Source organism: Leptidea sinapis, chromosome 15 (assembly GCF_905404315.1).
Source record: "Leptidea sinapis chromosome 15, ilLepSina1.1, whole genome shotgun sequence".
Lineage (NCBI taxonomy): Eukaryota > Metazoa > Arthropoda > Insecta > Lepidoptera > Pieridae > Leptidea > Leptidea sinapis.
In genome coordinates this window covers 10,762,728-10,892,725 of record NC_066279.1, presented here as the reverse complement: position 1 = coordinate 10,892,725, position 129,998 = coordinate 10,762,728, and the positions used below count along the sequence as shown (strand labels likewise).

At 35.1% G+C, this 129,998-nt stretch overlaps 1 protein-coding gene across 2 annotated transcripts; it reads right to left on the bottom strand.

The window, feature by feature from the left end:
• Window positions 1-51,089: 51,089 nt before the first annotated feature.
• Window positions 51,090-128,230, bottom strand: LOC126968451 (disks large-associated protein 4). 2 transcript variants are annotated; one of them, XM_050813486.1, is made up of 9 exons: window positions 128,148-128,230; window positions 118,534-118,777; window positions 77,682-79,123; window positions 66,929-68,364; window positions 65,823-65,919; window positions 64,328-64,485; window positions 62,973-63,130; window positions 61,779-61,872; window positions 51,090-55,039 (listed from the first exon to the last, which is right to left on the bottom strand). In XM_050813486.1, exons 2-9 carry the CDS (start codon window positions 118,596-118,598, stop codon window positions 54,941-54,943), a joined length of 3,549 nt encoding a protein of 1,182 aa, XP_050669443.1. In that variant the 5' UTR covers window positions 118,599-118,777; window positions 128,148-128,230; the 3' UTR covers window positions 51,090-54,940. The 2 variants fall into 2 exon arrangements, with proteins under 2 accessions (XP_050669443.1, XP_050669444.1); XM_050813487.1 differs by lacking the exons at window positions 77,682-79,123; window positions 118,534-118,777; window positions 128,148-128,230 and adding an exon at window positions 100,631-100,891.
• Window positions 128,231-129,998: the final 1,768 nt, after the last annotated feature.

The following is a 129,998-nucleotide window of genomic DNA, read 5'->3' as shown; positions in this document are numbered from 1 at the left end:
GTTTTTTTTTAATCTGAGGGTCTGCAGCCAAATGGCCAGCAAAAGAAAAAAGGCAATGTAGACTACAATAAAAAAATCGAATCGTACCTACTTAATAATTTAAGACCTTCCCTTGCCAGCTCTGGATATTCTTGTTTTCTTTACATCCAAAACACGTCGACACTTTTTGTATAAAATCATAATCTCTTAGTCTTTTAAACTGAAATTATAAATTATTTATTTTACAAGGGGTCGCCAGAATTTTTCGAGCTGTAGTAGGGTGCGAAATAAATAAGATTGAAAAACATTGCTTTATAGGGATGGTGTGATTAGGCAAAAGGAAGCCAGCTAGTGTTTGTCAAATGGTCATATAGGTCAACTCTCGTCTAAATTAACCATGTGTAACCATTTATCAATGATGCGGGACTCGAACCCACGACCTTTCGGAGCTAGTGTAGTGAGACATGAAGTCAATAAAAGTGTGCAAGTACATAATTGAAAAACTTGGTATAATTTAAAACTATACTGCCCCCAAAATAAAACAACATATTTACAATTGCATTTCAATTAATTTATTTATTTAACAGCGTCACTATATTACACATTTAATAAAACAATTTTCGCCCAGCCTGAAAATTATTTTATCATCTTACGTTTATACAATATAGTAGGTATAATTGACTAGAATATAAGACGGCTAAACTCAGAACTTAATTGACTTGGGGTAACATGGCTAAAGACGGATTATGCCAAATTATTCAAAATATATTACTCCAATATCAAAATAAGTTACAGTCATAAACTACTTAGTCAAGTCAAGTTCATCAAGTCTATAAAGACTTTCAATTCTGATTTCACACGAGACAGATAATGAAGTTCCAGTTAAGATCAGAATGAAGATGAAAAATCGTATGTGAAAAACTGCAGGACATTACTTTGAAATCAAAACAAGGTTTTTTTTTAATTTCGATAGCATTAAACAAACAGTTGGCTCAAGAAAAAGAAACATCAATTTCAGTCTAGATGCAACAGATTCGTTAATTATTTATAGCCTGTGGTCATGAATGTAGTCTATTCTATTTGTAACCGAAGTTTTTGAAGACCGTGTCGTCATTACCGTTGTGTTCGAAAAAGGGCATTTCTTTGAAAATAACGGACGCGTCGGCTATGTGCATTTGTCGTTTTCCATATCTGAAAATAAAAATGAGCTCAATTAATTTTTGTAGTGGTTACAGCTATTTTAATTCGAATCTGTTAGTCGTAATGTAATGGTGTTATTTTTTTAATTTTCTCTTAAGAAAAGAGCATAATTTAGAAATAGCAATAAGAACATTGCCTGATATTTGCATAATGTTTAGAATAATTTGACCAAATGTATCCAAAACGAGAATTCTCGAACGAAACTTTAAACACCATATTAGCTTAGCATCAACATGACTACACGCATTTTAAAACGACCCTGACAATTAAAATGAAATGTAGAGTTTTTAGTTGGTAAATCTGCAAAATAAAATTAAATCTTTTCAGTTCACTTTTTATATTAAACAGAAAGCTACCAACCGGCCTCTGCCATGCACGGAGTAATATTCTTGCAGCTCTTTCAAGTAGTTGGAGATTTGCTCCGCCGTGTTGAACCGTTCGGGCCGGCGTGGTCGCGGATATTGCGCATGCGCCGCGCACAAGATGGCGGACAACAACAAAATGGCGACTAGGCTCCTCATTCTGTAACAAACATGTTTTAAAAGTTACTCTCACCAAACTGATCGAATGAACACACACGTAATATATTTAAAATAAATTTTCCAAATAAATGAATAAAGTAGATATAATTACTATCGTCCTAACTCCCATATACAATTATTATTTTTAACAATGTATTCCAAAAACAAAGGAGTCGCTGACGCATGACTTTAGTATTGCAGGTGTCTTATAGGTAGGTTGTTTTAGTAATTTACATAGAGAAGGAATAAAATGAGAGTGAAAATGAACCTTGGGTAAGTAAGTAAGTAATTTTAATATATTATGTGACGATACCTTGAATGCCTTTAAGAAATTCAAAGTTTAACGTGAGGGTCTGCGACCCTGCAAGATCAAATCAGAAATGAGGAGATCCGTAGGAGAACCAAAGTCACCGACATAGCCCATGGTGGCTAAACTGAACTGGGGCAATGGGCAGGGCACATAGCTCGATGGACAAATGGCCGTTGGGGTAGTAAAGTCCTTAAATGGCGAACACGTACTGGAAGACGTATAGTTGGTTGGCCCCCACAAGATGGACCGACAATCTGGTAAAAATCTGGAATAGGTTGGATGAGGGCAGCGCAGGACCAATCTTTGGGGGAGGCCTTTCTCGCGCTGTAACTGGGCGTCTTCAGGCTGAGATGATGAGATAAAATTGTCAAAAACATCGATGTGAATATAGGAGCGAACATCGATATATATGTATTACCCGATATTTTTCATTACAAATTATTAATTATTCCTAGTAACTCGGTAAACTGCCTATTTTAAAAGAGTTGATAAAGATGCTAACCCGGTGTATTAAGTTACAATAATCTTAAGTATACGAGGAACTATTAAACTCCTAAGTTTACGCTGAGAAAGTTTCGTTATTGTTTTCTAGTTAAGTCTTGTTTATTAAGATTTTAATGGGCACTTATAAGTTTATTTTATATGTTTATATATATTAGGGGTTAAATTGAAATATATTTATTGCCGGTTTGTATTCAAAATTTAAAATTGTTTTTTTATTATTTAACTTATTTATTTAATCAAAATAATTACCAGTATTATCTATACATTTCTGCCATCTAATAGGAAGATATAGAAGGTCGTTTTTGCCTTTACGATAGAACTGTGGTAACCTAGATTCGACAAACTGTGTGAAAGTATTTTGTATTGCCTCCTGAGAAGAAAACTTTGTGTCATATAGAAAATTGTCCAAAACACGAAAAAAATGGTAGTCCGTTGGAGCAAGGTCTGCCGAATACGGTGGGTGACGAATGGTTTCTAATTGGAGTTCCGGAAGAGTTAAAACGGTTTCTCGTGCTGTATGAGGTCTCGCGTTATAATTGAGCAATAATGTTGAAGATGGATTCGGATTTCGGCTTTATTATTGCTTGACCAGATCGGAGAAGACCATGCTGAGACCACCAAACAGTTACCATTACCTTTTTATTAGTAAGCTTTGCTTTAGGACCCTGTTGACCCTGGGGTCAGCCATTACATTTTTCGCTTACGGTTATCGTAAAGAATCTACTTTTCATTGCATGTGACAATTCGATCCAATATTCCTTTGTTTCTGTAAGATTATTGTTTGAGATTTCTGTTCGATACACGCGTTCCTTGTCATGTCGTAGCGTCCTGGTAACCACTCGTAAGGAAGCTCATTCCATAGCTTGGATGTACGTGGAAGAAAGATCCTTGAAAACTGTACCTACTGTAGAGGAACGCCACACATCCAGATGGTGGGGATGATATCCTAAATTATGGAGTATCGTGTGAGGGTAGAATTCGGCGGCAGGAATTTATCAAACAGTACTTCGGAGCACTCCCCGTGATAAATGCGGTAGAAGACCCATATTGAAGCAACGTCTCTGCGCAACGCCACGTGATCTACCTGTTACCAAAGTACAATAGAGCCTCGAGAAGCCTGCCTTCGAGCAGCTTTGTGGTCAGATGGTTCAAGCAATACACGAATGGGGAAATATTCCACACGTTGTCAAAATTTCAGCAATTCATGATATCCAGACGATATGGCAGACGAATCCCCGTTGCTTAATCTCCATCTTAATTTATTCTTCATAATGTTCTACATGTTCATAAGCACATTAAGGAATTTGCTAGAAACTGCGAAAATCATAACGTTAACACGAGGAACAAACATGAATTTGTTACGCCTCGGCTTTGTCGAGTTAGTAAGTGTTTTATGAGAAGAACGTTTGATAGCTATGAATGACAGGTAGCCTAAGACTTACCGATAATAATATATACCTTATCAATCTAAATGAAAACTCCTAAAAAGCAGTAGGTGCGGTACACAAACTATAATAACATCATCCACGTAAACAAAAATATTCATAAAAAATGTTTATAAAATGAAAACTACTGGGCTAAACTATGCCAAATTTTTATGGGACCAAAAGTTATTCCGCTTCAAACTAAAAAAGAATCACGAATCGGACAACTTCACTTATATTCAAAGTGAAACGAAGCCAACTTTTATATGACGAAGTAAACAATGCTCTATCTGACACCGTGTACTGGTTTAGCGCCAATAACTTATTGATAAATAATCATAAAACCAAATATATTAAATTCACTGCGCCAAATGTCAAAAATGTAGTTGCGAATATTTTATTAAATGGAGAGGTGGTAAAACCAGTGGAATCTGCTATATTTCTTGGCATTAATCTTGATTCCAAATTGCAGTGGGGCCCCCATATTGAAGGACTAGCTGACCCGGCAAACGTTGTTTTGCCATATAAAGTATAATTCACGCGATAGTTTTATAAGTAATAAAATATTGCCTATATATATATTGTACATCATTTTGTTCTATTGTCAATAGTTTTTGCAGCGCACGCAAAAATAGGTTTTCGATTTTACACCTTGTGTTACAAAATAGCAATTTTATTACGGATCCCTAATTTTGAAAGATTATTCCTTCCTCGATAAATGGACTACCCAACACTGAAAGAATCATTCCAATCGGACCAGTAGTACCAGAGATTATCGCGTTCAAACAAACAAACAAACACTGCAGCTTTATAATATTAGTATAGATTGGCGAATAGGCTTAGTTCTGCAGCATATGCGGTTAAGAAAATCAGACGGTTAACTGACATAGATACGGCGAGATTAGTATACTTTAGTTATTTTCATAGTATTATGTCCTATGGTATATTGTTATGGGGCAGTGCGGCCGATATTAATACTATCTTTGTGCTGCAGAAGAGGGCTATTCGCGCGATTTATAACCTAGGTCCTAAAGAATCATTAAGAGAAAAATTTAAAGAAATAAACATTTTGACTGTTGCTTCAATACATTTTTGATAATGTTTTGTATGTTCATAAGCACATTGAGGAATTTTATAGAAACTGTGACATTCATAATGTTAACACGAGGAACAAACATAAACTTGTTATGCCTACTACTCGGTTGGGTCAAGTTAGTAAGTCTTTTGTTGGGCGATGTATATGCTTCTACAATATGATCCCAGAAAATGTACAAAACAAATGTGTTACGAAATTTAAAAGAATTGTTAAAAAACGTTTGTGTGGGAAAGGTTATTATAGCATAAACGATTTTCTTAATGACACCACGGACTGGGATTAAAGCGAACACCCTCAGGCTCTTTAATTATAAATGTTTATTATACGATATTACATTGTAATCCATATTTTATATAAAAAAAAAGCCCGCTGAGTTTCTTGCGCCCATTCTTCTCAGGTCTGAGGCAGTCTCTTTTGAATGGGTGGTAGATTTTGACGTTCAATAAGTGATTATAAATCCTATTTTGAATAAAAATATTTGAATTTGAATTTGATTTTTAATTTCATAATCAATCTCAGCGTAGTCGGTGTACATACATAAAAAAAAACACCAATCGAATTGAGAACCTCCTCCTTTTCGAAGTCGGTTAAAGAATTTTTAAAAACATTTATTTGGTAAAGTTAACATAAATGATTTTCTTAATTATACCACATACTGGGAATGGAGCGAACACCCTCAGGTTCCCCCACCCTCGATACAATATTACATTGTAATCCATATTCTTATAAACAAAGCCCGCTGAGTTTCTTGCGCCCGTTTCTTGTCTTCTTCTCAGGTCTGAGGCACACTATTTGAATGGATGATAGTTTTTGACGTAAAAATATTTGAATATGAACTTTGATACGGACTCCTAAAAGGAAAATTAACGCTACAATATTGATATAATTCTAATATTAGTTATCGGATCAATTTGGCCACAAAATAAATCCCTAATCCGTGTTTAATTATTTTATCTAAGTCGTATGCGATATATACTAAGCCTTTTCGATCGCCCACATTTTATTAATTATATGAAATCTAAGTTCAGGTACATTGCGTAAAATTTTAATAAAACTTATCCGTGTTAAGAATTTCGTTTTAGTTTGTGCCTGGACTAAATTAATAAATTATACTGCATTGAAATATTATGATCCTAACTATGTGAGTTAATTATTATATCGTTGTAGTTATATTCACACAACTTCTCCTGTGTCTGGTAAAAAACCGAATGGTGCGTTCTTGAACTCCGAATGTTATTTATTATGACTATTTCAATTATATGATTTAAGAGAAAAACGTCAACTCTCTCTTTTTCTCTCTCCCTTCTGTATATTGATTTTGTATTTTGCAAATATTTAAGCACACTTCGGAGCTTGCGTTGGGAGCATTATTTTTATAATTTTGTATTTATATATATATGTATGCCATAACACGTCATGCTCACTAAAATGGTATTTCTTGCGGCGGCGTCGTGTGCCGTCTCGTCTCCTTCCCTCTAATATGTGCGAAGGGAACAGTGGTTATATCTTTTAATTTAAGCTTAAAATATTAGTGTAATAGTACAATAGTTTTGTCAAAGTTAATTTTTTTTGAGTCTTATAAGCTATAATGATAGGACCGAAAACAAGTCTTCTTTCAATCACGCAAAAGGTAACATGTCTATTCATTTCAAGGGCATTTATTTTTATTTATTTAAGTAACAAAATTATCTTAATATTAATTTATTAATATTATATATTACAAAAGACATACTCGCAAAACCTTTACGACCTTACAAATAAAATTAGCACACTGACAATACAATGATAATTCTCGCAATATATAAAGGCGGGAAACGTTTTAAGCCAATCATAAGCAAGATGTCTATTTGTGAACATTTTGTATATTCTTGGTTTATTCACAGTTATAAATAACAAGTTTATTTGTAAAGCCGTTAAGGTTTATGTGCGAGCGCTAGTTAGCAGTCAAGTCCAGTATAATCCATCAAATGTAAAACACGTACCAAGATAACAAAAAAACAAAAAATATCGAATTATGTTATTGGTGTTGCTTATATAATTTTGATGTGTGTACATTATTACCGAAAGGCCGTATAATTTGTAAAATTAATAGAACATAAAACCGGCGCGTTTGATTTTAAATTACAAGAGCGATGCATCGGGCCGTTGTTTATAAAGCTTTTCACAACGTATCAATCAAGCCCTCGAGAGATTTATAACGAGGTAAAATGCAATTACTATAATGTGTTTCAAGAGTTTACAAGTACAAAATGACACATGATATTGTTTACTTTCGCTATTACAGTTTGCAAACATATTGTATATTACATCTATTACGAGACTGGCCATAAATATTGTTGAAGTTTTTACTTCATTTTTTTTTAATTCAAATTTGGAAAGCGTTAGTTGTGTTAAAATCTTCGATCGTATCCCGCCATTTCACAAATTTATTTCGAGATAAAAGGCATTTATTTTCTCAACATTAATTCACTTAGAATACTTTTTGATGTCAGTTCAAACACTATCACCGCTTTAGAAACAAAGCGAGAGAGAAGAAATGGCCCAAAAAAATCTCCTCTTAAATCATAATCTAGTCCCAGGCTGACCGATCCCTTAAATATTCAGCTGTACTACAATATTGCTAATCATTGCTCACTGAGCTCTTAAAAAAGAGCGGCTCTATAGTTTTCATTTCTGACTGTGTGCTGGTCGCGTCCTTTAATCTGTCTCATTCTGACTAGCGGGAGAGAAAGTGATGTGAATACTTGTCAATAATACATAGGCTGCACTAAAAGTATCGGGAATGGAATATTTCCACTGTTCCTGTCATCTTAAAATCTTTTTAATTGAAAACTCCTTGGTTTTAAAAATCGAATACCATTTATTTATTTTAAAAAAGATTCTCGTTCTTGTCACAAGGTCTTGTCAAACTTGTTTAGTCGTTGAGAAAATGGAATTGACTCGAGAATATTCTAGAGCTATGATTTATTATGACTTTCGAAGTGGTTTAACACAAAACAGAGTATTGACCAGATGATTTCTGCATTTGGTGATGAAGCCCCATCCAAAACCACAATTTATCGCTGGTTTGCTGAATTTCAACGTGGACGTGTCAAGCTCAGTGATGATCGCCGTCAAGGTCGTCCAAAAACTGCAGTCACCAAAGAAAACGTTGATGCTGTGCGTAAGCTGATTGAGGAAGATCGACATGTGACATACCGCGAAATTCAGGCAACTTTAGACATTGGCATGAGTCAAATACAAATAATCTTGCATGAACAATTAGGTATAAAAAAGTTGTTTACCCGATGGATACCGCATTTGCTCTGTGAAGAGCAATAAGCGGCTCGCGTTACTTGGTGCATCAGAACTCTCGAAAGATTCCACGCATGATCCTCAAATGCTGTATACAACATCGTATCAGGTGACGAATCCTGGATATACGCGTATGAACCCCGAAACAAAAAACCAGTCACGGGTTTGGGTGTTCGAAAATGAGTTAAAGCCAACAAAAATTGTTCGTTCACGGAGTGTTGCAAAAAAAAATTGTGGCCACGTTTGTCTCCGAACCGGCCATGTTGCGACTATTCCTCTTGAGGAGCAAGAACGGTTAATTCAGAATGGTATGCTAGCATTTGTTTGCCACAGGTCGTTTCTAAACTCCGTAAAGAGAACTGCAACCGCCGCATCAGCCACAATCACGACAATGCGAATTTTCACACCGCGCACAGAACAAAAGAGTTTTTAGAGCAAGAAAACATAGAATTAATAGACCATCCGCCGTACAACCGCGTCCTAAGCCCTAATGATTTCTACACTTTCTCTAAAATAAAGAATAAATTGCGTGGTCAGAGATTTTCATCACCTGAAGAAGCTGTGGACGCCTACAAAACGGCCATTTTGCAGACCCCAACTTCCGAATGGAATGGTTGCTTCAATGATTGGTTCCATCGTATGGAAAAATGTGTCAAATTTCGCGGAGAATACTTCGAAAAGCAATAAATACATTTTTAAATAGTAATGTTGTGTCACTTCCTTGATACCCGAAATTTTCAGTGCAGCCCTCGAAATTGTACCATATTTAATGAAAAATATTCATTTTACTAAATTATTTACGATATTTTTTTACTAAATTATCACTGCTTTTTTTCTGTATAAATGTAAAAAGGATAATGATTCAGTGTTATATTATGTTACGAAATAACAGGTATAAATTCTTTATAAAGTTCCTTTTGATGGGCTTATTTTCCGAACATTTACCATTGTAATGTAAATTTTTATCCGACTTCAAAAATTGAGAAGGTTCTCAATTCGTCGGTATGTTTTTTTTAAAGTAGAGATTTCAACGAACAGAAAGCACACCAGGTTTTTGAAAAACGTTGAAATTTTGACGGGTCAGTTTTCGATTGAAAATAAGGGTTCTTTTTTGATGTGTGATTCAAAATAAAGTGAATAAATAATTAATTCAATTTAAATAAATTGCAAAGTACTTGGGTAATAAAAAGTTAATTTTTCACCAAATTTTGTGGAAAAAAACTTTATTTGTAAAAGATATAAATAAAAAACCAAAACCTTGTTTTTTTTTTTTAATTTTTCACTTATATTTGAGGTAATGCTAAAAGTGTGGAAATAAAAGCTGTAGAACTTTTAATACCTACAACTTTACAATTTAACCTATTTCCATAGAACTTGTAGTTTTACCGAAAATCGAGATAAACCGTTTTTTACCCTTAAACAGTAACCCGTAATTTATATTTCCTTTGATTTTTGTTATATTCTCTTCCATTTCCAATCGATGTCAGCCTACTATTATTTTTATTTGTTTCAAAAATTGTCGACCTTGGTCTACTATACGAAAATCTTTTTACCCGAACTGATTATTTCAGAATAATTCTGACAGTGAGCATTGTCAGAAATAAAAGAAATAGAAATATATTTATTTATCATAGGGAGTGATAATAACATAACATATTGCAATAACACTTGGTAAACGTCATGAATCTACATCAGTTCAGGAGAAGAACTTATAAGAAACTCCCAGCCCATCTTTTAAATCATATAATAACTTTATATATATTTAATATAAGCCTATTTAATATAATATTATACAATATTAGGTGGCCTTCGCAGAACCACACAAGAACCATGCATTATTATCCTCTATATATTTTACTATACTATAGGTAAAATAAGGGACGAGTGCAGGATGTTCAGCTGATGGTAATTGATACGCCCAGCCCGTTACAATGCAGTGTCGCTCAGAGCGGCACTTGAGACAGAAGTTGTCAAGTCTTATTTGCCCAGAAATTTTGAACACAGTAATGCTTACACATTACTGCTTCATGGCAGAAATAGGCGCCGTTGTGGTACCCATAATCTAGCCGGCATCCGGTTCAAAGGAGCCTCCCACCGGTGGGATCCAATAATAAGCCTTCTTTGTCAAAGAAGCTTTAATATATCTCTTGAATTTGTGTTCAGAGGGTCCTAAAACACTGTCTGGTATTTAATTGTAAAATTTAATACCAAGACCTATGAAAGAGCCCTTAGCTCTAGCTAATTATTAAACGGTACGTACAGTTTATTTTTTCTTCTTTCAAGAAGAATTCATTGAATGAGTTCAAATCACAATTTTTCTTGAACTCGGTAATATTTTTCTAACAGACCACCATAGTATGTTATTGAATAAAGTTATTTCCCCCCAACCAGTAAACTGTTTGATTTACGGTTGATAATAAAGCATATTCTGCACATTTTACTGAGCTCTACCACAAGACTTTATTGTTACAGAATTATTTATAACCTTTTTATTATGTCCACTGCAACATTGAATGATATTTGCAATATAACAAATAAAATTGTATGGTGTCACATACACAGCAAATCTTCCAACTCAGTATATTCAAAAATTCATGCATCGCTCTGGGTGCGAGGTTTAACAGTGATATTTCCAAAAACACATTATCTACGGGAAAGTTAATTCAATATCATATTTTTATTGACTACACAAGAAAATAGTGCGAATACATTTGCAAGAAGAATATTTTGCAAGACCATAGACGCTAGAGCTGTGAAAACGTCGAAAAAGATTGAGGTTGACTGTTAAGAGTTAACTTCTATTTTCAGCAATGCACGCAGACGCACACTAACAACTTTTTTAAAACTATGCTTTACTTATGAAGTGATAACTTCTAATGGATAAAAAGCTTCGTAACGTAACACGTTACGGTGCCTGTATGTCAGCCCCTTTACAACAAGATGTTCAATAACCAAGAAGAGTCCTTCCAGCAAGACTCGGCGTCGGGTCATAAAGCTCGGTCTACGCAGTCTTGGTTGGAAACGAACGTTTCGGACTTCATCAAAGCTGAAGACTGGCCGTCGTCTAGTCCAGCTTGCTCTAAACGCCATGATAATTTGGAGTCCCTAAAACAATCCGTACGATTGGCAGTGAAGAATTTTCCTATGGAAAGAGTGCGTGCTTCTATTGATAACTGGCCTCAACGTTTAAAGGACTGTATTGCAGCCAATGGAGACCACTTCGAATAAGCTTTTTATATTTTATATTGTTTTTTATTTATATTGTATTAAACTATTATACTGTAAAAGTAATAAATGTTATTTGCAATAGAAATTTTTCATTCTTTGTTTCAGTATTTATGGCAAGAATAGGTATATAGATTATGGTGTTTTTTGTGGCATGTGCCATATGTCATTTGTTTTTTGTATGACGTGAATTGTATATATGGTTATTATTATTTAATATATAAATATAATATATTTATAAATATTATAAATTTTATTATATATAATATAAATAATACTATATAAGCATATAGCAAAGTACGTGCTATAAATAAAAGCAAAATGATTATTTACTGTAAGTAAACGTTCCCCTTCAATATATCCGGGAGAGGAAATCACCTGTAAACGTTATAGGGTTGGGGGCATTGTATGCCGATGTCGGTAGTTTATATCATTATTACAGTGTTATTTGCCTATTCTACTATTTCTGTTCGTTCTGTCTGTAATTTTTCTTTCGTTTGTATAAGTATAAGATTAATAAACACATATTCTATTTTTTAACAATAATTGCAAGAAAAATCGTGGTTTGAATTCATTACGAACCGATGTAGATTCAAGACGTTTACAGAGTGTTATTGCAAGGGAGTGACATATATGATATGTTATTGTCACTCCCTACGGTAAATAAATATATTTATAATTCTATCAATTATATTTATAATTTATATATATTGTTTTATTTTATATCTTCACTTCTGATATCCTTCTATAACACAAATATGACTGAACTAATAAAAAATTAAAGCATACTTACTATGAATGAATGAAAAAAACATAGAATGAATGAAAACCCGAGACAACCTAACAAAATCGTGGAGATGGATAACGCAACACAATGGAGAAAGCTGCTGAAAGTCTTTAACAAAACATATACAAATGCCGGCGAAGAATAATAGGTCAGCTATTTATATATTAAGTAATTATATATGAAAAGGAGAGATAATGAAACGCTACTAAAGTACCAATATAGATTTTCGCACTAAGCGTCTTTCTAAATGCTGTCAATGCATCGCATTTATACTTATAAATGGTATATACAAATTTATTTTGTAAAATTTTAGTAAGTATGTATGTATATTGTAATATGAAATAATTTAAGTACCAGTAATCGATAAATTAAGACAATGCCTTTCACATCCTTATTGGCTATGTTTGTCGCTTCACAACGCAACTACAATCACGTTGCATCTAGAAATTTATCAGTGATTATTTAAGTCAAGTCAAGTCTTTATTATTAAAGTCTCCTGTTAGGTGCGTCTAGTCAATCCTCTAATTGTAATCGTCTTTTATAATTTTTATATGAGCATTATAGTCTATATAAAGCCATGTACCTGTATATAAAACATCTTTATACATATTATAATCTTATATAATATACCTATTATATACACTGCACTTATTATATTAAAAAATTAATACTTAAAATATTAATACAGAATAGATTTCTAATTATTTATTTATTTTGTGTCGTGATCGTCAGAACTTACCTTAAAATGCATATCTCAAACCAGTAATATCGATAGATCGTGATACATCACCACATCACTAGATCGCATTTGTCGCTTCACAACGTGTCTACAATCACGATGCGTCTAGAAACTGTTATAGCTGATTATTCTTTTGTTACGTTTAGCCAATCATTGCACAATTATCAGCTTTTGTTGCATTTTATTCATTACGTGTACCAGACCCGTGCCTTACTCGCGAAGATTTGATGATGTTTCATGTTTTGGTTCGAAGAGCGAACTTTAGAGGGCGTACAGTTTTATTTACCGCCCGGTTTGCCTAAAGCAGTGTTTGCTGTGCCGTCGTTGTTAAGACAAAAACATATTTATAAACCGATTACGGACGTGGCTTAACATATTTTTAACCGACTTCAAAAAGGAGGATGTTCTCAATTCGATCGGTTTTTTTTTAAATCTTAACATGTTTACAACGAGAAATTGATAACATCACCCGCGTTGGCCTGCGGGGAGGGAAAGGGCGTAGTTAGCGATAATTCTATTTGGTTTGTTTGTGATGGAGTGGAATAAAGAAATTTTTTTGTTTTTTATACAACTGATTACAGAAAGACCGGTTCTTTGGGATATTATATTGGTGGCGTATAGACAATCATCACTCCTCATCGTTATTTTTAAACCCGCAACGAAATAACATTTACATACCGAACCTATCATCAATTTTTAATTCTTAAATCTACTATTTCTAGAACAGCAGCCACGACTTCTTTGCCGGAACTCATTTTTGAAATAATAATAATAATAATGACACACTTTTACACAAATTAGCCTGAACTATGGGGACATGATAACGATATATTTAATACGATATACATACTTAAACATACATAAATACAAATAAACATCCATGACTCAGCAACAAACATCCATATTCATTGGATTAAGAAAATATATAATAGGTAAAATTGATATATCCGCTTTTATAAATTTTTGCGATAATTATAGTTGTAAGTATATTTTATGAACACCAACATCCCTATAGATCAAAGCTCCGGGTATGAGCATATGCATGCTCGCATCGAGGTGGACGTGTTTCACGACATTTTAGTCTTTACATAGTTTTACGAAAAAGATTTGGGAGCATTTCAAAATTATGTTTATGTTATTGGTACATATTAGTTATTTAATAAAATTAAAATCATTTAATATTATTATTATTTAATATTGTTTTGGCAAAGTTACGTACCTACACCGAAATTGTTAGATACACATATAAGACACAATACCCTTTAATATATTATAAGACTAATTTTTATGGATAATATGTGTAATGTGTTTGTACTTAATAAATAAATAAATATATTTTAAAAACTTACATATTCATCACTTTAACGTTTGCTACTACCGAGTTTCGAACTCTAGACCTCCAGCTCTTGATACTTGTGATACAAAAGGCTAGGAAAACGCACATCGAGGTAGCATGACTTCTTTCAGCCCCTTTTTTATATTTATTGTGCAGTCAACGACACCGGTCAAAATTAATTAAATTGCGTTATAACTGTATGAGTTATTATTTTAAGGCCATATAATAAATAACATTATTAAGAATATCCCATTATTTACATGTATGGTGACGCATAATTACAGGCATTTTAATAGGTAGTTAAAAAACTTATGAGAACATCAACTTTTTAAATAGTTAACAACCATCTCTATGACATCAGATTTCTTACAAGAAAACCGCATCGAAATCATTACATTTACACATAAAACTTAAAAGTAATTAAAATTGTTTTTTACTTTGTCAAAGTTGATTCCTTCGGGAATTTTGACGTCAGTTAATACTCTTTCACAGATATAGATGGCGCTTTAAGCTAAACTTCTAACATCCCTTTTACATCCGTGGTAAAGTACTCGATAAAAATGTAAGATATGAAAAATACCTACTATTTGTATTTTGTTACTCTTTATGTTATTTTTAAATTGGTTAAGCCATGACAATTAAACCTTTACGCGCGCATCACGAAAACAGATCTAATTAAACAGATAATCAACCATTTATAGGTAGCTCAAACATACAGGTAAATTATTTACAAGCTAATAAATCTTTACTTAATTCCTCTTGTAAGTGCTTTTTGGCTCATCAAATACGTTACGAGTATTTAAACTCCGCAGAGTTAAGTATTCGTCTTTTTAACCGAATACCTAGAAGGACTAATGTATGTAACTGTATTTGTATAATATGTCCTAAGCCGTTTAAGAGTTACAGAGTATATATATAGAATTCCGAAGAAAACAGAAATTCAAAAAAAATGTAAAGTAACATGGCGCGCAGTATTATTCTCTGTGTACATTACAAATCATAATAGATTTATTTAATAAAAAAAAACGACGTTTTAAAAATCCGACATCATTAACTGAAAAGTATCAAAGAACTAAAAATTTAATTTAATGCAAATCTTTACTTTTAATATTAATAATATTTTATAGTATTCTATTATTTGTATGTGCTACAAACAAATAATAGTATTTTATTAGCACACAGCATATTATCACATAGCTTTGGGTGTATTAAATTAAATTTTTAGTTATTTGATACTTTTCAGTTTTTGAATTCGGTTTATTTAAACGTAGTTTTTTTTATTATTTTTAGTGTCAGTTAATAATAATAATATACAATAAACCTGAATGAAAACTAGAAAAGTCGTACACAAGAAACAATTATATCATGCAGGTAGACAAAAATTTTCATGAAAAATGTTCATAAAATGAAAGCTACTGGGCCAAACTATGTAAAATTTTTAAGGGACCCAATGACATCTATTCCGCATCGAACTAAAGAAGAATTACGTAAATCGGTAATAAATAAGTAAACGTAAAATAAATCTCACGATAATCGGTTTACATACATAAATATATACCAGTCGAATTGAAAACCTCCTTTTTGAAGTCGGTTAAAAAGTAACACTTATTAATGTGAAAAACACAATTACACTAATGAATGTGTAAAGTTGTGTTTCCCCTAGATAATTTATATATACGTCTAAGTAGACTGTGACACCTGTGAACACGTCGAAAAAATAGCAGTGAACGTTTAACCTCTATTTTCAGCAACACACGCACACTGAAACAAAGTGACATACATATCGTGACAAGGCTTATCCTGTTGTTGCGGCCTGTTATCATGCGTTGCCTAACAGTAGGCTCTATCTAGACGTAATCTAATCTAATAAGTAATCTAAGTATTTAAGTATTCACCAATTGATTTACCTATTAGGGTCGGGTGAAGCTTGAATTTTACAAAAATATACCTTATATTTTAAACTTCAACTGTGCTGTAAATAGTCACGTTCCTAGTTACAGTGTTGTCATGCGTAAAAATAATATCCGACGCGATGTGAATTGGCGCCTTTGAGTTGGCACCCCTGAGCGTTGCTATGCATAACTTCGCGGCGACAATTTAAAATTACCTTGAATATAAATTATCATGTAATTATATTTGTCTCGTGTTGAATGTGGGTTGTATTTATAATATGTTTCATTATATATTATAAACTTATTTTATTTTTGTAAGCAGTTGTTAGATATGACATATTTGATAAATTTTATTCCTTGTTAATTCACATCCTCTTTGCACAGTGTGCCTACTGTGTAAATGTAAATACAATGTAATAAGAGGCGGGACTGCCTACGTAAATATTATATTAGGTTAGTATGAAACATGCAGTGATTTGACATAAGTTTGAAATAGTAGTAATTACAATATGGCGATTGGTGACGAAGTATAATCCAGCTAAGTTTGAAAGCGAACAGTTGCTTAAAACGTAGTGGATTTCGGATATCTCCATTTTTTACAAGATAATAATAATAATAATTTCTTTATTTGCATAATGTGTGTATACAAGCTAACAAAATAATTCTATACGAATCAACACATTAGCCAAAAAGGGCATGCAAATTACATTACCTCCATGTCATTATATAATAATAAAATTCTAAGATTACAGCACATAATATTTCATTGTTATCTTATATTAGCATCTACACAGAATATACACGTCATATACATATTATGTAGTCAAAGTTAAACACAAGATTATAAAAAAAAAAGAAAATCACAAATTTAAAAAGTCGGATACAGCATAAAAATTGTAACTAATTAGCCGTTGATATAATTGAGTTTTAAAAGGACCGATATTCAACATTTTAATAGGATCGGGAAGTTTATTAAATATTTGAATACACATGGCATGACAATTTTTAGTAAACAAAGTAGTACAAAACAACAAAACAAAGTAGTAGTAGTAGGATTATAGCCGTCATCTGTCAATCTGTCAATGACTGCACGTTTCATACAATCGAGTGAATCGCTTGTTTCTTACGGCTATTGCCAATATACTATTTACAGGTACAGATAAATTGCTACCTTCTACTGTCAGTAATTAGCTGTCAATAATCTGAAGTTGTCCCAATATACCCGATAAGTTATGATAAGTTTTCTCCAAATAAATAAAATTAAAAAAATAAAATAAAAAGTCACTCTTATCGCCTTATATTGGGACACGTGAATTGCAAAATCCATACAAACTTTATATCGCTGGTAAGCTATACGTCGTCCCATTGACAGACAGCGTGCACGGATAAGGTGAGTTACCATCGATAAGTTTATTGGGACAGAAAAGTCAACAATAGAGATTTTTATCTCAAATAAGAAATAGACTAAATATTGGGAACGGCTGTTAGAATGTTTCGCTTGGCTGCTACTGTGCATAATATAATTTTAACTCACAATTTTCATTTTATGCAGCGCTATTAATTTTAAATTGCCAAAGAATGGTAGGACTATGGAGATTAGTTCAGAGATTCTATGTATATACATAAAGACCGTTTTTTTTGTTGTATTGGATAAAAAAAATATTACATATTATACTTTCAAAAATCCTGTCTGAAATTATCAGACAATTCAATCTAAAGACGACAAGCTACTGGGGATATGATTTAGCACAGGTATGGCAGTGACATTGCATAACAGCCGGCCCCGCCCCTTTACGTTGCTCAGTCCACCACCGAGAGTCACAGTAATAACATTGATCATGATACTTTTAGAATAATAACGCTCAGAACGATAGTTTCATTAATAGTTCCTGTCAATATAGAAGTAACATTATAATGTTGCAAGTGAATAGACATTTCCCTAAATCAGTAAATTGTGAAAAATAGTAGATCGTAATAAGAAGGAAGAAACATAAATTTAGGATTTAGTAAAAACAACACGTATAATTTTTATTGCAACTATTTTCGAAGTGAAACTTCTTTAGAATCGTTGTGATTTGAAACTCGATGAAACGAAAAAGCGAGACGATAGAGGCGCCGTTGCCAGTTACCGTTGTAATGGCGTATTGTTGAGTGAAGTGGTGTGGAAAGTGTAGTAAAGTTAAAAACAACATTGCGTAGTTTTAAAGGAATCTCGGTGGCCGGGAGGAGGTTTTCTATCAATTTCAAATATTCTTTACCACAGATAAGGTTATTGACACATTTATTAGCTAGTATATGTAACCTAGCTATTAAATATAGTGATTTTTTAAAATACATATATGTATTTTTGAAGTGCTAAGCATCGTATAATCTATTCTTGACAATGTATCTCTGCAAATACATCAAAGTTTGAAAAATTCTCAGTCTATCTTTTTTTCGCTAAAACAAAAAATATCTATGAAAATATTTAGATGTTTTTATGATTTTCGAACGTAACTTAATTTTTTTAAAGTAGGCAACACGAGTTAACTTTAAAACCCCTTTAATTTTCAACGGACGACATGCTCCCGCGCAAAGAGATAAGAAAAATTTAAAAAATAATATATTTTATGGTTATTATATGCATGTTTTTGTGAATTTCTAATAAATTAAATAATTTGCAGTATAAATAATCATCTGGTTGGTGGTTTTATTCACATTTTAAATGGGTGTATCTCGTCGTGCACATTACCAAGTGTCCAACAGTTTTGTGTTTATCTGGGATGTATCTCGTAGTACACACTGCCAAATTCATAACCGATTCATTATGCTTACAGAAGCTTAGCTTATTTTCTGTTTTTTTAGGTAAAAAGTTGCATGTGCTTTCAATGGGCAGATAAATACTTGCTTTGGTCCCAGAACCCAATCAATCATGAAATGATGAGGAAAATTAGTAGTCTGAATGTGAATTTGGCAATATTATTTTTCAAAAGCACTACAGTAATGGATCTTCACCGAATCCTTTGCTTCGAAATCTTCACTTACTTTCTGACGGTGAATGTGACCTTGCAAAAGTGCACCATTATCATCCAACATAAAGAATACTCGTTCTAAACAGTCAAGATTTAGCCAGCGCCCATAAAAAGGAAGCATTTAAATTTTTATTGGATAAACAAGAAACTTGAACAAGAGGCCGAAACGCCAGTTGGTCTGCTGTCATCTGTCCTGACATCATCAGGCACTGCAACGCGCACATGGGAGGTGTAGATCTTACGAACATGTTGCTTGCCCTAGCAAATACTTGCCAATATTTTCACAGATCTTGGATATGTGATTTTACATATGTATAATACAAGGGCTACTGAATTCTGGGAGACAACAACTATGAAACAAATCTGATTTTATGCCACCAACGCCAAAGAAAACCATCAAAAAACCTGCACTGCAAAGCCAACTACTACGTCAGATTTGATGGATATAATCATTTTCCGACATTTGGGGTCGATGCAAACCTTGCATAAAAGGGCTGACCAAGGTGTTGTGCATGAAGTGCCGTATGAGACCATACCTTCTGAACGTCAGAAATTGTTTTTTGAATTTCCATAGCAAGCATACCTAAGGAAATCTAGGAAATCTCATTTTGTCATATTGTTTCTCAGAGAAGCTTTTGTATTTTTGTTTATTTTATTGGTTTGTCAACAGGAATGATATTAAATATTTATTTTTTTTGGATTTTAACAAAAAGTACTGATTTTTGACAAAAAATGCGATAATTTTTCTTATTTTTCTAACCAAGTTATTATACAATAAGGTTATAGGTAACTTGGCTATGTATCTTTAGAGATACATTAATATCTTAACATATTATCAAGGACTCTTGGCACTGTATCCTACAGGACACATGTGTTTTTTTAAAAACTACTCTCATCGGATTTTTTTTCTGAATTTTCCTAGGCATTTTCGGGTTATAAATATTACGCCATATGAAAATTATTATTTTCAAATTTAAATTATTTTGATATTCAAAGATTTTTTTGTCTGCCAAGTAAAGGGTTATTTTTACAATAAAGGTACGTAACAGAATATAAAATGATAAATAAAGTCATGCGAATTTACATTATGAGCACTTTAGTACCAATTTATTTAGTACGATTGGCGGGGAGGTTAGCGCGGGGCGAGGCGATTTATAAATCAAATTGTGAATTTACGAAATTTCTTATTGATTTGCTATTTTTTTGGAATAATTAGTTAATATTGTTTTTTCTATAGCAACACTAGTTTTAATCTTTTAAAATTTAATTTAATTTAAAGAGATTGTTTTATTTGTTTGTGTTTTATTGTTAAAACTAATGATTCAATAACACCCCTACTCCGCGGCCGCCTGAAATGCGACATGCGTTAGATGAACCAAAATTTTAAGCGATGTTATTAAATGTGCACTATAATAATGTTTGGTTTATACCTCTTGGAAACTTTCAAATTTTTGATAAATATATATTGTAATGTTTACAGACAAGAGCCTGTTAACTTTTCAAAGCTTTCACAACAAAAGTGCTTTTATTTCTCGTTTCTCTAAATGTTTGTGGAGTCAGCGGACAATGGCAATCATTCATCATATAATGAGCCCTCTACGAACACAGTATTGATAATGTATTGTACTGTTATCAACTTATAATAGAAACTCCATCATTGTGCTTTGAAGGTGTACAAAGAAATTGGAAAACCATCTTTAAGTATCTAAATGTGATTGGTCATCTATTCTTCTTTGTAGACAGGAGATGTAATCACTTAATTTTATTTGAAAAGGAATTCAAAATATTCGAGTTTTAATTGGATGCGTTTTTTTTTTTAAAACCTGTAGGTTGGCAACTTATGCTTAAATATTTTGTTTGTGAGAAATATTTACGAGACGCATACAAGGAATAAAGGCATAAAAGGCATTTATTTTCTCAAAATTGATTCCTTTAGAATTCTTTAATGTCACTTCAATAACTACCACCGCTTCGGAAGCGGCGCAAGAAATTCTCCCAGCATTATATTTTGCGCTCTTTTTAATAAAATATAAAAGATATAAAATATTATGTACAGTAGATTTAAAATGTGAAAAGAGGGTTGGGGAGAGGACCTAGCACTGAAGGACTTCTCATATGATGGGTTGTGCCGTAGAGAGCGTGCCCTCAACGTGGTAATGAACACGGAAGTACCTACATCTTACCAAGATTTTTTTTATGGAAAAGGAGGACAAACGAGCGTACGGGTCACATGGTGCTAAGTGATCACCGTCACCCACATTCTGTCGGCCTTTAAGGAAGGTGTACGCGCTTTTTTTGAAGGTACCCTTGTCGTATCGTCCCGGAAACACCGCATTAGGAAGCTCATTACACAGCTTTGTAGCACGTGGACGACAGCTCCTTGAAATCAACACTCTGGCAGAACGCCACAAATCCAGATGTTGGGGATGATATCTTAATTGTGGCCTGTCGTGCGAAGGTGGAATTTGGCGGCAGAAATCAGGTGAAACAGTTCATCGGAAAACTCCCCGTGACAAATGCGGTAGAAAACATGCTATGAAGCGACGTCTCTACGCAACGCCCGGTGATCTAGCCGTTCATAGAGCACTGGGTCCTCGACAATACGATACTCCGTATGTGGCCGGACCTGCACTTTGTAGAGTGGTGTGGGCCGGCTTGAAGTATTGCCGTGCTCTATTTATGACGCCCAGCTTCTTTGCAGCCAATTTGGCTTTGCCCTCCAGGCATTTCGTTCAACTCGCGGGCTGTGGTGATTTGGAGGGCTGGATTAGTTGGTATAAGCGCTGGGGTGCATCGAGAGAGGCGCGGGTTTGAGACCCGTTACTTCGATTACATACAAATTTTTCGCGACGTTATAAAAATCATCCTGTATAATATAACTTTAAATTTAACAACATGTAGCAGAGTTCTCGATGATAGAATCATCCGATCAACATAAGTAGAGCACGACGCATGGACCAGCAATCGCTTTCATCCACCGAAACGGTAAGATTTTTCACCCCCTTTTTTCAATAATTTGTGAGGCAAATGAAATACTATAGATAATTTATACGGCTAGATAGACTCTGATAGCTGTGAAAACGTCGAAAAAAAATTAAGGTTGACTACTAACCTCTATTTTGAGCAATGCACACACACTAGCACAAACTGTCATATAAATCGCAAGTGTAAGACGTAGTTTGTCACACACACTAAAGTAATAAACCTGGCCTGTTTTCATCGGTTGTCTAGCAGCAAGAGGCTCTATCTAGACCAGTGTTTCCCAACCGTTTGTAGGCCATGCCCCATCTTACCATTTCTAAAATTGTTATGCTTAGTAATTATTAACCCTTTTAAAACTGTTTTGTTCCCTTAAGAAATTATCTATTCTCTAACTAAATTTCAAAATAACTTTAATATTAATTTTTCTATATTCATTAAGTGCGATTGCGCTTGACTCTTGCTGCACTGAGATTCTATATTACGTTCCAATTTACTTAGATTTAATCTCAAGTCTCCGGGTTGTGTTATATCAAGTCGATTTATTTATTTTATCAGTAATTCATTTACAGCACTAAAATCTACATTCAGCTAAATATGAAGATGGAAACTATAGTAAAAGTCCTCTTGCACATTCTTGGAATTTGTCTTTTTGGTTAAATTTGTCACCGTGTGATAGCATTGCATTTAAATAACCAAAAGCGAAAGTGTTAAAGTCGTGTCCAGTACATTTTTAAATTGCCCCCCTTTACTATCAAATTGCCCCCCTGTGGAGCGTGGGCCCTACGTTGGGAAACACTGATGAGACGTATAAATTATCTATGTCAAATACAGTGCGAAGATTGCCGCGCAAGTGAAATCTACGGAGGCGTTTGTGGCTGGCCTAGTGAATAAATAAAAGGAGAATAGATACAACCTACTATATAGGTAGTATACCTTAGCACATTTAATCTCCCTGGTCTTCCAACAATGCAATTCAGCAAGACACAATGTTTCATAGTACACACGATTGACTGATTCTTTTCAACATATTCTTATTGAGTAAAGATGAATTCTGAACAGTCCGACTGATGAACTAAAAATATTATAAGTCGAAATCTCGCTACGCTATTCTCATTCGAATGATATAATAAAATTCGGTACTTTATTTCTGATCTTTCCGAATAACATATATGTAACAGACATAAACGTATAATGCCTACTACTCGGCTAAGTCGAGTTAGTAAGTCTTTTGTTGGGGCGATGTATATGCTGTTACAGAATATTGCCAGAAAATGTTAAAAACAAATGTATTACGAAATTAAAAAGAATTGTTAAAAAACGTTTGTGTGGTAAATGTTACTCTAACATAAATGGCTTTCTTAATGATACCACAGATCGAGAATGGAGTGGCTATTAAATAATAAGTTTTATTGTACGATATTATGTTGTAAGTTGTAACCATATATTTGATGAAATAAAAAAGAAGACCGCCCAGTTTCTTGTGCCTGTTCTTCTCAGGTCTGAGGCATACTTTTTCGAACGGGTGGTAGTGTTTGACTTTCCATAATATGTGAAATCATATCCTATTTTGGATAAAAATATTGACACACTTTTTCACAAATTTTCTTGAAAACTATAGCCTGTACTATGGATACAAGACAACGATAGATTTACTACAATATACTTATTTAAACATACATAAATACATATCAACATCGACGACTCGGAAACAAACTTCCATATTAATCATATAAATGTTTGCACCTACCGAGATTCGAACTTGGGACCTGGTTTGTACGCAGAGTCACTAACCACTGGGCTATACGGGCTGCCAAATAAATAGTAACGTGTGGATGCTGCGTGTATCTCTCATTTATTAAACGCAAGTGTCAACAGCTCCGTGCCTGCCCCCTCTCCGCTTCCCAAAGATAATAGAGAGGTGTCGTCAAGCACTAATTCTCATCTCAATTACAACAGTACAGTACAATTTGTGTATTAATCCTAGAAGTGAGGGTTATCACTTTAAAAACATAACAAATTGTTTAGTACAGAACAATATTGTTTATTACATTAAAAAGAGCGCAAAAAAAGAATGCTGGGAGTGCTTCTCTCTCAGAGCGCCATTTGTTTCCGAAGCGGTACTAGTATCTAGTATATTAGAACTGACATCAAAAAGAATTGCAAAGGAAACAATTTTAAGAAAATAAATAGACAATAGACAGATATTTACATTAAGTAATTGACAAACTTTTTTATCCCTTTTATTCAACAAGTAGGTACCTCTCACGTTGTTTGTCTGCGATGAACTCCTAAGCTGCTGAACCGATTTAAATCAAAATTTGTACACTGTGTGCAGTTTGATCCAAATTGAGAGACTGTTTTTATTTCGATTCGTGACTCTTGATATTTTTTAATATCAAATTTTATTTTTGTATGAACAGTTTATTATGAGATAATTTTTTGACTCGCAGTTTGACAGTTCTACTGTGACATTATATCCTTAAATCATATTTTATACGTCTAGATAGACTATGCCAGGTGTGAAAACGTCAAAAAAAATTTTACTTAGAACTAAGTAACCTCTATTTTGAGCAATTCACGCACACTAACACAAAGTGTCATACCCATTTGCAAGTATGAGCTTGTCACGCACACTAAACTAATATTCCTGGCCTGTTTTTATCGGTTGTCTAACAGCAGGACCAACGACAAAATAATTATTATTATGATTGTACTTCACGTACAAATTTCAAAGGTAATTAACAAAAATATTCTAAATTTTTTGATGAATTTTTTTATATTATTTATATTTGTTAAGGTTGCTAGTAATATATAAATATACTAGCTGACCCAGCAAACTTTGTACTGCCGATATTAAAATCGCGATACAAAAGTAACTGTTGATCGTAGATGGGTGAAAATTTTAAAGTTGTATGTATTTATTAATGCTGACTCATAATCAAACAAATTTAAAAAAAAAAATTCAAAAAATTTAAAAAAAAAATCTCGTGTGGACCAACCTTAACATTTAGCGATAACAATAGATGTTGTCCGATTCTCAGACCTACCCAATATGCACTCAAAATTTCAAGAGAATCGGTCAAGCCGTTTCGGAGGAGTTCAATGTTTAACACCATGACACGTGAATTTTATATATTAGAAGATATTAAGTATTCGAATTGATATTTAAGTAATATTATGATAACAGTTAGTCTCTTTTATTTCTACTTTGTATAATTTGCACGTCATAAATATGACAAACACGTATATCTTATATATAAAATTCTCGTGTCACAATGTTAGTTAACTTACTCCTCCGTAACGGCTTTACTGATTTTTACCAAATTTTATATGCATATTCAGTAGGTCTGAGAATCGGCTACTATCTATTTTTCATACCCCTAAATGGTGGTGCCCTAAATTTTTTTTGTTTGGACGTAATTTTCTGTTTAAATTTTTTTATGATACAACCTTAAAAAATACATACAACCCTAAATTTTCAACCCTCTACGATGAACACCTATTTTTGTATCGTGATTTTTATATTACTCTGTTCCATCCACAAATCCGCTATAGGGTTGCAAGATGGCAATGGATCAGTACTTACAATAATTGTAGTACGATAAATTTGGTAGGTCTGAGAATCGGTTGCATCTACTTTTTACACCCCATTTTTTTTATTACTTTATATGAGAATACAACGTTTGCTGGGTCAGCTAGTAATAAATAATATTTAACATGTTTATACCAAATAATAACTTTGGTTTTGACTCTTACTTTTTCCGCGAATTCACTAAGATATACTCATATTTTTAAATTTATCACTTATTTAAGTAAGTTTAAGTGTCTGGGTATTTTGCACAGATTGTATTTAAATATTTCTAAAATGATGAAGCTGTAAATATTGCTTTAAAAGAGTGAATTGCAATGAGCTTCGTCTAATATATAAAATTCTCGTGTCGCGGTGTTTGTAGTAAAACTCCTCCGAAACGGCTTGACCGATTCTCATGAAATTTTGTGTGCATATTGGGTAGGTCTCAGAATCGAACAAAATCAATTTTTCATCCCTCTAAATTTCCACCCATAAATATTTTTTTATTTTTAGAAAAATTATTTATTTTTTATTTTGTTATGATGCAGCATTAAAAAATACATACAATCAAAAATTTTCACATGTCTACGATCAACCCCTGTTTTTTTATCGCGATTTTTTATATTATACCGTTCCATGAACAGATCCGCGGGTTGCAAGATGGCAATCGAATACAATACTTATAGTACGATACATTTGGTAGATCCGAGAATCGATCGGTGCATCTATTTTTAATAGCCCCAAATATTTTAATTATTGATTTTTTTTAATTACTTTGTATGGCAATACAAAGTTTCCTGGGTCAGCTAGTTTTCTTATCAAAGCTCAAAATCTCTGGAGTTGTAGTTAATGGTAAGTTTTAGACATTCTAAGTGTAATTTTATTGATATAGATGAACAAATAACATTTAATCTTAGATCAGGGATTGGTATCCGCTGTGCTCCAACTAGATAGCGCACTACCTAAGAACAATAGCTTTTTTATTACGGCAACTATTGGATGCTTGTGTGCCTGGCATCTTGGCACTCAATGGCATAAAAGTCAAAGTCAAAAAAATCTTTATTCACTGTAAAACTTTATAAGTTATTTAGTGCAAGTCAGGATGAAGTACAAAAGTTACAATAGCATTCAAATGAGTAACATTATTCATTAACAAAATTTGGAACATTAAATCCAACTATCTTTATCATTCAAATAATCTTTCACATTATAATAGGCCTTAGATGTTAATTTATTTTTTACGATACATTTAAATTTTTTAATAGGTAACCTTTTAATTTCATTTGGGAGTTTATTATAAAATATAACACAATCCACTTTAAAAGATTTAGCAATTTTACAGAGCCTAGTAGATGGAATTGCGAGTTTGTTTCGAATATTGACACTGTGTACATCACTATTCTTTTTAAATTGGCTAATATTTTTATGAGCGTATAGGAAGTTCTCGTATTTGTACTGGCAGTGTACTGCCATAATATTTATTTCACTAAACTTTTCTCTCAATGAATCCCTTGAACACATTTTATAGACTGCTCGAATTGCTCTTTTCTGCAGCACAAATATGTTGTCAATATCTGCAGCCCTACCCCACAATATAATTCCGTAAGACATGACACTATGAAAGTAGCTGAAATATACAAGTCTAGCCGTTACAACATCTGTCAGCTGCCTAATTTTTTTTATCGCAAATACTGCAGAGCTAAGTCGATTACATAAGTTTTTTTATATGAGCACCCCATTGTAGCTTAAAGTCTAATGTAATGCCTAGGAATGTTGTCGTTTCTAGTACATCAAGTTTGTCATTATTAATTTTTATAGGTGTTGGTTGGTGCTTTATATTTATATATATAGAGATTAAATGATTTGAACAGATTCAGCAATCGCACACTTAAGCAGCAGTTATGAAATGTTTATTTAATATATATTATGTATAAATCTTATAACTATATTTACAATACTACGACTACATAAAATTAAAACTATCATTACGTGGAAGCGTACCAAGAATACTGGCAGCATTACCGCGTTGGATAGCAAGGCTGATCCGTTGACTGAAATAGCTGCCAGCGTTTGGGTTTCCAGTAGCCTTATTGAGGCGCGAAGATAGTATTTTGAATATTCTCCGCGCCTCTGGGCCCCACGGGCCAAGTGTCTCGACACCAAACGGCACAAAGATGTATGACTCACTGAGACCAACATATTTGCGACGCTTGCTGTCTTCGGCAGTCGAAGCAGCAGCCCCAGCACCAACTGACGTAACTTGGACATGAGAAGGAGCCAGAGTGTCGAAGCAAGTAGCGTCCCACACCAGCGCCCTTCCCCGTGCCCAAGCCACCAGCGTCATTCCATCAGGACGCTTGCCATCGCGGCGGGTAATACCATTTGGCTCTAAAACAGCTGGTATATTAAGAGCGGCAAATGCCCTGCGGATGACTTTATTAATGCTGGCGTGACGACTGATACGGCCTGCCGATTTTAGGCAGGATAACCCGTGGCGTCCAAGAGCATCTACCTGAACGCCACATCTACATTGATGTGGTTCATTCAGTTTTATATCTAGCCGGAGTGATACGCATATTGACAATGTCATATTGTCAAGTAGCGTTCCAATCGGCGCAGAAGGCAAGGCTTGTAACCAAAAGCCCGACTCATTTTGTGTCACGGCCAAAAGACGAGCACGCTCTGTTATGTCAGTAGATGAGATCAAAAGATCATCAAAGGCTGACTTACAAAGAAGTGCGTCCCATGCTTTTTGACACTTTAAATCGTCTGGAAAATTTTGACTGTTTGCAATATTTAGCCAAGCATTGTTAGCTTCGTTCAAATACACAATCTCTGAGTTACCTGGTACATGATTTACAATTCTAGTAACCAAAGGCTGCGCACTATGAACTTAAGATAGAAATGCTGGTAAGGCAACGCCCGAAACTTTGCGAGTACCCAAACCACCAAACCGTATCGGTAAAGAGGCTTGAGACCATGCACGATCTGTAAACGCGCAATGCAAAACGGTTTCTAAAATATTTTTAAGTGAAATATCAATCACATCAAGCAAATTTGGAAATTTCCATAACGGGCTAGACCTTAAGAAGTACGTAAATTTTGGAACAAATAAACAAGACCGAATAATAGTTAAGGCCATATGAGAATTAATTTTGAATAATCTGTCCGAAACGTTATTAAATTTTTTAATGTGATCATTTAAGATCGTTGGGATTGAAACAGGGAATAATGGAGCTCCAAGAAGGTCAAGTGAATTCTTATCCAAAACTTTAATATTGGGGGCCAGAACATTAAATTTATTGGTAATATCAATCCGGTCTGAAATTTGGAAATTTTCGCCGATAAAAAGCTCAAGTTAAAAGCAACAGTTATTTATAATATTAATATTAAAGTCGGCACATACAACTAATTTATTTTTCGATTGAGATAGTTTCGGACACACATCTTCCATAGTTTTATCAAATATTTCAAAATTTGCCGTGGCGGTCTATATACAAATATATTTTTTTTTATCTCTATTGCAGATATTTCCACTACACGCTCAACAGATAATGCTTCGATGTCTTTACGATTTTTGCACTGAAATTGTTTGTTGACTATAATCAAGGAACCACCATGAATAAAGTTGGTTCTACTAAACGAGCTTCCATCTATGTGATTGCTAAAATTAAACATTTGCTCATGATCTCTTAGCCAATGTTCAGTAAAACATAAAATTTCAATATCATTGCTGTTCAAAAATAATTCTACTTCTAAATCTTTGCCTCTTAAACACTGGATGTTTTGATGTACTAAAGTTATTATTCCTCTTTCTTTGCTATTTCTAATATTAAATAAATTGTTTTTTGTTTTGATGTTGCTAGAGGATAATTCCGTTGTCTTAAATAATTTATTTTGTCGCTTATTAATGCTACAGATATCCTCTGTTGTCTTATAAACTAATTTAAATTACATAGAATAACTTCCAATGTAAGATTGTCATCTTTAAACTCCCAATTCCATCTACTAGGCTCCGTAAAATTGCTAAATCTTTTAAAGTGGATTGTGTTATATTTTATAATAAACTCCCAAATGAAATTAAAAGGTTACCTATTAAAAAATATAATGTATCGTAAAAAATAAATTAACATCTAAGGCCTATTATAATGTGAAAGATTATTTGAATGATAAAGATAGTTGGAATTAATGTGCTAAATTTTGTTATACCCATTCGAATGCTATTGTAACTTTTGTACTTCATCCTGACTTGCACTAAATAACTTATAAAGTTTTACAGTGAATAAAGTTTTTTTGACTTTGACTTTGACTTTGACTTTAAATTACACACATTTTTTTATTTACATAACATACGCTTTAAATTATAAAATACAAAATTCTAACTGGTGATATGTGATCCCAGTATCTTTCTTTTTTCTAGTAGTATAATTTTTACAAAAGTTTAGTACGCCACCCGGCAGTTTCAATTATAGCAAAGTTCAACAGAACATTTGGCACGTCAACGTCACACATTGTTCGAGACAGGCTCGAGTACGCCCACTTGGGCGTAGTATTAGTTGCCGCACTTTGCGACTACGCCTGTGGTATCTAGTTGGAGCGCAGCGGAGACCAATCCTTAATCTAATGTTCATTAACAATAAATTTAGAAACATAAGTCCCAACTATCTTTATCATTCAAATAATCTTTCACATTATAATAGACCTTAGATGTTAATTTATACTTTACGATACAATTAAATTTTCAAATTGGTAACAATTTAATATCATTTGGGAGTTTATTGTATAATATAACACAATCCACTTTAAAAGATAAAGTAATTTTACGGAGCCTAGTAGATGGAATTGCGAGTTTATGTTTGTTTCAAGAATTGACATTATGTACATCACTGTTCTTTTTAAATTGGCTACTATGTTTAAGAACTTACAGGAGGGTCTCGTATATGTATAAAATAAATAACAAAACGTTATTTTAGATGAAGGACATCCATTGGTTGTTAGCGTGTTTTAACAGTTATTAATCTTTTAGTTTTATTATTCTATGTTAACCTCTGGAATTCTCTTCCCACTGAAATCAGAAAGGCTCAAACTCTCTAATCTTTCAAAACAATGCTCCTTAATAATTATTTATCACTGTGACAAATCTATTAGAAGAAATTGTCGCTTTTAAGTGAAAAGACCGCCTATATGCTTGTTATTATACTTTATTTATGTTATATTTAAATATTTTGTGGTGTGCAGTACCTAAAGATATATTTCATTTCATTACTTGTTTTTATATTTAGGGTGGGGGGGCAAATAGGCTGCAAATTGGGTGATAAGTGGTGAGGCCACCAACCATGGACATGCTCAACACCAGGGGTGATATAAAATTTAATGTTATAGTTATATCCAGTAATTAATTTAAAATTTCTTTTCAGAATATTTAAAACAATATTGATTTGACATCAAAAGTACCTTACAGAAAAAAATGGGGGGTTTTTTTTGTAAATAGTGATGAAACGGCTCTAATCTTTTTTTCTCTTTTTATATCCTGCCACTAATGTGGTGAAGTAGTAAAATTATCACAAAAGAAAAATTAAGTTTAACGTAACAATTTGAATGTATTCTGTAGACGATTTAGAGTAAAAAAATCCTCTTGCAGATAAATCCTTTAAGGCTGAATTCTATGGAGTATTGGTACTAAGACGTTGCTCAGACTTTACTTAACCAAAACTTAGCTGAGTGTGATAAATCATAAAAGTTTTAGCTCAGCATATTCAAACTGTTAAATGACGATAAAAACGAAATTGCAGATTATAATATTAAACTTACACGCAGCTTAGTTTTACGTAAGTAACATCTGAGCAAAGTTTTAGTACTAGTCTATAGAACTCAGTCTAAACGTTGATTATTAAGTTTCACTTCAAAACTTCAAAAGGTAATCCTTTAAAGAATAAGACAATTATAATCCCGCATTACCGAATTACGAAAGTAATTAAAAGTTAGAAACTTACCTGTGAGTTTAATTATGTCGTCTGTGCGTTCGTGTTGCAAGTGAGTGCGCGACGAGCTTGCGGTTGGCTTTTATCGGAAACGTTTGAAGATTGTAACAGGTGGGCGGGGCGGAACAGAATCCATGGAGTCGGAATTTTAAAATTTAATCGAAAATGATTATTTTGATGGAAAAGGAGGACAAACTAGTATACATAAAGGGTCACCTGATGGTATAGGATCACCGCGGCCCATACTTTCTTGTGTGTAACAAGTAATCTAAAGTAGTCACAAGAGCGCTGCCGATCTTATAAAGGGATCGAATTAACGTAGATATTAAATAGTGGTGAGGATCAACCTCTTTTTACAAATTTACTGCTGTAATATAGCCTATGTGCAGACGATTCCTGCAAGTCCTGCAAGTATACAGGACTCGCACGTATAAAAAAATATTTTGTGATTTAACGCTTAATGAGTTGGGTAGTTTTGTTTACATAAATGAATGTACCAATTTATTTTTTATTATGTGTATATTAGAAATGAATACATAAGTCAAGGTGTTATACTTTAAGCTGGAAATTTAGGCTTACATACAAGAATACTCATTGCGTGACAACAATCGGTCCGAGCAGCTTCATTTAGAGATAGTGTCCTTTTGTTTGGTCTTAAACTAAAATAATCCCGACAAAAATAATTGTAACTAATTAATTTTTAATAAAAAAATGAGTAACATAGCTTTGTGCTTATTTAGTCATCTGTTCGTTTTTAGAAATATTTGGACATTGGTGAGATTGAACATAAGTATTCGATAGAAACATCAAATTTTAGGTATAAATATTTATATATAGGTAGATATTTGTAGGTATCTATTTAACACATAGGCTATACTAGCCTCATTATGTTTATCAATTCACAATGAACTACCCTCACTAGTAATAAGTGATTAAATATGTTTAATCAACAACTATAATTATTATCATAACTATACCAAGAAACTGTGAAATCTTACACAGTCAAATATTTGTAAAAAAGCAATTGCAATATTACAGGGCTTATTTTTTTGAAAAGTAACAAACTATTAATAAAATATGAAAAAATCTACATTTCCGTCGTAAACTGAGATATTAAAAATAATAGTGTATGTGAGATAAGCCCTGACGCTTGAATCTATAATATAAATTGCTGTTACAACTTTTAGACTTCATAAAACTTGTCACCCATTCATAGGGAATAATATAGTATACAAAAGTATATAGTATGCAAATATATGATAAACTCAGAGTAATAATGAAGAATAAAGACGTTTAGTCCCTTTTCTTTTTCTTTTTGTCCCTCGGAAAACATTTTTAGTCCCTTCTTATTTCTAGATATGTTTTGTACAAAACAAGCCATTTACTGTTGAAACAGTAGAAATCCTAGTTTGTGAAATAAATAATAAAATTGAATTCTAATCGACTCAATGCCACTGCTGTCCTCAGGTCGCCATATCGCGAACGCATAACGCGAGCGTGATTTTTGCAATTAAAACCGTAGCGCCTCTTAATGGAGCTTTAAATACATGTCTAGGGGTTTTATATATTTGTTTAATTTAATCCACATCGGAAATTAAACTTTAATAATATCATAATATTATTATTAATAAACAATTAATATCATTATTAGTAAAATACTCAAATATAATATTATATACAATTGGGTCAATAATTTTTTTTGTCACTCTAGGAATGGTTTTGAAAAAAAAACTTAAGTTATTTTTTTTAGGTAGATTAGATGATGCTATAGCAATAAGGACAACTTTTTGTTATTTAAAAAAGATTTCTTATCAAAAATCCTATATAATTTGTGTGAAAATTGTGTCTCTTGGAATATTAATTGAAGTAGGCGTTACTTTGCGGAAATCCATAGCTATCCAAATGTTTTGAGTTATATGTTGAACATGTCCTGAGGATGCCTCGTGTAGAGGCGAAGCACTTGTCGAATTGTTTAAAAGACAAATATTGCCAGAATTACACTAAAGAAAACTTTTGGATATCTCTTGGGATACCAAAAGTATTATTTTTTTAACTTCTGCAACTTTGATATAACGTAAAAACCAAGAAGTAGTTATGTTTGAAACTTAATAAATTTTGATACAACTTAATGCCATCAGTCTCCCCAGTACAATTTTCAAATTATTTTTGATTATAATGTTTCTTGAACCACTGTTGTCCTGTGAACTACCATAACGTAGGTAAAAAACACATTTTTTTCATTTATTGGGAATCAGTTATTAAGTTAGAAATTAATCACATAATAACTTATTAATACTTGATGTATTAATAAGTTATTATGTGATTTATGATTTAGAGTTAACTATTAATTTATTATTTCAATTAGATGTACTGTATGTAATATGAGACTGTGCGAATTCGGACAACCACACAACCACAATTAAAGTAAAAAATCTATATATTTTAATAAAATGTTGTACATATGAAGTAATATATTTGTTAATATTCCAGTAACCATTTATTTTTCCATAAAAGAACACAACTTTTTGGAAAAAATACATTCAAATTTTTGGGACTAGACTTGAACAAAACAAAAGTTGATCAATTAATGGTTTACGATGCACCAGAAATTATCATTGATGAATGAAACATGCGTTGATTTTCAAACTGTAACTCAAAATAGCATTGCTTGCGGTGGCGTCGTGTGCTGGGTCGTCTGTTTCCCTATAATATGTGCGAAGGGAACAATGGCTGGTCCATGAGTTAACCGGTAAACCCGGGTGCGGCTTGTGGTGTCAGGTCGACCTGCTAATAAAAAATTCTTTGTTGGATGCGATTAATAATTATGACAGTAATCACGACTATCGTGTTCCAGACGCATCTTTATACAAACAAGGAAGCTTTAAGGATTTTTATTTGATGAAAACGATAAATTATGTTTATACTAGCTGACTCGCCAGACGTTATTCTGTACATAATAAAAAAAATACTGTTTTTTTTATGAATTGTCAATAATATTTCATATAATCAAGAATTATTTCGTAAAATATGCTCCCTGTCGTTATAATGAATTTGTTCCACGGCAGAACTGTAAAACCATGCGTCAGTATATTTTCTCATATAAATATATGTCCATACAAAACAAATATTGAAAATAAAAATAATGTTGGGTCCCAAATCGAAATAAAAACTATCCTATCTCTCAAGTTGGACTTAACTGCACTCCATGAAGTAATCCCCATTAAAATCCGTTCATTAGTTTAGGAGTCCATCGCGGACAAACAACGTGACACGTAATTTATATATATTAAGATAACAGTATTCTTTATTACTTTACATATATTGTAGTATATATATTACAGCCATTATTATTTTCATTATCTATTATTATAAAGTAATCTACTTAATTCATTTAAAAGAGTGGCCGTTGAGTTTCTTGTATGTTCTTCTCACGAACACTCTTTTCAGGAACATAACTATGGCAGATTCAGTAATTTAATAAAATATTTATAGTGACGATCAAAAAGCGCTTAGTTTAAGCCTAATTGAATTAAATTCATTTGACTTTGAACAATATTTTGTTAAAATCATTATTCAATTTGAATTTTCTTATTGTTCTGTTTGGTGGATGATTTGGTCCATGAGATTGATGTTTTGAAACGAGGAACTAAGTAGTTCTAGAGTACCGGCTGCTGCAATGAAACCTCTTTGGCGATAGTGTTAATTGGACGTTATGAAGCGAATGCGTGTAGCTAAAAAGAGACAACTATAAATGTATTTATACGGCTTGGACTGTGAGAGAATGGGATGAAACGCGTTTATAAATAGTTTCACTTCTTCCATAATTATTAACAATCATGCATAGAAAGTTGGGGCAGTAAAGTCTTCGAATGGCGACGACGTACCGGAAGACGCAGTGTTGGTAGGCCTCCACATGATGGACCGACTTTCTGGTCAAGATCGCCGTAATACGTTGGACAAGAGCAGCGCAGGACCGATCGTCGTGGAAATCTTTGGGGGAGGCCTTTGTCCAGCAGTCTTCCGGCTGATGACGAAAAAAAAATATTATGTTTTACAAACCTGTCATTCTTATATTCTTAGATCATTTATACGTCTAGATATATATGACAGGTGTCAAAACGTCGAAAAAATTTAGTGTAGAGTTAACCTCTATTTTGAGCAATTCATGGACACTAACACAGTGCCATAGTGTAAGACGGGGCTTGTCACGCACACTAAAGCATTAAACCTTAATTATATACTACAACAGTGTAGATTATGTTTTCTAATTTTCCGGCCAATCTGTGTAAAAGGCATAACAGTCATTTATTTTCTCAAAATTGATTCCTTTAGAATTCTTTTTGATGTCATTTCTAATATACTAGATATAATATCGCTTCGGAAACAAATGGCGCTCTGAGAGAGAAGGGGCGCGAGAAACACTCCCAGCATTCCTTTTTTTGCGCTCTTGTTCATGAGATGTACAAAATTGTACTGTCATTTCTGTAATGAAATCATAATCTAGTCGCAGGCTGTCGGATCACTTAGATATTCAGCTTTGGAGTATTAGGATTTACGACAGAGCCATTTTTGGCTGGGACTTCATTATAAAAGATTTTCATTGACCTTTAAAGCTATTGTGTACTTAACACTCTATTATTTATATCTATACTTATCTTATTCTTAAACTCAGTATACAGAACAAACCAGAAACCGTCAATGCGCTCAATCGTACCTAGGCGGTGTAAGCGAGTAGCTCGTTAAATTGTCAATTAGGAATGCCCGACCCGCGTACAAACTGTTTACATTATAGTTGCAGTCGTTAGTTTAATAATAATAACGTTGTGCGTCGTTCTCACTTGCAAAAATAATACCAGACATCAATGATATTAAAAGAGGTAGATATGTAAAATGAATCGCCTGAATAGAGACAATTGGTACCTTTGGTCGTAGTCGATCTCTCGATACGAAAACGGTACACACGCGTTTGTTGTTGACAGAATTGGTTACAATTTGATATAGGTACAACATTAAAATGCCGTCTTGTGTTACGGGAAGATACACTAAAAACGAAAGTAAAAAAAAGTCATGAAATTACATACCACAGTTAACAAATCATAAATTATAACATTTTATTTGATTTCATTATTTCTCTAACAAAATAAATATGACGCCATGACATCGCCGAAGTTTTACAGTAGGTAGCGGACATAGACAGTGAGTGCTATTTGCTTACGTAGGAGTTCTTTCAGTAACTATGTCCCTTTCAGTATATCATTTATTCTTCTCCCATTATCTTATTGTAATAAATCCTCAACAAAAATACATTCATAAATAATATTATAAAATACAAAAAATAATAATTGTAAACTCAAAACTTTTTGGAAGCCGTGCGTCGTTTGTAAAATTGTCAAAATGGACCATACATTTCAGTTTTGTTTTGTTATAAGTTTTTTATATATTTCTACTATTTTTTATTTGTCCGGTTTATAGGGTGTTTCGCGTGTTTGTCCCTAGAAATAAATAGTCGTAGTTTTTTTTAATAGACCCGAAATAATCATTGAATACAATATTCAATTGGAGTATACAATATTGTTGTATTGATCACCGGCTCTGATAATTTAGATTTAAGTCTCATAAGATTTTACAGGAGGTCTACTAAATTCATTGACAATATAATTATTATATCAATAATACTTTGTCAGACCAAAATCGCGATGTTTTTAATATTCAACTCATAGCTTACCTACTGACGTCAGCAAATGGACCGCATTATGCAACATATATGACTTTTGGGTTCTGCAAATGCTAAAGAAATCGTGCTTTTGGCAGGCAGGCGAAGACTGTCACATTAGTTTTTGACATGTCCACCGCGACTAGTTCCCGTTGTTCACCCTAGATGAAGGTAGGGCACGCTTTGGAGTAGGCGATTAAAGAAAATGGCGCGAAAGACAATCAAAGTTAAAAACTAATAAATAGATTCGGCTATTTAAGAAAAATATTATGAAACTGAAGGTACCGACCACCTACGTTATCTTGCAACACATGAGGTTGCCATTTTTTAAGATAATAAATTTATAAGAATATATTTTATATATACGCTATATTTTTTGTATTATCTCAGATAAGGTCAACCTTAATTTCGCTGGTCCCTTTGATCTATTGATCTTGATGATTCTAGAGCGTACCTTACGCTCTAGAATTGATAGATTTGTGTACGTTCTTAGAAGACTGAGAAGGATTGCTTTTCATAACTTATCTAATGATATTGCCTAATATGTATATATTTGAAGTATGCATATTTGTACAATAAGATAATCATTTATTTTAAAAGGCCATTAAATATAAATCCTCGTTCCAGTCAATAATCGGAGAGACTAGTTTATGGCCACTGGCCCAGAATAAAATTATACTTAAATAGAAGCTATGCAATGTGTGTCAAAGAATATAGTCTCTTACCGCTGCGAGTTAATAATTTACCCAAGAAACGATTTCCTGGACTCTTGTTTAAATTTTTAATTGACAAAAAAATATATAATGTTAAGGATTTTTCTAATTTTAAGTTTAACTTTCGCATGCTTATTTGAATTAGCTTAATTGACTTCTCTTTACTTAATAACTTCAAGTCATAATAATGAGAGAAATAAAGGCCCACAATTTGATTTTGAGTTGATAAATAGCTGCTATAAATAAATAAAGATATTCTTTATGTCTTAGAACCTCTCGAAAAATTAATCTCTCTGAAACATATTCTATTTCTTGTAGGATACGTTGGTAACCCCAGGTGAGAGAATAATTGTGAATTTGTGAGGATAAAGAAAAAATTTTTTTAGCTTTATTTGATGTTGATGTGAAATAAAAAAAAATGATAATAAAATTCACTCCTGCATAAAGCCATCACCATAACTCATAAATGCTCTATATTGAATAGCCGTCTCTCTAACTATAACTAATGATAGCATAATACGCCTAAATAACATTTGTTCTGAGTATATTAGAAGTTTATATATTTTTATCATATACAAAGTAGATTATTATAATGTTAAAGGTCTGGTCTGATTCTTGTTCAGGTATCGAGCACCCTGAATTATTCCACGTAGTTTTACGTACTAAGAACGGTCATTGGCAGGCTTTTCATGCACAATTTTTGATCCCTTTTTTTGCAGCTGATTTTTTTACACTCAAAACCGAAAATCCTGTATATACATAAAATCAAACAGATTGCTCGTCAATAATTTAAATACCTGCAGAATTCACGAAAGTTTATACAAAATATATGCTCATAGTATAATATAATATTCGTCTCACGTTGTTTTCGATGAACTCCTAATCTACTGAACCTATTTGAATCAAATATCGTACACTGTGTGCAGTTTGATCCAACTTGAGAGAAAAGATGGTTTCGATTTTGATTAGTGACCCTTAATATTTTTAAATTTCAGATTTTTTTTTCTCTATCAATAATTGTATTAGATAAATTTTTGACGTACAGTTTGACAGTAATAATTATTGTAATGCAATCATTACATTACAACTACAAATTTCGTAATTAACAAATCAAATCAAATCATCTTTATTTGCAAGATAAGGTAATAATAAGATGTTGTTGGCTTGTAATTAACAGCTGCTCTTATCCTAACCCTAAGGCATGCTAACTTATAGAGGAATACATAGTTCACGTTTTAATTTCTGTAACAATTATAATATATTGTACTATACTAAAAAAAGATATACATCCCAAGCAAACTTAGATTAACATCAATCATACAATAGTTATTATTTCATAGGCTTATTCATTTTAATTTATAATATAATGTCATTAGCTACACAATGATATTGAGTTCAGTCGAAGTTAATTTTTATTATTTACTATTTTATCGTCAAGAAAATCTTTTAATGAGTAGTATGCTGTTTTTATTAAGTAAGATTTGAGTGACTTTTTAAAGTAGAATATATTTTCGCGCTTAATATTGTCAGGTAACTTATTGTAAATTGTTGGTCCCATGCAAAAGATGCTGTTTCGATACTCTGTTCTGGACTTCAAAGGTCGTAATTTGTTGTCGTTTCGTTTCGAAATTAGCGTTTCATATTTATTGATATTATTCTTTACCATAACTGCTACTTCATAAATATATATTGATGGCATGCTAAGTATATTTAATTTAATAAAGTGAGGTTCACATGATTCGGTTGCTTTTAGTGAGCAGACAGATCTGATACATTTCTTTTGAGCTTTGAATACTTCATAAATCCCTGGAACATTACCCCAGAATAGTATCCCATATCTCAGAGTGCTGTCTACATACGCATGATATGCTGCTAACACCGCAGTCATATCAACTAATTTCTTCAGCATATATCTATGTTAACAAAAGATATTTTAAATTTTGATAATACCATACGACATATGCTATGAAAATAGCCAAAATAGACTACACCTTATAAATTAAATAATCCTGTATTTTTTATTGTGTATATTTAATTTTTACCAATATATTTATATCTAATTTACAGTACCTAATGCTTCCTACAATATATTATATACATTAACGTACAAATTATGATTTAATATTTATTACAACTATTAATTTAGTTCTATGTTATAACACTATATTTTTAGAAATAATGACAAAATCAACATAATACAATATTCATTTATTCCCTTTGATACACAAATTAATTACGATGGGAAGACTGACTACTCCAAATGCCACGAGGGGCTGCCGAAAACCAGTGTTATGTTGGGGTCTTCTGTTCTAACACAACAATATACTGAGTCAGCTCCTTTTCCAGCAGGGAATAACGAGCCGCACATTCCTTTTTTTAATTTTTGAAGGGGATGAAAGGCAATAATAATAAAAATGGTGACACGAAAATGTGGGATGTTATTGTCCGAGAAGAGAGAGATTTAGACCGATTAAGAGAGAGTGAGAAAGGGGGAACGTAGCATGAATCCATGGGACGAGAGTAGCGAGAGAGAGAGAGTGAGAAAGAGCGAGAGAGAAAGGGAGAGCGAGAAAAAAATTCACGCTTTTTGTTAATGTATTTGTTTATAATTTAAATATTAGAACTTTAGATAACACTTGTGTCGCGTAACATCCTTTATTACAGTAAACGCACATCTTTTTTATTTATTTGCATAATAATTTGTATGTTTACAGTGTGTAAGCAGTGAGTTTACATATTGTGATAAATTTGTAAATCATCCTATACTAAGCAGTCCTCCAGAGTAAGTAATATATTTGTTACCTTTTTGTTAAATCACAATTTTTTATGTTAATTCGTTTGAAGGTTAGGAAATTTTACAAATAGCATTTGGCATTTTAATTTGCCACGCGTCATTTGAGAATTTAATTTACTTTTTATTTCTTAAAATATAAAATGAATATACTGTTTCATCATCATGTTTCATAAATTCTCATTTCAAAATTTAATTAAAAATAAATATTATTAATTTTTAATATTGACAAAAACATTAGAGAACAGATTAGTATTTAGAGAATAGTTAAATATAAATAAACGCATGCAATTTTTTTATGACTTCTAATATTTTTTGTTGCTTATCTCATTTAATTTAGTGTTATAATATGTTAATTAATATTGTAAATTGAACATTGAGACTTCCCTTAGAGTCTCTCAATATACATAGATTCTATATAGAGATTTTCCTTAGAATCTCTCAATATACATGGACTCTACATCTATCGTGTTCGATTCTGAATATCACTGCTGGTTGCGCCAGGGAATTTAAAGTGGACTGTATTAATAAAAGGGGGTACCCAGGTGAACAGAACAGGAATCATTGAAGTCAAGGGAATAGCCGGTACTCACCTCTTCTGCAAGATCCTGGGTTCTTCTATATTCGCCTGAGTGTGCTGGCGAACCACAATATATATATCGCAGGATACTTAACGAAGAAATCACTACGATCTCACGGCGGCAAATCAACAGGAATACAAGGATTTCCTGGATTTCTACTTAAATGTTGCGGGAGCTCAGCCTTCGCGTGCGGTTACTTGACGGAATGTATGTTACGCCATACGACCATAGATGTCGCGGCTCGCGGTTTATTCTTAACTTGTACCGGCTAAGTTGCTAGGATAAAGGTGTAAGGGGTTAAGGAAAAGGTTGTGTGTTATTTGGACAACTGGCGTTACCAAATGCATTAAAATTTACTGTATGCTGTATTATTTTAGTTGAGATAGGATTAACACTACCAAATATAGATATAGCAATTATAAGAGAAATAATTTTTTTCTATTTCGATGGGATGATTGCGTAGTTGTAGGAGTTCTGTTTGTGGAAGATGATAGCGTGCTCTACGATGTAGATTACCTCCCAGTACTTCTTGAGCGTGTACCGGTAGATTGGCAGTATTTGGAACACCAGCATCCATTCCCCCTTCTTGTAGCCCAGCGTGAACAGCCGACGCATATCCACAAGCAACTGTTGTAGCCGGTTCTGGATGAAAGCCATGCGGAACGCCGGCTCTTCAGAGTGCTTCTCCATAATGCGCTCCAAGTCCAACAGACGATACTGCGTCGCGTAAATGCTCTGTTTCATCAAATCCATCGTTTTCAAGATGATTTCCTTGTCAGCTGCTTCGTTGTATTTGGGAGGATAACGCAGCGCCACTTTTCGTTCGTGTTTCCGGATGTAGGTGTTTGTGTCGACGAGCAGCGCATTATCAGACATGTTGCGGTATAGCTTAATGTTTTTAATCCTCTGTGCTATCGGAGGCTCGTTGTCCGTCTCTATCGCCACCGTCATCGTCAAACCTACAACTGAACATATGCATGTCATTTTTAACTATTGCCAATGCCAAACATCATATCAGCCGGAAGACGTCCACTGCTGGACTAAGGTCTCCCCCAAAGATCTCCGCGATGATAGGTCTCGCACTACCCTCATCCAACGTAATCAGATCTTGACCAGATCATCGGTCCATCTTGTGGAGGGCCTACGAAAACTGCGTGTTCCGGTACGTGGTCGCCATTCGGGGACTTTACCCTCCCCAATGGCTATACCCACGAACTATGTCTTAGCTTTGCTATATAAACTATGCCCACCGCCACTTCAGTTTCGCAATCATTTGGGCTATGGCGATGACTTTCGATCTCCTCATTTCCGATTCTATCTCGCTGGGCAACTCCGATCATAGCCCTCTCCATCGTCTTTAGACACTGTGGTATTTGGCACGAGAAGATTTTTGGGAAATGGCAATCGATCATCATGAAATTTCGTACACAAATTTTGTGTCAGGTTAGCCTGACACTGGTTAGCCTTTTGGCTATAGGGTAATAGGTAGGTATCTAATTCCATGGGAGTGCTGTTCGGATTTGAGGTAGTGTCCACATATAGTGAACTACGACAAAAGCAAGCAATGAAACGAATAATTATGTTTAGCATCCTTGCTAAGAAGATAAAAAGAAGGGAGATATTTAGGCAGTTTTCACTTGCTATGGTTATGCAAGTAATAGAACAGTAGCGTAACACAGCGGTGTCCACGGTTGGGCTGATCTCTTGGGATGATACAAAAAGTAAAACATGTGTTTAGATTTTTATTGTATATTGCGTGTTGTTTTGAGGTATGAGAGTGAAACACGTTAGTATAATTATTACTTTTGCATTATATAATTATTTTATGAATTAGTAATAGACAAATATATGCATCTATTGCGACAAGTTTTAAATGGTCTGTGATTAAAATTACTAATACCACTTAACGGACGACGGTGAAGACGGCGCGGCGCAGGTAATTTAACTCATATAGCTACCAGTCTTGGCAGGGCACTTAATAGTTTTGTCTTCCCAAGATTGCATAGCGGCCGTGTAAATCGTATGAATGTGTGAGTGAGTCGATTGGGGCGCTTTAGTATGAAGTTGAGTACTGTTTTATTACTGTATTGTGTCAGGTTCTCTATATGTAAACAACGTCAACTGCGAACAAAGTTCAGGGCAGAACCGAGATATATATAATTGCTATATCATAGCTTCCATATATTTACTTCAACTGATTTATAAAATAGACACAGTGAGAAAGAAATAAGGATGTCGACAGTACTTCTGAAGCTGGGAATTTACGGTTGTGCCGTTTGTCTATCTACGAAAAATGGATTGCATCCAATGAATAGACGCAATCACATTTTCCATCGCACAAAATTATTATTACTACCGTTCGGACCGTACTGAGTACCGCGACGTCGGGGACCAATTGGTGCTCTGAGGTGTGTCATTGAAGGTTTTTAAATTAATTTAATTTAACTGTTTCTTGTCAATGGTCAACAGGTTGAAAAAACTATTAAATCGTCAACGGGTTTTGAAAAATCGGTTAAAGCATTTCTTAATAATTTAGGTTTTTATCTCGTCAATATAATATCAAGTCAACGTTTTCGTTTGCAAATTCGTCAACTATTTGAATTAAGCTGTTTAGTGAGGCATTCAATTTCTTCATTTATTGCGAGTTGAAGAAAAACAGTTAATTCGTTAACGAATATAAAACTGTTAATGAAAACACTTTATTGATTTAACGACCACCTCTATTGGTGCTTGCCCAAATGTTTATAACGACCTAATTTAATATTTACCTACAAAACAAGCAAGCACTTGACACTCATTGAACCTATTCCGTGTGTTATTAATAAACGCGAAGTAAAAATATTCCATATTTAAAACTTGTTGTGTACTTCTTACCTTTGTCACTAAAGAATTACATGACAGTGAGAAGTAATTTTAAACTTGTAGTAACATAACATTGAGTTTATGAATAAGACAGATAGTGTATTATAAGTATTAAATACATATGTAAATAATCAATAACTTACTCGAGACAGCAAGCGATAACATTATTCTTTACACCTGTTGGTAATCGATCGTGTAATCACTTTAATTAATGATGTGTTTTATCGTATGGTAATAAGAAAATACTTATTACAACTATGTTCAACAACGTATCAGGTAATACATAAGATATTCTCGGTCAACAATAGCAATGTAACACATTTATGTGTATGAAGTACATTTTTTTCTAATATAAACATATTGTATATATTTTTGAGGTATATGAATTATGATTTATGAATATATAATATATAGATCTGCAATAAAATAAATGCTATGCAGTACTTAGTAGCTAGTAGGTACCTACGTAACTACGTACTAGATAATAATATAAATAATATTATGATTACTTAGTCGGGCCATAAATACTGCTACAATTAAAAGTAAACAAAATATTACATTTGAATTTGGAATCTGTCATTTTTATATGATTGTTCATTGAATTTTCTCATTTTGGCGCCAATATATTGTACAATATTTTGCGATATTAAAATGGAGTGGGGTGATAATTAAAGAGAACCGAATCGCTGTGATTGCATAACACAAAGTAGGTATGAAGACAAATGCAATTTTAAAACTCTCCAGATACGGTTGGTATTAGTAAAATGTTTGTGTACCGGGCTATTAATAGTGACAATGAGACCTAATCTGTTTGTGACAGAAAAAGATCTGGCCGTCCACGTAGTGTTCGTACGAAAAAGGTGGTCAAAGCAGTAAGGGAGGTAATTCGAAGAAATCCTGTACGAAACCAAAAGATTTCATCTCGGTAGATGTAGATAGCACCTAGAACCATGTATCATGCAGCGTATAAGAGACGTACTGGTCAATTTATAACTGATAATTTAAAAAAAAATAGGGTGGTAAAATCGAAACAACTACTGAAGCAAGGGTACGCAAATGAAGATCACAGAAAAATATGTTTACGGATGAGAAATTTTTTACAATTGAGAAAAATTTTAACAAACAAAATGACTGTATTTGTGCTCAAAGCTCTAAGGAAACATCACAATTAGTCGACAGAGTGCAACGTGGGCACTATCCGACTTCAGTGATAGTTTGGTGTGGTATTAGCTATAAAGGAGTGACTGAGCCATACTTTTATGAAAAATGTATCAAAAAATCGGCACAGTTGTATCAAGACATCATTCTTGAGAAGGTAGTGAAGGCCCTTAACAACACCATGTTCAATAACAAAGAATGGTCCTTTTAGCAAGTCTCGGGGGGTCATAAAGCACGGTCTACACAGTCTTGGTTGGAATCGAACGTTTCGGACTTCATCAGAGCTGAAAACTGGCCGTCGTCGTATAATAAACAAATTTAGTGGTGGGCGTTGCGACGACGAACCGTTCCTAAAGACCGTTTTCTGTTCTGCGACACGGATGGTGACATGGGACACCGTTTTAACGTCAATTAAAAGCATTTGACGTCACACTGCGCTTCAACCAATAGCATTGCGTTTCGATGTTTTATATTTCGCGCGTATTTATTGCACTTTTGTTTATTTAATATTTATTATTTAGCAAATATTTAATAAGGAAAAACTATTTAAGATAAAATAAATAATAGTAAAGATTAAAAAAGTAATATTGAACTAAATATAAGTTACTAACATGCTTAAAGATATATATATATATATATATCCTATTGTATTCCTTTAATAAGTTAGTTTTGTTCCAATTTGTAAAGAAAGGAAGAAGATGGCTATGAATTAAGAAACCAACTTCATAGTTCAAAGCAGTTGCAACGACCATTTTCGTCGTCGGGAGAACCCTAGTCAGAGCGTTTTGAGGACGATTCCTTTAAAAATTTGCGATAACGTTTCGAATTGACAAATTCAACGTATCTAATATTAGACTATAACAACATCAAATGAATAATACATAATTACTTAACACTGAACACACTTAATATTTTTCAATATAATTTAGAGCTCTACATTCATGAATGCAGATCTCTCTTTAAAAAATTCACTTGATGGTAAGTGATCACCTTATGCCCATAAGAATTGTGTGTGGAACATTGAATTAACAACTACACTTATTGTCAGTAAATTTATATAGCGCCTTCTAATTTGTCTCAACCGTTACGTTACGCCATCTTGTGGCGAGTAGATCAAACCTATCAGCTATATCACTTCCATAAATACTGGGCTGATAAATTTATTGCAGGTATATATCAGGCGTTTATTAGGCTTTATATATAATATAATTATAACCGTTACTTATTTTTTTTAACAGACCAGTAATTTGGCTATCTGCTAATGTATGTTTGATCAAATTATGCCCGGTCGCTACAGTCAAATGATAAGAAGACGAGGCACAAAAAATTCCATAGTTTACGTATTGAGACGTCATCATGCCCGTAGACCTGAGTGTAGAAAATCATTATAACTTATTATACGACATGTTCCTTTTCTAATGTTATACGATGAGGTGCATGCACTCTACAATTCAAACAGAAATAATATTAATACAAATTTTATTTACGCTCCTAACTTAACGCTAAACTTATTCATAATAGTCTGCCAACTTAAAGCATTGCTAATTCACACTTTGTCTTCTTCTATTGACCTAAGTCAGAATGAGAAAAAACACTCCTTACCGGCTGTTTAAAGTTAGCGGACCATTATGAATAAGGGGGATAATATTTCACCAACATAAGAAAATATTGTGAAGATCACAATGTCACATTATTATTTTTTCGTCCATTATAACATATGGACAGATGTAGGTCGCTTCCTAATCGCATCTTTTGAAAATGCTTACTATAATTGTAATTAGAATGTAGACTTTAGATCGATGGTGACCCGAGCAAATAGTATTGTTTAAATGCTTAGTAATTGTTTTTACTGCCCTGTTATACTAAGTAGCAAGGGATAAACGCTTCTAGCAAAAATATTTTTGTTTGTTTTGCCACCCGCTACTAGATGGCTCTGATTTGTAAATTCATATGATTCGAGATTATAATTTATAAATAACTTGGTAATGTACTATTATAATATATTCTTTGATAATAATTATAAATTTGAGGTTAACGACGACTGATCTATGACATACGTGTCGGGGTCTTCAATACGTAAATGTATTTTCCTCCTCTCCAAAAATAAATCTTCAAACATGAATCATAAATGCTGCAAATAGACCAGTGCCGAAGCCTTTGAAAATGATAAAAAGTGAAACAAAATAATAGTAGGATGAAACCCATTGGAAAAGGACGAGAATATAACAAAAATTAAGAGAAAAATAAATTACGGGCGATCTGAAGTCGGGAAGTGGAAAAGGGGGGGTGTTTTAGGGTAAAAAACGGTTTATCTCGATTTCCGGCAAAACTACAAGTCCTATGGCAAAAAGTTAATTGGCAAAGTTGTAGGTAATAAAGAGATCTACAACTTTTGTTATTACACTTTTTTCACATAACCTCAAAATTTAGGTGAAAAATTCAAAAAACCAAGTTTTTGCTTTTTTATTTATATCTTTTTCAAAAAAAAATTTTTTCTACGAAATTTGGTGAAAACTTACCTTAATATGTCCGAAATACATTGTAATTTATTTGATTTAAAATATTTATTTTTTAGCCTTATTTTAACTTAATATCAAAAAAGCACCCTAATTTTCAATCGAAAATTCTGACAACAAAATGTCGGCTTTTTTCAAAAAGTTTGAGGGCTTTTTTTTCGTTGAAATATCTACTTTCTGATGGTGTAAAAAAAAATATAAATTACAATTGTAAATGTTCGGAAAATTTAAGTCCAACGAAAGGCCTTTCATAAACAATTCATACCTGTTGTTTCATAGCAGCAAAAATATGGATTACGATTAATCAAATCTATTTATAAATGTAAAAAGGATAATGATTCAGTGTTAAATTAACCTTTTTTTTTCAATTTTATTGATTTTCTAATCCATATTTTTGGTGCTAATTAATAACAGGTGTGAATTCTTTCTGAAATGCCTTTTGTTGGACTTAAATTTTCCGAACATTTACAATTGTAATTTATATTTTTTTTACACCATCAGAAAGTAGACATTTCAACGAACAAAAATCCCCCAAACTTTTTGAAAAAAGCTGATATTTTGACGTCAGAATTTTCGATTGAAAATTAGGGTGCTTTTTTGATATAAAGTTAAAATAAGGCGAAAAAATTAATATTTTAAATCAGTTAAATTACAGTGTATTTGGGACATAATAAGGTAAGTTTTCACCAAATTTCGTAGAAAAACAATTTCTTTAGAAAAAGATATAAATAAAAAACTAAAAACTTCGTTTTTTGAATTTTTCACCTAAATTTTGAGGTTATGTGAAAAAAGTGTAATTACAAAAGTTGTAGATCTCTTTATTACCTACAACTTTGCCAATTTACTTTTTGCCATAGGACTTGTAGTTTTGCCGGAAATCGAGATAAACCGTTTTTTACCCTAAAACACCCCCCCTTTTCCACTTAACGACCTCAGATCGCCCATAGTTTATTTTTCCCTAAATTTTTGTTATATTCTCTTCCTTTACCAGTGGGTTTCATCCTACTGTAATTTTTTTTTGGTTCGAAAAATTATCGACCCTGGTCTAAAATGCGATGCATACTGATTAGATCGAGCAAGAACTATAATTATACTAAATTATAAAATGTCTTAATTGTTACTTATTATAAATTGTTATTACTAGTAAACAGTTAATGGTTCTAAATTTTACATTAATTGTATTGTTTGTTTTATTGGAGTTTACTTCTTAAGAATCCCTTATAGTACACGGTAGGTTTAGTATCCTTATGATATAGTACCTACGTCCTACACGGTATGAAAAATAGATAACAGATAGACATTTTCTCTGCGTAGAAGTTTTTGAAAGAAGAACTCAACCTAAATCTATATAGTATCTGGTAGAACACTGGCGACAATTAGATATTACGGTACACCCATTGATGCAATGTATTCACGATTCGTAACTCACATAACTTGTGATGTTCATATATCGTATTTTAGTTTTCATAAACCTATTGACAAAGCCACAGAGCAGGTAAAATATATTTAAACTGTTCTGTGGTCACAGCATTTAACAATGATACAGTTAGGTACTATTTCCGAAATAAGTAATGTAATGTAAGAAATATATTTTTATGTACCATAAATTATTAAGTTAATATATTTTATAAATATGAATAAACATATTATGCATTCTTTAATAGTTTGGGTTTCTAGGTGGTCCAAATCAAAAGCTTTTCAACAAGCTTCAAATATTCCCATAGAGTTACATTGAAAAGGATGTTACTGGAACGTGTCAACAATGGCAGGAAGGATGCGAGGCACCATCGGGTCGTCAGTCGTCACTAGTATTATCATATAACTAGTAGCTACTAGTTAGCAACAAGGAGGAATATTAAATTAATTTTGCTAAGCAACTTCTGACTTACTTGTAATATCATAATGTAACAAAAATAATATAATATTTAGGAATTAACTAATATCATAATGAAGTAAAATATATTTAAAGCCGTAATAATTGAAATTATATTGCTAACTATTATAGTATTAAATAAGAACTCAATATATACAGGGTTACAGGTTAAGTAGACCTATTCACTATAAAACACCCTATCCTAAATATAACCAATTTCGAGACATTTGGACTTAAATAAAAACTACCCGATTTTCGGCTATCAGCTTAAATATTTTGAAATGTGTAAGTCTTAATATTACTATTATTATTTTGAATTTTACATGTATAATGCTTATGACCTCAGTAACCGACATAGTACGTAAAATGAATAAATAGGTCATTAAAAATTTAGAAAGATTTGCAGATACATCAGAATATTGTACCAGGTGTTTCCAATCCAGGGTTTTATAAAAGATTTGCCAAAAAAAATCGCCTATCCTCACACATGGTGTAAGCTAAGCTATAGCTTGTAAGTGGTTTTAACCGAGTACCTCTTATACCTTAAGTTTAAAGCTTGCGCAATAGAATACGGACAGAAACTGAATGAAATTCTTTAGCAAGATCCAGGAAGATTCTCACGCTGTGGTGACCTTTATCAAGATTCTTTGCTATATAGTAAGTTAGATGATGTACTGCATCAGCAGTTGATACTTTTGACCTAAAGCCAAACTGTGACTTAGACACTATAGATTTATCCTCCAAACATTTAATCAACCTTTTATGATTTTTTCTAGTATTTTTGAAAAAGATGGCAGCAAAGAAATACGTCTATAGTTTATCACTAGATTTTTACTACCAGTGTTACAAGAGAATGAAGGTAGCAGTGATCACTTAACATCAGGTGACACGTACGCTCGTTCGGCCTCCTCTATACTTTCATTAGTACGGCGCCTTTCAACACAAACAACAATGATTGCACATCACACGGCAGAAAAAAGCGCCTGTGCAATGGAATAAAAAAATTTAAAGAGATAAAACAAAAACTTGATAAATTTAAACAATAATTTATTCATATTATCAGCATACTAAACTATACCCACTGTAAAATATAATTAATAAATTCATTACATTTGAGATTTCACATATCTGTTTAATTTTGTAACGATCAACTCGTAATACTGTACATACATGATTTAAATAAGTGCAACTTAAAACTAGTAGTATTAAGGTATATTATGCAATGCTTATTTATACAATATGATTTAAATTTATACATTTTTATGAATATGTAGTATGGCTGCTGAGACACTAACAAGTATTTGGTACTCAACGTTCTAATATATAAAACAAGTGTGGATACATCATCGTGTTAAGGCGAAGGGTAAGCAGAAAACGCGTAAACGAGATGTTTTAACAAGTTTTATGATGAAAATATAGCATTTGGAGCTATAAACATGACTAAATCCTGTTAGACATACCCTTAAGTCTTATTTGTAGGTTGCCAAAGCTTGCTGTTGGTTACAGAAAACTATTTTCAACTACATACCGTTTTTCTTTACAGTAAACAAGTTTTTTTTGTCATGACGCATGTTTTAGCACGAAACTCAGAAAAGTTATCCTTATAGCTTGTAGTTTTTTGTGTAGGTATATTTATTCAAATTAGTTATCAATAAGAAGGATGTTATGGATATAAACTATTTGCATCCGTTAAAATAACACATTCCACTTAAATTTCCACGCAAGAATTTTGCTCGAAATTATGGCTCAAGGTCGCTGGCATTTAGTGCCTGAAGCGCAAGCGACGACAGGTCCGTGTTCCACATGTCTATGATTTGCGCGGTGACCATGCGTTGCGTGATTAATTACTTAAATTTCGGTAAAGTTTACTTAGTAGCCAATAATATGTATTTTTTAATGTTATTTTTTTACATATTATACGATCACCAAAACTTGAGTATCGTTAGCGTCTCACTAGACATGCTACATGTCAAAATTTGTTGTAAAGTTTCAATCACTATATATTGATCAATTTCGCGATATAATTACAGTTAAAAGTCCAAATACATCATTAAAATATCAAATATATAATATAATATTATGATTGCCTGACAGTACTAGAAATTTTTTTTCATTCGGATGTATGAGTGATAGACCAATTAAGTGGTTCACCTAGTTAAGCGTCATAATCGTCAAAACGTGTCAAATAATATCTCTGTTTATATTGCAACTTTTCAATTTAAGAAGGATATTTTAAAAATAATTTTTACCACTATTCAACCATTAAAATGGGATTCAAATTTTACGTTCAAACATGAGATCACAAGGAAGCCAAAATATTAAAAGATACAATTTCGGCCGGAAGTCGTGGGTTCGAATCCCGCATCGTTCATAAAATTTTGTTTTTCAAATTTTATTTGTGTAGATTCAATTTCATCATCACTTCAAAGTGGTAAGGTCAAAAGACGACAAGGAAGAAAGACATTTTTGCCTCTTTTGTAGAGCATATCTTTCATCGTAAGAAACAATCACTCACACAATTGCAAACCAGAGCCTGAACACGACACTACAGTCAAAGAAGCACGAGAGGAATCAAGTTCGGTTAGCTGGAATAATGCAACATGTGCATGTTGCATATAGTGGATGGTCAGAATGTTAATTTGGAAAAGTGCTAAGATACAGGCATAGCTATTAAAATGTTACTATTACAATTTTTTTTAAGACATTGAGGGACGAGACGAGCAAGACGCTCAGCTGATGGTAATTGAAACGCTCTGCCCATTGCATAGCTGTGCCGCTCCGGATTCTTGAAAAACCCAAAAATTCTTAGAGGCACTACAATTGCGCTCGTCACCTTGAGACATTAGATGTAAAGTCTAATTTGCGTAGAAATTTCAGTAGCTACAACAACCTTAAGATCGCTACATAATAATGCTTACACAGTACTGCTTCACAATAATCTAGCCGACATCCTGTGCAAAGGAGCCTCCCAGTGGTACATTGTAATATAGCAATCGACAAATTCAAGTATTGACAGGCAACATAAACAAATCTACGTATGGGTTATATTTTTAGGCCGAATATTATATTATGCTTTATTTGTGCTAATATTTTATTTATTAAATATATTTTACATATTATTATAAAAAAAAAATTGTATAAATTATAACTTTTACACAATATTTTAAACTGACATCTGATTAAGTGCATGACATCATTACATAATCATTGAGAAATATTTCACAACAGGCCCGAGCGATAATTTTAAATTCATTATTTTTAATCACTTGTTTTTAAAATGACTCCCAAAGAATTTTATTAAGCTATTACTGTATTAGTGAAGTACTATGGTAAAAATAACTAAAAAATTATGAAGTAAAATACAATAATAAATAAATAATGAAACACTAAAATTTCTATTAATAATCAGATAAAGTAATACCGAAATGTGACAAGCAATGAAACAGTTGTCAATACAGGATTTTCCACATATTATGCCACATGGAGGGTAAATGGGGAAGGTAAGGAAAGTAAAGTACCTTAAATATTGTATTCAGATGTAACATTTACTGAAAGAACACTTTATAGTAATTTAAAAAAAAAGCAATTGAAACTGCATTCATAAATTTTAACTTACTGCCTGGTTGGATTGAGCATTGAATATGGTATTATGTCAGTTTTTCTGAACATCATATGTTAGAAATCGTGGTCTTCCTTTTATTTCTGAAGCTATGTTATGTAGCAAAAATGATGTCTTTCGATCGCTATGATAAACCTAAAGAGTAATTTTTTTCTTGTGTATCGGGTTCAATTCCCGGTTCCATCACGCAATTATCTAAAAATATATTAACGCAGTTTTTTTTATAAAATAAAGTTTAAGGTACTTCCCATCCTTGTGGCATTTTGGACACCCTGTACAGGTAAGGATCCCAACAATGAGAGAGTATGTATGACAGGTTTGCTAGTAGAAGAAGACTTGAGTATAAGGATAGAATAGAAGTCGGTAATCTGCCTTCTTATACCCCTCTGGGAGACACATGTGATTGTATATATTATATAACTACCAGCTCCTTTTATACTCATCAATAACTTGCTGCCTGCAGTTAAGTTATTGCTACAACATAAATATCTAGAAGCATATCATACATACAGAAGATTTATACTGTTTGACGTTCGTAAAAGCAGTGGTGATTATATTCCAGCTAATCTTTTAAATATTGTTGCCATATAGTTAACGATGATTGTTAAGTTGCCATATTTCTGGTACTACTATATCCTCAATGTATATCACTGCGCATAAATTTCATACGTCTACGAATACCAAAATCCATTTAAACTTTATCATTAAACAAAGCAAAACATAAGTCCTATAAAATTTTTACATAATTTATAGACAAAGAGCGGAACACGTTTTTTTAAAATTTCCTTTGTCACTATTAGATTGCATAGAAATTGAGTTATTTGAAATAAAAATGAAATAATCCACATACATGTACAAAAAAAATATTATAATTAAACTTTAAAAACAGCAAAAAAATTATGTTCAATGTCAACACTGATAAAATTTACACATCCCATGAAATTTCATAATATACCTTTCATATAAATATTTACAACAAAATATAAAACTGTTATATTATTAAGTTATTACTTGAGCTGAATATGCTTGACTCGATAAAAATTTATTCAAAAACATACCATGTAATTTTACATCAGCTCCTTGTCTATAAAAGGAATTCCTATATTTATTCTAACAATAAAGAAGATCCATTCACAACACTATAATTCACTTTTAACACAGATATTACATTCAACACTCCAGTTTTAACGAACACTAACAAAATTACTTAACGGAACGGACACTATACAGTATGATATTTTAAAATGCATCTGTTTAAGGAATCAGCTTTCTACAGAGTCGTCCGATCGAACGCTGGAACAGTCGCCAGTGGGCGCCACTTTTGATGGTTTTGTCGACTTGCCGACGAATATTTCCACTTCCTGAAAATAAAAAATATAAATGTGGGTAATAGAAGTTTATGTGAGTGTACATAATGTAGGGCATTTAACACGAGTCTTCTCATAATAACATCACAAGAGTGTTTCGATGCCTTATGTACATACATTATTTTATATAGCCACATATAAAATACTGATAGGCATCCATGATGCATTTAGGAGTCGCATATTATGGCCACCATAAATTTTAACCTAAAGGCAGTAATGAAAAGTATTCTGGCAGCTGTCATAGTTTTTTTTTAATTCAGAGACAAACTAGAGTCGGCCCCAACTATCATATCGTTCGATATCTTACTTAAGTTTACAACATTTGTCAAAATACTTGTCCCGTTTTTGTATGAAGTGTGTTTTTTTCTTAAACCAAACTGCGATGCACTATGTAACATTAAATTAAGTAGTGTAAAACAGCTACGTCAATAATTTAAAACACCTGCGTTTTTGTTAAATTATTATTTTTTATAATAGCAACATTACAAAGCCTTTTGTCAAAGTGGTATTTATGTTATCTGCCTTCAACTGTCAACGCCAAAATGTTTGTATAGCAAAAACCGTAAATAGAAAAGAGTTCGTCTTCTATCTACGGTTCTGAGAGAGACGTCTCTTTTACGTCCTGTATTAGTTATTTATGCAACTGTTATGTAATAAGGGGTATTAAAACACGAATGTGGGTTTATCTCACGAGGCGAAGCCGAGTGTGATAATAGTATCACATGAGTGTTTTAATACCTAATTATTAACAGTTGCATACAAGACTTTATCTACACCCAGAATATGAATCCTCTAAAAGATTCTGGAACAGTTAGCTTACTGCTAACATTAAAACACCAGTCCTTGTAGTAACCTAATATCATTCGTTACTGATTATATACAAATAAAATAAGTATTAATGAAACAATTATTTATTTTAGTAGTAATTTACATTTTGTATAGTGCAATAATTAAAATTCACTCGAATATAATGTTCTTTTGCAGCGTTTAAAATGAATCGCCCATTTTTTGTAAACAAAACAATAAAAATATCGAAGAAAAATGGCGGGGATTCGAATAACCTACTTTTTTTTACGGCGCGCGACGTTCTGGGAGTGTGGAGCGCGCGTAAACGAAAATGTTCTTTTTTTGAAATTCATACAGGTACCACGCATCGAGCAATAAGAATGTGGCTGTATTTTGAAACTCTGTGCATGAAGGGATAAAAAAACATAGGAGTGTTATGAAATTCAGTTCAACACTCTTTTGGGTGATGTAATGGTTATTAGAACATTGGGTGTTTTAATGTTGGCAATAAGCTAACTGTTTCAGAATCTTTAATAGAGGATTTAAAGCAAGGGTGTTAGAGTTGAGACGTACTAGGCAAAATGCAATACTAGGTATGACGGTGACTGTGACTCAAAAGTAACAGCGACAAATACCTGTTACAAAATACTAGCTGTTATTTTAATACTATCTGTGATAATATACTAGCTACTGTAGTGAGGCGTATATTTTTCGTTGTTTGGTGTTACTTGTTAGCGCCATCTATACGTATTACATAGTACTTTCTCTGGTGGTAACTTCGAATTTCAAAAGTTCTGTTTACGTAAAGCTGTGTAGGGTCATATTGTTAGCGTCCGATGCCCAATTCGCGTCCAAACGACGGATCACTTTTTTACAACAGTGAAAAATTACCACACCGACACACTTATCTAAATACAAGCGCAACTATGGATATTTGGATCTATGACAGATACACACACAAACAAAAGATCTATGCGCGCAACCCAACTTGAATGAAAAATAAACTAATCATGCGTGTGCAACCAACAAAAAAAATAGTAAGGAGCTGCACTTTTCACGGGAAGAATTTAATGGATTTATTGCAAATTTAGAATTCTTTGTTGTCCCTAGACCTTAATTATGAACCACACTATAGGGATAACGATGTTTGTGCAAAAATATTTATACTGACAATTTTATAAAAGGCGGACGCGAACTGGTACATGAAACTTACAAAAAAATCACTTTGCGTCCGCTATGGACGCAGATTACTCTAGCTATTTCTCAGTCAAATGTTTATTTAAATACGATAAAGCAGAAATACAATATAAATTTGCTATCAATATGAACATTATATACATGCATAATACTATAGCCAAATAGCGTCCATATTATCAGAAATAGATAAAAAGATAATTAATGTCAAAAAACAGACTGGACGCAAACTTTACCTACTCTAGAAACCCTATATTATTTTGCGTCCTTTTTTTTTACACAAAAATAATAAAATTTATATAAAAATACTCTTTATTTCTTACCTTACCTAAAAATATACACTTCTACGAAAATTACGTTATTTGCCACTATATTATTGTTATTCGAATTTTGTTCCATTTCCTACTAAAATGATAAAATAGAATGGTTAGTTGCGATTCTGTCTGATTATCTGTATGTTGATAAGAACAACTTTATTAGAATAAAAAAATGATTATTATTGTTAACTTAATTTAATATGAGTTGATGATGATATGATGATGAAATGAGAGGGGGAGGGGGGGAGGGGGAATCGAATATACAGGTGTCCCAAAACTCAACGATAACCTGGTACCGGGCGAGAGGCCAAGGTATACCAGTTATGAAAAAAAAAAGAAAAAAAATCTATGTCACTTAGTCAAGCGATGATAGACATTTTTCGAAAATGTTAAAAATTTGACACCCTTTGTCGCATTTTTAGGTACTGTGATCGCAATTTTCACAATTTTACAGTGATTTTTTTAATAATGTTATCTCAAATAACAGTGCTATTAATGGTAACCACAAATGAAAGTAATAATCATTGTTAACTAAGTAAAATAAATTAAATTTTGACGAGTTATGGTTTATAAAATTTATGTCAGTCAACTTTGACACTCTACGTTGGAAAAAAAATGTACTACACTACCTATGGCAAGTTTTTTTAAAAGATAGCCCATTTAGTCTAGATTTCAAAATAATACAACACTTGCCACTTTTCTTGCCAATAAACCTGCTATTTCGTATGATATGCGTAGGGATCCCTCAGTAAAAAAAAATACCTGATATTCTTTTGTTTGAAAAGTTCGAAATCTCCATTGTTTGTAATGAACAAAAATGATAAAAAGAAATGGATAGTAGTTATGGTATTTGTCAAAACGAGACGTCACTATCCGTCTCACTCACAACGACTCATCAGTCGTTCATAATAAAATTTAAACAATAACATTTAGTACGCATCGTTTCTTCGTTTACTGCGCTTCTCTCGTAATCGTGTTACTTTCGTACTATCGACTTTGGCTTGTGTTACCCTGGACTTGATACTCTATCCGTACTTGACGACTCTGGCTTTGTTTTTTGGACTTTGTGCTGTGCAAACTGTGTGTGAACAACATGCCGCATTTGTACACACCGCAAGAGTATGCAAATATGCATCTTATCTACGGTGAGTGCCATTGTAATGCCTCTGCGGCAGCTCGACTGTATCGGGAGAGGTACCCGAATGTGGAGCGGCACCCAGATTATCGTGTCTTCCTAAATGTGCACGCATCATACTCGGAAGGACGATTACCCAGTGCTCGTACATCTGGTGGGAGACCTCAAGGAAACTACGACGCTGAAGTTGAAAATGACCCCAGTACCTCAGTACGTCCGATTGAAATTGCAACGGGTGTGGCGAAGAGTACCGCACATCGAATTTTAAAACGATACGATTTTCATCCTTACCATGTACAACGTGTGCAGAGCTTGTTACCACGTGATCACGCACCCAGAGTTGATTTCTGCAGAACCATGTTAGCGAAAATTCGTGAAGATCCGGATTTTCTAAATAAAGTTTTGTGGACTGACGAATCGACATTTAAAAGAGATGGTTATTTAAACTTACATAACCTTCATAGTTGGCATACGGAAAACCCGCATTTGATGCGTGAGGATCGATCCCAATACCAATTTAAAGTCAACATGTGGACTGGAATATTAAATGGTCAAATAATTGGACCATTTGAATTCACTGAAAATTTAGATGGCGCCACCTACTTACATTTTCTTCAAAATGATTTGCCGACATTGCTAGAAGATGTACCACTCAACATCTACAGAGAAATGTGGTATCAACAAGATGGTTGCCCAGCACATTATGCCCGGACTGTAAGAGAATATTTAAACGAATTATAACCCGGTAAATGGATCGGACGCCTTGGACCAATTTCATGGCCCCCTCGGTCCCCAGACCTGAATCCAGTAGATTTTTTTTACTGGGGATGCATAAAAGAAAAGGTCTACTCAAAACCAATTCAAAATGTAACAGAATTGCGCCAAAAATTGATGCAGCATCAGAAGAAATCAATGCGAGGAGATTTGCAAGACTGGTGAACAGGTCATTTCTGAGGCGATGCAGAGCTTGTATTCGTGCTGGAGGGAAACAATTTGAGCATCTGCTTTAATTTTAGGATAATAAAGTGTTACGATAATTTACCGTTTTATTTTGATTAAATTTTCCATGAGTTCCTTTCGCAAAAAATACGAAATAGCAGTTTTATTGGCAAGAAAAGTGGCAAGTGTTGTACTATTTTGAAATCTGACTAAATGGGCCAAAAACTTGCCATAGGTAGTGTAGTACATTTTTTTCCCAACGTAGAGTGTCAAAGTTGACTGACATAAATTTTATAAACCATAACTCGTCAAAATTTAATTTATTTTACTTAGTTAACAATGATTATTACTTTCATTTGTGGTTACCATTAATAGCACTGTTATTTGAGATAACATTATTAAAAAAATCACTGTAAAATTGTGAAAATTGCGATCACAGTACCTAAAAATGCGACAAAGGGTGTCAAATTTTTAACAATTTCGAAAAATGTCTATCATCGCTTGACTAAGTGACATAGATTTTTTTTCTTATTTTTTTCATAACTGGTATACCTTGGCCTCTCGCCCGGTACCAGGTTATCGTTGAGTTTTGGGACACCCTGTATAGTCAGATTTTTTGTTTTCATGAGCAATGCGAAAACTTATTTTTATTTTAGATGACTTCTCACGCTTCAAATCAAATATACAGAAGACATTTTAATGAAAGCTTTGGATGAACCTCGAGACAACAAGAGGTCAATAAGACAAATATGTAAGGATTACGGAATTCCTGAGACCACAATATTAGACAAATTAAGCGGGCGCAGACCAGATGGATTGAAGAAACCCGGGCCAGAACCAGTGTTTGGGATAGAGGGGAAAAGAAAATAGTAGAATGGCTTCTAAGTATTTCAAAGTGTGGTTTCCCAGTGAAAAAAAATGAATTGTTAGATACAGTTCAAAAAATAATACGAGATGGCCAATTTAAAAACCAATTCAAGGATGATGGCCCAGGCCAAAAGTGGTTCGATAAATTTTTGACGAGAAAAACGGAGATATCGATTAAAAATGCTGAAGGCATAAATAAAGCTAGAGCCCAAGTTACAGAACAGTCTATTAGACTCTGGTTTAAAGAGCTCGAGGAATATTTGGAGAGCAAAAATCAAAAAGACATTTTAAACAATCCGGAAAGAATATTTAATGGGGACGAAAGTGGATTTGCTCTTTGCCCTAAGACTGGCAAAGTTTTGAATAAACTTTACTTTTAACTTTTTAATATACTACTAAACTTAATAAACTTTTTAATATAAGCAATTATAAAATAAATAATTTGACTTCAATCACTAGCTTTCCTTTTTATTTCCAATTTTCCCCTGCTAAACTGGTTGACGCCCACTGGTCGACAGACGGACGCAATCTGGATTTTCTGAACGCAAAATGGGTAAATCGCCTGTTTCAGCTATTTGTAGCTTTGTAAAACAAAACAGCAGATGTGTTGTCGAAAACTGTGCATTAAACTTGACAAGACTATATAGGGACTACATTACATCCATTTTTAATTATAAACCACCACACGGACATTTTTTTTTTCATGTTCAAACTTACCAACTCCACTAAGTGGACGCAAACAGGCGAAATGACCCTAGGTACAGACTTATTAATTATTTTTACAGTTTTGATGTAATAAAAATAATCATTATACTTTCGTATTCATTATGTTTCAATACTACCTATTCTTAAACAGTGATCCTTACCTAGTACACAATTAAAATGTGCCCTTATCATACGAATAATTCAACAATAATGTAGAAGTAGAAGTAAACATCATAAAAATATATTATTCAGTAGGTACTATCAAATTACCAATATAGGTTTTTTCTTTCGAAGAGGTGAGCCGTATTTTCCTGCTCGTAGGCACAATATAACTGTGAATAAATACTATTACGAAAAATGATATCGGAGACAGGGTCTTCCATTTGAAATTTACTTCAATATTTCAATTAGGTACCTACCTATCTTATCTTAACAATAGTATGTTAAATAAATGTATGAAAGTGATTTATCTATTATTTACAAATGTGTCTAAAAGAAAAATATTCAGTAAACAATAAAAGTAAACAGGGTTTTTCTTATCCCACATATTTTAAAATAATAGTTCAACCATAACTATTTTATTACCTATTGAATTAAAAATAATATAACAGACCTACAAATCACACAATTATAAAATACTAGTTGTTACAAAATACTCCTAATACTTGTCACTGTTATTTTTGATATCTTGTCACAGTGACAACCGGTGATATTTTAATACCTGTTACAAATACCTGTGACGATAAATACGTCTCACCCCTAATGGGTGTAGATAAAAAATAATACACACCTGGCTGCCTTCGACTGCCATCTCATTGTCTCTTTCCTGGCTACAACCGGCGATCGTCGCACGCGCAGCCAACTGACGCTCACGGGCCACGCGCCTATAAAAATAAAGTTTGTGTGTCATTGCCATAGTACAATAAACAACTTAGATTAGACTCACAATCACGCTCAAAAATTGTCTGAAGCAAAACTGAGTTTTTGATTAATTTCGACTGCGCTTTGAATACAACGCCATGCAATGACAAACTGTTCAGTGAAAAACTGTACAAATAACTACATATCCAAAATTAAAAAGGATGGAATGTCGTATTTCAGGCAAGTGCCCCTTTAAATAATCAAAATTAAAAAAAAGTGTATCGAACTTGAATTTTTAAATCATTTTGCTACATAATTATTAGATTTCAATTGGTAAAAAAAAATATTCTTGCCTCGTGTTCGCGTCCGAGCTTCTTTCTAATCAGCGTATACAATAAATAGCCTTTGAACATTACTGTCACGAAATAAGATGTAATATTGAATGAATGTTTTAATCTTCTCTGTAAACGTAATGTATACGTATATAAAACGCCACTCGGACATTTTTGACGACCGTTTAACAGGCGATTCGGAGTCTAGTTGTTTATTGTACGGCAGTGGTTTGTGTACTTATGCACGTACGCAACAAGTTATATTTCTTTGTCGTAAGAAAACAAATTAAATTAAATGTAACCAATGAAAATATTATTCCGCATAATTTAGTCTTAAGTATGATACAAAGGGTCGAGTTGACCAACTAAGGTCAGGATGTCATCAGATGTGCGTAAAGTAAGGGTAAGTAAATACTTTTATAATATGGTCCCAGTCGCTGTTCAGGCATAATCTATGAATAAATTGAAATGTTTTATTAAAAAATGGCTCTGTTTTAAATCCTAGTACTCCACAACTGAATATCTAAGTCATCAGACAGCCTGGGACTAGATTATAATTATTTATTTATATAGAATGATGGGAGAGTTTCTCGCGCAGTTTATTCTCTCTCAGAGCGCCATTTGTTTCCGATGGTAGTGTTTGAAGTGATATCAAAAGGAATCAATTATAAGAAAATTAATGCCTTTTTAATGTTTTTCTTATCTTATTGAAAGTATCCGTTGAAGGTCATCTGATACTAGAACACATCGCACATAAGTACAAAAATATTTTTTTAATTATTTTTTATTACCTGCGGTGTTCCAACATAGTTTTCCTGTCCGCTTCCCGTTTTTCCGCCGCTAGTCTTGCCTTCTCGTTTTTGGCAGCCGGCGGCGCTCTGGCCACTTTGCCCCTCACTGGAGTCGAATGGGCTGGCGGCTTAGTTGGAAACATGTGTTGCGAAGATATCTGAAAACGAAATGAACACAAAATTTATTTGTTTTATCTCTTGTATTCATTCAGAGAGGTTACAGTTATAGATTGATTGTTGACATATGCCTACAGCGACATCTCTTGATTGTGCCTTGGAACTGCTTAGAAAACTGTTATACAGATATTTTGCTGGGCGAAAGTGGTAGTCGTTGCAAAATAAATGAAGTTTGAGAAATTTGAATATTTAGCAGTTGTGTTTTTTACAGCAGGCAAATTTAAATTAAACTATTTTATGATAACATATGTAATAAGTGTCATTTACTTGACCCATATGAATAAAGTGATTTGATTTGATTACCCTAAAGGATTTGAGCTTTTAATTACTGTTAGTTAAAAATATAATATTAATAATTATATTAATTATTTATAATATTAATTACAAATTTAAGCAGAATTGTCAAATTGTAAGTAACGGGTATTTAGTGAGTATTGCATAATGTAGATGAAGATAATTTTTTGTTATTTGGTTGAGTTCTCTTGACAGGCGATGGCTGGCCCATGCATCATGCTCTGGAACGGGCGCTACTTGTGGTGGCAGGATGATCCTGTTACCGGAAACTCTCCTTTATGTTTTTAACATTAAAATGATTATATTTTTACATATCAATAAAAAAATTACATTTTTCGTTGCGGACTACATCTCTTATGTTTAGAGTAAAATTAGAGCAAGCTATTGACATTCACTCCTGGAAATCTTCAGCAGATGTCAACAAAGATGATGCGGGGGATACATTTTTATTAAAATACGTACTATGTAGTGCAAGTTGCTGTGTTATTACAGTCCGCACAATATGGGTAGGCGATCCGCCATTTGGCGTTGGGCGACCCCTGCTCGGCCTAACCGTGTCAAAGAATTGGACGACATTCAGAAGTATAATAAGGCCGAGACGAGATAAAGAATGTAAACAAAGTTTCAGGGCTTCAAAACATTTTTATTTGAATAAATTATATACTTACCAATTTTTAATTTCGCTGTTCCAATCGCTGTCATCTGTATAAGACAAAGATGAATCGTCGGAAGAGACCGAATCAGCCGTATTTATGACATAATAACTCAGTAACGGTACGTTTGTTTACATTCTTTGTCTCTTCTGGTTGGCCTTAGTATAGACACATTTACATTTTAAGAAAAACATAACAATTCTTCGATATTAAAAATATTTCAACACGAACCTCTTGCCAATTGTTTTTCTTCAGCAGCTCAATTTGAGCGAAGAGCGCGTCAACATTTCTAACTTGCAACAGCACCATGTCCCAGAATCCTTGCAGATCCTCGATGGTAGTGGGGAAAGGCTCGTTTCCAGACTTGTTCAAGTTGTTGTAACAGAGGCCTACAACACAAGGCATTAAAACTAGTTTAAAAAAAAAACAAAAATTAAATGTTAGGCTCCATAGCCTAACATCCATATGTTGCAATAATCTATTGCAGTCTCTTATATTATATTTGCCCTGGGCTTCCCCGGGACAGTAAAAAAAAGACTAGGGAAGTAAGAGGCGTCTAAGGGCATTTACCAGTGGGAGGCTCCGTTTCACAGGATACCGGCTAGATTATGGGCACCACAACGGCGCCTTTTCCTGCCGTGAAGTGTAAAAGCATTATTGTATTTCGGTCTGGAGGGCGCCGTAGCTAGTGATATTACTGGGCAAATGACACTTAACATCTTACAACTCAAAGTGACGACCGCAATTGTAGTGCCGCTCAGAATTTTTGGGTTTTTCAAGAATACTGAGGCATATCAATTACTATCAGCTGAACGTCATGCTCGTCTCGTCCTTTATTGTCATAAACAAAATCCCAATGTTCGAAACGTGGACGATACGAGCTCGAGAAAGACAAAGAATAGAATATTTCGAGATGTGGTGCTGAAGGTGGAGGAACTGCTGAGAGAGACAATGGGGTGATAATAGTGCAGTCTGTCAAATTTAGTAGCTCACGCCTATGAAGTTGGTCATGAAAATACAGATAATCTACTTTATTGATGGGGTAAACTTAGTGACGTACCAGGCATAACGACCGCAGACTAGCAAAAATCGGTTTACTAGAGGTAGACAAATCTATCCTTTTACGCTTGCTTACATTTCAATAACCTATCGACATAAAGCATTGGACTATAACTATATTAGATACAGGTAGCTATGGATAGATAAGATCTCGTGATTAAACGGTGACAGCAATGTATCCATAACTAGAGGTACGATATTGAAATCTGCCGTTAAACACTAGAAATAATTACAAGCTGATAGTGCCCTCTAGTAGGCTCTGTAAAATAAACAATGCTTTTGCATGCATTCGTATTAAATTTTACAATAAAATACCCAAAAGCGTAACTGAATTGTCAATTAATAAATTTAAATGATTTATTAAACGCAGACTCATGTCGAAGGTTTATTACAATATTAATGATTACGAAAACGACATTAAATTAAGGAATTAAATATTATTATAGCTGTTACTTTTTTTATTATTTGACTAGATTGCATTATTGTAGGATTAGTACGTTGTCTACACATTGTTTTAAATATACATATTATATTATTTTAGTATAAACATTTGTGAAGTCTGCATGTATTTAAATTGTATGTATTTTTGATTTTTTTTTGATTCTCAGCGACTTTTTCTTTGCATTTCAACGCAAAGATCTATTCAAATATCCAAAATGCTTCATACCTTCAAATTGTTGCATCTTCTGTGTGGCTAACAGACGCGCTTTCCCCGCCGCAGATCTTAATAAACCATACACCTCTTCGCTGACATTGCCTTCTTTCTGAAATGCACAAGCAGTTTTCATGACTCAGGTCCAAATTTCTTCCTCTTTCTGCACCAATACGTTATCAATGGGATGTTAACGGGCTGTGTCACAGAAGCTTAGAACATAATATAAGTGTATAGACGACCTGACCACAGTAACAGTAGCGTAACTCAGCGGTTTCTTTGAAATTTATACCTACGTCTGGGCGGAGCGCTAGGGTTGGTACAAACAAAGATTGACATTTGACGCAGCTAATTTAACTCGGACAGTGGCACTCAATACCAAAGTCTTCCAAAGATTGCTTAGCGACCGTGTAAATCGTGTGTATGTGTGCGTGAGATTCGGGCGCTCTAGTATGAAGTCAAATTACTGTTCTATTACTGTGACCTAACAGCCCGATAATGCGACAGCAAATTTGACTCGTCAATGTGTGTTTTAAGCTCGTTTAGCATTCAAAATACTAAGAAGCGAATGCCAGGCGTGGCTGACTGTTTCCGACTTGTTAATCAAAATCGGTTACAGTAACAATAAAATCGCATTATTTTTCGTCTTGCCTATATTCCATCTGCTGTATCCCCGTAAGACATGCTCATGTCACTCGCACACGTTTTGATCGTCTATACGCTAGTAAGTCTACGGTCGGATAGCTGAAATTTTGACAGAGTGTGCGTTACGGTAGCTGCTACCAATTAATAACGACCAAATTGGCGGAAATAAAAAAAAGTATTTTAAACGAACATTGAAGTCGGAAGCTTCTTTACACAGGATACAAAATACTACTAACAATTTTTCATAAAAAACCATGCTTAGAAACACTGTTCCAACTTCAAAACGTATTTCGCAGCAACAAACACACAGATGTGGAGGATCATATTTAATTTTATGTCGTGGGGTGCAACGGTGGAATCAAGTCAAACAGGTGTTCCTAACTTCTAATTAGATAAAACAATTAAAGAAATTCGCACTACTCATTCTTTGCAAGGCAAATATTGGATTTCTGTTAAAAATATTGTAAAATGATTACCTCTAAATTTTCCCTTTCCTTTTCTGCTCCCACAGCCAAAGCTATTAATCTTTCCGTCTCCTTCTTCTCTAGTGCTAGGAAATAATGCGCGTCTTTAGCCATTTCACCGTTCGTCGCCCCATTCAAACCATTCTCTTTAACCGAATCATCTAAACTTATCACAGATACATAGTTTGTTACTTCGAAGGAATCTTCAGTCTTTAGTTTGGGAATGTCTTCCTTTTGTGGGGATATGTCCGGTTTTGGGCTTTTGCGTGGGGACATGACCGGCAATTGTGCTCGGAATTCAGGCCGCAGGTGCCTCAAAACCGGCAAAACCGACGGATCTTCTTTTGTTGGACTACTATTTTCGCTATCAAAGCTGTCGTCCGAACAACGCGGGGTAGGCAATCTGTCGCTGGTGCAGTTCAGAGATTTCTCGGACAAAACCTTGGAGTCGTCTTCTTCGCTATTACTTTTAAATTTGTGTCGTTTCTGGTTGAAGAAACCTTGTGCTAGAGCGCCGGGGCCGTAAAGACGCTCAACTCGTTGCTGAATAAAACTCTTCATTGGACTAGTAAGCTGTTCACCGTTTTCCTTCGTAATTTCTACCCTTTTGGAATGGCCATTTGAAGATATCGTATATGACTCAGAACTAAATCGACTCTCCTTGCCATTGCTTGCGACAGTCTGCCGAAAATTTGATTCTGAATAGCTGGATTTAAACGGAGACTCTTTGGCGTTGTCAACCTCATCCTTTTGAAGCATTGAGGACGCAAAATTTTTGCTCTCCGTTGAAATATAAGAATGGCTTGTAGTTGTCATTGTTGGTCCCAGGAAGTCGTTTTTCAACTGTTTATTTTCTGCAGCCATGTAGGCATGCGAAGGTGCTGCTAAAAAAGGATCCGTATGCGCCTTTGGAGGCGCTTTTGGCGTCAAATTTGTAGAAGTATCATGTGGGACAAACGTTGGCACCAGCAGCTTATTGGCACTAACTGGCACTGGAACAAGTAGGGAGTTATTTTCACTTCTGTACTGGTAATTGTGGGTGATCGGGCGTATAGGAGAGGCTTCCCGACTCTTATTGATATCTTGGCGTAGTTTTGAATCGTATGTGGTGAGGTTAGTGTAGCCGTTAACGGAGCAAGCTAGGTTCAAGTAGCTGGGTTTCTTCTGTGGGCTTTCGTCCCGTTTCCTTTGATGGCTCCTCGATCTATGGCTTGACGTGTCAATTTGTATTTTCGGCGGTGGTCTCAGTAGGTGTTCGGTTTTATGGGTTTGTTTTAGCGGTGTAGGTGTTGCGTCATCGGATGTGCGTGTCGGTGAGAGACTGAAGTATGTGGGTGTTGGATTTGGCTGAGTGGAACCAACTCGTTCTTGTATCCTTGATGTGAAATCCCTTATCCGGCTTGTAGTTGAAGATGGCGTCAGGAGATTTAGGCTTCCAGAAGTAGTATCTGTAACGATAGTCACTAGTCAACTAGGTCAAGATTTTATCAAATGATATAAAATTCGTGTGATTTAATAGTGGTATCATTAAGAAAGTCATTAATGATATAGTTATCACTACCCCATAAAAGTTTTAAAGAATTCTTTTGCATTTCGTAACACATTTATTTTTCACATTTTCTGAGCTCATGTTATATATATTAAGATTAGTGGACACAATTGTGTTAGCATTAAAATCAGTTTAGGCATTTCTGAGGCATGATATGTACAAATAAACAGCTAACATTCTCATAACTACATTTTTGGCCTCGTATATGTTAATATGCACAACCAGTAGGTATTATTTGTATTTTTTTTATATAAAAAAGATCTAAATGTTTAGTGTAATACATTAAGTATTTATTTATGAATTTGAGCAATAAATTTCGTGAAAGATGTAGTTTTCTGACAATAGAATAGATATTTGAATTCGAGCGCTGGAAACTAAGTACTTCCCCAAAATTAAAATGCATGCCTTTCAACCTTCACGCATTAACCAAGACTGTACCAAAAATACTTATAATATAAGCAACTCACGAGAAAACAATAAAAAATAATCGCACATATTACACAACTGCACACAGTCTCGATTAATTGTATAATACATCAATATTGATTAGTTTTTATCTACGTCAAGGCTACTAGAGCAATGATAAGCATCAACAAATAATGTTTTATTAAAACAGCGTGTTAGGGTATGGCAGTAGATTGAATATTCAATCAATTGCAATTTTACTCCTTAGTCAAGGATCAATATTGGGGCCACTCTTATTTAATATTTTTACTAACAACATCACGAAATGTGTACTAAATTCGAAATGCTTGATTTTGCAGACGATCTAATGCATGCAAATGAGATCTTAACTCATGATGATCTTAACGCAGCAGTCGCGCTTCCTTTCAGGAAGATATCTATCGATATATTGCTGAATAGTGTAATTCAAATGTCATGGATCTGAATACAGCAAAATGTTCTCTTATTAGCTTCACTTGCTTCACTGGGACACCAAGGTGGCGCAAACAGTCGCCGCTACCAACAAAATGTTTACAGCTCTATAGAGAATTACTCACATGGTGTCTGTTTGGTTGCGCAATCAGCTCAGACGCGTCATGACTCCGGTGTCCCGGTGAAATGTAGCCTTAATTGTTGGCAAATATACGATTAACAACTGCCTACCTACTGCAGAAATATTAAACAATTCGCGATCTGGGAGTAAAACTACGATACCGTTATGTTTTCTTTACTTTTACAATTTGAGTACATTATGAACTGCCATTATGAAGTTCAGGTAAAAAATTGTGAAAAAATTGCAGTTTGGAGTGTAACACTGGATTTGTTGAAATTTTTATTTTCTGCTTCGATAGTAACCTAGCTAACAATTCACAAGATACCTCTGTATAATCACGTCTGTATGAAAATATGACGGGTTGACCTATCTTAAATAGATCTTTTTACTTTACCCTTCGGTTACAATTTTAAACTATTATCACAATTTTTTATTTGAATTATTTGATTGAATCGCTACACTAACCAAGACACTATAATGGTGGGATCTTACAAAGGTTTGATTACCAATGGTGGTGTAAGAGCTTTTTAAAAACAAACTTGAATGGGCTTGGCTATTAAAAAATCAAAGAATAAATCGTTTTCAGACTAAGCATGTGATGGAAGGATTCTAAAAATGACCCAGTTCTGACATAAGTAATACCTATTGAGATTAAATAAAATAAAGTATAACATACAAGCTTGTAATAGGCATTTAGAATTATCTTTTCTTGACTAATTTGTAAATGTAAGCTCCCCAAATAAAATACAGCAATTGGCCATGTTAACTGATCATCAATGACGTCATGGATCAATAAATATCGTCGTTGCCATTATTGATTTCACAGGCGTGACGTCATAATCAGCCACGATGACACCAACGAGCGTTATCGCGCGTAATTCAAATAATTAAAAAATATTGATAAAAATACAATTATTTGAGTTAGACCTTATTATTATTGCTTAAATAAAAATTGTCTCGGAAAATATAAACGGACCCAATATAATTTTCAAATAGAAAACTATGAAACACTTTAATTGGTCTATCATATATATAATAGAGATAGATACTAGTTGAACACTCCTATTATTCCTTGGTAGGCTTCCAGATAGCATGGGCAGTGGTGATCCCTTGCCAAAACCTTGAACATTTGAAATGCTATTCTATTTCTTATATTACTAATAATTATCTCCAATAATCAGCAATATTTTTCAATGTTCTTTTCAGAATTGAAGGTTAACAAACAAGTATCCAAATTGGCTTCTTATAGAAAGTAATCACGCCGCCCACATAAATACATTGACCTACTTATTACTCACTTTTACTTTAACCTAAGTAAATTTTAAATATGGTGTAAACTCTTTTTCACTAATCTTAAGGCACCAACCATATTATTTTGTTATAAAGAGATTTTTGTCATACAGAACCTATTATGGTATTTATCAACAGTGACAATCATAATTTTAACAATGTCCTGTAGACTTTAGAGCAATTCTGAGAGAATACTAGTAAGATTCTCAAACTCAGATGATCGATCTATTTCGTTCAATGGTCTTTACATTTTAAATGCATTCACTGCATGCCACTGAACACCTCTTCAGCTATTCTCATCTAAGCGCTAAGTACTAATTGTATATTTTAAAAATATTATTTTTTATTATATGACAATAAGGGACAAGACGAGCAGAACGTTTAGCTGATGGTTATTGATACACCCTGGTCATTACAATGCAGTGCCGCTCAGGATTCTTGAGAAACCCAAAAATTCTGAGTGTCACTACAATTGCGCTCTTCACCTTGAGACAGACAGTGTAAGTCTCATTTGCCAATTAATTTCACTAGCTACAGCACCCTTCATACCAAAACACAATACAAAACAAACTTCATGGCAGAAATAGGTGCCATTGGGTACCCAAAATCTAGCTGGCATCCTGTAAGAAGCCTCCCGCTGGTAAAAACTTGCCACTCGGCGAAGTGCACCCTAAAACATATTGCCCAAGTCATAGTCTCCACTTCAAGAACATCCACCTCAGTAGTCGTCTGTTGTACGGCTAATATGACCAGCCACTTCAACTTATGAAGCTAATATGAACAGCCTATTTGATGAGCTTTGTTGGTGACTTTAATTCTCTGTCAGATAACCTAATTTTTTTATAATCCTTCAAAGAAATTCCAAGCATAACCTTCACCCAGCCAATTTCCAATCCTTAATTGGAAAGCAAGCTTGAAGATTTAGTAGAATTCCTACTTTTGTCACTGCATTAACAATATATAATATGGTACATATAATCTTTTAGGATTTAGCTTGGTATATCTATGACAGTGTCAGATAAGTATTTTATATTTAATGAAATAAAGTTTGAAATGAAATTTATTTATTTGTATGAATTTTGGTTACGTTCTTAACAAGTGGTAGATGCACAGCACAATTTACCAATATATCGGCATAAAAATATTGGTATGTATGATTATCAATATTATTATAAATATATGTCATTAAAACACATTACAAAGCTATAAATCGATAATATCATAAAAAACATTAGTTTGAAGGTACCACTTTCAAATAATTACTTTTAAATATTAGTATTTCTGGCTAAAGAATTCTTTTAAACTATAGAAACAGGATTTATCTATAATTCTATAGCCATAATTTTAATTCTTTGTGCATTATAGTTTGGTTTGATGATGGTTAAAAACCTTCATATGCATAACATTTGCATTATTTTGGTGAAGCACTGTTGTACAGTAAACAGATTAGAAATAGAAGCTTGAAATGCTGAGACAGGATTGATTGACTAATGATGAAAATCTGGATTGTAAATTATCTTTGATTAGAGATTGATAATGTAAACTGGCCATTAATTATATTACATTCTTTCCTAAATACTTGAATAACATTACACACTTTTTTTTATGAAAATAAATGATGAGAAGAGCAGGTCATTCAGCTAATTGTAATACCCTGCCCATTAAAATATTCAAAATAGGCACCATTGTGGTATCCATAATTTTGCCGGCATCCTGTGCAGAAGAGCCTCCCACTGGTAAATATCATAGATGTTGTAGAAGTAAAATGAGAAACAAGTTGATGTTTTAGCATTTTAGTTGTTTAAGCAATGCATATATATATAAAATTCTTTTGTCATAATGATCATTCCCTCCTTACTCCTCCGAAACGGCTTGACAGATTTTCATAAAATTTTGTGAGCATATTGAGCAGGTCTTTCAATCGGCCAACATCTATTTTTCATACCCCTAAATGTTAAGGGTGGTCCACACGAAATGTTTTTTTTAATTTTTTTTGACATTTTTTTTTAAATTTGTTTGATTATGAGTCAGCATTAAAAAGTACATACAACTTCAAATTTTCACCCATCTACGATCAACAGTTACTTTTGTATCACGATTTTAATATCGGCAATACAACATTTGCTGGGTCAGCTAGTATATAATAAATCTATACTAATACATAGAGACCCGGTTTTTTTTTGTTCTGTTATAATAAGAAAAATTGTGAAGTGTATGGAATACTTATATCATAAGATGTATTTTCAAGAATGTTTGACTTAGAAAATTCAAATTATATTCATTTTAAAAGTGGAAACCTGGTGACCAGTAATACAGGTATTTTATTACCTACCACAGGCACCAGCGATACACGACCAAAACTTTTGTATCCCCTGTATTTTTAAGTTTTCGCTGTATTGTAATTTTGGTTGTTGGTGAGAAAATAAAGTTATTATTTATTTATTTATTCCGTCAAGCCACTGAGATGAGCAGGCATTGGGTAATTAATTTATATGGCAAAACAATATTTACCAAGTCAGGTAGATATATTATACATTTCATAGCACTAGATACCAACATCTTGCATGTGGGATGCCAGAGATTGATGCTATATTATTTATATTAATATTCACTGGACAGCAATTTCAGATGTTTCACGGAATTGTAATGTGAGGAAATTCTAGAGAATATGTATGATATATTTTTTTGCCTGCCAATAAACGACTTTTAATTTAATCACAAGTAGTTTTTTTTATAATTATTTAAAAATATGAATAGATCCAATATAAGTACACTATTATTATTTATACTTTTTAGGTGCTTTTAGAACTTTTTATATGAACAATTGGCAATAATTATATAGGTTTCTAGTGGTGTTAATGATTGGAAGTGATTCGCCTAAACAATACCATTCGAAAGACAAGTGTACTAAAACTCCCCGCCTTTCAAAGGGGTATTTTCCCAAAGCTAAGCACAGTTTCCAGTTATGCAAAAACACACATTCCTTGTAGAATAAACGATATTTGTAGAGGGCAATAATACTAACCTTGGCATTTAAAGAGAACATCTGACGTAGATTTATAAAATATCTCACCGGTGAAATATTTTCATTGTGTAGGTACTTACGTATTTAATTACCTAATGATCGAATATTCATTGGCATTTAATGTTTCCTTTGTATTGTAAGTCTCAAAAACACACACGTTTAATCATTACGTTAACTTATAAATACATATCATTTATTATTAAATACTTTAGGGAAATTCGACTTAAAATGACTAATACAAATGTTCGCTTAAAAAAATTAATAATAATAGGTTTAAATATTTTCTAGGAGGTACCTACTTTAAATAATTATGTATGGATAAGAAACTTACCACTACTATAATCCAAACCACAATAATAATATAGTTAAAAACTTTTCAAACTACACAAAATTTTGTAATTGAGAACACCATCCAACATTCACAAATCACAAGTGACAGTTAAGTTTTAACGAAATGTCATGTCACTGATGTTTTTTTTCTAAAAACCAAATGTCACCGGCAAAGAACAAAACTGAAAACAGCCGTGCGCTGTCCGAAATAGGTTATTGTTGATAATAATATTATGCTAGCATTGCGTTCAGTTTTACGCTATAATTTCAAAATTGATTCACTATCTTATAATAATTCTATTGTTAAACGAAATTAATAATATCACTGTTATAATTTAGTGTAATATTTAAACACTTGAAAATGTACACAATTATTTATACAAACAACGTTACATAGTGAATATTATCATAACTTGCCATTTAAAAATTAAATGTGCGTTAATGTCGACAAGTCGAGAGACAATGACCGATCAGCGATGCCGGATGGCCGTATTGGTCTCGGTCCTCAGGCTTGGACTATGTGCGTAGGACCGACAAGGTCAAACGATGACTTGCTTTGCAAATCTGTTTGTACATATACGTTTTGCAATTTACATGTTCTTATTTGTTATATGACCTACTTTAAATGCCAAGGTAAGATTTTTAGATATTTTATTTTTAAAATGTCTTCATGATTTACGACATAATTTTGATTATAAGTAGTCTAAGCTTGAAATAACTAACAGTTGTCAAACAATAGAATTGAGGCAAATAATATTGCATCACACGTACATAATTTCTACGCTAGTGTGCTACAGAATAATGATATTAACTCTTTCCAACCTATTATTTATTGTTTGTCTAGAAAAATATTTTATAATAGTGAGGTATTATGAAAAATTTAGCTTTCATTTATTTCATTGATTTGAGTATATTTCATTTATTTGATCAAGTACCTTCACTTATTTTATGTACCCTCTTTCTCTCAGCCATTCTCAACCATTTAGGTGCAGGTTCTCCTCAGAGTGCATTATTTTATGAACAAAGCTAATGAAAATATCCATAAAACAAAATATAAAATTATTGTATTTTTTTTAAACTTCAACATATTTTTTTTAAGTACAAACGGTTTTTTAAGGTAGGTATATGAAATAGTATACCTATTATGCATTTTTTTATTTTATTTTGTCCTTCGGCAGTGTCATATAAGGTAACAGAAAAACTTTGCTTTTTAGGATACTAAAGATTTTTTAACGATTCGTTTTCTGATATACACAACAAACCCAACCATATTGCAATGCGGATGACAGCACTGGTGATGCCGTATACACGGGCCATGCAGGTCTCTCTCGGGAAATCGTCGACCAGTGCCGGGAGAAACTTGTGTCTTCTATCGAGTCCTCTCTTGAGAAGGTCGTGGAATGGGGAAAATTGAACCTTGTCAAATTTAACCCACAGAAGACTCAAGTTTGCGCGTTTACCACTAAAAAAAACCCCATTTGACGTATCACCGCTCTTCGACAACAATTTCCAGCCTCGCCTAGTACCGGAATACTGGGTCTCGAAATCTCGAGTGATTGCCAATTTCGTGGCCATCAGGAGGGCAAAGCCAAATTGGCTTCGAAGAAACTGGGCGTCATTAATAGAGCACGGTAATACTTCAAGCCGGCCCACATTCTAGCGCTAGAGCTTTGTAGACAAAGCGCAGGTCCGGCCACACATGGAGTATTGCTGTCATCTCTGGTCTGGCGCACCCCAGTATCAGCGCGATTCATGTGACCGCGTGCAACGTACAGCAGCTCGAGTTGTCGGGGACCCAGTGCTCTGTGAATGGTTGGAACACTTGGCGTTGCGTAGAGATGTCGCTTCATTGTATCTTCTACCGCATTTATCACGGGGAGTGTTCCGAAGAGCTGTTTAACCTGATTCCTGCCGCCGAACGACCTTCGCACGACACGCCACAAGTAAGGATATCCTCACCATCTGGATGTGTGGCGGTCCTCCACAGTGCGGTTTTCAAGGAGCTTTCTTCCACGTACCACAAGGCTGTGGAATGATCTTCCTTGTGCGGTGTTTCTGGGACGATACTACATGGGTACCTTCAAAAAAAGCGCGTACACCTTCTTTAAAGGCCGGCAACGCTCCTGTGATTCCTCTGGTGTTGCAAGAGATTGTGGGCGGCGGTGATCACTTAACAATAGGTGACCCGTACGCCCGTTTGTGCTCCTATTCCATAAAAAAAAAGTATATATATATTTTATATCTGAAAAGTAATTCCTGAATGTTTATTTTGCGCACACCTTTTTTACACCTATTAATAATTAAACAAGATGTCACTTTTGTTTACTGTCCATTGGCATGCATGGCAGGCTAGAACCTACGTTCTAGCCTGCCATCGGCGATTGTCACGCATATGACCGAATTGGTTTCATATTATTTTTTGCTTTCTAAGAGCGCTTTCGCACTACGTCCGATCCGATTCCGATCCGTACCCGTGAAAATACGGTCCGAAGTAGTCGTAGAACTTTTTCGGTTGACGGAAGCCGGATCTAGCGCGTAAACTACCGTAGAAATACTTCTACGATTATTTCGGGCCGTGTTTTCTCGGATACGGATCGGACTCTGATCGGACGTAGTGCGAAAGCGCTCTTAGAAAGCTTAAAAGACTTTACTAACGTGAAACTTAGCTGAGTGTAAACTAGCATAATCTTTGAAATCGTTGTTATCATAATTTGAGAGCTGAAAAAATGCTGAGCTTATGGTAAGACAGTCCAATGCAAGTTGTGTTATATCACATTCGCTACGTTTTACGTAAGTAAAGTCTAAGTACGCTCTATAGATCTCAGCCTTACAATCACTCTCATTCTTGTTTATTAGTCTGTGATATCAGGCGGACGTGTTTGTTACTGTTAAGTTCACCAGTGGCAGACCCACGTCTGGTACAGCTTCTTTTATTAATGGTAAATATTTATAGTTCTGAAAAAAAATTTACTTTTGAGAAAAAAACCTTTCAGTCGTATAGCTATTCTTCTATGATTAATTCTCATAGTCAATCGACTTATATACTTTGAGTTCCTATTGCATTATATTAATTATAATAGTACAAAACACAACACAACAGAGAAGCAACAATCACAAATAAAGGAAACACAATGAAAATGAAAGAAATTTATTTAAAATAGATTACACAAGCAATTAAATATAGCAATGATAATAATATAAAATAAATAAAATCTAATTCTAAGTAATAATATAATATGAATAGCAGCATAAGACATCAATATGGCTGAAGTATATAGGTATAGGTGATTTCGACTATCGCAACATTCATAATGATAGCCGACTTAATCAATATGATGTATGGCTTATATAAATAGAGAAGTATAAAAATCTTCAAAGGGATTAAGCAGATTGATTGGAATATTAAAGGACTATTACAAGTTAAAAGTGTCTCAACATATTTTTCAAAAATAAGGAGGATATATTATGATGTTTAAATATTTTTTTTAGTAAATTCGCTAGTTGAAATACCTGGTAGATGATAGATAATAGACAAGCTTATAGACACAGTAAATAACTTAAAATCTTCAATTACCTGAGAAATCGGTGCTCGCGTCGACATCCAGTGAGCAACTGCCGATCGAATCTACAGACTTATCCATTACTTTCACAACCAATTTCTTTGAGCTATCCTTTAATAGATCTGTTTCTTTAACTTCTATCTCGAAAGGACCAATGCTATCAAAATCATTCTCCAAATTTTTAACTTCGTTAGACTTCGGGGAAACTGTAGAACTCGGGAGTTTAATATCAGTTTCATCCGTGTTAATTGTTAAAATTGAATCTAGTTTAATGCTACCCCCTGGGTTATTTTTATCCAATATGAGTGTGCTCTGGCTTGTAAAATTACTCTGAATAGGTTCTATGTATTCTACATCATCATCGTAAACAAATAAGTTATTGGAATGTCCAGCACTTTGTATATCCGTTGCATCCGCTGGGACGGCGTCTAAAATAGTCCGTGTATTAAGACTTTTATAGTAATGACTCTCTAGCTTTTCTAATTGTCTTCGCGTATCAGATTGCTTTTTACGCACCGAGTCTATTATAACCGGCAAATTAAGAAGATCAGGTGTTTTCTCTCTGTCTCTTTTAAATAATGGCGAATCATCACTTTCCAGTTCAAACCTCTTATATTTAGATGAGCAGTAATCATCTATGGATGATGTATCAGACTTTTTGGTATCAAAGAAAGCGTCTAAAGAAAAGAACGACTTGCGTTTCTTCTTCGGTTGATTGGTTTTATCAAATTTTGGAATTATAAATGGATCTCTGGAATTGTACTGTTGCACAGAAAGATTACTAGTATTTACTAATGATTTCGGTCGAGATCCCTGTGGAAGGCTCAGTGGTACTCTATTTGTTTCAATCTTTCGTGAATCTAAACTGAGAGTTTTACGAAATCTTTCATTCAAATTGGACAGCAAAAAGTGTCTTCTCTCAGTCGACTTTGGCGTTACGTTATATGAAGTATGTTTACTACTGGAGGGTTGGTTGTCTGGAATGTGTTCAACGTACTTAAATTCAATATCGTTTTCCGATTGGTCCTTTAAATCTCTGTGATCAGTTCCATAGGCTTCTGATGGACAAAGAGATGATTGGCGATCATCAGGACGGTGAAATGAAAATGAGCCTCTATTCGACGATTGGTTTCTATCACATACACAATTACCTATGCAGCTAAGTCTTACACACCTTCTCCTGGTATCTGTTTCTATTGAGACATTATCACTTGTATTTGAAACGAATGTATCCGGTTTGTGTTTATGAACGAGAAGATCTTGTCTGATTTTCTCCAGTCTTTCATCTCCATTTAATCCTCTTGAGTACTTCGATTTCGGGGGGCGAAAGAATCGAATCGAGCCACTTACGTTCGGATCATTTGCCCTGCGTCTTAGAAATGAAGGGGAGTCCGATATTTTGCTGACACCGAGTAAAAGAACTGGTGACTTTTTGTCCTCTTCATCCGGAAGATCGCTGAGAACAAAAAAATTTTAATTTTAAAATGAATCTACAAGATTTCATACCTTTCTTCTTCTTATATTCAGTTCATATTTTCAATTATTCATATTTACAATTATTACTTTACTCCCTAAGCATAAAAAATGATAAGTCAATTATTTTTATATAAAGGAAGTAAGATCCATACTAATATCAATTCGGAAAAATAAAAAAATAAAAGTAAACTAAAATCACAAGCAACACGTGAAAACAACCACAGATTAAACAAACAAAAGCAAAACAAATTAGCAAGAAAGCTCAACAAAGAAAATAAAAGAATACTATACTTACACACAGGAAGCAAAAAACGTTAATAATAGGTAGTTAAAAACAAAAGGGTTACACAAGTAGAAAAACAATTATGGCGAACACAAGCAGAGATATAATGTTACCGATTGTTATAAGTGGAAGTGTCATATTGTGTCTTAACGTTTGAAGGACATTTCTGTCTATGACGTAAATCCTAATATTATGCTAATCATAACTTATATTAAAAAATATGAGAATGTGATATTTTTTTAGTGGTTTATAATGCTTTCAAGCCTTGGGATACAGGAATTATAAAGGGTAAATTTATCCCGCAACTTTTAAGTAATGAAAGAGCGCGATACCCATTTATGGTCGTGTGCACATATAACTAATGACTGCGAAATAAAGCAATTGAATGTACTTATAAGAAATAGTATCTGTAGCAAGGAGATTGAAAATGAAGAGAAATCTTTATCCATCTTTCTTTCCCTATTAGCGACAAATATCGATATAATTCTAATTTAGATTATAATTTAGAATTCTACGAGTGAATTTGTTCAATAATTTTTTTGCATTACTTGCAAATTTTAAAATTTTCCTTTCGTTAAAAAAACTACGAAAGCATGATGCTATAATATAAGATTAAAGCTGAATGAAAGATTAATTACATATCGATGTATCCAAGTATTTTCTATTATGGTGCTCACCTTCTGTTTGCTACGTTTTCTGAGATACTTCCCTAGCTTTCTCCAGATTACAGATTTCTTTTTGCTACGTGTTTGATATACTTCCCTAGCTTCCTCCAGATTACAAACTTCCATGTCCAACTTTCTCCCTAACTTCCGCCACATTACAGGCTTCCATTTGCTACGTGTCTGATATAGTGCCCTTTTCTTAGCTTCCGCCTTTTGGTTAAATAAATTTGAATAATAACGCAGTACAGTTGTAGATAAGAAATAGAAATATATTTATTTACCATAGGGACTGACAATAACATAACATATTGCAACAACACTTTGTAAACGTCATGAAGCGACAACAGTTCGTAAAGGGAATATGTCACGGGGAGAAGAACTGATAAGAAATTAATTATGTAATTCATATAATTAATATTCTTTATAATAAATCATATATTTTTTTCTATGCGTCAACGTAAAACTTAGGATATTATAGTAAATATCATGTTTGCTATACCTTCATCATTAATAATTATTATGCTTTGCCTGTTACGGTGTGAAATCCATATAGATATGCAATAAGTATGCATGGCACTCTAAACTCGTTTTCTTACAATATAAACTTCCTTCAATTACGAATGAAGAATGATATACAGTGCAGGTGTATGATATGTATTTATAGTATATAGTAAAAGAGTGAGGGGCTTAATCTTTGTAATGAGATAAGAGGCTTGTATAGGATTTTCAAGCTAACTATGTAGTATCAGCATTTGGGTTAGAAAACTTTTGCAAGCAATATAGCACCCGGACTAACATATATATGAACGAAATTAAATGAAATTATTTATTTTGCTTTGAATAGGGTAGGTCCGGATATTAAATATTACAATGTGTTCTCTCCAGCTAATATGAAAAAGGGTGCAAAGATTTAACACTAATTTTGGTATTCGTTAAATACTATAAAAGTTATTTCCAAGCAGCCGTTTAAAAAGACTTGGTATAAATATTTTCTTTGTCAATATTTTCAAGTCCTCAGTCAATTTGTGATATAATTTTAAACATTTAAGTAATGGCTTTTTTTTAAGGAATTGTGTTGTTTTAGGACAATGTTTCAAAACCAGTCTATGCGGCTGTCTCGTTGCTCTAGATTCACCTCCACCGAATTCGAGTCTTGAAGAGAGTGATATATTTTGTCGAGAACTCCACAAAATATATCTGTAGTTTAAATATTAATAAGCTATTAAACTCTTTATCAAAATAACGCAGAGCTTAATGACAGTGAAGTATTGCCCTACCTACCTAATTTGTCGGGTTTTTTCCCACAGAATATGCTCGACTCTTGAATGGAAAAAATATATCTTGTCTTCAAAGTTTTCCTATAACGTCAATAGATGTCTCTGAAGTTATTTTAAGAGCCAACCGACGCCCTCACTATCATACCTTACTTACCAGAATTTCTATTGTCTGTTGTTAATGCCTTATGACAATGTGGCCTCTATAATTTATATACTACTGGCTGACCTGACAGACGCTGTTCTGTTAATTGAAAAAAAAAATGTAGTAAACTGTAGTAATAAACTGATATGGATTTATACCGTATTTGTGTAAAAAGGTTTTTACATTACGGCTTTATAATATCCAGTGTTAAAAGTATTAAAAATGGATAAAGAATGTGATCCCATATGATATATACTATGCCTTCTTGGACTTTAAGATTCACAATTCCATCATACATTGCTTTGTTATATCTCGAAGGGTTTATACAGCGTTTTCAAAAGCTCCCAGGCGGCTTATTTTTTTCCGACACCTCCAACAAATTATCGTTAATGTATACAAAAATATATACTAAATCGAAACAAATTATATAGAGTAATTCCGGAGTAGATGGCCATAAGACAGAGATGGCCCATCGAAATAATTCCTGAACTGCTGGCTAGATGACACTTTTAACAGTTTTTATACCGCGGGAGAGATGGCCAATCGTGATATAAAAGATTTTTTTTAAATTGTTCTCATGAGAAATTCTTATTTTGGTCTCTTGAACCATGCTATCCATTGGTGGAAACAGTATTAAAATCGGTGCAGTAGTCTTTGAGTTTATCACGAACAGACAGACAGACAGACGCGGTGGAGGACTTTGTTTTATAATGTTATATAATAACAGTACTCACATAGAAAAAAAAACCACAGGGTCACTACAAAATGGCGAAAATCAAACGGAATTGGTTTATTTGTGGCGGTAACCACTAACCAGTCTAGCGTGTAAAATTGTTGATTGCAGTGGGCGTCGTACGGTCATACCTACATAAAAGTTGTCAAGACGCTTCTAAAAGTTTAAAATTGAGTCCTTTGGATAAGAGGACGATCTGCCAGGTTTTAAGGAGTAAATTTGCTTTTACTCAGGTCTTTCTTCGAAAATTCCAATTTACCTAATGTAAACCTATAAAATTAACAAATTGTTCAGATTTGAAAGAGCGACATCTCAAGTCAATTTCCTAATATGCAATTATTGGAGTTGAGCAGGTTATCAATTGTAAAGTAGATACTGTAGATGGAGTCACAACCTAAGAGTTGATCAACAACACAGGTAAAATTAATAAAACTAAACGTGATTAACATAATAAGGGACCAAAATAAGTCAATTATTTATAATTTCGGATTATTTATAATTCGAGCCCTTGCCTAATCTTTTTTTTTATCGAATATTTTTTGATTACTGAATAATGTTAGTATAATGACTTGCGCGTATGCATTTTTTCTAGTATTCTGTGAGTAAAAGCAATGGTATACATAATTAAGTAAAACCCGACCAAGCTATGGTTGTAGTGACCATAATTTACAGTATAATAAGTATATTTAAAATATGATAGTTATATTACAATCGGAAAAACGGTATGATACTTAATTAGAGGCGAACAAACAAAAACTAATTTTGTGTATACTAGCTACCGACGATGCAACGATCCAACTACTTAGCCTCTAAGTAAGTGAACCCCTTCGGATATTCAAAGTCAAAAGTCAAAAGATTGCTCGACAAGGTCAATCACTAAAAATACAATATAAATACATGCAAATTTCACAAAAGTTTATTCATATATATTTGAAAAATTCTAAATAACACAAGGTTGAACCATACAATTTATAAAAACAACTTAAATACTATACAAATTTAATTCTAAATTGTATTTCGGAGTCGCCTACCATAAAAGTGATGAGAGGAAAAAGTTTTCATACTCTATAAAAGTTCAATTACTTCCAATTCATCTGATAACCATAGAACACTTCCATTTTTTTCAATCGACTCATTGCGTGACTTGAAGTAATTTTCCAATTGTTCCGCCCGCTAGGTATGTACGTTAGCGAGTATCGATACTCGATAAATCGATAGCTGGCACCTAGTATTGAGGCGTTGTCAAAACTGAGGAAAGGAAAGCATCTATGGCGCAATAGGTAGAACCGTTGACCCTAACCACGGTGCCTCTTGGTTCGATTATCGCCTACCACGTAGTTATCAATGTGTTACCCAAAGTTTTATAAATAAAACTGCAAACTGCAGTGTTATTACACTGTCCACCTGTGAAAACTTAAAAATTCGTTCAGGAGTTTGAGAGATTGGCGCTACAAACATACAGTTATTTCACTTAGATCTTCTTTGTCTTTCAAAGAAGAATATAAACTCCGAAACATGAGCTGATTTCTATACTCGTCACCCTCTGTCTTGTTTATTTCTTATGTACATTCATTACAGACACACCGGATTCTGCTGTTTTATCTTTATATGTAAAAATTTCGTGTCGAATTCCTAAGCCACTGAACCGATTTTAATCGAATTTTCCACACTGTGTGCAGTTTGATCGAACTTAGGAGACAGGATAGTTTTTATTTCGATTACCTTTAACACTTTTTAATTTCAAATTTTATTTTTGTATGAATAATTGTATGAGAAAAATTTACACGCAGTTTGACAGTTCTGCTGTGACATTTTGCGTGTTTCATGACAAGAAGAGGGAAAAACGAAATTTAACTTCTACAATTTTCGTAATAAATGACGCGTTCTCATAACGCGTATATCGTACGCGTACGCGAGGTATCGAACCGCACCACTACACTGACACCGATCAAACACATACACGCACTTAAAGTTAATAGCGGGAATAAAATGAATTTGATACTTTAGCAAGAATTTTGAATTTTTTTCACAGATAACTTTCATGATTTTTTTTTTAATACCTATGTATTTATGATAATTGGTTGATGTATTCGTTTAGTAGATATTAGAACTTTAGATGGCAATTATGTCGTATAACGTCTAGTGCAGTAAACGCAGTTTTTTTTAAGTCCAAGAGATGGCCGCCGCGAAAAATTATGATTTCAACAGTATGGATATCGTATCCGAGGTTCTCGAGGGTGCTGAAAAAGAAATTTGGGATACATTTCGAAATCCAAAATGGCCGCCACCCAAAATTATGATTTCAACATTATGGATAACGTATCCGAGGTTCTCGAGGGTGCAGAAAAATAAATTTGGGATACATTTCGAAATCCAAAATGGCCGCCACGCAAAATTATGATTTCAACAATATGGATATCGAATCCAAGGTTCTCGAGGGTGAAGAGAACGAATTTGGGATCATTTTTGAAATACAAGATGACCGCCGCGCAAAAATTATGATTTCAACAATTAGGGTACCGAATCCGAGGTTCTCGATAGTACAGAGAACGAATTGGGGATCACTTTTGAAATACAAGACGGCCGCCGCGCAAAAGTATGATTCTAACAATATGGATATCGTATCCGAGGTTCTCGAGGGTGCAGAAAAATAAATTTGGGATACATTTCGAAATCCAAGATGGCCGCCACGTAAAATTATGGTTTCAACATTATGGATATCGTATCCGAGGTTCTCGAGGGTGCAGAAAAAGAAATTTGGGATACAATTCGAAATCCAAAATGGCCGCCGCGCAAAATTATGATTTCAACAATACGGATATCGAATCCTAGGTTCTCGAGGGTGCAGAGAACGAATTTGGGATCATTTTCGAAATACAAGATGACTGCCGCGCAAAATTATGATTTCAACAATTAGGGTATCGAATCCGAGGTTCTCGATGGTACAGAGAACGAATTGGGGATCACTTTTGAAATACAAGACGGCCGCCGCGCAAAAGTATGATTCCAACAATATGGATATCGTATTCGAGGTTCTCGAGGGTGCAGAGATCGAATTTGGGATAATTTTTGAAATCCAAGATGGCCGCCGCGCAAAGTTATGATTTCAACAATATGGATATCGTATTCGAGGTTCTAGAGGGAACATAGAACGAATTTGGGATCATTTTTGAAATCTAAGATGGCCGCCGCGCAAAATTATGATTTCAACAATATGAATATCATATCCGAGGTTCTCTAGAGTGCAGAGAACGAATTTGGGATCATTTTTTAAATCCAAATTGGCTGCCACGCAAAATTATGATTTCAATAATATGAATATCCTGCTCCAGGTTTTCGAGGGTGCAGAGAACGAATTTGGGATCATTTTTGAAGTGAAACTTCTTTGCCCACATGAGGGTAAAATTTTTACGGATGAAACGGAATAAAGTGTCACGAAAATGAAGGACGTTTTTATCCAAGAAGAGGGGAGGAAGATTGAGTCTGATTGAGATAGAGTGAGAAATGGCGAATGTAGCATGAATCAGATAATACCGCTATGAAGTAAAGCAACTTCACTACTAGCGTTGTATCATACAGGTTTAGCGCGCGGCCGCGAGGAAGTAGAACATCTTCCCTACTAGCTTTGTATCGTGCAGGTTTAGCGCCGGGATGCGAAAAAGTTGAACATCTACCCTATTACCGTTGTATCATGCGGGCTTAGCGTATGGCCGCGAGTCAGTAGAACACCTTCGCTCCTAGCATTGTATCGTGCAGGTTTAGCGTGGCCGCGAGTAAGTAGAACATCTAATAATTTCTAATATTGACAAAAAACAATTGGTGTAATGAACAGATTAGGATAATTATTAGTATAAACGAGATTTAAAAATAAGTGTTCACAATGAAGTTTCACTTCTGACATGTGTACTTTGTAAGCACGCCATTTTTTGTGTTGTCTGATGGTTTGGACGTAGCCAGCCCTAAGGACACCTCCCCTAAAAGTGGAGATGAAAAAAATACTGGAGCCTTACCTTGTGGGGTATCGTTGGATAGGTCTTTGAAAGTTATATTCAGGTTTGATACATGATACCTTATGATTACAATATCTATTGAAATAACTCTTTTTGACATAATATGGTGTTAATAATTGATAAGTGGGGTAGAGCTTCGTGTGGTTAAAAGGGGATGAAAATTTTATTGTGCATGTAGGGTACATTAGATAGGTTTTTCAAAATCAAATTATTAGATTTTTTTATTAGATTGGTAACGGAATGCGTTTTGTTAATATTGTGGGTGAAAAGTCGAAACGTAAATATTTCTGATGCTTTGGACGTGCCCCCCCCCCCCCTTGCGATATCGTAGGTTAGTAAAATTATACAATTAATAAATGATACTTTACTGGATATAATTAACAAAGAAAAGTTTGTAGATTTCATAGGCGCCATCATGGATTTCAATTTTCACCCGATATTCGTTATTGTTGACCCCAAAAACCATGAAATTGACCCATGATGAAAAGTTGGTGATTTTCATAGGCGCCATTTTGAAATTCGATTTTGACCCGAAATTCGTTATTTTTAACCCCGAAAACCATGAAGTTGACACCCATGAAAAGAAGTTGGTAAATTTCATAGGCGCCATCATGCACTTCGATCTTGACCCGATATTCGTGATTGTTGACCCCGAAAACCATGAAAATGACACCCATGAAGAGAAGTTGGTAAATTTCATAAGCGCCATCTTGGACTTCGATTTTGACCTGATATTCGTTATTGTTGACCCCGAAAACCATGAAAATAACACCCATGAAGAGAAGTTGTTTAATTTCATAAGCGCCATCTTGGATTTCGATATTCGTTATCCTTGACCCCGAAAATCAAAGACAGTATTGTAGAGCTTATAAAAAATATTCATGTTCGTACAGCGACCTTTCCGAGCACGAGCTGCTGCTTATAACCGACACGGTGTCTACCCACGACGGCAGCCGAGCGCGGACTGGCGTTGTTTTGATAGATCTTTCTGTTCAATGTGTACGGAGTGACAACATAAAATAACCCTTAATACCACACATTAAAGCTCATGCTTATCAGAAATAAATATGAATTTTAGACGATGCGTTTTTATTTTTTTCTAAGATTATTTATAAAATATTCATTAATTTATTTCCCATATTTTTGAAAATATTATATCTGCTTTCCTTACGTATTTTTTGAAGAGACAAAATTATGTAAGTAGTAGGAGAAAAATGATCCTGAATGAAGCCCCATTTAGTTAATTTTGTGTGAAGAGGTAACGAATAATCGTTTCTACGACATAAAATATCAAAATTTCAAAGCAAAAATTTCCCGCTTATTGGAGATAAAGAAGTAATCTATTTGAGGCAATTCTTAGTTTTGTTAAATTCAGTTTCATTTCATCACAAACTCTACCGAAAAATATCTTATTTTTGTCGGATTCGCAAACGCGTCCTTAACAAAAAAGTTTGTATAGTATATTTTTTTTTCATATGAGAGGGGGCAAACGGGCAAGAGGCTCACGGGATGGGGAGAGGTGAGGCAACCACCCATGGACATCCGCAACAACAGGTGTGTCAAGAAATGCGTTGCCGGCCTTTAAGGTGGGATAATGCTTTTTTCTTGAAGGTCCCTAAGTCGTATCTGTTCGGGAAGACCGCTGCCGGTAGTTGATTCCACAAAGTGGCTGTGCGAGGCAAGAAATTTCGAAGAAAACGCGCGGTTGTGGAATGCCAGACGTCTACGTGATGCGGATGGTACTTTGCACGTAATGTCCGATGGTGGAATTCGGCCGCTGGAATCAACCCGAACAGCTCCTCTGAGCACTCCCCGTGATAAATGCGGTAGAATATGCAGAGAGAACCCACATCTCTACGCAATGCTAGAGAATCAAGCTGATCGGAGATGACTTGATCGTCGATGATTCGAGCCGCTCTTCGTTGTATGCGGTCAAATGGAAGAAGCTGGTACTGGGGAGCACCCGCCCAGAGGTGAGAACAGTACTCCATGTGAGGCCGAATTTGCGCCTTATAAAGTTATAGGCGGCGGCTTTTAGTGAAGTACTGTCTCGCCTTACTGAGTACACCAAGCTTTTTAGAGGCCAGTTTGGCCTTCTCTTCCAAGTGACCACGGAACTGAACGTCGGTCGATATATCGACGCCAAGTATGCCAATACAGGCTGTGGCAGTTAGAGGAGTGATCTCGAATCGAGGGGATACGACAAAGGGAGACTTTTTAGTGGTGAACGCACAAACTTGTGTCTTCTTGGGGTTGAATTGGACTAAATTTTGTCGGCCCCATTCCGAGACTTTGCAAAGCATAGTCTCGATTTCAGACACAAGTTTGTTCCGGTTCTCGTCGACGCTATCCCGGGACATGTTGGCACGGCCGGTGTAGGAAGCATACCCCGTGCTGTCGTCTGCATAGCAATGAATATTGCTGATTTGCAGCATATCATTGATATGCAGAAGAAACAGCGTAGGGGATAGCACACAGCCTTGCGGGACACCAGAGTTTATGGGTTTTAAGTCGGAGCATGCACCGTTGATAACAACCTTGATGCTCCGATCAGCCAAAAAGCTAGTGACCCATTTGCACAACTTCTCGGGAAGCCCATAGGATGGCATATGCATTTGTTTGGGTTAAGCAAAGCACACCGCTCACAATCTAGTCGTAATATATAACAAAGATTGTCTTTTAAATATAAAATAAATCTGACAGCTGTTAGATTTAAATAACTGCATAATAATTTATAATTATTTAACATATCTTCAGAATTCACAGGTTCCAATATAGTTCCAAAATGAAAAAAGACAAAATGTTATTTTAGGTAGACTGTACTATAATAAATTATGTACATAAAGTATAGCTCACATCAAAATTACAAATACTCACAATAATATCGATAGAAATCCCCAACACTAGTCACGCACGCATCACCTTGAATATCCAACACTAGCGCCACACAGGCATTGGCCTACGTACTAACTGTACATGATTGTTACATCAAACATCACCATTTTTTGTACAACAAACAACGGTATCATTCGATCTCATTTATATTTACATACTGTTGAATTGCTTAATTAATTTTTTACCAGATTTGCCCGCACTCTGTCTATTTGTGTTTTAAAGTGATTTCATTGGACATAATATAATAAGTATTTATTTTTTAAGGTAATTGAAATGAGACAAAGATATCGAAAGCAAGAGAGAAGCATTCTGGGTAAAAAATACGGGTTGCACTCCGGGAGTGCAGAAGCGAAAGCTTGAAGATTAACCTCGTGTATTTTAATTTAAAAATATTTGTCGATTAAAATATTTGAAAATAAATTAAAATTATTAAAATTAAATTAAATTAAAACTATTTCCTCTTCATTTTAATAATATTTCACGATAGAGATTCTATCCCTCGACCTCGCGGTGTTTCGGCTTCGCAATCACAATGATTAAACGACTGGACTAGTCTAGTCAACAAGTGCCTTTTTGGTTAACTTTTTTCAGCAGTCTCCGAAAATTATGATTGAGAAGTCATTCGATTCGGAATGGCATCTAGATGGTTTTCGAAAGAGATTGAAGTACCGCTTGCAAAAATTACAAAAGTTATTAACAATTATCTAAAAAAAACGGTTGTATAGTTTTTTAAAATTGAGAAAAATAATTTTTGACCGCGGATTATTGTTAATTGACTTGTCCTGCGAATATGCCTATGCCAGTCCATAATTTGAATTCCCAAAATTTTCAATACTTATGGGATTTTTTTTTATAGTTTCATCTTAACTTCTATCCATCTGGGCAGGGGGAGTCATGGCAATAGGCATCCCGTAGCTTACCCTTCGTATTCGGTAGCTTAAAAACCAGAAAGCTCCCCTTATACTTGACACAATAAATCACCGTTGCTACAAATGAATACCCGAAGACACGCAACAGTGATGTAAATTCGTGTTATCCATCCATTAATCAACGAAAGATTCAATCGATTCATATCGAGTCGAATCGAATCGAATAAGGAAGTGATTGCCGAGCGTTGCGAATGATAGAATCGATTCCCGAGATCGATATAAATCACGCTAGGAAGCGTTTTATCATTACGCATATAACAATAAAATTAAGTTCTCAAATTTCACCGCTTTCGTTTTTTTTTTTTTTATTTCAGAAACAAAATTACAATGCGATATACACCTATATACATATTCTGCCAATAAGTAATTCTCGGGTTTCTCATCATATAAAATATACTTTTCTCCAAATTAATAATAAGTATGTCTAAGTATGTGACGAAACGAATACTTCGTACGAATATTTCTTATATTAATTTTTAATTGTTGTAGTTAATTAAAACTTTCGCAATAATTTCATTACCAATTATTACAATTCATCACGCATTATCTGTACGGTCGTCTATTCTTAAGTCTATGGTTGCTACCGAGGGTAAACTGATTTAAAAATCAAACACGATCGAAATTGAATTCGTCTTCAATTTTTAGCAAGTAATACCGCTCCATGTTTTTTGTTTTCTTGTACTGACAACTGAAACTTAATCGAAATTATTATCATAACAGCAATGGTAATAAAATGTCCGCCATTTCGGCAGTTCAATGAACTCCAACTGGGGTCCGTGACTTGCAGGTGTCTGTCAATAGAAAACACCAAAATATGCATTATTAGTAAAACAATAAGGGCGTTTATTGCGAGCAGGGATAAAATAATTAATAACATGGCTTTTTGCAATTTGTCATCAAGTCCATTGGACTTAATATTTTATTGTGATATCTACAATAATATGTCTTTTAGGTAAAAAGCCCCCGTATATCTGCCGCCAATCAAGTTTATTTTCAGAACCCTCGAAGCGACAGAGTTATATAGTTTTAGTTTGACGTTTTGGATTCGTAACTCATTACGTTAAAATATAAAACTATCACTATCTGTTATGTTTCATTATGTTGGTTTTTAAGTATCATCTTAGATAATTTATATACGTCTAGATAGAGCCTCTTGCTCTTAGTTTATTACTTTTGTGTGTATGACATGACAGCTACGTCTTACACAAGCGATACGATAGTCACTTTGTATAAGTGTGCGTGCGTTGCTGAAAATAGAGGCTAACAGTTCGCCGCTATTTATTTCGACGTGTTCACAAGTGTCCCAGTCTATCTAGACGTATAAATTATCTAAGTATATCGTCTTACACGGCTGCGAGCGCACGGTTCCTCTAATTGGTTGGCGTTGGTGGCTTTTTAGAAAGATAAGATCTCCTGGAACACCAAAAAATGACAAACTGTTCAATAATTTATTATTGAGATTTTGTTGAATGAACTGATTTAGAACGGTTTTTCCCTCGTCGAGACATTTCTCAGTGCTCAGTTTGAATTTTAGTTCTTCTTACTAATATTTCTTTAAAAATACTGCGCGAAACGACCGTACAGCACTAACTTTTGGTAGGTACTTAGGTAGTCTCGATTCGACTATTACTATAATATTATATATTAACCGACTAGTATGGATGAAACAACGTCGCACAATGATTACACTCCAAAAGAATAGATACAAAAAACCGTATTCAAACCGGTTAGGGTACTGAGATAAATGACAAAAAAGATTTCCTGGTTCATTTTTCTTTTAAAATCTCGAAACCCTAAAAAACTTATAGTGCATTTTTGTTTATAATTGCATTCAAGGGTTTTCATTTCATAAATGTTATCTTTGCTTTACAATTTGAATTCACTGCTAGCCTTTTTCATACTATTGTAGCAGGCGCTCTATATAGAACTTCTATGGTCATGTTCAGAAATCAGAAGCCACAATACAAAGTGTGGGACAGCGACTGTGGGAGCGGCGCTTTCACAATAATTCTCGTTTTGTCTACATTCGTAGGTATTTGTTTATGTTTAATCGGCATTGTTGAGAGAATTCCAAGAGGTTATTTAAAAACTGTATCAGAAAGTACTAGTAATTCTAGTTGTCTTATTTCTCAAAGTGACGAAGGCAATTTTGATGAGTCTCAGAATTTTGGACTTTTCAAGAATCCTGATTGGTACTGCATTTGATGAACGTCATTTCGTCATTTTGTTCTCATACAAAAATAAAACAATCAGCTCTCTCGCATTATACCATAAAACTAAGAATACTTTCCCACGACCACAATCAAGTTATTGCGAGTGTCGGATAACACAAATCTGTTCGACGCAGCCATTATGAAGCACTTGTAATAAACTTCCACCGCCTGTATTATTGACAGAACTATAGAAATAACTCTTGTGTTTCTATAAGGGCCACTGTAGCTATTGGAATGACGGGGCTACTGATAGATACTAAGGATGGATTCTAGTGGGCTCGTTTGCACGGCTAGATTATGGGTACCACAACGCCGCGGCGCCTATTTGTGCCGTGAAGCAGTTATGTGTAAACATTACTGTTTTTCGTTCTGAAAGTCGCCGTAGCTAGTGAAATTACTGGGCAAATAAGACTTAAAATCTTATGTCTCAAGGTGACGAGCGCAATTGTAGTGCGGTTCAGAAGTTTTGGGTTTTTCAAGAATCCTGAACGGCACTGCATTGTTATAGGTAGGACGTATGAATTACCATCAGCTGAACGTCCTGCTCGTCTCGTCTCTTATTTCCATAAAAAAAATCATATTAGCTAGTCAAGGTTTAAGTCAAATTTTACATTAACAGTAACGCCGACTTTAACACAGACTGCAGAATGTGTTGTTCCATCGTATTCCTTTGCTATAGAAAAAACTAAAAACTTAAACTCAATATCGATTATTTATTTGAAACTTTTCACAGGTCGCTATTTAGCTATTCAACACTAACAATAGCTTTAAGCGGCGAATATTGGACGGTTAACAGTTAAAGTTATCAAATGGTACAACTAATTTTTTGCTTAACCGGCACTTTAACATGTTTGTTATTGCTAAAGTAAGTTGGTGCAACCCAGCCTTGACATTTTACGGTCTGTATTCCAGATGACGTCTCAGTTTATATTCGTAATCCCTGTTGTAAGTGTATTGTTGTCTCTTTTGTACACAGTTATGAAGACTCAAGACAGTGATAAAATACAGTTGATCACTTACTTACGTATTGAGACACCTGCCCTGTGCTTTCCCGGGCCATATAACGAATAGGCAAGTACCAGGCACAAGGGTGTTGTAAGAGGCGACTAACGGCATTTACCAGTGGGATGCTTCTTATGGAATCCGGATTATGGGTACCACAGCGGCGCCTTTTACTGCCGTGAAACAGTAATGTGTAAGCATTAATGTGTTTCGGTCTGAAAGGCGCCGTAGCTAGTGAATTTACTAGGCAAATAAAAATAAAAATTGAGCAATCCACGCATACTAACACAAATTGACATACAAATCGCGAGTGTAAGACGTAACTTGTCACTAAAGTAATAAACCTGGCCTGTTTTCATCAGTTGTCTAGAGGCTTTACCTCTTGCTGCTAGACGAATTAATTATCAAGGTTTTATTATAAACCTATCTATGCATAACGCATTTTGTTACGTCACTGTTATCTCCCAGTTCACTCTGCTACACGCCGCTTAAAAGAACTTTATTACGAAACTTGTATGTAAGTAACTTGGCACCAACATTCGCCAATAAAATATCCTTAACTTATTGGATCCTTTCCAGATGGTCCAATTGGCAAGAACAACGTAGCATTGCAGATAACTCTAGTAAATAAACAGGATGTCCCACGGCTATGCGACATGAGAGGGAAGGACCTTAAATATTGAAAATGTAACATTTTATTGAAATAATATTTAAATAAAAAAAAAAACAATTGAACCTGCATTCATAGCATTTTAAACAATTGTATGATTGAACCGGGAATCGAATACGATATGATGTCGATAATTTTTGAAATTGGAAACGGAAGAGTATACGAGCAAAAATTAAAGGTTTACTAAATTATGGGCGATCTGAGGTCGGGAAGTGAAAAAGGGGGGTGATTAAGGGTAAAAAACGGTTTATGTCGATTTCCGGCATAAAGAAAAAAAAAATCCTTCGGATGGTGAGCAAAGTTTGCAAATATGTTGGTTGAGTGTATAAAGGCCAGACCCGCTGGTCGTCGCTTAGTTACGGTGTGCAAAACAAGCATCACTAGGATATGCAATTAAACGAATCGGTTGGACGACGGGAGGCCACGTGTGGTGAGTTGTTGACTCACTTTATTTGGTATTTATTACACATGCGACGACAATACTCTTCAAATACCTAATTTTTCAACACAGACTCTTAATTTTGTTTCTTATTAAAACATTTAACCGATAGAAATAAAAAAGTGGAAATACTATCAATCTTCGATTAGAAAATAGATTGCTCTTTAATAACCTTTGCATTTTTAATGTATAATATCTATATTGCTCCGCTATAAGTATGGCTAAATCAATAATACTAAGTAAGTATAACAATTTATTTTTATTTATTCACGCTCTTTGCATATAACTTTACAATTACTTACTATTCACTTATTATTCACATGGTCGGTTAAACAGCGGTTTTGAAGTGAGATTAAAAAGGATGCAACCTTGAAAAAAAGCCTCCAGTGAAACCACATAGCCAACTATTTCTTTGCAAGAAAAAACTATCATTAAAAGACTTATAACTTATTGTAACGTGAGTATTCTAATCAATAAAATTATCAACATATTGTATTAGTCATACCTTTTATTTATGAAAGTAAGGGACGAGACGAGCACGACATTCAGCTGATGGTTATTGATATGCCCTGCCCATCACAATGCAGTGCCGCTCAGGATTCTGGAAAAATCCCAAAAATTCTGAACGGCACTACAATTGCGCTCGTCACCTTGAGACATACTATATATACTATATATAGATACTAAGTCTCATTTGCCCAGTAATTTCACCTAGACACGTGCAAATTTTCCTTGAAGGTGGAAAAACGTTAAAAGATTCCGTCACAGATAGAGCCCAATCCATTATAGAACGTTTAAAAATACTTAAGATCAAAGGAAGCAGAAATTCTACCAGGGTATCAATTGCAAGGGTAAAAGCTATTTGGGTATTTCCGGACTCTATCCATTACTTAAGGCGTATTAATTTACCATCTAACCACCGCTTCCTGAACTGATCGTGTTACCCAACACATTCACTTTCTGTATATACTTGTTTAGTATCGAGAGCACTTGTTAAAGGTGTCTCATCATCATTTTCTCATTGCAGCCGGAAGACATCCACTGCTGGACAAAGGCCTCCCCCAAAGATTGCCACGACGATCATCAAACCTTCTCCGGCGAACTTGACCAGAAAGTCGATCTTGTGACATTGACACCGCGCAAATTCAGAGAGGGACAGGGCGCCATCTTAATGACGTCATAAGTTCAGATACTTCGCCAATCAGTACCGTTTGCAAAATTGTTATATTATAACATATTATATTAATGCATATCGTATGAAAATAACGTACATTTGACTTTTTCCTTATGTATTGTTATTTTTATGTTATCTATTTATGTATACTGATTTTTTTATTGCTGCCACATGTGCTAAAAGGATTGGAAAAATATAAAAATGTCTCCTTTGTAAGTTACCTGATGATGTATTAATTTAATTAGGTATTTTAAATAAAAATTGACAATATCAAGTATTACATTACAACAGATAAATTACATTAAACAAATTTAATTAATAGATGCTGACTGTACGACTGCTTGCTGATAATATGATAAATTTCTGTCTAAAACCTTTTTATTGGAAAAAAACATACGCATACTAGAACGAAACACTCATTAAATAAAATCATGTCAAATCGTGCAAAAGCTAAAATACATAACCATAGAAGATGGTACTAGAAGTCGTGTCACAGATGACTTCTGGTCAGAATTACTACGAGTATTACTCAGCACGGCCTACGTGAAACAGGAACAATAAATCCGCGTTGAAATTCGATGAGCAACAAACAGACAAAAATCCTAATATGCAAATATTGGGGTTGAGCAGGTTATCAATTACTGTAAATTAGATCCCGTAGTAAAGCCACAGCCCGAGAGTATAACAAGAAATATCAATAACGGTTGGCTGAGTGGAAGAGCGCTCGCACGGAACGCGAAGGGTCGCGATAAATTTAATTTGTGTAAACAGACAAAAGTTGTATTTTTTTTTTACATTTGTTTTTTTAACCGATAATAATTAACTGCACATTAAACATTTATAATAATATAGACTATTATTCATAATGGTCCGCTAACTTAAAACAGCCGCTAAGGAGTGTTTTTTCTCATTCTGACTTAGGTCAATAGAAGAAGACAGAGTGAAAATTACTAATGATTTAGCACTTAAGTTAGCACACAAGACTATTATGAATAAGGGGGTTAAGATGTACAGATAATATGCTTTTTAATACCTTTATTGCTACTTTCAAATTAAGGCGCGGACATCTAGAAAACTTGATTGTGACTACTTGAGTGAAAAGCAGTAGTCCAGATAGAGAAAAAAAATAACCTGCCGGCATTATTATGTATAAATTATGAAGAGAAATTAGCAATCTCATTAACCTAGTATAGCATGAACACGGATCTTGAACGAATAAGACAACTGATTACTGATGTCTCTGGACCTCGCTGGAACGTTTTAGCCCCCTCCCGTTTCCCTTTTACCCCCCCCCCCCCCCCCCCCCCGCGCTCTTACTGTTGCGTCAGTACAGTTTGCAGTTTCATCACATTTAGGTATACGTTGTGATATTTTCGTGCTATAACTGTTTTGTTTTTGAAGTTTTATTGTTACGTTTTGACTTTTATTGTTGACTGTTGCCTAGTTTTTGTTGTTGTGTCGGCAGTATTATAATACTGCCCGAAAAATAAAAAAATAATACTTTTTTCACTTAACCCACATTCTTGATCATTTATTCATTCACTTCATTGATTTTTTATCTTTATAATAATAATCAGTATCACAACACAAAACCTTTACATCCATCTATAATGAGCAAAGTTATTTTTTGCTGCGAGTGCTGACTTTAAATAACGAATCGGCGAAGTAGTCTAGAATTGAATCACGAGCGTACCGAGTAATTCTAATATAGACTACTGAGGTAGTGAGTGATTTAAAGGCACGAGACAAAAAAAAATTTTGCTCTCGTGTGAAACATACAACTTTTCACCTCGACTAGCGAGAAAAGTGTTATAGATTATAGTAAGAGAAACAATTAAGATAATATTTAACAATGTTTATTATAAATATCATTACTAGTATTTATTTTAAATATTAAGTCCTTAAAAAGGCAATAGTAGAATTTATAAATCTAAATTTCGATAAGTAACATATATTTTTTTGTGACAATGAGATAATACGCTAGGCTGAAATGAGTTTCGGAACGCACCGGATCGCATTGTTTAGCTCACGCCCGCACGTGAAAACTCGAAGCAAAAAGCGTATTTGCTGCGAGTTTTCACGTAGCAATAGCGCCCTTTTCGTGCTGGAGAGGTGAAAAATAAATTGTTGTTTATTTATTAATAATAATATCCTAGTGACGCTTGTTTTGCACACCGTAACTAAACGACGATATGACGTCATCGACGTCAGGTCCAGAGATAATGTAACCGGCCGCGGCGGGCTGATTATGTTGTAAAAATAGCGACAGCACTTGCAATGCGCAGATACTAGTGCCCCTCGTGATAGGACACCAATAAATGAAAACAACATAACCAGTTGGAACTACACTTTAGTGACATTTGACAGCAATGATTGCGAGATTTACGTCTGTCACAAGTAATCACCCTACGGGTAGTCCACCCCCGCGTCCCCGTCGGCGATTTTTTTGCTCAAGTAACTGAAAGTGAATACGAGACACAAATTCAAATTTCAAATTGTCTTTAAACAATTCGACACGTGTTTCGCCACTACAAGAGGCATCCTCAGGAGATGTTGACTTGCCAAACTCTGGCACGAGACTGGCGGACTATAGTGAAAAAGCTATTGTTCTTAGGTAGTACGGTAGTAGATGACGTACTACCTAAGAACGCAGCGGAGACCAATCCCTTATCTAAGATATTGATATTGCCTTTTTTTTACGATAATGTATTTAGTCATTCTATTGTAATTTTTTAAGACGTGGTAGAGTGTATTTCAATGTACCTACCGACTTTCTATAAATTGGTTTCATTTAGATTTGATCCCAAATTGTAACTAGCGACTAGCCCCGAGTTTGGCCGAGCTTTTTGGACCGAACCACATGAAGATGAAAAAAAAAAAGAATTACAGGAGCGAATTATGTTTCTGTCTATTTATTATTTGTCTGGATACGTATATACAGATGGGCACTATAAAGAGGCATAAAAGGCATTTATTTTCTCAAAATTTATTCCTTTAGAATTCTTTTGATGTCATTTATAACACTACCACGGCTTCGGAAACAAATGGCGCTCTGATAGAGAAGAAGCGGCGCAAGAAACTCTCCCAGCATTCTTTTTTTGCGCTCTTTTTAATAAAATATATACAATATTGTACTGTCATTGTTATTGTTGTAAAATAATCATAATGAAGTCACAGGCTGATCGATCACATAGATATTCAGCTGTGGAGTAGTAGGATTAACGACAGAGCCATTTTTTATAAAACATTTAAATTTATTTATAGATAATAGCTGAACAGTGGCTGGGACATTATTATAAAAGTGTATACATTCACCCTTAAAGCTATTAAATGTATCTTATATGGCTATAAATCCTCAATTGAAAAAGTCTTTTTATTTTTCAGGTTAATAGACTATGATACAAATAATGTGGTTTTCTACTGGGAACAGAATTTTAAAAATTGGATCACTACATCCAGAGATTTATCCCCTACAACCAAACTTTTCCTCCTAGTATAGATATATGTAGAAAGTATTAACATTTTATAACTTTTAAATATGACACATAACATAAACTATGATAAATATAAATATCTCAATACAATACATTTACATCACACACAATCACATAACAATTTTTTGTTTAAAATACAATATTCAATTAATTAAAACACGCTCGACAGTTATGTATTAGCGATATGTTCTTTGACATATTAAAATTGATAGAAAATACATTTCATTAATAATTAAATTTATTATGATTTATTTAGGTATTTTGTATGACAAGCCGCTAGACCACCTGAGGTTTTGGCGCCAGCGCTGATCATATCACCTATGGGTATGGTCAGTATTATGCTGAGATGAACTCCAATTCAGCATTTTTAATATTAGTTAGTAAAAAGTTTCAGAATAAATGATTTTTTCTTTCAGAATAAATGATTCTTTCTTTTAAAAAAAGATGGGCTTATGGTTGCTTCAACACTAGTTTAGTCAAAAGAGATGAAATGAGAACGCTAATGCTTATACTCCGCTGGTTGTATTACACCACAAAATGTAGAATACTAGCGTATAGACGACCAGACAAGTAACAAGTTTGATTTGTCAATGTGTATCTAGGTTTCTGTGAAAGCAGAAAATACAAATTTCAAGAAACAAGTTCCGTATAACCCTCCAAATATCTGCTTTTGTGCACAAATTTCACCTGAGCTTTGGCCATTCATAATGTACCCATAAATTGTAAAAATAACGAAAACATTGCGATAGAAACCTCGCGCATGTAATGGAGATTTTATATGAAACACATTTATTCACAAATTTGTTAGGATTCCTCAAAAATACGTATTTCCTGGAAGAAGTTTTATGAAATTTCTACAAACTATTTTTCATGTTATCGCTTTCTCTTGACGACAAGTCAACGGACGGTCTGCGTTGTATGAAACAACATGTTTCATCTAGAAAATATCCGCGTTGAAGATAGACAGAACCGGGAAGGGCGCTCTCAAAGGCATGAAAACGTAACAAAAATGCGACCTTTATTTATAGTAATAATTCTTGGATATTTCTGTAAAGTTTGTACACGGTAAGTAAAATGTTTCCCGAAACTTATTGTTTGTGTTAAATTAATACAGTTCTGCGGTATGTCCTGTATCTCTCCGGCCAATAAGATGAATAATTATTATGATAGCCTCTCTTAGCTCACTGATAAGATATATTCTTTTTATAAATCTTAATATATTATCATTCGCAAATTGCTGACAAGTCACATACCGTTAAAGAATTCGTCAACCCTGAGAGATATTATAGCAGCATAATCTTATAAAACATGTAACGGGGTTTCATCAGTACCGTTACATAATCTCCACTCTCCTCCATGAGGCCCAAGATTGAGACTTGAACAAGTAACATAGTGTCTGGGAATACCAGGGATTAGTTAAACAATTAATAAAATCAACTCTTGTTATGATTTTTGCTACACTAAAATAACGCGTACAGGACGTTGCTTTTTATTTATACAGATTAATAAATAAATTAGTCATCAATTAATGATGTTTATGTCTGGTATAAAAAATACTTACACATATCATTCATATTCACAACCTATTCATAACGGGAAACAATCACTAACATTAAAATACAAAAGCAAAACTTTTATTTAGATATAACACAATTAAAATTCAAAGTTCAACGACACAACACTAATTACTATGAACGATTACATTCCGGTCCAAAAGCGCTACCCTGCGGAACACTTTACATTTTCACTTCTCAAATTACAGATATTTAGCTCTGTCGGTTCGAACGCACGTCCTACGGTTCGTGGGCGACACAACAGTATGACGATTCAAATTAACTAGTACGGGACTGACTTTCCGGCTTTGAAACGAACGGTATTATGTAGTGAACGATGTTCAATGCTTGTTTAAAACTAGTTAGGTGGTAACGCTGCATTAATATATAACAAATATATATAATTTGAAATCCTATTAATTATAAAAGCGTTTAGTTCTATATCAATAGAACGACCAGGAGTAGGTGATCATGTACTTTAAATATTTTGTAAGTTTAAAATTTAGTAGGTCTAATATTTTATTAACTACTGCTAACTATAGTTACACTAAAACTAATAACAAAATTATGATATTTATTATAAGTAACCGTTTTAATATTTAATTTAAATTTTGACGTCATTATTGATTTTTTTTGTAGTGTAACTTATATAAATTATAAATTTCTAATTCGTATTGTATTTACCTCCTAAGAACCTCACATTCAGAAAATTTATCCCTGTAGTTCTTTGTTGTTATAATGTTTATAAATAATACACTTTTAAATTTACAGAGTGCATCTATCCATCAGATTGACGCATATGTTTTTTTAATGATTTATTTACTTTTAGATTAAATTTTATCTCGTAAGTTCGGTCGAGTTTGTCGGTTGAATCAACTTGCATAAAGTCAAAGCCAAATAAAATTTATTCAATTAAGCTTAAACTAATCGCTTTTGAATCGTCACTGAAAATATTTCTTTTAAATTACTGATTCTACCATACGTTAGGAAAAAGTAGTAGTAGAAAACATACAAAAAACTCTAGGGCCACTCTTTTCAATCAAATAGGGTATAAATTAACAAATTTGTCACATTATAATATTGCAGCAGTAATGGACAGTGTAATTTCAAAGTTTCGCATTACATAGAAAGTAACGTTGGTGAGTTAAAGTGGGAGAATCTACACTAGGCACTCTACAGTAATTAGTCTGTCTGTTTATGTTTGTGGCACGCGCTGCACGATAGTTGCTACACGACAGATGCAAAAAACAAGGCATCGATGTGTTAAGTTGTAGAATTTCATCTCGGTATAAATGAAAATGTACTTTGCAAAGAGTTATAATATATCGAAATGAAACGAAACCTTTTTTTTACGTCTCCATTATTATTTTATATTTTGTATCGGTAGTACTCTGATTGTTTATAAACAAATAAAAAGAGTGAAGGAACTCCATCGAATAGATATGGACAGTGAAATTTTTTTTTTGTTTGGAGTGGTATACATTTCGTAGTGACATTAGATTAGGTATTAGACAGCACATTAACGATATCTTGACTATCATAAATAGCCATAGCACGAACTATTTTTAGGAATTAATGCGAGTAGCCAATAGCTGTGACTTGTCCTGACCAATGAGCATGCAGTACCGGCGCTCGCTCACTTCAGTTGGTCACCATCCTAAACTGCATTGAACGGATTTGCTACACGGCCATATTTCTTTCCTTTTGAGTTTCTTGCTACTTCTCCTACTAGCTGAACCCTTTACGAAGTAGCGGTAAATTCAATAAGAAAAAAATTTTTTTTTTTGACATTCGTAAGTGTAATTTCTGTGACCGTGATCCATGAATAAAGTGATTTTGATTTGATTTATTAGTGTAGCGTCTAGGCTGGGTCCATATATACCGAACGAAGCAGAAGAACTAGGAAACGAAAGAGGAATATTATGGTGACCATCGACTTAGAATGCACTATCGTATAGACGACCTGATAGCCCGTTAGTGCGTAACCAATAATATTTGTCAATGTGTGACTGTGAGTTAGCTAGTGGTCTCATATTCAAAGTAATAAGGAGCTAATGCGTCAACTCAATAATGTGTGTCTTATTCAATCTTAGACTTAGGAGATTACTAGCGCATAGAGTACCTGACAGCCCGATAATGCCACAGCTAGTTTAATATTGTTGTTACAGGCTGATTACGACTTGTCAATCGAAATCGGTTACAGTAACAACAGATTCGCTTTTCCATCTTGCTTTATTTTCGTTAGGGATATTATTCTCTCTCGCACCCTATGTTTCTATACGCTAGTATATTATGAGTCTTGTGCCGAGGCGAATATTTTTTTTTTTTTTTATGGAATAGGAGGACAAACGAGCGTACGGGTCACCTGGTATTAAGTGATCACCGCCGCCCACATTCTCTTGCAACACCAGAGGAATCACAAGAGCGTTGCCGGCCTTTAAGGAAGGTGTACGCGCTTTTTTTGAAGGTACCCATGTCGTATCGTCCCCGAAACACCGCACAAGGAAGCTCATTCCACAGCTTTGTAGTACGAGGGAGAAAGCTTCTTGAAAACCGCACTGTGGAGGACCGCCACACATCCAGATGGTGGGGATGATATCCTAACTTGTGGCGTGTCGTGCGATGGTGAAATTCGGCGGCAGGAATCAGGTTAAACAGCTCTTCGGAACACTCCCCGTGATAAATGCGGTAGAAGACACACAATGAAGCGACGTCTCTACGCAACGCCAAGTGATCCAGCCGTTCACAGAGCACTGAGTCCCCGACAATTCGAGCTGCTCTACGTTGCACGCGGTCAAATGGATCGAGCAGATACTGGGGTGCACCAGACCAGAGATGACAGCAATACTCCATGTGTTGCCGGACCTGCGCTTTGTAGAGCGCTAGAATGTGGGCCGGCTTGAAGTATTGCCGTGCTCTATTGATGACGCCCAGCTTCTTCGAAGCCAATTTGGCTTTGCCCTCCAGATGGCCACGGAATTGGCAATCGCTCGAGATTTCGAGACCCAGTATTCCGATACTAGGCGCGGCTTTAAGAGAAGTGTTTTCGAAGAGCGGTGATACGACAAATGGGGTTTTTTTAGTGGTAAACGCGCAAACTTGAGTCTTCTGGGGGTTAAATTGGACAAGGTTCAATTTACCCCATTCCGCGACCTTCTCGAGAGAGGACTCGATAGAAGACACAAGTTTCTCCCGGCACTGGTCGACGATTTCCCGAGAGAGACCTGCATGGCCCGTGTATACGGCATCACCAGTGCTGTCATCTGCATAGCAATGCATGTTGGAGGTGTCCAACATATCATTGATATGCAGAAGAAACAGCGTAGGAGATAGCACACAGCCTTGGGGCACTCCAGCATTCACGGGCTTCGGGTTCGAGCAATATCCGTCGACAACGACCTGTATGCTACGCCCAGTGAGGAAGCTGGAGGTCCACTTGCACAAGCTCTCGGGAAGCCCAAATGATGGAAGTTTTGCGAGGAGCGCCTTGTGCCATACACGATCAAAGGCCTTCGCTATATCCAGGCTAACTGCCAGGCCTTCCCCCTTGCTTTCAATAGCCGCCGCCCATCTATGTGTTAGGTATACCAGAAGATCACCTGCCGACCGTCCATGGCGAAACCCGTACTGTCGGTCGTTGATCAACTGGTGACCCTCTAGGTATACCAAAAGCTGGTGGCTAATTATGCTCTCCATGATTTTGGAGAGCAGGGAGGTGATAGCAATAGGCCTGTAGTTCGCCGGATCCGAACTGTCTCCTTTTTTTTGGATCGGATGGACAAGGGCTGACTTCCATGAGTCAGGGACTACGCCTTTGGAATAAGAGTGCCGGAATAAACGCGTTAGCACCGGCGTCAACTCAGGGGCACACGTTCTAAGCACGATTGGAGAAATGCCATCCGGCCCGCTCGACTTCCTGACGTCCAACGAAAACAGAGCTCGCCTAACAGTTTTCTGTCTGAACTGTACTTCAGGCATAGAGCTCTGACACCGCGGGATGGTCGGCGGTGTTTTTCCGTTGTCGTCAAGAGTCGAGTTGGAGGCGAAAAGAGCGCACAGGAGCTCGGCTTTCTCTTTTGCCGTATGGGCCAGGGTGTCATTCTTCATGTGCAACGGCGGCATGGACGGCTGGTTGAAGTTACCAAGAGCAGCTTTCGACAACGACCAGAACTTACGTGTTCCGGTCGGGTAACTGGAAAGCTGCTCGCCGATTTTGACGACGTGCTTAGACTTGCGTGCGCACGGGCGATTTGCCGCTTAAAAAATCTGGAGGCACGGTTATATTTCCTCTTAAGAACTTTGCAGTTCGGATCCTTTGTGCCCAGCGCCGCAACCCAAGTTCGATACGCCTGTTTTTTGCAGTCAGATGCTGCTTTAACTGACGCATCGAACCAGGGCTGTGATCTGCCACCGATCGGTACTACAGAGCTTGGTATAAAAATATCCATGCCCTGCAGTATCACATCGCCTACTGCAATGGCGCAGGCACTAGGATCATCCGAAGAGAAACAAACCTTGCCCCAAGGGTAGGATGCAAAAAAGGAACGCATCCTATCCCAATCTGCTGACTTGTAGTGCCAAACGCGGCGGGTCGCTGGTGGTCTGCGACGTTGGCGTCGGATAGGCACTACACTCCTGACCGGGCAATGGTCGGACGTTCCAAGAATATCCCAGCGGATGTCCCAAATTAGTAAAACTGATGAAGGCTTAGCGGGCACTTGCCCGGCTTTGGGCAAGTGCCCGCGGACGTCGTGTGGTGTTTAGTGGGTAGGCATGTAGATTTCATGTGAGTCCCACATAGGCAAGGCATCCGGCGTTGGTATGCATGAGCATTCACCACCTCCCTCCTATCGTTATCCCTCCCCTTTCTCCTTTGACTGGGCGCAAAAAAAAGGCGAGGCGAGTGAAAGAGAAGAAAAGAACCTTTAAGTAGTTGGCTGCCGTTCGCCTTATGTGGATAAGTACTAATAAGAACATTGCATAAAAGCAGCAATGAACAGCATGCAATCTAAATTTCACGTCACTGTATATAACGTTAGTCAAAGAGGGGAATCATTACACACGGACGGAGGGACTGTCTTTCTGTGTGTACGTGGCACGTGCTACACGATGATTGCTTCAAGCCAGATGCTCTCTTCGGCTCGTAGTTTTTCTGTTAACGTATCGTTAATAGTTTTATGATTGACGAACAGTTCTAATTAAAGGATGTAATAGAAACAGGGCAGGTGCAAGATATATCTTACCGTCACTTTCAATATTCTACTGTTAATTAAGATAATTTTGAATCAATATTGCACGCCTCATAAGCGAAGCGTGCGAGGGAGTGCTCTACTCTCGACATGTCAAAAAAAAAACAGTTTTCCTCGAAATTGATATCTTTTTAAACAAAAACCGGAACCGGTTTTTGCCATTTGGCTACGGAACCTTTTATAGATTCGTCATGTCTATCTGTCTGTCCGTGTATGTCACAGCCACTTTTTTCCAAAACTATACTGTAGAAACTTGGTAAGCAGGTGTATTCTATGAACCGCATTAAGATTTTCACACAAAAATAGAAAATAAAAACAATATTTTTAGGGGTTCCTATATTATTATTATACTTAGAACTGAAACATAAAAATTTTTCATCAAACCCATGCATATGGGTTGATGATTATAAAAAAATTGATATAGGTAGAGGTTTCTAATATCATTTTTTTCTAAACTTGATAGTTTGCGCGAGAGACACTTCCAAAGTGGTAAAATGTGTGTCCACCCCCTGTAACTTCTAAAATAAGAAAATGATAAAACTTAAAAAAAATATGATGAAATTACATTATCATGCAAATTTCCACTTCCGAATATTGGTTTGAACGAGATCTAGTAAACTGTATTTTTTTTAATACGTATAAATGATGAGAGCTCATTTGTACTGTATGATATTGAGCAATGATTTTATGCCTTTTCCATTTGAATAATTTAATATCATCCTATCTATATAACTTTTATATTATGTTATTTGCTGCTACGGAACCCTTCATGGGCGAGTCTGACGCGCACTTGGCCGCTTTTTATTTATAACGTTACGTTAACTTACAGGTTATAATATGAGTGCACTTATATCAATACAAATATTCTGTGAGGTAAATAAGATATTTTTCAATAACAATAACTCTTTAATATAGTAAATAAAAACATTAAAATAATCTTTTCTGGCGTCTGTGTATGGATATGTGGCAGGGAAATTGGTCCAAATAATATTCGTAACGAAAAATATGTTAAAATGTATTAAATTCAAATTCCAATATTTGTATTCAAAATAAGATTTAAAATCACACAAGATTATAAACGTCAAAAATTACCACCCATTTGAAAAAGTGTGCCTCAGACCAGAGAAGAAGCGGGCGCAAGAAGCTCAGCGGGCTTTTTTTTTAAATAATAAATTCAAAAGAATTGTTAAAAAACGGTAACGGTTACTATAACATAAATGACTGTCTTAATTATTATTAGTGGTAGAAATCTCACAGATTGGGACTTAGGGCATAAAATAAATTTTTTTCCCACTTTGATGAAAAGCTCACTTTTAGTCCCTGGTACGAGGGACAAAAGTGGCCGATTCTCTCCCGGCAGACGAATTTTGTCCCTCGTACCAGGGACTAAATGCAAGCTTTTCATCCGGGTGGGAAAAATAATCGTATAAGCACCACGTGAGATAAGTAGGACATTGCCACCCGCGATTGTCAATATTCCGCGGGTGAGAATGACCATACTTTTCTCCCTAGCTGCGTAATATACTATTATTTAAAACCCGCCCGTTATTCTCAGGTCTGAGGAATAAATTTTCGAATGGGTTGGTAGTTTTTGGACGTCTCTAGTGATTCAAAATCCTATTGTGAAAAAATAATATATGTATTTAAACATGAAACACTTGATACTTAAATGATATGAGATTGACAGTCAACCTCTATTTTGAACAATACACTAACACAAAGTGAAGTACAACTCGCGAGTGTAAAACGTATCTTGTCACGTACACTAAAGTAATAAAACTGGCCTGTTTTCATCGATTGTCTAGCAGCAAGAGGCTCTATCTGGAGGTATAAATTATCTATGACGCCATGATTTTTGTCCTCCACATGAACAATAGAGTAACCATTAGCTTAAACGAAACAAAGACAGTGAGATAACGCCATAATTGACTATTGAAGCATAATTCCGAAACGGCTAGGGCTGTTGGATTCTTGATACCTAGCTGCAGGGCTGCCTACCTTTTTAAAGACCGAATATTATTAGATTCAATACTCAAAAAAATATAGTAGACCGGGAACTAATTAAGATATTATTAAATAATTTCTATGAATATTTTTTTATGCTTTGAGCTTTTATAGTTAGGTTTTTTATTTTGAAGCAACCCTTCGTAACAATCATTACAATCTTATTTTAAGTAACTGGACACCACTAACTCTGCTTTTATCAGACTGATACTGGCTCTACGGCGTTCATCTTCCGTTCTTTTGTTTATCACAGAAATTTGCACTCTATAGCTGATAAAATATAGAAGTTTCACCTACTATATTAGATTTATAAAATAATAGTAGTAAGACACCCTAAATAGGATACAATATTATATAGTAGGGTTGGCAACCCTAAAAGCTGTCATGATGATGTCATCAAATTTGAGTGCCTGTCCATTGAGGCGAAGTGAATAAAAAAGGAGCGGTGCGGACGCATGTTTAAAAAATTATATCTGTTTTTAGAGTACCACACCTCACAAGGAAAAAACGGAACCATTATAGGATCCTTTTGTTTTCCGTCTGTCCGTCTGTCCGCCTGTCAAGATTAATTATTAATTTAGAATTAAGTTAACCGTGTCATGTGGGATATCGTATAAAAGGGCTTCATTGGCACAAGCTTAACCTGACTTTTATTATTTATAAGATGTTATAGTTTTTGATTTATGACGACGAATGAAAATACCCTTAAACTTTTTTTAAGTATAGGTAGGCATCTAATAATAAGTATCTACGGAACCCTCAGTGGGCACGCCCGAATCGCACTTGTCAGGTTTTTTATATATCAGGACTCCCTTTTAATACATACTATAATAAAGGTTCTTATGCGCCCGATACGCCGACATATTCTGAGATAAACATAAAAAAAATCTTAACTAAATTTCAAGCAATATTTTTTGAGTTTCTCTTTCCATTCTTTATGTTTGAGTTACAAACTTTTAGAAAATTTGAAATATTGAATAAGAGATAAGAATGTTTGTTTTTACTAACGTGTATTTTAACAGCCTTCACCAAGAGACATGAGCAACAATTTCATTTTTCAAAAGTGCACATAATTATGATAATTTCAAATATAAGTACCTATGTTTTGGAAAAATTCACTGATTTTCATTCAATAAATTATTATTCTCGGCTAATTGAGCAGGAGTACTTAATCTTATATCTTTAAATGAGCAATTCTTGTATATATATAATCTCGGAATCGGCTCCAACGATTTTCATAAAATTTAGTATATAGGGGGTTTCGGGGGCGATAAATCGATCTAGCAAGGTTTCAATTTAAAAAAATGTAGTTTTATCCGTATTTTAATGAGAAACAGCTACAATAATATTCGAATACAAAAATAAATTTCGCCACTCTATACAAGATTATAATAGCTCAGATGGGACATTAGGTGATCCGGGAAGCAGAAGACCCTGGTTCGAATCCAGATGTCCAATTAGTTTTTTTTTTGTTCAAGTTTTGTACATTCTTAAAAATCCGAGCAAGGCTCGGTCGTCCGGATATTCTGTTATTATTTATGCAAAACGAACTTATCGTTTGCGTGTCATACGCGCGTCCGTCGCGGGTCAGTGAGCATGGTCTATAATGAATAAGTCAGTATAATTACGAGTCTGTAGGACATATTTCGATGGTATGTCATCACGAATCGAACGTTGTCGACCTTATGGTGGCGTTGCTGAAGGGTCAGTATATATCTATATCGATAAGCGTACATCTTAATATATATAAATTACGTAGAACGGATTTTAATGGGGATTACTTCATGGAGAGCAGTTTAGTCCAACTTGAGAGATAGGATGATTTTTATTTCGATTTGGGGCCCATAATTAATTTTATTTCCAATATTTGTTTTGTATAGCATATTTCCTATGAGAGGATTTAGTGACGCACGGTTTGACAGTTCCACTGTGAAATAATTTCATTATAACAACAGAGAGCATTATTGGCTAATTCCTATAAAACAGTATTTTTTTTATATATGAATTCGAAAACCGCAAACAAATTAGCTCTTGGCCGTCGACGATAGAACAAACGCGTATACCTTTCTAAAGGGCCAGCAACGCTCTTGTGGTGATCATTTCATATCAGGTGACTCGTACGCTCGTTTGTCCTCCTCTTCAATAAACAAAATTTGGTATTGTTTGAGTGTGTTCTAGTTGAATTAGTGGCAGAGCGCGCGATTTGCTCGCGACGTCCGCGTCGGGTAAGTTGAACCAGTTTGAATTTGTCGCTAGAAACGATAGCATGTTTTCAATTTCCATATATACAGAACAGTTGATCAGTACTGCTCAAGCTAGAACTCCAATGTGGCAACAACGAACACTTTCATTATAAGAACAGAAACGTTTAATAAACATTGTTGTCTTAACTTTGTTGTCTTTTTTGAAATCACACTCCCACATACCGTGCTCTTTCTTAAATAATATCGTGCACACCAATTCCTATTTCTTATACCTCCCACTTAAGGTACAAATTTTCAATAAAAAGTAAAAGATAGTAGTAGTAATTTTAGATAATTGTACCACTACAATCGATGAAATAATGGGATATCATCCAGACGGAAGCAACCCACCGCCAGTAAATATTACGGAAGTCACCAAACACATCCTAAAACTCAAGGCAGATAAAAGTCCTGGTCCCGACGGTATACAAAACGAAGCCTTAAAAACAGGAGCTGCCCTGCTAGCCCACCCACTTACATACCTATTCAACAAAATTCTTGACACCGGTAAGGTACCAGATCAGTGGAAGAGATCACACATAATACTTCTATACAAGAAGGGAGATCCCCGAGATATAGCTAACTATCGCCCTATAAGCCTTTTATCATGTGTGTATAAACTGTTCACGTCAATCTTACAAAGTCGATTAAGTCCGGCAATCGATAAGCTCCAGCCGATAGAACAAGCGGGATTTCGGTCCGGATTTTCAACAACGGACCACATACAAGTAATACAACAAGTGTTAGGGAAGTACAAGGAGTTCAACAGGCATCTATATATTGCTTGTGTCGATTACGCCAAAGCATTTGACACGATTTCCCACGACTCTATTTGGGAAGGTCTGCATAAATGTCACATAGACGAAAAGTATATACGAGTGCTAAAGAGCATCTATAAGGGAAGCGTAATCCAAGTCAAATTAGAGACATGAGGCCCAGATATACCAATTTGCAGAGGAGTGCGACAAGGAGATCCCATATCACCCAAGTTATTCATAATGGTAATGCAACACATCTTTGATAATCTCAACTAGCAGTGGGAAGGGATCAAAATCAATCGAAATCGACTTATTCACCTCAGATTCGCGGATGATATTGTTTTATTTGCAGAAACAAGTAAGGGATTAGAAAAAATGTTAAATACTTTGAACACAAAAAGCGAAGAAGTAGGTCTTAAAATGAATGAAACTAAAACCAAGGTATATTTATTGAAGAGGAGGACAAACGAGCGTACGAGTCACCTAATATGAAATGATCACCACAAGAGCGTTGCTGGCCCTTTAGAAAGGTATACGCGTTTGTTCTAGCGTCGACGGCCAAAACAAACAGCCACACAAATATAATCAACTTGAACGGAAAGCCGCTTGAATATGTCAAAAACTACATATAAAACGAAGAACAAGAGGTCGAGCGCCGTATTAACATGAGCTGGAAAAACTTCTGGTCCCTGAAAGAAATCCTAAAAGGAGAATTTCCCCTCCACCTAAAGAAAACCGTCTTAGATACCTGTGTTTTACCTACTCTCACATACGGATGCCAAACGTGGACGTATAATACAAAAATTAAAACTAAACTTGTCTCATGTCAGAAAGCAATGGAAAGGAGCGTACTAAAAATAAAAAGAATACATAAAGTAAAATGTGAAGGCATACGACGAAAAACAAAGATTGTATATGCCTTACATTACGCTCTGAAACAGAAGTGGAAGTGGGCTGGACATATAGCAAGATGTAGAGACAATAGATGGACCTCAGAGGCAACTATGTGGGAAGGGCCAATAGGAAAAAGGAGAATAGGACGTCCTAGGAAAAGGTGGATAGAAGACATTCAAGCGACAGCAGGAAAAAAAGATAGCAATGGACAGAGAGGCATGGAACAAGCTGGAGGAGGCCTATACCCAAGAAGGGGTTCCAATCAATAATGACGAAGACAGTACATAACAACAGTCATTAATACAAATAAAAATTATATATATTTTTTCTTATCTATGTAAATAATGCTAACAATAAGTAATATTTATTATAATAGATGTAATCATAGATATAACTGTAATATAACTGTAAGAATGTAATTTAATAGTAGATTGGAAATAAATAGGTTTTATTATTATTATATCTCCCACTTTAGGTACAAATTTTCAATAAAAAGTAAAAGATCATCGTCGTCCCTTATTTGAAACCTCTGACAACACGTCACTCTCGCGCAAACGCCTAGCGGCCAATGTGAATTGTAAACACGTTAAGGCCAATTTACACTAGACGAGCGAATGCTCATTCTATCCCTACTCTATTCAATTCGTTTAGCGTAAACAGGCGTAGAGCAGTCTTTCGATGTTCGCAAAGATTCTATGGAATATTCTAAGACGCTTGATGTAAACGGCACTAGAGCGAGCGAACAGTAGCCTAGAGCGTTCTTGCGTGTCCGAATTCTAGTTCTAGTTCTTGGTTCTAATGGTTGATATTTTGGTGTAAACGCTGTAGACGAACTTTCGTCTACACTAATAGATCATGAAATAATACTCTTGTCCTAGCTCCGGCTCTTTGTTCGTTTAGTTTAAATGCACCTTTGCACGAGCATGCCGCGTTTACCGCGGCCGCGCCTTTCAACGTGAACAAGCACAACATTGCCAATCGCGGTAAACCGTGTCGATCCAGGGGCTAAATCCAGTGAAGGGGACTGAGTTTCACAAACTTAGTTTAATGGGCTGATTCCCCCATAAATTGCATAAAGTCTGCAGCGGCTCGGAAGGCGGACACCTTCAGTATGGCTTCATTTTCCCGGCGACCGTGGGACTGCAGCAGGGCACCTGTGACATGCCTGATATGGCGTATGTCGGGATCCAAGAGATATGCGGCCAGTCACTGTATCTTCTAGTGCTAATCAGTCGTAGCGGACTTCCGCCCCTCTGGTAATAAGGACTGGAAGACGAGAGAGTGGGTTCGTGTATGCCGCAAATGCTTACAAACTTTAATATATTCCCGCGCTGATGACTCCTGGCTCATTACTGGACGGAAAGTGCAAGTCCTGCGGCGGCACGTACGGCGGTTGGGTGGTGATGGTCGTATTGGAACTCACTAGAGGCGAGAGAAATGGTACGGCAGCTCACCTGACGACAAAGCAGCCCTATTTAGGGATCGCACTGCTTTCCCCAATCCAGGGAGGGGCCTAGAAAAGGTAGCCTAAACAAAGCTCGCCTCAATGCAACCCAGGTGGCTAACCGCGGTCATCTGGTCACCAATTAAAAGCAGTCTAAAGAAACATAAATTAACTGCATTCTTAAATTTAGCTGCGTGGAACGTAAGAACGCTACTGGACAATGAAAACAACCTCTGTCCTGAGAGGAAAACTGCACTCATAGCGCGTGAATTGTCCCGCTAAAACATCGACATAGCCGCACTCAGTGAGGCACATTTAGCGGATAGCGGTGAGCTCTGTGAGGAATTGGGTGGATATACGTATTACTGGGAGGGTAAACCTGCAAATGAACGAGCCGCAAAGGGTGTTGGATTTGCGATCCGAAACAACATCGCTAGATCGCTACTGGAGCCTCCAAAAGGGATCAATGACAGGTTCATGACACTACGACTCCACATGGCTCCCAGGAAATACCTACATCTTGTAAGCGTGTATGCACCTACTATGACAACACCTGATGAGGACAAACTTCAATTTTATGAGAATCTGCGTGATGTTTTGCTGGGGATTCCAGATTGTGACAAGTTGATTCTGCTGGGTGACTTTAATGCGCGTGTTGGCACAGAATATATCGCCTGGAAGAACGTACTGGGGAGACATGGAGGAGGTAAGTGCAACACCAACGGTGTTGCTCTCCTGACGTTATGCTCCGAATTCAACCTCAGCATAACAAACACATTCTTCAGGCTACCCGATAAATACAAGACATCTTGGATGCACCAACGCTCTGGGCACTGGCATCTTCTTGATTACATCATTGTACGCCGGCGAGACCTGATGAGATGTACTTATTACAAGAGCAATGCGTGGTGCCCAAGGCTGGACTGACCATCGTCTTATTAGATCGAGGATGAGGCTTTACTACAAGCCTCCGCGTAGAGCAGAACACAGGATTCCAGCTCGACTTGCTTGTGCGCGTTTGGTGCGTGATGAGGGACTGTGTCGTGAGCTAGATGCGGAATTTGAGGCAGCAATGCCCAGCACTGATGATATTACCTCAGTGGATGCCAGGTGGCGTACATATTCCAAGGCTCTCTATGATGTTTCTCAGCGAGTTATTGGCACACCACATAAAAAACATCAAGACTGGTTCGATGATTCTGATGTGGAAATACGGCAGCTTGTTGAAAACTATCGTCTCGCTCTAAGAGGAGTCATCAGTGCAGGGCAGCGCAAGTCTCTACAGCAGGATCTTAAAGCAAATATCCGAGAACAAAAGGATAGTTGGTGGCGCCGTAAAGCCGAAGAACTACAATGGTTAGTTGACACTAGCCAAACCGCAAAATTTTTCGAAGGGCTAAAATCCGTTTACGGACCCCGCGCTAAAAGGACTGCCCCTGTTTACTCGCGAGATAAAGCTAAGAAGTTGACAGATACAAATGAGGTTCTTCTTCGTTGGGCTGAACACTTTAATGAACTGCTCAATCCCGGTAGTCAAGGAGCAGATCTGTCTTACATTAATTCACTTGAGAGCTTGCCATCTGCTTCGGGCTTGGATGACCCGCCTTCGTACGCAGAGTTCGTTACTGCGATCAACCGTTTAAAAAATGGTAAATCAACTGGTTCGGACAGTCTGAAATTTTCAAATACGGTGGACCGAGTATCAGGTCCAGACTTTTTGAACTTATCAAACTGATTTGGGATGTTGAGATGGTTCCACAGGACTGGAAGGATGCTTCTACTAGCAAGCTATATAAAGGCAAAGGGGACCTCTCTGATTGTGGCTCGTTTAGAGGCATTGCATTGCTTTCCACAGCTGGCAAAATTCTGGCGCACATCATCAATAGTCGCCTTAGTAATTTAGCTGAATGCTTCCTTCCGGAGACCTAGTGCGGGTTCAGACCTAAAAGAGGTACGGTTGATGCCATCTTTGTAGTCAAGCAACTTCAAGAAAAAAGTTTTGAACAACACCGCGACCTCTATTTATGTTTTTTGGACCTGGAAAAGGCCTTTGACCGTGTTTCTAGGACCGCCCTCTGGATTGTTCTAGAAAAATGTGGCTGTCCTGCAAAGTTCGTCAATTTAGTGCGCCAGTTCCACGAAGGCATGACAGCCCGTGTGCGTCACGAAAACAACTTCACAGACCAGTTCCCGGTCACTAGCTCTGTAAAAGCAAGGCTGTGTAATGGCTCCGACCCTTTTCGCTATCTACTTCGCTGCAGTAATGAATGACGCTCTTAAGAGCTGTAATGACAAGATTACCATAAATGTCCGCATGGACAAAAGCGTTTTCGACCTCGCACGTCTCAGAGCAAAACGCAAAAAAGACTCTGTTTCAGTAATAGATGTTCTGTATGCCGACGATGTCTGCCTTATGGCTGACAGTTTGAACGACCTACAGAGTTTTTTGGACAAATAAGATGAGTCCTGTCGTAAATTCGGATTAGTAATCAGTGCTTCTAAGACCCAGATTCTAAAACAACCTGCGAAAGGTAAATCTGCGGACGATGGTGTTGTTTACCTACCAGGAACACCACTGCCAGAAGTAGGTACCTTCCGGTACCTTGGAACTATGGTCTAGAGTCTGAGATCTCTGCGCGAGTCGCCAAAGCAGCTGCAGCTTTCGGTGGTCTTAACCGACGAGTTTGGAAATCACATGACCTGAAACTCCACACAAAACTCGCTGTCTACAGGGCCATAATCTTACCATTGTTGCTCTATGCCTCGGAGACCTGGTGTCTTTACAAGGGAGATATCAGACGCCTTGATACCTTCTTCATGAAGTGTCTTCGGGCGATTCTTCGGGTGAGATGGCAGGATCGTGTGCCAAACTCGGAGGTTCTACGTCGAGCTAAGCTCGCTGGAATGGAGTATATGCTAATGAAAGGCCAACTACGCTGGTGTGGACACCTTGTACGCATGGAGTCTTCCAGATTACCAAAAAAGGTATTTTACTCTGAGCTTAGCTCAGGTAAACGAAAGCCTGGAGGACAGTTTCTGCGTTACAGGGATGTCTTAAAACGCCACTTGACTGCTATTGGCATGTCTAGTGAGTCATGGGAGGAGCTTGCAACGCAGAGGTCGGAGTGGCGCACTGCTGTCAACACGGGTATAGAAAACTTTGAGCGTTCCCGTCTTGAAGACCTTGACGCCAAACGCCTGATCCGAAAAACTCGACCCAAGCCCTCCTTCCTACAACTATACTCGCAATTCAAGTGGGTGTCTTAATGCGCTTCTTGCAATAGGACCTTCAAAACAAAATTTGGTTTTGCGAGTCATGCTCGCGCTCATGCAAGAGCCCAGATGAAGACGAGCTAAGGGTGTCGCCGTCGACGGATACGTCTGGGAGGACATCATTATCATCATCATCATGCCTAAACCACATATAATAAAAAAATGCCCTATCAAAAAGGGATACTGCAAAGTCAAGGATTAATGTTTTAATGATAAAAATATTTTGACAGGCTACGATGGTCAGCAAATCTGTAACTTGCAATAGTTTTGAATTTGAATCGCTCATCGCAACACGCGCGCGATTGTTGTAGCCTAAACGCGTCCGACCAAAGTGTTTTACGCGGAACGGTACCGAACAATATTTGATGGTATGTCGCACTGTCCATCGCAAAAAATATTATTATGACCTTACGGACCGTACCGAGTAAGACGCGGGACCAACAGGTGCGAGGCGTCCACCGGACCGTCCGTACCAAATCCGACCATGTGTTTAGGCTTTTATTCCATTCATAGATTAGGTACCTATTCTATTCCTTTCTTTGTCTATTTGAATAAAGTAAAAAAATTCTCAAACATGAAGCATAATTGGTTTAAATAAAAAAAGTGTATTAAATACACTAGCATTAAGATGACGTCTGGCATACCGGCATTCTACAGCAGCGCGTTTTGCGAGAATCTAACATCGCACAGCCGCTTTGTGGAATTAATTACCAGCTGCTGTTTACCCGATACGACTAAGGGACCTCCAAGAAAAGAGCACACTTACTGCAGCTTAAAGGCCGGCAATGCATCTCTTGACACCTGTTGTTGCAGATGTCCATGGGCGGTTGCCTCACCACTCTCCTTCCCGTGAGCCTCTTACCCGTATGGCCCCTCTTATATAAAAAAAATACCTAGGTAAATAATTAGGCAAAGTAAGTCGGTAATTCTTTCTTGTGTAATCGTGCGAGTTGTAAAGTAATTTGGGCATTGTCAGATTGGTCCTCGTCTCTACAGCCACAAGTAGACAGTAACACCTGAGTTGCGTGAAAATGGCACATGCTGTCTAATTCACGCACACCTCGACTAAGTAGCAGTAGCTATTAGCTAAGTAAAACTAGGTACCGAAAAAGTACGAATAGTGTGGGTACACGAATTAATCAATGTGTTATGAACCCAACGCAGCTGCTAAGTACGATATAAAATGAATATTAAGTATATAAGTATTAAAAAGTATGATAGCAAAAAGACAGGTTTACCCCGTTTCCTGGGTTTTCCCCCACAAACCATAATAATATGTTATTAGTTATAAGCAAATTGAAGTTTTATCCCCCAACACTTAGATTTTTATGATAATAAGGGGCGAGACGAGAAGGACGTTCAGATGATGGTAATTGGTACGCCCTTCCCATTACAATGCAGTGGCGCTTAAAATTCTCGAAAAACCCAAAAATTCTGAACGGCACTGTAATTGCGCTCGACACCTTGAGACAAGATGTTAAGTCTCATTTGCCCAGTAATTTCACTAGCTACTGCGTCGTTCAGACCGAAACACAGTAATGCTTACTCATTACTGCTTCATGGCAGAAATAGGCGCCGTTGGGTACCACCCATAATCTAGCCGGCATCCTGTGCAAAGGAGCCTCCCACTGGTATAAGGTTATAGGAATAAATTTTTGAGACTAACATATAAGGCTTAATTGTAAATTGCTATAATAAGTAGATTATAAGTAATCATGTCAATATACCTTAATAATAAGCATTTGAAATTTGAAAAAACATTTTTTGAGCATAAGCACAGCTAAAGTATCAGCTATTCTTATAAAAGGTATAACTAGGTGAAACTTCTGTTTCTCTATTCTGTGTGAATTGTACAATTTTATGAAAGTGATAATAGCGGAATTGGTTGGATAACATCCATTGCGGACAGTTGCATTGAGCGCATGTAGACGGCACCCGCACAAACCGTCGTTTCAAAGGGTGCTTATTCTTATTGTTAGTGAGTTGGAACTCTTGTTAAAAACAAACAAAGTCATGCATGTTGAGGAACTCACAAGCATAAAATACCTTTTTATCCACCGAAAAAATCTGCTACCGCCCTTCCTGGTGTTCGATTTCTTCTTTTTCCCCATTGTAACACAACACTACATATGAAAAAAAAATCACTAAGCCTTGGTAATTATCAAATTCAATTTTCGAACACTGAACACAGAGTATGAGTGCACTCAACGACTAGGCTTTCTTTGATTGGTGTATCAAGTTTATATTTGGAATACGATGTCTTTGGCCGGTACAGGACTCTTTAAGGGCTCTACACATAACAATAATTTTTTTAGTTACAGCTATATAGATAGAAATTTAACTGGTACAGTTAAAAAGTAGGTACCTGTTCTTATATCCTTGTAATCAAGAAGTCTCAGTGTGGACTATGAAACAGATCTTTATAACTGTAATTGGTAAAATAACAGATTGTACATATAATAATAACATTATTATGACAAAAAATCTAATAAATTTAGTAGAGAACCCTTAAACTATTCGCACTTGGCCGTTTTCTACATTGTTACGTAGCTCATCCATAAAAAAAAACTTTATCACACAAACTCCTTTGTTTAAATAACGAAATACTTTCAAATTAAGAAAGAATTTTTCAAAAATGGAATCCGAACAGCAATGCGCGCCGAGAAGCGCGTGCACCGACACTGGCTCGTGGCCACGTTCAAATTTAGAATCCCAAAACAAACGGCTTGATGCACGCGCGACGGGAGAAATGCGGTGTTGTTTATTTAATTCGAAGTTCCAACTGTCTCGATTCTACAATAATAGTTACAGTTTATTTGCAACTGGCTTTGTAATATGAGCGAGCAGATGTGGCGTTTTAATCATTTTTAACTTGACAATAACTGAGATGTGGTCGTTGATTTATAATTCTTACAATCAAATCAGAATCTTGTTAAATCTCCTACATATAAAATTTAGACGCAATTTGAATTGCCGCAAGCGCGCCTTTAATAAATATTTAATTATAATTATTGTTTGCTCATAATCCGTGTTATTTAAGCTTTGTATGTATTGATTTATAAGGGAATTCATGATCGATATTTTTACTCACTTCTTCACACTTCCACACGTTGGTATTTTTTTAAATATAAGTTTGGACAAACGGGAACGAGGCTCACGGGATAGACCATGGTGACTGGCGACAGCCCGTGAACATCCAAAACAGGGGTCAAGAGATGCGTTACCGGTCTTTGAGTATGCAACGTATGCTTGATAACAATGTAATTTTTCCCTTCAGCCACGTCTCCTAACCAGGATCGCCTTTTAGAACATCGACGGAATCGAGCCCTTTACAGCCTAAGCAGCAATGGTGTTGTATTTAGTACTAAAAAAAGGTAGATAATTAATTTTAAACAATATGAAGCGTTCGTTCTCCAAGTATTGAGAGCTGTTGTCACGAATAAAAAAAATATATGTTGCTTATAATATAGATAAATTTTGGACAGTTTTATGCATTTTTTTATGGTAGGGGGTTAATCCGGTATATCAAGTGAGAATAGTCCCCCACACACGGTATTTTAAAAAAGACTTACGCCCTTTTATTGAAGGCTGCCAATATCCAATGCTGGAAACACCGTATAAGAAAACTCGTTGCATAGTATGGTTGCACGTGCTATCTCTTCTAGCTGGCATTGAGGTGAAAGAGATAATCGCGCAGTTAAACCACGCCCAATACATTTCAATTTATTTTGAATTTATGGCCTTTAAGGAAACATTGTACCGATGACTAGTTCTATACTGCGCTGTCATCGCCTAAGCAAAAATAAACTTTTAAGTTTTAACTACCATTTTAAGCCCGCCATGCACTAAGCGACTTGTGAGTTGCATTTGAACTATTCTTCCGGGTTTGAATAAGCGGGACAACTGCTGCCTAAACATACGTTATTGTAGAGGACAAACGACCGTTCGGGTCACCTGGTGTTAAGTGATCACCGCCGCCCAAATTGTGTTGCAACACCAAAGGATGGTGTACGCTTGTTTCTTGAAGGGTACCGTATCGTCCCGGAAACACCGCACCGTGTGTTAAGTAATTTGTAAGGTAATTGTAAGAGATATAAATATGAGGCAGTTGAGTTAACGAACGGATGTCTCGGTATAGCATCTCATCCAAACCAAAAAAAAAACATTGAGTTTCTTGCGCCCGTTCTTCTCAGGTCTGAGGCATACTATTATTAATGGGTGGTTTTTGACGTTTAATAAGTGATTTTAAATTCTATCTTTTAAAAAATATTTCAATTTGTAGCTTTAGCTATATCTTACTCGGTTACTATATCTATTTCTGTATCACTACTTCAAATACATTGCCCTTGCAACGCTACGGCTATATTGAAAAATTTGTGCAATGGTGTGCAAAATAATGGAAAAACGAATAAATTTATCTCATACAGAAATATGAACGGGTGCAACAAACTCAGCGGGCTTCTTTTTTTTATAAAAATATGGTTACCATGTAAAATTGTACAATAAACTTTATTATTTAATAACCTTTCGGCGGTCGCTTCATTCCCAGTCCGTGGTATCATTAAGAAAATCGTTTATGTTATAATAACCTTTCCCACACAAACGTTTTTAAACAATTATTTTAAATTTCGTAACGCATTTGTTTTGTACTTACTCTGTATTATATATGTATCGTCTACGTATACGCTAAGCTAGTATACTGTTAGTCTATTTATGAAACAATGGTCGTCCACAATGCGATTTAATACTCAATCCCTATAAAGTTCACTACTTGCGACATATGGCCAACTAGTATACAATCTAGCACCGCTGTTTTGGCATATCTACGACGCTTTTAGCAAAAAGAAGACGCGTGGTTAAAATAAATTTAAATACAGTCTTAGTTCATCCATACACTAAGCGGCACATTCGCTGGCAAACGGTAACTTTCTAATACGGAAAGTACATCAGGCCGTTCCCGCAACAATTGATAAAATGTTTTAATGGTAACATTGTTGCAGTGCAACATCCAAATGCAATCAAAACAATGCAACAGAGTTGAGTTTATTTGATTTCAGTAGGCTTTGATTATCAATAGCTCAAATATTTTAAACCAAACCTCTAAGATACAAACTGTACAACCTTCGATGTAAAAATTTTAGACATTATAAAATAATTAATAAGAAAGTAAAAGGTTCAGAGAGCAAATCAGCAACAATGGGAAATATTACACGAACGATATCAGTCGTTTTTGCTCGTTTAGAACGACCGTGCGAATCACACAGTGTGCGGCCCGCCTAATCGTCTGAGTCACAGCGATCTAAATCGGTCGCATGCTTCGTCTTTTACGAATAGATTTAATTATAGTGTCAACCCCTTTGATATGTTTTAACTGCGTGTCAAGATTGGTCCCACTAGTGATATATTAGTGTGCCTATAAGATTCTCTTGATCCATTTGAACTCTTCAATAATTCGGATCAGAAGAAAAGAGCAAGTATATCAACTCCTTTTAAGAAAAAGCCTATCTGTTGTTATAGTCATAAGATATATATCTTGTTAGTCATAGTGGTTCAGTTCTAAAATATAAGCATTCTTGTTTTATCTTATATATAAAATTAAAAAGAAATAGCTAAACTTAGTAACTACTCTATCTATCCCCAGAGTTCGGTGATCTACCGTACCCTTTTATATATTCGTCCATACTAAAAACTCTTTCAAAAATCAAATAATTTTAAATATTTTATTACAGAGTTTTTGTTAATAACAACACCTAAATTAATTCGAGCAATAAATATTGTACCTTAAATATTGTGAACCTGTAATTGGCCATCGTTTAAAAGTTTTGTAATTAGTTTACTTTCATGTGCTGTTGGATGACCCTAAGGGCATCCCTGCAACTTCCAGCTAATTCCATACCTAAACGCTTCAAATTGTATTATTTTATTATGAGAGTTAGCTGTTCTATGTTTTTGACCACTTCGAGCTCAAAAGTTAAATGAAACCGTATTATACAAGTTTTTAAACCGCAATTACTTGTGTTTAAATAAAATACTTTTAAAGGATTAAAACGCCTTAACTCTGTTCCGATGCTGACGAGGAGGCCGCAGTTTGTTCTCATGGAGTACTTACAGAGTACAGAGTTAAGGCGCCAACAGTGCCACGTCAACCAGCCTACCTGCCATATGTAAAGGGTATTACAGACATAATTAGTAGGATCCTAAAACGTGCTTCAGTTAATACTATTTTCAAGCCACACAAGAAGATCCAGCAATTCTTGAGACCAGTTATGTGTAATATTCCATTGCAAGATGCAGGTGTCTATAAACTGCACTGCGACTGTGGCCTGTCTTACATTGGGCAAACCAAACGTAATATCTCAAGCCGACTTAAAGAACACATTGCGGATATCAAACACAGACGTCACTCTAAGTCAGCTGTATGTGAACACATAACAGACCGTTCTAACCACTACAACCGGTTCGACCAACGAAAAGTTTTGGTAAAAGAGAATAGATTTCTCCCAAGACTGGTACGTCAAGACATCGAAATTAAAATACACCCAAATTTCAATAGGGAAGATGGTCTAAAATTATCTAACACCTGGGATCCAATAATCTCTAAATTAAAACCCATAACTACACATACCAAAAAAGAAGAGGACACTGTCAGTAAATTTTGCCAAAAACCATCTGTGTACAGCAAATACCACCTCCGTGGAAATAAATGGCGCTAAACTTCATGACAACTATGACAAATACTATCTTTGACTCACTTCATCTGCAGTCCCCCTGAAAACGAGATCTGGAAAGGTCTTGAAACGTCGGGTTAGCTAAAATAAAAATATAACTTTTACGCAAACATCTAACCGTTACAATTACACGCGTTTTAATCCTTTAAAAGTAATTTATTTAAATGTGTAACACTCGCGTTTAATCAAAGAAAATACTAATTACTTTTGTTGTAAAATTAATTGTTGTACAAAAGATGTAACATTGGGACATAAGATATTGCGTTCAACAATTTAACACTACATTGCCAGACAATGAGTCTTATCCGTACATCTGCTTATATTTATTATTAACGGCCAACATCAATCCCGATTTTAGTTTAGCGTTCCGAAATTGATAATTTTATATATTTCCTGCGTTTGTCATTTCAATTTCGTATGAAATACTTTTGTGATGTCCTTCTTTTAATGCATCTATCGGAAGGCGTAATGGTATTTTTAGATTGGTACTAGTATGTATATACGTTTTCATTACAATTCGAAGAGAAATTAAGATTACTAAGACATACAGAAACGCAGCTTCGTGATCGATATTTAAATTCGATGCTGAGTTTAAAAATATCCGTCGAGTATTTGACAAATACTTGAATACTGCGTTCATACCCAAAGAATAATTGCAGTTGTGTCAAATATCATACAAGCTTAACTGACACATAATTAGTTAAAACCAGTTCATCGACTGCAGTTCATTACTCCAACTACCAAATATTTACACCTACCCACCGTATGACAAAAAACAGTAAACATTACGTCGTGTCAATGATGCAACACATCTTGGACTCTAGCCAACACTCAACTGTGACATAGATAGAAGAAGGAAGCTGATAGATGTTGCCAGAATTCAACACACTCAAATAATGATCAGATTTGGTACGGCCGAACATAGAACACGGTCTGCAAACGACCATATTCGATGGTATGTGGCATTGTCCATAGCACAGAATTATTATTATTACCGTCCGGACCATACCGAGTACGAAACCGGGCCAATCGGTGCGAGGCACACACCGGAAGATCCGATGGTCCGACCGTACCACGTGTTTAGGCTTTCGTTCGGCGCATTGGTTACCTCATCCATTTCTGCTAGAAAACAGCAGTGCAAGAAAAAGCAATTAACGGCATATGAATGTGTTCCGAATGGAAAACGTTGCCAATTTCATACAAAATATCAGAATATCGCGTCCGGATGATTCAATTAATTTGTTTTCCGAGTTTAAATAAAACAAACGTATGCGCCACGTAGATTGCCAATGCTATAGCAACATTGTTTGAAGTTGAATTCTCGTAAGAATTCAAATACTTTTATTCAAAATAGTAATTTATAATCACTTTTTGAACGTCAAAAACTACCACCTATTCAATAATACATGCCCCAGACCTGAGAGGAACGGGCGCAAGAAACACAGCGACATATCAACATATATAAGCTAGACATAAACCGGAAAACGCGTTAAAACCGTGATGCTATTCGGAAGCGAGACGACGATTACAAAGACCATCATCTTAAGTCTACGCTAGGTGGCTCTTATGACATTGCACTGCCCTATACGTCTATCAAACAGCAGATACAACGTCGATAATGGAAAGGAAAACGCAAACGTGGACGCCATAAGTTCGACTGGCAACTAGCGGTCACTAAGGCCACTGGAAAGGCCTGGTGTGACGTGACGTTCGGCGAAACGAATCCTTTCAGAAAAGTGGAACACTGTGGACACTACCCCTCTAAGTTAAAGACAAGGATCCTGAGTCCCCGCTATTTGAAGCACCATGTAGACGTGCATTTGGAAACTCGAATACAAAAAACGAATTAAGAAAATCGTATCAGAACGTGTGCCTTAAGTCTCAGTTTGACAGACGCGTTGTGATGTGACTCCTGCAATGACGTTCTATACATATGGACATATCTGATAGCGGAACGGCAAAAGTGTGCTTAGAGACAATCTAAGCACATTTTTCTCCTTAGTCGCAAAAAAAAGATGGTGTGGCTTATCACCGGTAAGTTTATTATATTCATATAAGATGGGTTGGCAAAAAGCGTAAATAATTTAGTAAAACGAATATTTTTTCATTAATAATGGTAGAAAAATTATTGACAAGTATTCACATCCCATTTCAGAATGAGACAGATGAAAGGACGCGACAAGCACACAGTCAGAAATGAAAACTATAGAGACGCACTTTTTTCAAAGGCTCAGTGAACAATGACTAGCAATATTGTATTTTGTGTGCGGAAAGTAAGTGCCGGTGAATACAAACGGCTTAAAAGAACGTGATCAATTACAAACTAGTGCTATTTACACGATATCAAAGATGTATCGTAGCCTAGTGATATAGTGCATATACCATATTTCGGCTTTCATTTTGTATGACGTGTATTTTCTATATGTATAAAACGTCATTGGACTCCGGGATCGAATTACACTACGCCTTACAAATCCACCACACATTTTTTGGTATATCTCGGAGGGCTTAGACAACATTTTCGTTGAAAGCTCCCAGACGGCTTATTTTTTTTGGACACCTCCAACAAATATTGTTAATATATATATAATTATCGTTATTATAAAGACTTTAAACAAATTATATACTAAATCCATCTTCGACAATCACGCTATCCATTACTGAATACAGCCTGACATTCGCTACAGTAGTTTTTAAGTTTATCGCGAATATACAGACAGACATTGATACGCCCTGCCCATTACAATGCGGTGCCGCTCAGTATTCTTGAAAAACCCCAAAAATTCAGAGCGGCACTACAACTGCGCTCGTCACCTTGTGTTATGCATATACCGCGCGTTGTGCTTAAGTTTCGATTAAGGTTAATTACCTAATGTTGATGACTCAAAAAATGTATTGGGGTTAATGAACTCGGCATTCAATGTTACTACTTTTAGGGCTTGTATACATGAAACAACTGCTAACGAAATATACTTGTCAATAATTTTTCTACCATTATTAATGAAAAAATATTCGTTTTACTAAATTATTTACGCTTTTTGCCAACCCATCTTATATGAATATAATAATCCCTTAAATTTAATTTCGTTACATAGCTTTAATCAGCGAATTAGTTATATGCATTAAGAAAGAAATATAGATAACACTAAACTCGGATGATTTCTATAGGAATAATGTAAGCATCGGTTTTTTCGGAATAGTTCGAGACTTTGAAGGTGAGTCCAGACTCCAGAGTCTAGACTTATATATTTATATTAACACGTGATAAACCATATAATATAGTTTCTTAATGCGTAAACAACTAGCAAAATTTCATACAGTGTGTCTCAAAATTCAACGTGAAGCCGAAACAGGATGATAGGCTAGATGATAAATATCATCAGAAATCAGAAAATAAATCCATCCGATGTTTCATAGAAATTATTTGCAATAAACAAAAAAAAAATCTGGCTATCTCCAATTTTAAACCATTTTCTTTTATTCTTGTGGAAAATGTTTTTTATTTTTGCCCATTTCAAATGTATCACCATAACCTGAAACAACATATCTTTAATGACAATCAAAAATAATGACACGATTGACCCAAATTTTCTTAGAATTAACACTTTTTGCCGAAATTTTAATTTGACATTTACAAAATATCTCTTTGACAGAGCCTCCAAAAAAAATGATTCAGAGTACGTTGGCAAGTGCCATCAAAAGTTGGCGCATTTAACCAGGTTTCCAAAATGGTACAACACTTGTTGGGTTAAAACTAAAAAATATGAGTAAAAAATAAAAAATAATGAAGTAATCCGATTTTATGCGAATCCAATTTACTTAGCTAAAATGGTTTTGATTCGCATAAACTTTGGTGATCCTTTTTTTACTACAAAATAATGAGAGATATGAAAATGGAGAAAATCTGTTTTTATTTTTTATTTTAAACCTATAATTTCTACAGAACATGGGATGGATTTTTTTTCTTGATTTTTCTGATGATGTTCACATCTAGCCTATCATCTGATTTCAGCTTGACGTTAAATTTTGGGACAACCTGTATATTATGAAATGTTAGTTCCTCGTAAAAAATGTAGTTGGCACTGTAAAAGTTCTGTTATATTTTAAAGTTTTTCCTAAGTATAAGACGTCTTTTGGATTTTGTCATCAGAATAAAATTCAGCCTTCAAGAGACCTTTGTAGTTACCTGGAGATTTTAGGGATGGAACACAGTTATTCAACAACAAGTATGGTTTATTACTTTGGAGTTTAGACGTAACCCTAAGCGTAACGTAAATATTATAAATTATGCCAATGTGAATATTAGTTTCTTACCTTACAGACGCGACTATAATGTATATATTACATATATATTTATACAGTCGGTTGTATGGTTAATTAGGGAAAACTTTTGCGTTCTAACCAGGACACTAATGGGGCACTGCAGATTAAACAAACACCTCTCAATCCTAGGCCTCAGAGATTGAAGACCGTGTACATTCTGTTATAGTGCAGATGAAACCCCGTTACACATTCTCTCTGAATGTGGTCCTTTAATGCGTAAACGTAGCATCTCTTTGGGAAGTCCAATTCTATTTCTTCAACCACTTGAGATACGTCAGATCACTGCAAAAGATATAGTAAGATTCATAGAAGGAATCAATCTTAGCAGTGAGCTATAGTTAACAGTTAACAGGCTATCACAATAGATCAATTGGTCATTGGTCGCAGTTGTTAATCGATTGAGAACGATAAGGTCGTCTATGAAATGAGCGTTCACAAACAGACAATTTTTTTTAATTAATTAATGTACGGAAACGGCACTCTTACGATTTTACTACATTATGTATAGATGTAGGAGTGAGTCACAATGGCACGTAGCGGGAATTCGGCTATTTTGTATCTATATAAATATAGGTCGTAAAAACACACGTGTATTAAAAAAACAATCACCATTTAACACAAGAGCACTAGTGAAGAGTCCCGTTTCCCAGCGTCAATATATCCAGAGCAACGCGCGAGTACTGAAGTTCGAACGAACGGGTGCTTAACGAGTTAATTATAGCTCTGATATTTGGTCACAGAGCTGTCAGTGGGTCTATCTATAGCTTATGAGCTTTTACGTTTACGCTGGCACCTGTGCAAGATAATTTGTAGTATAGGACTAATTCGCGCGCTGTATTATTAGATGTGCATTCAAATGTTTCCAAGAGTTGTTGAGGGTAAGGTAAGTACTTTACCATTCTGGACATTCAAGCGCACTACAAAGCACAGCTAAGCTCTGGCCACATATAGAGTATTGCTGTCTGTATCTTTGGTCTGGCGCACCCCAGTATCTGCTCGAACTGTCGTTGACCCAGTGCTATGTGAACGGTTAGGTAACTTGGCGTAAGGGCGTCGCTTTATTGTGTATTCTACCGCATTTATCACGGGGAGTACTCCGAAGAGCTGTTTGACCTAATTCCTGCTGCTGAACTCCACCTTCGCACGACGCGCCACAAATTAGGATATCATCCACACCATCTGGATGTGATGCGTTCCTCTACAGTGCGGTTTTCAAGGAACTTTCTTCCACGTACGACAAAGCTGTGGACGGGTCACCAGTGGCCATTCGCATGGCGTATCCGTGAAGTATAACTTCATCGCGATCGTAACTACCCTCCGTAGCGCAACATGTTCACGACGAATTTTCGCTAGGCGACGATACAATACTAACAAGATGATGAGGGAGGCATGCGATAGCGTGCTACCGCATCCGAGTTGCTTAACACATTAGACAATCTCGAAAAGTCGTAGATGGTCCCGATATCGACCGTCACTACACCGCCTTCGACGGCGAAGACGAGATATTAGACGCGGATTTGTCAAAATTTCGTTACGTTTGGTTTAGTTTTGGAGAAGGAAATAGGCGCAAAAAACTCGATTTTTGAGCTGTTGTCATTATCGCACTAAACTTTGTTTTGCCCGCGACGAGATAGTCTTCAGCTAATTTTATCTCGAAAGAAGCAGAGCTTGTTTTGTTTATTTACTTTTGAGTAACGCATCTCTTTAAACCAGCCAAGTGCGAACACACCCAAGTAGAATTTTAAGATACTGAACTAACTACTTATATGTTGGAAAAATATTATAAATTTACTTATTATTCTAAAATATATTTGAAAAATTTGATAAAAGATACTTAAATCCTTATTGTACTCCATCAAGTATCCATTTGCACATAACGAAGACTCAAAAATTGTGTCAAAAATAACTGAAAGTCCACAACCTTCAAAAATCCAATGATAAAACCATATTCTGTTTTTGCATCGCTAGTCTACACTGCAAGGTCACACTATCCATTAAAAAAACTAATTCACTTTTTCTTCAACTGCACTTGCCAAATTCAATTCGCGAGCGTCTCGCTATAATCGCGCGCGCCGCTATGCGTCACTTAGTTGTCACTGTCAAACATTATGGCGGGCGCTTTCCTCACGCGTATTAACTATCATAATAAAGTGTGTCCGTGTGTCGGTCTGCACATAAAAATGTGTTTTTTTGTACGCACGCAAGAAGTTATTCATGTTTGGCGTAACAAAATAAAAATTCTTAAAAAAATTATATCTCGTGCTATTTTACGTTTGTAGGAAGAATAATATTGTATTAAAGAAGGTATTAAATACAACCAATGAAAATTCTCTAACAAGTAGCTGAAGTATGATACAAATGGTCCAGTTGAGCAGCTAACGTCAGGGTGTCGATTTTCCGTGACGGTGTGCGCGCGCATCGCAAAAATTCACTCTGATATTTTTTCCTAACGCGCCAAGA

What these genes read in the sequence shown, in the direction of transcription:
- LOC126968451 (XM_050813486.1), bottom strand. Translation starts at nt 118,598, where the DNA reads ATGGGGAAAAAGAAGAAATCGAACACCAGGAAGGGCGGTAGCAGATTT. An exon ending in AGAAAAACAATTGGCAAGAG is followed by an intron (nt 63,131 to 64,327) that starts GTTCGTGTTGAA and finishes TTTCGTTTTCAG; the next exon opens with ATATCTTCGCAACACATGTT. An exon ending in TGGCAGTCGAAGGCAGCCAG is followed by an intron (nt 55,040 to 61,778) that starts GTGTGTATTATT and finishes TTTTATTTTCAG; the next exon opens with GAAGTGGAAATATTCGTCGG.